The sequence below is a fragment of the Phoenix dactylifera genome, chromosome 1 (assembly GCF_009389715.1).
Source record: "Phoenix dactylifera cultivar Barhee BC4 chromosome 1, palm_55x_up_171113_PBpolish2nd_filt_p, whole genome shotgun sequence".
NCBI classification, from domain to species: Eukaryota; Viridiplantae; Streptophyta; class Magnoliopsida; order Arecales; family Arecaceae; genus Phoenix; species Phoenix dactylifera.
In genome coordinates this window covers 31,751,378-31,895,556 of record NC_052392.1, presented here as the reverse complement: position 1 = coordinate 31,895,556, position 144,179 = coordinate 31,751,378, and the positions used below count along the sequence as shown (strand labels likewise).

At 39.4% G+C, this 144,179-nt stretch overlaps 5 protein-coding genes and 1 long non-coding RNA gene across 14 annotated transcripts; 3 read left to right on the top strand and 3 right to left on the bottom strand.

Annotated features, from left to right (window-relative positions):
* Window positions 1–44,518: 44,518 nt before the first annotated feature.
* LOC103717709 (pentatricopeptide repeat-containing protein At1g76280) lies at window positions 44,519–76,142 on the top strand. Of its 5 annotated transcripts, XR_005514157.1 has the most exons (18): window positions 44,519–44,763; window positions 51,713–51,836; window positions 51,926–51,986; window positions 52,091–52,148; window positions 53,192–53,385; window positions 54,922–55,029; window positions 57,135–57,317; window positions 59,772–60,282; window positions 60,352–60,515; window positions 60,981–61,076; window positions 61,341–61,520; window positions 62,826–63,053; window positions 67,396–67,539; window positions 67,760–67,948; window positions 72,300–72,419; window positions 72,509–73,404; window positions 73,979–74,141; window positions 75,287–76,142. XR_005514157.1 is itself a non-coding variant. In XM_039132069.1 (17 exons), exons 2-17 carry the CDS (start codon window positions 51,823–51,825, stop codon window positions 72,908–72,910), a joined length of 2,541 nt encoding a protein of 846 aa, XP_038987997.1. In that variant the 5' UTR covers window positions 44,519–44,763; window positions 51,713–51,822; the 3' UTR covers window positions 72,911–73,630. The 5 variants fall into 5 exon arrangements, 3 of the variants coding, with proteins under 3 accessions (XP_038987997.1, XP_008804414.2, XP_038987998.1); XR_005514156.1 differs by lacking the exon at window positions 75,287–76,142 and having other exon boundaries at window positions 73,979–74,965; XM_039132069.1 differs by lacking the exons at window positions 73,979–74,141; window positions 75,287–76,142 and having other exon boundaries at window positions 59,772–59,830; window positions 59,942–60,282; window positions 72,509–73,630.
* A 1,980-nt stretch (window positions 76,143–78,122) lies between these two features.
* Window positions 78,123–86,860, top strand: LOC120112506 (ruBisCO large subunit-binding protein subunit beta, chloroplastic-like). Of its 2 annotated transcripts, none has more exons than XM_039132060.1 (14): window positions 78,123–78,298; window positions 78,414–78,539; window positions 79,267–79,404; window positions 79,617–79,712; window positions 80,039–80,198; window positions 80,454–80,591; window positions 80,753–80,922; window positions 81,965–82,042; window positions 82,157–82,228; window positions 82,299–82,403; window positions 84,774–84,866; window positions 84,993–85,085; window positions 85,933–86,164; window positions 86,348–86,860. In XM_039132060.1, exons 1-14 carry the CDS (start codon window positions 78,170–78,172, stop codon window positions 86,359–86,361), a joined length of 1,644 nt encoding a protein of 547 aa, XP_038987988.1. In that variant the 5' UTR covers window positions 78,123–78,169; the 3' UTR covers window positions 86,362–86,860. The 2 variants fall into 2 exon arrangements, with proteins under 2 accessions (XP_038987988.1, XP_038987984.1); XM_039132056.1 differs by having other exon boundaries at window positions 78,124–78,298; window positions 80,039–80,281; window positions 80,357–80,591.
* Window positions 86,861–88,333: 1,473 nt separating this feature from the next.
* On the top strand, window positions 88,334–91,222 carry LOC120112502. Its single transcript, XR_005514155.1, has 2 exons — window positions 88,334–88,760; window positions 90,882–91,222. It is a non-coding gene; the product is annotated as an uncharacterized LOC120112502 (long non-coding RNA).
* A 1,699-nt stretch (window positions 91,223–92,921) lies between these two features.
* Window positions 92,922–124,629, bottom strand: LOC103717713 (serine protease SPPA, chloroplastic). Its single transcript, XM_008806197.4, has 13 exons — window positions 124,025–124,629; window positions 123,262–123,445; window positions 120,059–120,196; window positions 117,406–117,576; window positions 117,215–117,318; window positions 115,382–115,449; window positions 110,716–110,879; window positions 107,545–107,614; window positions 106,077–106,231; window positions 100,137–100,242; window positions 95,021–95,108; window positions 94,804–94,947; window positions 92,922–93,487 (listed from the first exon to the last, which is right to left on the bottom strand). The coding sequence occupies exons 1-13, from the start codon at window positions 124,541–124,543 to the stop codon at window positions 93,257–93,259; spliced, it is 2,142 nt and encodes a 713-aa protein (XP_008804419.2). The 5' UTR covers window positions 124,544–124,629; the 3' UTR covers window positions 92,922–93,256.
* Window positions 124,630–126,621: 1,992 nt separating this feature from the next.
* On the bottom strand, window positions 126,622–134,028 carry LOC120112496 (eukaryotic translation initiation factor 5-like). 4 transcript variants are annotated; one of them, XM_039132048.1, is made up of 3 exons: window positions 133,872–133,920; window positions 132,348–132,446; window positions 126,622–128,576 (listed from the first exon to the last, which is right to left on the bottom strand). In XM_039132048.1, exon 3 carries the CDS (start codon window positions 128,180–128,182, stop codon window positions 126,842–126,844), a length of 1,341 nt encoding a protein of 446 aa, XP_038987976.1. In that variant the 5' UTR covers window positions 128,183–128,576; window positions 132,348–132,446; window positions 133,872–133,920; the 3' UTR covers window positions 126,622–126,841. The 4 variants fall into 4 exon arrangements, with proteins under 4 accessions (XP_038987976.1, XP_038987972.1, XP_038987967.1 ...); XM_039132044.1 differs by having other exon boundaries at window positions 132,348–132,488; window positions 133,872–133,919; XM_039132039.1 differs by lacking the exon at window positions 132,348–132,446 and having other exon boundaries at window positions 133,872–134,028.
* A 5,255-nt stretch (window positions 134,029–139,283) lies between these two features.
* Window positions 139,284–140,471, bottom strand: LOC120112495 (pheromone-processing carboxypeptidase KEX1-like). The gene is made up of 2 exons (XM_039132034.1): window positions 139,695–140,471; window positions 139,284–139,609 (listed from the first exon to the last, which is right to left on the bottom strand). The coding sequence occupies exons 1-2, from the start codon at window positions 139,984–139,986 to the stop codon at window positions 139,497–139,499; spliced, it is 405 nt and encodes a 134-aa protein (XP_038987962.1). The 5' UTR covers window positions 139,987–140,471; the 3' UTR covers window positions 139,284–139,496.
* Window positions 140,472–144,179: the final 3,708 nt, after the last annotated feature.

The following is a 144,179-nucleotide window of genomic DNA, read 5'->3' as shown; positions in this document are numbered from 1 at the left end:
GCTACGCAGGTGAGTCACTGTTCAGTGATGATGTACTCCTACATCTCACCTGTATGCCATACAGTGTCTCCACACTTCTTGGTTTAAGAGGACAACCAACTAAATGACACACAACGACCTATACTTGACATAGCTATTGTCTAATTGACAGCTCATCATTTGGTCGCGAACTGGTTTAAGGACTAAATGATAAAACCTCTTTTATCCACTAAATTAGTCCTAAGGACTTCATCACAATACACAGGAGTTCAATTTGAAGATGTAACACTTGTGATGAATAGAAAATTGCCAGAATAAATTTTTATTCATTTTAATAAAATATATACATAATCCAATTTCTTACAATTAAAAATTAGCTTTGGGACACAATTCCCAACAACTCCCACTTGGACTAAAGCCAATTTGTACAGTATCTTATACCCATCTTCGATTTGTGATAATCGAACTCCTTTACAGAAAGGGCTTTAGTGAATGGGTCAGCTAGGTTCTCCTTTCCATCGATCTTCTGAAGATTGACGTCACCTCGTTCCACAATCTCTCGTACAAGGTGGTAGCGACGCAGAATGTGCTTGGTTCTATGGTGAGACTTTGGCTCCTTTGCTTGTGCAATGGCTCCAGTATTGTCACAATACAAAAGAACTGAACCATTGATTGAGGGAGCAACACCAAGTTGATTTACAAACTTCTTGATCCAAACAGCTTCCTTTGCCGCATCTGATGCAGCAACATACTCTGCTTCGCATACGGAATCGGCTACTGAATGCTGTTTGGAACTTTTCCAGCAGACTGCTCCTCCATTCAGGGTAAACACAAATCCTGACATACTCTTACTGTCATCATGGTCTGACTGAAAACTAGAGTCTGTAAACCCCACAAGTTTTAAGTCAGATTCTCCATAGATTAACCATTGGTCCTTAGTATTTCTTAAATACTTAAGGATGGTTTTCACCACCTTCCAATGGTTCTCACCCGGATCAGACTGATACCTACTCGCTACTGCTAGTGAGTAAGCAACATCCGGTCTTGTACATGTCATGGCGTACATGATAGAACCTATTGCAGAAGCATATGGGATTCTACTCATACGCTCTCTCTCTTCGGAAGTTGTCGGACAATCTTTCTTAGAGAGAGAAATTCCTTGGCCTATCGGAAGATAGCCCTTCTTGGAATTCTCCATGTTGAACCGCTTCAACATAGTGTCGATGTACGTGGATTGGGACAATCCAAGCAACTTCTTAGATCTATCTCTATAGATCTTCATCCCTAAGATGTAGGATGCTTCTCCCAAATCCTTCATGGAGAATTGTGATGACAGCCAAAGTTTCACATTTTGTAATGCAGGAATGTCATTCCCAATTAAGAGAATGTCATCCACATACAACACAAGAAATGTGATCACTAAACCGTTAACCCACTTGTAGACACAAGGTTCTTCTTCGTTCTTAACGAAACCATATGTTTTGATAGTTTTATCGAAACGTATGTTCCAACTTCGAGAAGCTTGCTTAAGTCCATAAATGGACTTTTGTAGCTTGCATACTTTGGACTCGTCTATGGATGTGAAACCCTCAGGTTGTATCATATACACCTCTTCTTCCAGCTCTCCATTTAGAAAAGCTGTTTTCACATCCATTTGCCAGATTTCATAATCCATATATGCTGCTATAGCTAGCATGATCCGAATAGATTTTAGCATTGCCACAGGGGAAAAAGTCTCGTCATAATCGATACCATAACGTTGACGATACCCCTTGGCAACCAGACGGGCTTTATAGGTCTCCACCTTTCCGTCTGCGCCTCTCTTTCTTTTGAAGATCCATTTGCACCCTATGGGTTTTATCCCTTCGGGTGGATCAACTAGTGTCCATACACTATTGATTTCCATGGATTCCATTTCGGATCTCATGGCGTTAAGCCATAACTCAGAGTCGGACCTTTGCATAGCATCCATATAGGTAATCGGATCCTCATTGTTCTCATCAAGCTCAATGGGATCTGCGTCTTGGACCAAGAAACCGTAGTGTCTGTCCACTTGACGCGGTACTCTACCTGATCGCCTTAATGGTGCTTCTACATTGGGCTTCGGGTTTGATCTAATCGAATCCGGTTCTGTGGGTTCAGTAGTTTGTGTTAAATCTTCCATCTGCTGAGCTTCATTAAGTTCAACCTTAGAGGCAACAATTCCTTCACTAAGGAATTCTTTTTCCAAAAAGGTTGCCTTAAGTCCTACGAACACCTTTTGTTCATTAGGAAGGTAGAAGTAATAACCCCTAGTTTCCTTGGGGTACCCTACAAAATAACACTTATCGGACCTAGGACCAAGTTTGTCAGTTTGAGAACGTTTAACATAAGCCGGACATCCCCAAACCCTAAGGTATGAAAGTGTCGGCTTACGCCCAGTCCATATCTCATATGGAGTCTTCTCAACAGACTTACTTGGAACCTTATTTAGTATTATACACGCAGACTCTAAAGCATAACCCCAAAAAGATACAGGCAGACTAGTAAACCCCATCATGGATCGAACCATGTCTAACAGAGTTCGATTCCTCCTTTCGGATACACCATTGTGCTGAGGTGTTCCTGGAGGGGTCCATTGTGAGAGAATCCCATTCTCCTCTAGATAAGTCAAGAAATCACCAGAAAGGTATTCTCCTCCTCGGTCTGACCGAAGGATCTTAATACTCTTTCCAGTCTGTTTTTCTACTTCATTACGAAATTGTTTGAACATTTCAAATGATTCCGCCTTGTGCTTCATCAGATAGACATACCCATACCTGGATAGGTCATCTGTGAAGGTTATGAAGTAGGCATAACCACCTTTGGCACTTACGTTCATAGGTCCACATACATCAGTATGTATGAGGCCAAGAACATCGCTGGCTCGTTCACCCTTTCCAGAAAAAGGTGACTTGGTCATCTTACCCAGAAGACAGGATTCACAAGTTGGCAATGATTCACAATCATTGATTTCTAAAATGCCCTGTTGGGCTAACCTGTTTATCCTGTTTTTATTTATGTGACCTAACCGGCAATGCCACAAATAGGCTTCATTGACATTATCTAACTTAGGGCGTTTATTAGAGGTGTACATTACATTCACAGGCAGTGATAGAGTATAAATGCCATATTTCAATTGTCCACGAAAAATTTTAATACCATTCAAAATGATATCACAAAAATTTTCTTTTATTGATAAACAATAACCATTTTTGGCCAAAAGGCCTACAGAGATGACATTCATTAAAAATGTTGGACAATAATGACAATCATCTAATATGACTACTCCAGATTCAAAAACAAGCTGAATGACTCCTAAAGCTAGGACTGGAACTGATCTTCCATCTCCAACGTTCAGGAATCTCTCGTCATTCTTGAATCTTCTACTAACTTGAAGTCCCTGCAACGAATTGCAAATATTAATTGGATTTCCGGTATCCAATACCCAAGTGGTAGAATCATAAATTGAAAAATTACAAGGTGTTATCATATAATTACCTTGTGCAGCAACTGTTTGCTGCTTTTTCTTCTTAGGCCTGTTTGGATCAAGGGACGCTATGTAAGCCGGACAGTTCCGCTTCCAATGACCCATCTTCTTACAGAAGAAGCACTCTGCCTTGCTCTTATCGGCTTTACGCTTCTTAGTCTGGCTGGGCTTAGAGACCCCAGCACGAGCTTTTTGCACCTTCTTCTTCTTTTCTTTCTTAAAGGAAGAAAGTCCTGCAGAAGTCCCACCTACCACATTCACCGACTCCTTTTTGAGTTGGTGATCATTCTCATAGGTCTGCAGTAAACCTAGCAAACCATGATAGGATACTTCAGGTTTAGTCATTCTATAATGACTAAGGAAGGTCAGGTAGGACTTGGGAAGTGAATTCAAAATGGCATCCTTGCCCAATTGCTCGTGCAAAGGAAAGCCAAGTTTACTTAGGCGATCGATTTGTTCGACCATGTACAATACATGATCGGTGACCGATGCCCCTTCCCTCATGCGGGCATTGAATATAGCGCAGGAGGTCTTATGTCGTTCAACATCATCAGGTGTGCCGAAAGACTCCTTCAACATTTGAAGGATTTCCACTGACTGCGCTTCCTCGAATTTACGACTAAACTCGTCATTCATCGAGGCCCTCATGATGCAACGCACTGTAGTGCGATCGTTGAGCCACTTCTGATAAGCGTCTCTGATTGCACGTGGTGCATTGGCTGCAGGTTCCTCAGGTGCAGGATCCGATATCACATACAGGATCCGCTCATGCTCTAATACTATTTTCATCTTTCGATACCAGCTATCGAAGTTAGGTCCATTAAGCTTATCATTGTCTAATAGTGTTCGGAGGGATAATGAGTTAGCCATATCTGAAAAATAAAGGAAAAAACCCAACTAATCAATATATGATTTATTTAATCCTAAAGACTTGGACTTTAGTCTAAAGTTTTCTCCCACTATTTTAATCGAATTAATAGCCTCTACCTTTAATTCGAGGAATTACTTTAATTTTCTAGTGGGTACTAGAATCCGCATAGACTGCATACGGGCCCGAGGAAGGCTCGGCCAACCCATGTGCATCTAAGGGTAGGTACATTACCAATTATTTCTCTAAACAATTTCTAGCAATCAATTTTGCCCCAAGTGGTAATCAGTAGGCGGAGGCCTCCACTGAAAATCCTGGTTAGGTCCAACCATTAATGAACTAACTCGATGATACTACCTAATGTATGATCAGGCCCGAGGAAGGCTCGGCCAACCTAATCACAATTAGATAGCTCAAAAAGCTATCATATAATGAAGGATAATTCCAGTATTTAGAGGAACACCAGACGGAAGCGTCCTGCATGTTCAACTGTAATATTGGACCTATTATCATTCACCTTAATGGGAGGCTATGATCTAGTTATCTATATAACTTTATCATTTTAAGGACCTAATAATTTAGAGGATTTTAAATGATATGTAACACTGACCGATAATTCTAAATCCTCCCACTGACTTCACCAAATCATATAGAGGACTAGCTCTTATTGGTCTATTAGACACCTAAATCAGTCACACTGATTTTTCTTAATGGCATGGGTGAGTGCCAAGTATCAATGTACCTTAATCAAAACTTGATCGACCAAATTGGCCAGGTAAGAGAGATCATGGGAGGGTTACGCCATTAACCTCTTTCCTAGACACCAACTATGTTGGCCAGGTAAGAGGTAGCCCCAATTAAAAACCATGATCAAATGCCGACTTACCTTAGACACCAATTGGTTTATCAAGTTGATTTAGGTTATCCTTGGAAACTCGGGCTCGACCACTAAGCCACAATCAGATCCAATTGAAATGTTTGGATATGATAAACTACAACTATTGAGTTTGATCATTTTATAAACCTTGATTTAGTCTAGTTCAACTATTGATTAGATTAAATCATGTTTCTTAAGTTAGTCCATTTCAATTTGATTTCATGATTAGGTCTAACCTAGTCAACTAATCTGATTGTGCTAACCCATCCCCAAATCCCATGTTCAAATTTAAATTTTAATTCGAATTTCAAATTTTGAATTTTAAATCTTTATTTGAAATTCAAATTTTAAATTTTAAATTCAACATTTAATTCTTTATTAAATGCATTATGATCATGGATTCAAGGTGTCAATTTATTCCAAATATAAACAATTTATATTTAAATTTTGTGGTCATAATAAATTTAAAACTGAAATTTCATAAACATCAATTATGCATAATTTCACAAAAATAAACTATTTATTTTATGATACAAATTAATCTCAATTTTGTGCTAGGACAACCTTTTCACTATAAGGGGTTAACCTTATAGCAGGACAACCTTATAATTCAGCACAAGATTGATATTTTATCAATAAATCTAGATCTAATCTAAATTTAAAAATTAAATCATGCATAATTCTAGATATTATAGGCCAATTCCATCGGCCAACCTGGCTCTGATACCAGTTGAAGGGAAAATTTCTCGAGTTGTCCGATAAAATCGAACGCCAGGCATGAAAAATCAGTTTTAATTTTTTTTATTTTATTTATAACAATTATAAATATTAAATTTAACTTTTATGTAAAATTACCTCAAGCCCGTAGCGGAAGTTGGTCGAGGTAATTTGAATCTGGATCTGGATCTAGATCCCTGAAGGTAGCTCTGTAAGGCCTGGATCTGCAAGCCCTCTACTTCGCACGCACGTCGAGCTTCGTAGGAAGGTTGGACGATATCTGTATTTTGCAAAACCACTTTTTGCAAAAAGGACCCTAGAAGAAACACTTTTCTTTTCTTCTCTTCTTCTTCTTCCTTCTCTCCCGTTTCCAACCCGAGAGCTTCAATTTTGGACTGATCGTAGAGGAGAAGAGAGGAGACTAGAAAGCCGGATCTGAATGCTTGCCACTGGGAGAAGATTGAGAGAGAAGGACCACTTCTTCTCTCTTCCTCTTCTCCTTTAGAAAAATCCCACCGAAGCCGCCTCTGTCTGTGAAGTTTCTTCCCAAAATTTCACGGACAGATTCACACCTTTTTCTCTCTGATTCGTTCTGTATTCAAGAGGAAAACGTTGGTCTATCTATAGGCCAACGCAGAGAGGATTTAAGAGGAGTAATGACTGTCTTTACGAATCCATACGTTATAAATTCATAACGTTTGTTTCAAAAACAAACGTGGGGAAAAAACAGTAAATCCATCCGATAACAGCCGGATTTCAAAAATCAAATTTAACCGGAATGTAGCCGGTTCAAAATTGGACATTCCGGTCCAGACGGCAGAGCGGCCGGAGGTGGCACGGTGTGGAGACGAAGCCGGGAGGAAGAAGGCTCTGTTTTCTCCTCCCAGGCTTTTCTCCATCGCGGTTCACAAAAAAATCCTTAAGGGTCCATGAGGGGGAGTGGTCCACGGGTCCATGGGAGTTTAAAAACAAGTCAGCCGTAACCATTTAAATGGGATTAGTCAAATAGGAAATGGGTTAGCCCATTTTGAAATAAAGCAAGCCTATTTGGTTCTAAACCAAATTGACAGCCCATTTGAATGATTTTTGACCCGAAAAAATTCCACATGAGTCCGACTCATGAGAGATACAATTAGGTCCAGTTTCGGCTCGATCCAAGTCCGACTTAGATCAGAACAAATATGAAATTAAATCCCAATTAAATCATGATCGAGCCCAATTACACTAATTTAGACCCAATCAAATCCAATCTCAACAATTGAGTCCTGATCAAGTTCCATTACATTAATTGAAACTTGATTGACCCGAAATACAGACTTAATTAGTTGTTCATCCATGAAATTTAGCATGTACCTCATGTTCAGTGCTAGCTGAACATAGACAGAACCAAATTCCAAATACCCACAATTTAATTCTTAATTAAATTGGGTCAAGACCTTCTTACTTAGTTTGACTAATGTGCGTGACTCTGATAGGTTCGAACACTAAGCCGGTAGTACATGGACTACTCCATGCACTAATCGAGGTGACCATCTAGCAATGATACCCGACGTCCGGATAGGTCGAATATGCAAAGCAACATTCAAGAACCTAAACGTATGGTTGTTGCATAATTCATCCCTATGACCATCGATGCTCAAGATGACCTCAGAGTGGACTGTCGAATTCTGGGTCCGGTCATCCATAGTGTATTTCAATTAATCAAATCAAGTGACCATCACTTGGTTTACCCTGGCCAAGATTTTACTGAATTGAAATACAGCGAGACATCAACTCCTATAATCTGGAGCGGTCAATCCCATCTTGACTCGTACACAGACTTCGCGAGTACTTGACTGCACCCAGCATCCTTCCGATCCCTGAATTAGAAATTCAGGTCATCCAGTGCCTAAGTACAGTGAGTTGCTTGCAAGTCACCGTGACAGTCTCAGGTCTAAGGGGTACTTATGCCCATACGCTTTGCGAGCTAACTCCCGACAGTAGAGTGCTACGCAGGTGAGTCACTGTTCAGTGATGATGTACTCCTACATCTCACCTGTATGCCATACAGTGTCTCCACACTTCTTGGTTTAAGAGGACAACCAACTAAATGACACACAACGACCTATACTTGACATAGCTATTGTCCAATTGACAGCTCATCATTTGGTCGCGAACTGGTTTAAGGACTAAATGATAAAACTTCTTTTATCCACTAAATTAGTCCTAAGGACTTCATCACAATACACAGGAGTTCAATTTGAAGATGTAACACTTGTGATGAATAGAAAATTGCCAGAATAAATTTTTATTCATTTTAATAAAATATATACATAATCCAATTTCTTACAATTAAAAATTGGCTTTGGGACACAATTCCCAACACCAAATGGTGGCAAGGCGATGCTACCTAGCGACCCACGAGGCAAGACGACCAGCCGAGGTGCCTGCCCCAACGACTGACCAGCCCTCAACTGAAGTTATGGAGGCACGGGTCAACCCCCAGAAAGAGCGGGTAGAGCCTGGTGAGTTATTAATTCAAGTTCCCTTACGAGAGAACTTTTCCGAGCTAACCGTGCAGGTCGGCTCTGGCCTTGGCGAACACGAGAGGAGTCGCCTCGTCAACTTCCTACGGGACAATATGGATGTCTTCGCATGGTCGCCTGCAGACATGCCGGGGATAGATCCGGAGGTCATGGTCCACCGGCTTCAGGTGAAGCCGACCTGCAAGCCCGTGCAACAAAAGAAACGAGGCGCCGCCCCTGAACGACAACGAGCAGCAGCCGAGGAGGTCGGCAAGCTCCTTGAAGCCGGCTTCATCCGGGAGATATCCTACCCAGAATGGCTCGCCAATGTGGTCCTCGTCAAGAAAGCTAGCGGGAAGTGGCGTATGTGCGTGGACTACACCGACCTGAATAAAGCCTGCCCGAAGGACAGCTTTCCACTTCCCAGCATCGACCAACTCGTGGACTCCACCTCGGGTCACGAGCTGCTGGCATTCATGGACGCCTTTTTCGGATACAACCAGATCCGCATGGCGCCAGAAGATGAGGAAAAGACAGCCTTCATCACCGACGGGGGAACCTACTGCTACAAAGTGATGCCGTTCGGTCTAAAAAATGCCGGGGCAACTTATCAAAAGCTGGTCAGCCGGATCTTCAAAGACCAAATAGGCCGAAACATGGAGGTCTACGTGGATGACATGCTGGTGAAAAGCAAGGCGGCGTAAGACCACATAGCCGACCTCAATGAAGCATTCTCCACACTCTGAAAGTACCAGATGAAGCTCAACCCAGCTAAGTGTGCATTCGGGGTCACCTCCGGCAAATTTCTCGGCTTCATCATTACACAACGAGGAATTGAGGCCAATCCAGAGAAGATCCGAGCCCTCCAAGGGATGACGCCTCCCAGGACGGTCAAGGAGGTACAGCGGCTCACGGGCCGAGTGGCAGCCCTCGGGAGATTTATCTCCCGCTCGGCCGAGCGCTGCCTTCCATTCTTTGCAGCCCTCAAGAAGCCGAAGAACTTTTTGTGGTCGGATGAGTGCCAGCAATCTTTCGAAGAGCTTAAGCACCTGCTGGCTTCCCCTCCCCTGCTCACGAAGCCTCAACAGGGTGAGCTCCTCTACTTGTATCTAGCTGTCTCCCCTGTAGCAGTAAGCTCGGTCCTGGTCCGAGAGGAGGGAAAACTTCAGAAACCAGTGTATTGCACCAGCCGGGTCTTAAGGGACGCTGAGACCCGATACTCCAAGCTTGAGAAGACCGCCTATGCTTTGGTCATCTCGGCTCGGAGGCTCCGACCCTACTTCCAAGCTCATACAGTGGCTGTGCTGACTGACCAGCCGGTCAAGCAGATCCTGCAGAGATCAGATCGTGCGGGTCGGATCACTAAATGGGCCATTGAGCTCGGGGAATTCGACATCGAGTACCGGCCCAGACCGTCGATCAAAGCACAAGCACTCGCAGACTTTATAGTCAAGTGCACCATACCGATGAGGTCGAGCCTGAACCTGAGCCACCGCTGGAGCAGACCCCGAGTTTGACATGGACTCTACATGTCGATGGCTCTTCAAACTTGGGGGGTAGCGGAGCAGGATTTATTCTCACCAGCCCGGAGGGGGTGGTCGCCGAGCAGGCCCTGCGCCTCGAGTTCCCTGCTTCCAATAACATGGCGGAGTATGAAGCGCTCGTCGTCGGGCTTAAGCTAGCCAAAGAGCTAGGAGTGAAGGACTTGAAGGCCTTCAGTGATTCTCAGCTCGTCGTCAACCAAATTGTGGGCGACTTTGAAGCCAAAGACCCGACCATGCAAAAGTATCTCCAGAAGGTACGGGATCTCGCCTCGACCTTGGACTCTTTCCACATTCAACATATTGCCAGGTCGGAGAATCTCAGGACCGACCAGCTATCAAAGCTAGCGTCCTCTCGCATGAGCGAGCTTCCCAAAGAGGCAGTACTGGAATATCTCCAAAAGCCCAGCACAGACGAGCCCGAGCAGACCCTCTGCACCGAGCTCGAGCCAAGCTGGATGGATGAACTCATCAGCTATCTGCAAGACGAAACCCTCCCCGCTGATGAACGAGAGGCTCGCCAAATCAAGCGCCTCGCCACCCGGTACATACTACACGAGGGAAAGCTCTATCGGAGATCCTTCACCTCTCCCCTCCTCAGATGCCTTCGCCCAACGGAAGCTAATTATGCCCTGCGCGAAGTCCACGAAGGGATTTGTGGAAACCATCTGGGAGGGCGAGCATTGGCCCATAAAATCCTGCGCCAAGGATATTATTGGCCGACACTCCAGAAGGATGCTATGGATTTCGTCCAAAGATGTGACCGGTGCCAAAGGAACGCCAATGTTCAGCGCCGGCCCTCGGCTCCTTTGACTTCTATCAGCTCCCCTTGGCCTTTTGCCCAGTGGGGAATTGACATCCTCGGGCCATTTCCACTGGCCACCAGGCAAAGGAAGTTCCTGGTCGTCTCCATCGACTATTTCACAAAGTGGGTGGAAGCTGAGCCCCTCGCCCGGATCACCGAGCAGAAGATGCGGGATTTCGTCTGGAAGTTCATTATCTGCAGATTCGGGCTTTCCCGCATCCTTATCTCTGACAACGGTCGCCAGTTTGACAACATCCACTTCAGGGAGTTCTGCTCCGAGCTTGGCATTGATCATCGCTTCACCTCGGTCGCGCACCCTCAGACGAACGGAGAAACCAAGGTAACAAATCGTACTATCTTGCAGGGTCTCCAAGCCAGGCTCGACAAATCCAAAGGACAATGGGTCGAAGACCTATACAATGTCCTGTGGGCTTACCGGACTACGTTCCGCATCCCCACCGGCGAGACTCCCTTCAACCTAACATATGGGACGGATGCCGTCATTCCACTAGATATTGGGCTCCCCTCTCCAAGAGTCGAGCACCACGATGCCAGCTCCAACTCTTCGCAGCTCAGAGGCAACCTCGACCTGATCGAGGAAACAAGGGAGGTCGCCCGAGTGCGTATGGCGAGGTACCAGCAAAAGACAGCTCAGTACTACAACGCCAGGGTCAAGGTTAAATCTTTCAGACCAGGGGACCTTGTCCTCAGAAGAGCTGAAGCCTCCCGACCAACTGAGCAAGGGAAGCTGGCCCCGAATTGGGAAGGACCATACCGAGTCACGCGCATTCGCAGACCCGGAACTTATCAATTGGAGTCTCTAGATGGGACTCCCATTCCGCGGAGCTGGAGCTCTGAAAATCTCCGTGTGCACCACCAGTAGAACCCTAAGGGGTTCCCCATTATTCAACCATTGAATTTCATTCTATGAATTTCATTTCACAATAAACTGATGGTTTGCGAACTTATTCCGAGCTCACCAATTTTCCTGATTATCTCATGGCATCAGGTTTATTCTTCTTCTCTGACCACGGTTGGGATGCCCCAATGCCTCGGGATGATGGAGTACCTGCGTGGACTCCCTGAAGATGCCCGTGAGTTCGTGATGCGCTCTCCATCGACCAACGAGCTCAGCTCGTTCTCCTACCCTGACCACGGTCAGGATGCCCCGCCACAACGGGATGCCCCCATCCGTCGGGATGGCCCGAGACGTCGGGGTGCGGTCTTAAGTGACCAGACGAGCTCGGCTCGTTCTCCATCGACTTCCACCGACAAGCTCGGCTCGTGCTCCATCGACTATGAGTTGCGGTCCTCTCTGACTAGACGAGCTCGGCTCGTTCTCCTACCCTGACCACGGTCAGGATGCCCCGAGACGTCAGGATGCCCCGAACTTCGGGATGCCCTGAGACGTCAGGATGCCCCAATATATTGGGATGTGTTGCCCAGATAGACAACCCAAGAGGGGGGAGGTGAATTGGGTTTTAAAATAATTTGGGTATTTAAAACGATGTGGATAAGTAATTAAAACTAGTGTAAGTTATTTAATTAATTACTATGTGCTGTAAGTGATATGAAAGGAAGAAGAATAGAGATACGCAATCGCAAACACCAAGTTTTATAGTGGTTCGGAGCTAACCCTTGCTCCTACGTCCACTCCCCAAGTCTCACTTGGGAATTCACTATAACCCCCTTGGATTACAGCCGGTTGTTTTCCAAGCTCACAACCAAACTTGTTGTTTTACGAGCTCACAATGAACTCGGTCGGTTTTCCCAGGCTCACCGACTAGAACCACCCCGATTGTTTTCTCGGGATCACAATCGAACCCTTACACACGTTGGTTTTACACTCGGCTCACCAACCAACCTCAATCCCCTTAATTCAATCCCCCAATTGAACCAAGCAAATACAATGTGTAAATAAAAAGAAGAAACAGAAAAATACAGCTTCTCAAAAGCAGATAAAAGACAATATGAACAATAAATGAAGTTAAGAAGCCTCAAACGCTTTTAGGTTGGAGAAGAGGAATGGCTTCTTAAACTTCTGGTCTCCTCTTGAGTGAGTAGTCGACTTGAATGCAGGAGGAGAAGGCTTTAATTGCTGGGAAGATGTAGGTGGATGCAGTAAATGCAGATCTTCCTCTTTTTTGTTGAAGAACACGTTGCAGAGCTTGAATGCTTGATTAGTTGGAGTGGAATGGTTCTTCTCTGCCTTGCTACAGTCTTCTGTGGCTATTTAAACCAACCCCCACGGAAACTAGCCGTTAGAGAGCTTTTTCTGCCCGTTCTGCACACTCTGCGCAGCCTGACAATGTGTCCGTTGGTGGGTTAGAGTCGACTCGCGCGATCAGGAGTCGACTCGACTGTAGCGGGAGTCGACTTAAGCTTTTTCGGAGTCGACTCGGCAACTGTTCCAGATTTGAATTAAAGTTGCCTTCACGACTGGGAGTCGACTCGTCTTGACCTGGAGTCGACTCGCCAACTTCTGGAGCTGACTTAGCAATTTCGGAGTCGGCTCATCCACTGAAGTCCGTGGATCCAATTTTGAATTTGATCCACTCGAGTCGACTCGACTGTCCTGGGAGTCGACTCGAATCTCAAAGCCCGAACTCCCGATTCTCTGTCTTTTGGCTCGTCCAGTCTTGGAGTCGACTCGAACTTCCTCGGAGTCGACTCGGCTCTCAGTTTCTGAAACTTGGTCTTCTGCTCTTTTTGATGTGAAGCTGTCTTGGAGTCGACTCGAGCTGTCTGGGAGTCGACTCGAATCTCAGAGGCAGTACCTTGGTCTTCTGTCTGTTGATGGTCGCAGAGTCTTGGAGTCGACTCGCATATTGCGGGAGTCGACTCGAATCTCAGAGTCCGAAAATTGCTCTCTGACTTTTTCTTGTGTTCCTCTGAGAGTCGACTCTCACCTTCTTTGGAGTCGACTTGCCATCCATCGGAGTCGACTCGCATTTCACTGGAGTCGACTCGAATCTCAGACCCGAAAACTGCTCTCTGACTTTTTCTTTGTGTTCCTCTTGGAGTCGACTCTTACTATCCTGGAGTCGACTCGGTGAACATCGGAGTCGACTCGCGCACTTTGGGAGTCGACTCGTTGACAGGTTCTGAGTTGAAGCTTTCTGTTCTTCTGTCTGTTCTCAGTCGGAGTCGACTCGTACAGATCTGGAGTCGACTCGAGCCCGTGCCATTGAACTTGATACGCTTGGAGTCGACTCGTGATACTCTGGAGTCGACTCGAGTCTCAGACTTTGGTTCAAGCTGTCTTCTTAACTTATCCAAAAATTATGAACCAAGTCTTGAGACACTTAGACAAGATTTTCACTGAAACACTTAATTGAATTCATTAGTAAACAAGAAATATACTCAATTGCTTTGATCTCATCAAAATCAAATAGGGTTTTAATCAATCACTCCACAATCTCCCCCTTTTTGATGATGACAAAACACTGAGTATATGTAAAGTGAATTGCACAATAAACAATGAAATAAAATTCATAAATGAATTCAAATGTCTGGTAATTCAATTTATCCAAGCTTGAAAGGAGTGAAACAATAAATTTCGGAGTTAAAGCTCTCCCTTTCATTTGGAATTATATAAGCCTTCATATTATACAATCAATTGTTTGGCTTATATGTCATTAATAATTTTGCTTGATTAAAATTCAGATTCTCCCCCTCAAGATATGCATTCTACTTTGTTTTGATTCTTTGAATTTCCTTTTTAATGCTTTGAAGTTTTTGAACTGAAATTTTGGTTCTTAGAGAGAAAATCTGTCAATTTGTTCTTGAGTAGGATTCAGCTAATCTCTGAATATCCCTTGAATAGATTCTGGAGATTACTCCATTAGGAGCCCCAAAAGAGAGATAATGAGCCTCGGGGTACCGAATCCACTTAGAACAAATTTGTGTGTTTTAAGAGTTTATCTTTTTATTGATTTCTATTGATTCCTTTTACATATTTTATGCATATTTTTCTTCCTTTTACATATTTCTCCCCCTTTTTGTCATCATATCAAAAAGAAGGTAAACAGAACACACAATCAAACATAGATCAAAAGGCACATTATTGAAGAAAAATGCGGCTACTCATTGTATTAATTTGTATGTAAGTACATTTCAGAATACAATAAGTAACGTAAAGTAATACATGTCAAAGCAAAATACAAAAAGTAGCTACGGTCTCCTCGAGGATGTAGGTCCTCCTCTCGAGGATGTATCTCCTCCTCTCGAGGATGTGACTCCTCCTCTCGAGGATGTGGCTCCTCCTCTCGAGGATGTATCTCCTCGAGGCATGCGCTCCACGAGCGATTGGACCGCATTGGTCACGTTCTCTAGCTGGCGAATGATGGCCTGGATGGCCCTGCTCTGTGTCGTATCCAGCTCGAGTACTGACTTCTGCAGTCCGTCCAGCTTGTCGATGAGCACATTCGACAAGCGCTCGGCCCCTGCGGTGGTGGTGGACATGTCACGGCCGATGTCATCCCGCATCTGTCGAGTGGTGCTCGTGACCTCACTCATGCTGTGGAACTGGGCCTGTATCAAGGTCCTCATGTTGTATATCTCTTGCCGCACCTCAGCCGTCATGTCTGTCACGGCTGTCAGGGAAGGGACCAATGCGGAAGATGTGGGCGCAGGAGAGGGAGTAGGCACCGCACCCCGGAGCTCCTGGAGCAGATCTCGGACTATCTCCTGCCGCAGCTTCCGGAGCTGCTCAGACGAGATCCGGACCTCCATAGGCTGAGTGGGTGGAGCTGAGGAGGAGGGTCCGGCGGAGGTGGTAGGAGCAGGAGTGGATGGAAGATCTGGATGGTCTGGAAGGTCTGGGTAGTCTGAATCGGGCTCAGGACTGGGGGAAGGTCTGGTGGTCTGTGAGGTGAGGGACGACTTCCTAACCCAGATCCCCTCTCTCTTCCGAAACCCCATCCTGTGTAGGGTCCCTGCACGCATGCGATCAGTCCATCGCAATGCGCGAAAGGGCTCCCCCTCAGGAATGGGAATCTCGTACTCCCTAAACAGAAGGGTGAATATCATGCCGTATGGGAGGGTGAGCCTAGGTCTATCTAGGGGCTCACACATATACCTATAGATGAGTTTGGGGAAGTTGATCGGGGTGTCCTGAAGAATATAAAACATAAGAGCTAGGTCTCTCTCATTTACAAAATCAAATCTCCCTGTCTTAGGGAAGATGGACCTAGACAGTATACTCAAAAGGATTCTCACCTCAATCGGAAGTGAGCTAGCAGAAACCTCATCTAGAGGTGACTGGGGTGGATGCCCTAGAACGGCCGTAAGGGCCTCAACCCTGTCCTCAGGGTGTGTGGGAGCCACCCTACTAATGGAAGGTGGAGGATGTGGGCAATAAGATCCTCCGTAACAAACAGAGGGACACCGGCTACTGTGCCCTCGATACCCCCATCTCCCCGATGGACGGTACCATAGAACTCTCTAACAAGGCCAGGGTAAGTGGGGAGATCTAAAGTGAGGAAGTACTCTAATCCCTGTGCCCTAAGCCTATCACCTATGGTGAACCCTTCCCGGGAGAGATAGTCGAAATCGACATATCTCCCGGTGGTGACGGCCTTCCCGGCCAATGGCCTCGCGGGAACCGCCCTAGGCGGGGAACGAGCCGGAGGTGGTTGCCTCGCGGGATCGTGCCGCGCCTTGGAGCGCCGCTCGGGACCGGCCTCGGGTCGGGACCTCTTCCGGACAACGGTCTTACGCGGCATTATGACCTAGACGGAATGAAAAACCTAAAGGACGGAGAAAGGTCGACGGAGGAGGCTTGGGACCGACCGGGGGTCGACCTAGGAAGGGATGAAAAACCTAAGAACCGGTGAAAGATCGACGGAAAAGGGGTTGGAGACGATCGGGGACGACCTAGGAATCGGCTCTAGGGCTTTTGAACAGTGGCGGCTTGAGAGAAAAGTGTTTTCGAAACGATAAATCTAGGGTTAAAAAGTCGGATCCCGACTGCGAGTCGACTCCACTGAGTCGCGAGTCGACTCGACCTCGAGTCGACTCCAGAATATGCGCGAGTCGACTCTCCTTATGCGCCTGTAGACTTCGAGTCGACTCCCGACTATATGCGAGTCGACTCCCCCTCTGCTGCCATCTTTGCGAGTCGACTCCCGCAAATGCGCGAGTCGACTCCCCCTTAGGAGCCGACTCTGAAACTTACTTGAGTCGTCTCTAACCTTGGCACGCACCTAAAAATCATGCTATAATCGTGCCAAATGAGGGAAAAACACTAAAGTATGATCTGATTTGATGATTATTGAAAAGAAACTCTATTTTAACCACAATCTAGTCATCAAAATCAATGAATCTAGTGGAAACCACCACTAGGATGGATCAATCACTCCTAATCCCCTCCTAAGCACACTAAACCTCTCTTCACTTAGGGGTTTTGTAAAAATGTTTGCTAATTGATTATCAGTACAAACAAATTGGAGTGTCACATCACCATTCAATACATGATCTCTTATGAAGTGATGTCTTATCTCAATGTGTTTAGTTCTTGAATGTTGAATTGGATTTTTAGTTAGATTAATGGCACTTGTATTATCACAATTAATGGGAATTTTATCTTGTTTAATGCCATAATCTTCTAATTATTGTTTAATCCACAAGATTTGAGCACAACAACTTCCGGCTGCAACATATTCAGCTTCAGCAGTAGATAATGCAACCGAGTTTTGTTTCTTGCTAAACCATGAGATAAAATTTTCTCCTAGAAATTGACACGACCCACTGGTACTTTTTCTATCAAGCTTACATCCAGCGAAGTCTGAATCTGTGTATCCTATTAAGTTTAGGCTAGATTCTTTAGAGTACCATAGCCCTATGTTCTTAGTTCCTATTAAGTATTTAAAAATTCTCTTAACTGCAGCTAGATGTGATTCTTTAGGATTAGCCTGATATCTAGCACACATGCAAATACTAAACATAATATCAGGTCTACTTGCAGTAAGATACAATAAGGATCCTATCATACCTCTATAAAGTTTTTGATCAACAGATTTACCTGATTCATCTTGATCTAATTTGCATGATGAGCTCATGGGGGTGCTGATTGACTTGTTTTCCTCCATATCAAACTTCTTGAGCATCTCCTTGATATACTTGGCTTGATTGATGAAGATGCCTCCTTCAGACTGTTTGATTTGAAGCCCGAGGAAGTAGTTCAGTTCTCCCATCATGCTCATCTCAAACTCACTCTGCATCAAATCAACAAATTCTTCGCAGAGGCGATTGTTAGTAGCACCGAAAATGATATCATCAACATAAATCTGTACTAATAACATATCTTTGTTTTGCTTTTTCAGAAATAGGGTTGTATCTACATTTCCCTAGAGAATTCATGTTCTAATAGGAATTTGCTAAGTCTCTCATACCATGCTCTAGGTGCTTGTTTTAAACCATAAAGTGCTTTGTTCAGTTTATATACATGATTAGGGTATTGATGATTTTCAAAACCAGGAGGTTGTTCTACATATACCTCCTCATTAATATACCCATTTAAAAATGCACTTTTTACATCCATTTGAAAAAGTTTGAAGTCCTTAGAGCATGCATATGCTAATAATAGTCTAATAGCCTCAAGTCTAGCTACAGGAGCAAAGGTTTCATCAAAATCTATACCTTCTTCTTGATTATAACCCTTTGCTACTAGTCTAGCCTTATTCCTTATAACAATTCCATTTTCATCAAGTTTATTTTTATAAATCCATTTCGTGCCTATAATAGGATATTCAGAAGGTCTCTCTATTAGATTCCATATCTTGTTTCTAGTAAATTGGTTTAATTCTTCTTGCATTGCATTTATCCAATTTACATCATTTTCGGCCTCTTCTATGTGTTTGGGCTCAAAGTGTGAGACAAAAGCTAGATGGTTATTTAAATTTCTAAGGGATACTCTAGTCCTAACCGGTTGAAATGGATCATCTAGAATTAGTTCCTTAGGATGCCCGTGAGCATACCTCCAAGCTCTAGTTAGCCCATGATCCACAATAGCCTCTTGGCTTGATGATGCTCCTTCACTCAACTTTTGATTATCATCTTGTAATGCCATCTCATCTATCTTTTCTTCAAGAATTTCAACATCATCATCAAAATTAACTTTCTTACTAGAGGAGATGTCACTAGAGTCATCAAATACAACATGTATAGATTCTTCTATAACTAAGGTTCTTTTATTAAAGACTCTATAGGCTTTACTAGTTGTAGAGTAACCTAAGAATATTCCTTCATCCGACTTAGAGTCAAATTTACCTAGATTATCTTTCCCATTATTATGAACAAAACACCTATATCCAAAAATATGAAAGTAATTAACTTTTGGTTTTCTGTTTTTCCAAAGTTCATAAGGTGTTTTCTTTATGATGGGTCTTAATAAAACTCTATTTAATATATGGCAAGAAGTATTAATGGCTTCTCCCCAAAAGTACTTAGGGAGGTTACTTTCACATAACATAGTTCTAGCCATTTCCTCTAGAGTCGTATTTTTCCTTTCCACAACTCCATTTTGTTGTGGTGTCCTAGGTGCAGAAAAATTATGTGTTATCCCCTTTTTACTACAAAATTCCTCAAATGACTGATTTTCGAATTCAGTTCCATGGTCACTTCTAATGGCTATGACTGAAGACTCTCTAGCATTTGTTACTTCCTTATGGAACTTCTTAAAAACAAAAAATGCTTGATCCTTATGTGCTAGGAACATGACCCATGTGTACCTAGAGTAATCATCTATAATAACTAGACCATATTTATTTCCACCTAGGCTTGTTGTTCTAGTTGGTCCGAATAGGTCCATGTGTAATAATTCTAGAGGCCTAGAGGTAGAGACACATTTTATGGATTTAAATGAGTTCCTAGATTGTTTGCCAAATTGACATGCTTCACATATTTTGTTCTTTTCAAATTTTAATTTTGGCAAACCTATCACGGAATCTCTTTTAACTAGTTTAGTTATTGTGTCCATGCTTGCATGACCTAACTTACGGTGCCATAACCAACTGGCATCATTATCTTTAGTTTCATCAACAACTAAACATTGGTTATGTTTTGCAAGATCTTCTAGGTCAACAACATATACATTTCCACGTCTAATCCCTTTAAAAACTAAACTATTGTCATTAGGGTTTGTTATAATGCATAGTGATGGTTTAAACATAACATCATATCCTTTATCACATAATTGACTAATGCTTAACAAGTTATGCTTAAGACCATCAACATATCTAACATTATCTATAAAAGTTGAAGGGGTGATTTGAACTTTACCAATACCAATGATGTGACCTTGGTTGTTGTCTCCAAAAGTCACAGCACCTCCCTTCTTAGCTTCAAGGGTGAAAAATTGATCCTTATCACCCGTCATGTGCCTTGAGCAGCCACTATCCAAATACCAGCAGTTTTTGTTAACCTTGGCTGCAAGACACTCCTACACAAGCAAATCATGTCAACTTAGGTACCCAAGTTTTCTTGGGTCCTTTATGGTTAGTCAAGTTGGTTCCTTTTGGAACCCATACCCTTTTAATTTTTTTTCTTGATTTATCTTTCCTAAAATTACACACATTTGCTTTATGACCTATAGTTCCACAACAAAAGCAGGTTATTTTTTTAGTTTTAGTTTCCCCAGCTTTAACAAAGAAGTTACTAAGAAGTTTTTGTTTATTTCTTGGTTTATATCCTAAACCCGCTTTATTAAATACTGCTCGTTGACTATTGAGTATCATATTTAACTTTTCAGAACTATATGTAAATTTTTCAACTAAGGGTTTATATTTGTTAAGTTCTTTAGTTAGTGTTTGATTTTCTGTTTTTAGATCATTTAGTTTGTTTGTTAGATCCTTGTTTAAGATTTGTTTATGGTTTTTAAATTCTGAAAATTTCTTAGTTAGTTTTTCATTATCTTTAGTTAAGGTATTAGTCTTTTGAGTTAAAAGCTGGTTGCTTGTCTTAAGTTCTATATTTTCTTTGGTGATTAAATCCTTATCCTTAACTAATTTATCGTATTTATGTAGGTATGATTGATTAGTTATTTTTAGTTCTTTATTCTTAAGATTTATTGCCTTATATTCTATCATTAATTCATTAAAAGCATCATAAAGTTCATCAAATGTAAAATCAAGCTGTGTTTCGGAAGTTACCTCATTTTCATTGGCCATGAAGCAGAAATTGGCCTTCTCTTCTTGTTCTTCATCCGATGATGAAGATGATGTGTCGGAGTCCGATAGGGTGGTGACAAGGGCTTTCTTCTTCTTGTACTTGCTGCCCTTCTTTAGTAAGGGACACTCAGCTCTGATGTGTCCCGGCTTTTTGCACTCATAGCACCCAATCCTCTCATTTTCCCTTTCCTTACCTTTGTCCTTGCGGTAGGAATTTGAGGGGCCTCTCCTTTCATGATAAGCCTTCTTGTGGTTGATGAATTTTTTGAACTTGCGCACAAGAAGTGCCTCACCATCATCTTCCTCATGTTCTTCTCCTTCACTGCTGCTACTGCAAGATAATTCCTTGTTAGATGAAGTAGATTTCAGAGCTATTACCTTTTTCTTGTGGGAGGACTCTTCCTCGTTGTGTTGCTTCATGGTTAGCTCGTGCGTCATTAAGGATCCAAGAAGCTCCTCGAGTGGTAATTTGTTCAAGTCCTTGGCTTCTTGGATTGCCGTCACTTTAGCTTTCCACGACCTTGGTAGACACCGAAGGATTTTTCTGACAAGCTCACTGTTAGTATAGTTCTTGCCAAGGCTTTTTAGGCCATTGACAATGTCAGTAAACCTAGTGAACATGCTAATGATTGTCTCATTAGAATCCATTTTAAATAGTTCATACTTATGAACCAATATATTAATTTTGGATTCTTTAACTTGATTTGTGCCCTCATGGGTCACTTCAAGTCTATCCCAGATCTCTTTTGCAGAGTTGCAAGTAGAGACCCTATTGAATTCATTTCTGTCTAAGGCACAGTAAAACACATTCATAGCTTTAGAATTTAGTTGTGCCTTTCTCATGTCATGTTCATCCCAATCCTTTTCTAATTTGGGTACCGTGATACCCTCTACATATGTGGATGGGATGTATGGGCCATTTACTACAATGGTCCACATCTCATAGTCTTGGGCTTGGATGAATATTCTCATTCTAGCCTTCCAGTATGAGTAGTCGGATCCATTAAAGAAAGGAGGTCTTTGGGTGGACTGACCCTCAATGTGGAAAGATCCAAATGGGGTTGTCATTTTGATCTTTTAACTCTTGGGTGGAAGAGTTTAGGCTCTGATACCACTTGTTGCCCAGATAGACAACCCAAGAGGGGGGGGGGGGTGAATTGGGTTTTAAAATAATTTGGGTATTTAAAACGATGTGGATAAGTAATTAAAACTAGTGTAAGTTATTTAATTAATTACTATGTGCTGTGAGTGATATGAAAGGAAGAAGAATAGAGACACGCAATCGCAAACACCAAGTTTTATAGTGGTTCGGAGCTAACCCTTGCTCCTACGTCCACTCCCCAAGTCTCACTTGGGAATTCACTATAACCCCCTTGGATTACAGCCGGTTGTTTTCCAAGCTCACAACCAAACTTGTTGTTTTACGAGCTCACAACGAACTCGGTCGGTTTTCCCAGGCTCACCGACTAGAACCACCCCGATTGTTTTCTCGGGATCACAATCGAACCCTTACATACGTTGGTTTTACACTCGGCTCACCAACCAACCTCAATCCCCTTGATTCAATCCCCCGATTGAACCAAGCAAATACAATGTGTAAATAAAAAGAAGAAACAGAAAAATACAGCTTCTCAAAAGCAGATAAAAGACAATATGAACAATAAATGAAGTTAAGAAGCCTCAAACGCTTTTAGGTTGGAGAAGAGGAATGGCTTCTTAAACTTCTGGTCTCCTCTTGAGTGAGTAGTCGACTTGAATGCAGGAGGAGAAGGCTTTAATTGCTGGGAAGATGTAGGTGGATGCAGTAAATGCAGATCTTCCTCTTTTTCGTTGAAGAACACGTTGCAGAGCTTGAATGCTTGATTAGTTGGAGTGGAATGGTTCTTCTCTGCCTTGCTACAGTCTTCTGTGGCTATTTAAACCAACTCCCACGGAAACTAGCCGTTAGAGAGCTTTTTCTGCCCGTTCTGCACACTCTGCGCAGCCTGACAATGTGTCCGTTGGTGGGTTAGAGTCGACTCGCGCGATCAGGAGTCGACTCGGCTGTAGCGGGAGTCGACTCAAGCTTTTCCGGAGTCGACTCGGCAACTGTTCCAGATTTGAATTAAAGTTGCCTTCACGACTGGGAGTCGACTCGTCTTGACCTGGAGTCGACTCGCCAACTTCTGGAGCTGACTTAGCAATTTCGGAGTCGGCTCATCCACTGAAGTCCGTGGATCCAATTTTGAATTTGATCCACTCGAGTTGACTCGACTGTCCTGGGAGTCGACTCGAATCTCAGAGCCCGAACTCCCGATTCTCTGTCTTTTGGCTCGTCCAGTCTTGGAGTCGACTCGAACTTCCTCGGAGTCGACTCGGCTCTCAGTTTCCGAAACTTGGTCTTCTGCCCTTTTTGATGTGAAGCTGTCTTGGAGTCGACTCGAGCTGTCTGGGAGTCGACTCGAATCTCAGAGGCAGTAACTTGGTCTTCTGTCTGTTGATGGTCGCGGAGTCTTGGAGTCGACTCGCATATTGCGGGAGTCGACTCGAATCTCAGAGTCCGAAAATTGCTCTCTGACTTTTTCTTGTGTTCCTCTGAGAGTCGACTCTCACCTTCTTTGGAGTCGACTTGCCATCCATCGGAGTCGACTCGCGTTTCACTGGAGTCGACTCGAATCTCAGACCCGAAAACTGCTCTCTGACTTTTTCTTTGTGTTCCTCTTGGAGTCGACTCTTACTATCCTGGAGTCGACTCGGTGAACATCGGAGTCGACTCGTGCACTTTGGGAGTCGACTCGTTGACAGGTTCTGAGTTGAAGCTTTCTGTTCTTCTGTCTGTTCTCAGTCGGAGTCGACTCGTACAGATCTGGAGTCGACTCGAGCCCGTGCCATTGAACTTGATACGCTTGGAGTCGACTCGTGATACTCTGGAGTCGACTCGAGTCTCAGACTTTGGTTCAAGCTGTCTTCTTAACTTATCCAAAAATTATGAACCAAGTCTTGAGACACTTAGACAAGATTTTCACTGAAACACTTAATTGAATTCATTAGTAAACAAGAAATATACTCAATTGCTTTGATCTCATCAAAATCAAATAGGGTTTTAATCAATCACTCCACAGGATGCCCTGCCACGACGGGATGCCCCGATCCATCGGGATGGCCCGAGACGTCGGGGTGCGGTCTTAAGTGACCAGACGAGCTCGGCTCGTTCTCCATCGACTTCCACCGACGAGCTCGGCTCGTACTCCATCGACTATGAGTAGTGGCCCTCTCTGACCGGACGAGCTCGGCTCGTGCTCCATCGACTATGAGTAGCGGTCCTCTCTGACTGGACGAGCTCGGCTCGTGCTCCTACCCCGACCTCGGCCGGGATGCCTCGAGAAGTCGAGATGCCCCGGTTTATTGGGATGCCCCGAGACATCGGGATGCCCCGGTTACCGGGAAGCTCGAGACGTCGAGATATGAGTAGCGGTCCTCTCTGACCGGACGAGCTTGGCTCGTGCTCCATCGGCTATGAGTAGCGGTCCTCTCTGACCGGACGAGCTCGGCTCGTGCTCCATCGGCTATGAGTAGCGGTCCTCTCTGACCGGACGAGCTCGGCTCGTGCTCCATCGACTATGAGTAGCGGTCCTCTCTGACCGGACGAGCTCGGCTCGTGCTCCTACGCCGACCTCGGCCGGGATGCCTCGAGACGTCGAGATGCCCCGGTTTATCGGGATGCCCCGAGACGTCGGGATGCCCCGGTTACCGGGAAGCTCGAGACGTCGAGATATGAGTAGCGGTCCTCTCTGACCGGACGAGCTCGGCTCGTGCTCCATCGGCTATGAGTAGCGGTCCTCTCTAACCGGACGAGCTCGGCTCGTGCTCCTACCCCGACCTCGGCCGGGATGCCCCGAGACGTCGGGATGCCCCGGTTACCGGAAAGCTCGAGACGTCGAGATATGAGTAGCGGTCCTCTCTGACCGGACGAGCTCGGCTCGTGCTCCATCGGCTATGAGTAGCGGTCCTCTCTGACCGGACGAGCTCGGCTCGTGCTCCTACCCCGACCTCGGCCGGGATGCCCCGAGACGTCGGGATGCCCCGGTTACCGGGAAGTTCGAGACGTCGAGATATGAGTAGCGGTCCTCTCTGACCGGACGAGCTCGGCTCGTGCTCCATCGGCTATGAGTAGCGGTCCTCTCTGACCGGACGAGCTCGGCTCGTGCTCCATCGACTATGAGTAGCGGTCCTCTTTGACCGGACGAGCTCGGCTCGTGCTCCTACCCCGACCTCGGCCGGGATGCCTCGAGACGTCGAGATGCTCCGGTTTATCGGGATGCCCCGATGCGTTGGGATGCGGTCTTCATTGACCAAGACGAGCTCGGCTCGCTGTCCGCCGGCTTCAGCCGACGAGCTCGGCTCGTTCTCCATCACCGGATTTCTCTGCCGACGTCCCCAAAGAACGGAGTCCGAGCAGAGAAGCGTCTTCAGTCGCCTCGGCGCAAGGACGCACACGGTACAAGGTACCCATTCATTTAATGTTTTTACATTATGTTTTGGATTTCTCTGCCGACGTCCCCAAAGAACGGAGTCCGAGCAGAGAAGCGTCTTCAGTCGCCTCGGCGCAAGGACGCACACGGTACAAGGTACCCATTTATTTAATATTTTTACATTATCTATTCTGCTTTTGGATTTCTCTGCCGACGTCCCCAAAGAATGGAGTCCGAGCAGAGAAGCGTCTTCAGTCGCCTCGGCGCAAGGACGCACACGGTACAAGGTACCCGTTTACTTAATGTTTCTACATTAGTGTCTCTATTGTCTATTCTGCTTTTGGATTTCTCTGCCGACGTCCCCAAAGAACGGAGTCCGAGCAGAGAAGCGTCTTCAGTCGCCTCGGCGCAAGGACGCACACGGTACAAGGTACCCATTTATTTAATGTTTTTACATTATCTATTCTGCTTTTGGATTTCTCTGCCGACGTCCCCAAAGAACGGAGTCCGAGCAGAGAAGCGTCTTCAGTCGCCTCTGCGCAAGGACGCACACGGTACAAGATACCCGTTTACTTAATGTTTCTACATTAGTGTCTCTATTGTCTATTCTATTCTTGGATCTCTGCCGACGTCCCCAAAGAACGGAGTCCGAGCAGAGAAGCGTCTTCAGTCGCCTCGGCGCAAGGACGCACACGGTACAAGGTACCCATTCATTTAATGTTTCTACATTATGTTTTGGATTTCTCTGCCGACGTCCTCAAAGAGTGGACTCTGAGCAGAATGTTTTAGTCGCCTCGGCGTGAAAACACACGACACCAGCACATTATCATACTAAGCCCGGTGAATCCCCGTCACGAGCTGACGAGTATTCAACCCGTTCATCAGAAAAGAATCCGACCCGCCCCGGCAATGTGGGACTCGGACCCAAAGTTTAAGTCCCAGTGACCGCTTTAGAGCTTGGTCGAAATCTGGGCTAGGCTCGGAAGGACTCTCCGAGCCCAAATCCTTTGAGCACAAGCGTTGCTTTACCGCTGGTCGAAGGGCCGAGTAATGGAGCTCGGCAAGCCGAACCTAAACCCAAACCCTGTGGCGGGCGAAATTAGAGGCCATAGAGCCCATCTCCTTGGAGCCTAAAATGGATCCGAGCAGGAAAACTTGGGACTATAACAGAATAGTTTCCAAAAATATGCATTCATTTCAAAAAGGCCCGTAGGCTAAGTACAAAATTCGGGTTCGGCCCTTACAAGTACGGGAGGCCATCCCGACTTTACAAAACAAAACAAAATTACACTCTTAAGGCCCGAGCCCGACCACTTCGGCTTCGGCAGTGTCGGGAGCGGCGGGCTCAGCAGTCCGGACCTCCTCGGCCTCGGCAGCGATGGGAGTAGCCTCGGGGGCGGCTTCGGTCGCCTCGGCCTCCGGAGCATCCGCCTCCGCATCCGGCCTTTCGACCCCTGCTCCCGGTTGGAGCAAGTTCACGTCAAAATTCGGGAGGAGCCGCCGCAATTGGTTGCGGAAATCCCGGAAGCCCTGGATCAGCCCATTCACACCCTCCTCTTCCAGGAGGTCGCGGAACTCCTCCGACTCGCGAAAGAGCGCCACCGCGCTCTGAGCTTGCTCCCGAGCCTCGAGCTCCCGAGCCTCGTGGTAGGTGGCCTTCTTCTCGAGGGTTTTTATTTCCCGCTCGAGCTCCGAATGTCGGAGGCGGGCATTCCCCACCTCCTGCTCGCGGGAGGCCAGCGCCTGCTCGGCTTCGGCCAATCGAGCCTCAGCAGCGCGCAGCTCGGACCTCGCCAACTCATGCGCGCCCTTTTCCTCATCAAGCTCGGCGGTAAGGGCTCGAATCCTTCCCTCGGATGCTCCGACCTTTTCTTGGAGCACCTGTCGTTCGGCCTCAGAGGCCTGGTACTTCGCTTCGGCGGCCTGGTACTTCACCTCGGCAGCCGTGTACCTCGTCTGGGCCTCGTCATACCCGCGCTGGCACCTCCGGGCCTTCTCTCGGTATTCTTGTACTAGGTGCATCAGCATCTCCGTCTCGTGCAAATGCTGTAAAAGAGACGAAAAGAAAAACATAAGGCGCCACTAGTAGAAAATCTATACAGATTACACAGGTGGAGAATTTTACTTACCCGGACGGCGTTGCAGCGGGTAAAGTCCATGAAAGCATTATAGCTCATGGACTGTATCATGGCCCGGTCGGCTGGGAGCAGCGCGACCCGGAATATCTCAAGCGCTACTCGAGGGTTTTCGAGGGCTGAATCACCCTCGAACACCGACCAGGTGGGTGCAAGGGGCACCCGTTCCACCAAGCCCGATGGGCCCGGGAGGCCAGCATCGGCTGGCCTAGGCGGAGCCGACCCCGAGGCTCCCTGACTGCTCCCCGGCTCGGAGCTAGGGGGCTGGGGTCGCACAAGCGGCCGATCTGACCGCCGCACAACTATGGCGGGGCGTGCAAGCACGGGACCCGCAGAACTCCTCCCCTGATCGGCAACTGAAGCGTCCTGCCGACCAGGAATCTGCGTCAAGGGCGCCGGGCATGGGGGCGCCATCGAGGCTCTGGAGCCCGAGCCCCCGGAATCCGCGCCCTCCCTCCGACCAGCTTCGGGGCGCGCGGGCTGAGAAGGACCCGCCTCGGAGTGAGCGGGGCGAGAAGGACCCGCCTCGACCACTGCTGCCGGAGGCGCCGGGGTCGCCGGGGTAGCCGAGACCTTCTGCTTCTTCCTCGGCTCGGTGGGCTCGCCCGAGAGCTCGGCTGCCCTCTTTTGGAAGCGAGCGTAGAGGACTTCGCTTTTCGTCACCATCTTTGCGATATCTGCAAAGGCAAAAAGGATTAGAACATTAGAACAGTAAGTAAATAAATACACCTTGAAATTACTCTTACCATGGGGACGCGCCGAGCTCAAGCCCACGTTTACCAAAGCGTCCTCACATATGATGCCGTCCCCGAAGCTGCGGATGGCGTCGAGGATCCCCTGCTCACGTGGAGAAAGTTTGGGGGGTTTGTTGATGGACTTGAGCTGAGCCGGTCCCCACCGTAGGTCAAACCCCCAGGACTGTGCAGAACCAAGGAAGAAGAATTTCTCCTTCCGGCCATGAATAGACGAGGGGGCACCATGAAAGAGTGGCCGACCCGCCCGAAGGGCGATGTAAAGCCACTCTCCGTCTCCCGGATTCGACTTAAAAATAAAAAATCGCCGGAAGACGTTGACAGAAGTCGGAATCCCCTGCAGTAAACACAGGGATAGAAAACCGACCACCGTCCTCCAGGCGTTCGGAGTGAGTTGCGCCGGAACCAACTGGCACACCGTTAGCAACTCATTCACGAAGCCGTGAAGAGGAAATCGGAGGCTGGCCCAGAGCGATTCCAGATGCACTCCGATCCGGCCTACCGGAGGATCGGTTATCCGGTCCCTCCGCCTGGCGGGCTCCAAACGGAACCCGTGAAGAGAGAAGAACCACTCTTCGGTCATCTCGACCTCCAGGACGCTCATGGTGGACTCAACTTCGCTAGGGAGAGAACCCATTGCAAGCGAGAAAAAGAAATCAAAAAGAAGAGGGACCTGAGGGAAACGCCGGAGAGAAGGAACTTCGGACTGAGAGAGGCTAAGAGGAAGAAAGCTAGAAGCAGAAAGCAATAGAAAGAGGACAGAGGGCCAGGGGAGAGTTTAAATAGACCTCCCCAACGGCCCGGATCAGTGAGAAAAACGCTGTATCCTGTTTAGATGGCGACGCGTGTCGGTCCAAAAGACAGAACGACGCATTTAATTAGGGCTAGCGCTTCGGACGCCGAAGCGCCCCATCGGATCGTGCGGCCCCATCATGAGCCCACGACGCGAGGACGCTTCGCGAAAAGTGTCCCAATAATGAGACTCTTCGGGAAAAGAGAGACGCCGCCTATTAAAGGCACCTCAAAGCGCTCGATAATTCAAAACGCGCAACAAATTAAAATTTTCGGAATCCGTAATGCCCCAACTAAAGCTACTTCCCACGCTCCAGCTGGTAGCCAGCTGGAACTCGGAAGTCGGGGGGTAGTGTTGGGGGAAAAACCCCAAGTCATACCGCCACGGAGGCGCTCGGCTAGAGAGCGCCGACCGAAAAGGCGCTCGGCCAAAGAGCGCCGACCAGGAGGACGCTCGACTAAAGGGCGCCGACGAGAGAGAGAGCGCCAAGAGGCGCCCAATCAAAATAACCAAGTAGAGATGCTCGGATAGGAAGAGCCGACCAGCGAACGCTGACCAGAGAAGCGCTCAATTAGAAAGCGCTGACTAGAGACAGCGCCAAATAGAGGCGCTCGGTTAGAAGGTGTTCGCCCAAAGGGCGCCGACCAGGAGTACTCGAAGCAACCCCGCCACAGGGCGCCCCTCTGGGCGACCAGCTCGGCTCGGCACCCTTGCCGAGCCGATGCTTTAACTAATACTCCTCCCCGCCAAGCTTTCTCGAAAGGTCCGGCGGCTATACACGCGACTCTACTACCGCCTGCCACTATCTCCAAGCCATCAAGGCATAAGATCTCTGCAGGCATTCAGCACGACCTGCCATTAATGCATGAGACTCCCTCAAGTCTCCGATGCACCCAGTCATTTAATGAGCACGGCCCAAGACGATCTCCGGATCACTGAACCATCAGAGCGTATGGCTCTTCCTGACCGCCGATTCATTCGGTAATAAATGCACTTACCATCCACGGACCCCAGGCCCACCACAGCCGGCGGTTCAACCACTCCAACAGGTCCGATCGACCGTGACAACTCCCTGATTCCGGTCCGATTCGGTCCCGTTCTCCACTACGCCATTAATGGGCCAAATCGTGCCCAATTATTACAAAAGAGGACAAACCTCCTGTCACCTCCCAGGTAACAAAAATCCTTTTATAAAAGGAAACCTGGGGGGAAAAGGAGGAGGGGGCCCCCGGACAGAACCCTCCTGGACCGGGTGAAAAGAAGCAAACAGCACAGACACAATAGAGGATATCACCCTCTTCATCTTCTTCATCTTATCAAAATATTCCTGCTGTCTTCTCCATATACTCTCTTCCTTGCTCTCTCCACATATCTGCCCCCCTCTGACTTAAGCATCGGAGGGCCGGCGCCGGGGAGCCCGGCCACCGGCTTTTTGCAGGACTTACGCCCCTCCAGGAGGACGTCACCAGTCGGCGCGCCGCCGACCACCGTCTCCGCAGCGGAGCTCCTCCTTCTCCGGCTTCGCGGTAGCCCCCGGGTCCAATTTCCAGCAACAGTTCCTATGTGGCACATCATGCGGAAGAGTTTATTTGGGTGGATTAGACTTGCTCCTTTTTGCTTTAATTTTGTTGGATACACTCATACATATATAGTGTGAGCAACCGTTGTAGTAAAAAAAAAAAAGAAAAAAATTTTCATCCTTTCAAAATTCAGCAAAATATCTTTAAAAAAATTATAGAAAAATTTTTTGTGCCACATCAGCCAAGAGTCGTATCATTCTTAAATTTACAATTATGAAATAAATAGAAAACCAATAATCCAACCTCTCAAATCTAAATTAGAATGATTGCGAAATAATTTGAATTTGATATTGAAAATCAAAAGCAATTTAAGATGGATTTTGCGTTTGAATTTGAACTTTTCATAGTAATCCAGAGGGGAAAAGAAAAAAAAAAACTATTTGATTGGAAACTTATCTCATTTAACATAAATAATATTTGTTAATATTCTTTTTGTGAAAACCCAGCCCGTGAAAACTAAACCAAAATTTTAGCCCTTAAGTTCTCATCTCTCAAATCTCCTCCAATCTCTTCACTCCCATCCCTTACAAGCATGGCATTGGCAACCAGACTCCTCTTCCCAACAAGCTCTACCATGATGACTGGACTATTCTTCTTTGCCAACACCACTGTTCCCGTCATCTCTCTCTCTCTCTCTCTCTCTCTCTCTCTCTCTCTCTCTCTCTTCTAGGGAGGGCCACGGATATCTTTTGTGGTATCCGAGTTTTTATTTTTATCCTTTATTTTTTAAATTTTAATATTTTAATTTATATCATCTTCTATACATCACCAAAAATAATCCCAATACATCATTCTGATGCCATGTAAACTAACTTTGTAGGCCACATCATCTACAACTTTACAATTTTAGTTAATTAAGCTTCCTACCACTTACCAAAAGTTTTTTTTATGTGATTTTTCTATAACCATGGTTCTTAGAGAACTTGATTGAATTTTTATAAGTTAGATACCAAAAAAAGTCAAAAACCAAAGTGGACTTTGATTGGTACTTCATCAAATAACAAGATTGAAGATTGATAACCAAAATTGGACTCGTGAAACATAATTTGGTACCAAATCGGGCTTTGGATGGTATTTTTAAAAATTCGATTAGGTTCTATTAGTAATACCTAAAATAGGGGGAAAAGTCTTTCATGATTTTAAATCATTTTGATGGATCCAATCAAGCTTTCTTGAAAACTTAATAGCTTAATTAAGAATAGAATGAGAGACAAGGTCATTTGACCATATCCATCTTAATTAAATTGATAATCAAGTTTTTTTATTAATATTGTTATAGCATATCGACAAGGAATTTGAAAATGAGAGAAAGAAGAGTCGCAACGTTATTAGATTAGCTTTTATTATTAAAAACTTAAGAGAGGAGTTCTCTTTTGCATCTTTCTCTCATCTTTACTTCAATTGATATTTCTTATTAATTGATATATTTATATAATTTTCTCATTTTATAAATCTTTCATTTATCAATATATTCGTATGGTTTTTATTTTAATATATGTATATATTTAGTTGTTTCGTGTATCTCTTGATTCTCTTATTTATCCATACATTTTAATGCTTTCTTATTTATATTGTTATATGAATTATGAAATAATTTTATAATTATTTCATCATTCGGTTCATACCAAGTAATAATTGTAGAAAAAATATATTAGCTCTGAGACCTTTATTTTTTTTAAATCTCCCTCACATCATGAAGGTATTTTACTAATTTATATCTACAGATAGTTGAGAGAAACTAGAAGCCTCTCCCCTCTCTAGAAATTCAACAAAAAAAAATCAGAGAAAATAGTGTCCCTACCATATCATTAAGAGACCATGTCATCTAGGTCAAACAAATAATAGGTTAGCAAGAGTCCAGATCGATTTTAAAAATGTTTAGGGAATGTGACTTACTTCCTTTGAAGGTTGTTATTTTAAACCATGACGTAATAATGTGATAAATGTTCCCCAAATCTTACCTATTTTGTGAGGGCATAGATCATAATGGATTTGGGGTTTTCAGTGTTGATAGTTTTCAAAGTGATAGAATTTTGAAAGAGATAGGACACTTAAGTTAGATGTATGATATCCGATCCATGTACCAAAAGAAATCTCCCATCTCTTACTATTTCACTTGGCACTCACCGGAGTTGCCCAACGAGATCAATATTCTTTCGTTCCATATGGTGCGCACAGCTAAAAAGACAAGAATTTTTTTTTTTTTTTTATAACGGCGGGTCACACGTAATGGATGTGAATGCGGCCAACAAAATCAAAAAAAATGTTATGCAATGGCTTAGGCACAGATCCGTGGTTGGCTCAAAGCAAGTCTCCAGAGTAATAAGCTGCAAAGGAAGCAACTCAATCTACGATACCATTTGCCTTCTTTTAAATATGTGTGGCCTAATAAGAGCCACCCACTTCTAGTAGTCTGGAATGTCATAGAACAGCGACATTTTTCCAGTAGTACAGCCCCAACCTCGAATCCACTCGATCACCGTAGCCGAGTCTCTCTCGAGGAAGATGCGATCAACATCCAGTACGCGCCTCGCATAGAATCAAAAATTCTTTAACCATCTCCTTTCATATAGGATTAATGATATGGATCCCTTTTTATTTTTATCGGATGATCATGATACTTTTCAAAGACCGAAATTCTTGATCAACGAAGAAACAATATTACCATTTGATTTTTTAAGGCAATGATCTTAGGACTCCTTCTCTCGGCAAATTTTTGTTACAACTCTGGATCAGCCCATGCCTCGAGGCTTCCAAAGAAAGGAGAAGAGAGCCTTTTCATAATAGACATGGATGGACATTCTTCAAGATTTGTATAGGAAAAGAGAGAGAAAATAGAAACCAAAGTCATCTGATTGTATAAGGTCTGTTCCTACTCTCAAGCCCTTTCTACAAAGACTATTGTATTATTTTATTTTATTGGGACATTTAGATTTTTTTTAATTATTGTTTAGATTTTATAATTGGCCATGGTTATCATGTTTCCAAGTTTGCTAGGCGGGGACGGGCAACCTTCCTTTTCATTGTAGTTTTGATTTCTAGAGTTCTTTATATTAAGTAAATATGCTTTTTAATTTTGACCATTGGATTGAGTTGTTCGGATCAATGGATCACATGTTGGTTTTTATAATCATTACTATTTTTTTCGGCTGAAATGGATGATTCATACATTTCTAATACGGATATATCCAATAAGATCAGAAAATAACAAGTCCCGTAGCGTTTTAGGTCACTTCCTTTTTCCAACCAACAGGGTGCCTCCGGAGTGACTGAACACATTCGAAGCCGCCAGTCCGCAGTCCCGTTTGCTTTTCTGAAAATATGCTTCGCCTTAAAAACCATACAATCACTCATCATAACCCAAATATCTATGCACTTTTGATTGGACGCATGAGGTAGCACCTGCTGCTTGCATATAGGAAGAGAGGCTGATATGAAGAAAGAAATGGGGGAAGAACATGGGATTGTTAATCATAAATAATAACATGCTAAGATTTAGAATCACAATAATAGTGTATTTAAGTTTGAGAGATATACTTGTGGAAGATATATTGAATACGATTCTTTAATCACCTGGAACAATAGCGACTGGATCTTTCGTTCCTTGCTCCTCACAAAAGATAGTCGTCAATGGGGCAAGCTATGAACCATATGGAGAGGTGAGAGGGACCTAGCCTTTATATAGGAAACATAAGGGAGCCTTCTCATTAAGAGCTCTAAAATCCTAATTGGGTTTCCTTAGCCTATATACCAAAATTACCACAATAAATATGACTCAATCCTATATATCCAAGGTGCACCAAGGGCATCTCCTTTGACCGATGGACATTGGGTGCGAATCGGCTCATTTTTGAGGGCGACTTGGCCACGATGATCGATTGGATCCAAGATCGGGGTCGTGTTGGTGAGGGTAGGTCGTTGCTTCTTGATATTCGCAGACTACGGTAGGAGTGTAGCACCCTTCAGGCCACACACACCTATCAGAAAGTGAATGGTGCAACGGATTGGGTTGCCACCTATATGGCTCACCACTCCAGAGGCTTCGTTTGGCTGGAGCGTGGCAGAGTGCTGGGTTATTTATTTGCTTTGTTATTTTCTGATTTTGTTGGCCACATTCACATTCGTAGGATGTGAACTACCATTGTACCCAAAAAAAAATGCACCAAAGCCCATAAAACAAAATAATCACACATCATATTGGGCTTAACCATAGTACCATTATGAGCCATACATCTAACCCATTTTATAAAATAAAAATACGCAATTAGTGGAAGCTCATATTTTAAAATTATTCTAACATTCCTTCACTTGGGCGAACATGGATTGCCATATTAATTTTAAAAGCTTTGTTTTGAAAATGACTCTCGGGTTAGACTACATAAATGACCATATATATAGCTCAAATGATAATCACTTTGGATACATGATCCAGTCCAACAAGAACATCAACATCAAATATGAAAGTCGTTACACCGTTTAATCGATGTAAGACCACTACACAGCTACAAATGTTAATATACTTATCGACATAGATCCCCATCCTCTAACCAATGTGGTAGTATGTAGTATGAACTTAGCACCAAAATGTGATCAAAAGGTATGCTAAATCACATAGATCCTCAAAAATGCTTCAAAAAAAAAGCCACGTCTCAAAAGAGACTCACATCATGTCTTTATGCATCATATCTCGAGATCAAAATAATATCATAATAAAAAATATATGTGAAATGCATGCTCAAATATAATTATAATTTCTGTGCACAAAATAAAGAATTATAAATAAGAAGATAAATGTTATTATTATTGGAAGAGACTGTACTCAAAACATATGGGTTGCCTATGCATCCTGTAAAAAGAGATCAAGCCACAATGTAGTTTTATTACATAAATAACTTCCACTAACCAAAAACATCAAAAGTTTCCACAATGCCCATATTAGCAATGTGTATCTTAAAGACTTTTAGTGAGAGTCCCTTAGTCAATAGGTCTACAATTATTGTCTCTGTATTTATATGCTCTATTTTTGTCTGCCCTTCTTTACCTCTATTTCTGATATCCAAATATTTGATGTCCATATGCTTAGAGCCACCAGAACTCTTGTTATTCTTTGAAAAGAACGCCGCTGCACTATTGTCACAGTATATAGTAATTGATCTCGAGATGGAATCAATAACTTTCCGTCCCAAAATAAAATTTCTCAACCAAATGGCTCGAACCGTAGCTCCATAATATGCCATAAATTCAGCCTGCATAGTAGAATAAGCCATTAGAGTTTGCTTAATACTTTTTCAAGAAATAGCACCACTAGCCATAATAAAAACATAACCTGAAGTTGACTTCAGATCATCTTGACATCCTGCAAAATCAGAATCTGAGTAGCCTACCACCTCAAGATGATCTGTACGCTGAAAGGTAAGCATATAACCTTCAGTCTTTTTCAAATATCTCATAACTTTCTTAGCTACATTCCAACGCTCTTATTCTGGATTCGACTGAAATCTACTAAAGACACTGACTGCATAGGCTATATCTGGTCTAGTGCAAACTTAAGCATACATCAGGCTTCCTACAATACTTGCATATGGTATGTTCTTCAAAGATTTCCTTTTCAGTTCATTCCTTAGACACTGAGCTTTGCTAAATTTATCCCCTTTTACAATAGGTACATCACCAGGTGCATAGTTTTACATATTGAACCTCTCTAGGATACGTCGTATATATGTTTTTTAAGAAAGTCCCAACAAGCCACAACCCCTATCACGTGGTATCTCAATACCAAGTACAAAAGGAGCTTGCTCAAGATCTTTCATTTCAAAATTAGCAGATAATATTTTCTTTGTCTTATGAAGTAACCCCAAGTCACTGCTGGCAAGTAAAATATCATCAACATACAAAACAAGAAAAATAAATTTTCTCCCATTGATCTTGAGATAAATGCACTGATCCACTGTATTTTCAACAAAACCAAGAGAAGTAAGTCACAACTTCATCACATTTTAAATACTATTGTCGAGATGCTTGCTTGAGCCCATATATGGATTTGTTCAACTTACACACCAAATTTTTTTTTTCCCTCTACGACAAAACCTTCAGGTTGCCTCATGTAAACTTTTTCACCGAGATCTCCATTTAAAAATGTGTCTTAACATCCATTTGATGAAGCTCCAAATCATAGTATGCTACAAGTGTCATGATAATTCTAAAAGAATCATTGGATGAAATCGGTGAAAAAGTCTCATTATAGTCGATGCCCTCTTGCTTAGTGAAACCTTTAGCAACTAGTCTAGCCTTTTGCAACCTATGATCTTAACATGTGGTGGAAGTTCAACAAGTTCTCAAACTCTATTTCTCTTCATTGAAAGCATTTCATCTTCCATGGCATTCAACCATTTATCTGAGTCACGTCTTGTTAATGCTTTGTTAAAAGAGATAGGATCAATATTATGCCCAATATTAAAATCACTCTTCAGTAAGTAGACAATATAGTCACTAGGCAACGCAGATCTTCTTTTCCTTTGTGATCTCTAAACATGTGGTTCAGAAATTGACTCAAATACTGTTGGAGGAGGAACATAAGATTCTTCTTGATGCCCACGTTCTTCATTAACTATTGCAATCGGCTGAGAAATAACTCTTTCTTATACAACGGAAATTGGAACCAAAACTTGATCCGGTTCAGCAAAAAAAAATTTTAACACAGAACTCCCACTATTACTAACATCATTCTCCAGAAACATCCTCGTAATGGACTCAACAATTATGGTGCCACGATCAGGACAATAGAACTCATAGCCCTTTGATCTATCTCGATACCCAATGAAAAAACCAGGTGTGGATTTGGGGTCTAATTTCTTTTCAGAAAGATTATAAATCCTAACCTCAACTGGGCAGTCCCAAACTCTAAAATAGGCAAAACTGGGTTTACGACCTATCCATAATTCAAAATAAGTTTTCTCAACAGCTTTACTAGGAACCCTGTTCAAAATGTACATGGCAGATTTTAATGCTTCACCCCACAAAAATTTTAGCAAATTTGTTCTACTCATCATACTCCTAACCATATCCTTCAGAGTCCGATTACGCCTTCCAGGAACATTATTTTGCTCAAGTGTTTCTGCCATTGTGTATTGAGAAACTATCCCACATTCTTGTAAAAATCTTGCAAAATCATCCATGTTTTGACTGGACTCGTCGTACTTACCATAGCATTCATCACCACGGTCAAATCTCACAACTTTAATACTCTTCCCACATTGCTTTTCTCTTTTAATTTTAAATATCTTAAATTTCTCAAGAGCGAGAGATTTATCATTAATCAAGTAAACATAACTATAACGCGAGAAATCATCAATGAAGGTTATGAAGTATTTGTTCGCATATATAGTAGAAGGTAACGGTCCATAAATATCGGTGTGAATTAGATCCAAAAGACCATCGCTCCTAGTGGATCCCTTTCTTGTAGTTTTAGTCAGCTTTTTCCTTATGCAATCTACGCAAGTGTCAAAATCTGAAAAATTCAAAGAGGATAGAATCTCAGTTTTCATCAATCTATCTATTCGCTCCCTTAAAATGTGCCCTAAACGCTTATGCCACAATATAGAGGATGATTCCTGAATTAAAGCCCTTTTCTTTCGAACTTTTGTAACACAAGAAACTTCATCAACTAGAGCCAAATTCAATCTGTACAAACCATCACATAAAACGCCATTTCCAACCATACGAGAATCATAAAATAATTCAATTATTTTATTATTAAATTTTTTAAAAAATCCAAACTGATCAAGTTTCGACATAGAAATTAAATTCCGTCTCATCGTCGGTATAAAAAATGTATTTTCCAAATCAAGAGAAAAATCAGACTCCAAGGATAACTTCACTGCTCTTATAAACTCAACTTTAACTTGAACTTCATTTCCAATGCACAGGTTCATTTCATTCTTACTTGGCCTCCGTCTCCTTACGAAATTTTGTAAGAAATTAGTGATATGAATACTTGCACTAGAGACTATCCATCAAGAATTCAAAGGTACATCTACCAAATAAGACTCAAAACAAACCAAGGCTAAGGAGATACCTGCCAAAGTCTTCTTCTTCTTTAACCAAGCCTTAAACTTAAGGCAATCCTTCTGCCAATGACTCTTCTTTTTGCAGAACTTATATTTGTCATTCTTCTTCATAATTCCTTTAGGACCATCGGAAGTCAATCCACGAGACCCTTTGTTCTGCTGATTGTAGTGAGGCTTGTTGCCCTTATGGAACTTAGCCTTATGATTATGAGAAGACCTCTTATTTTGAGAAGGTTGATAGATCAATTGCACATTTTTAACAGTCTTACAGTGCATTCTATATTCCTGTTGGGCACATACAATAATCAAATCATTCAAATTCTATTTATCATACTGAGCATTATAAGCAACCTTAAGCTGATTGAACTGGCTGGAAAGGCTATTAAGAGAATAATTGACAAGAAAAACCTCTGCAATGGAAACTTTTAGGGCTTCCAATTTAGAACTTATGTGCAACATGTTCATAATGTACTCCCTAACTCCACAAGTACCATCATATTTTATACTCATAATTTTATCCATTAGATCTCGAGTTTCAGCCTTATCGGACTTAACAAATCTCTATTCTATCGCATCCAAAAAATTCTTAGCAATGTCCTAGTCTAGTATAGCACCCATAATAGAATCAGTTATATAACGCTTGATAATCTTCAAACATAGCCTGTTAGCTCTTTCCCACTTAACATACTCAGCCTTGTATTCGATAGTGCTGTTATCTGTTGGTTTTGAAGGCTACTCCTCCAAAGCAAAATTTAAACCTAAGAGACCCAATGCTATTTCTATGTCTCGTTTCTATTTCACATAATTATTTTCAGTTAAAGTTTCAATAGCAGACAATTGCTTGAAAGGAAAGTGGCATTCAAAACTACGGAAACAACATATCTTATTTAATATCATCCAAAAGTGATGCATGCAATCAATGGATGACAATATATCTATCTAATCAACTTGGACTATTAATTAGATAGTCTGTAATCAAACTTGAAAAATATATAAGTCTGATTACGATAAGAGCCTTGGTGCATCATTGTAGAGTCACTTTTGGGCTGACAATACAACACGCTATAAGATACTTTTAAAACATATCATGAAACCGATTAACAAAATCACATCAACTTTCGAAACACCATCACCTTTGGGCAGAAGGATGATTCTAGGCTAATGCAATCCTATTAATCACTTCATGGCATTTTTCCAAATCATCATACATAATAACACCTTTGGATAAGATATTGCATGCAATGATCTGAAAAATGCAATGCTACCTTTTTTTTTGAGAAAATCAAATAAATATCTATAAGTGTACCATTTTGGCGGCTACCACCCGCTTCAATTTCAGAATATTCTCCTAATAGAAAAATAAGGATAGTCTTTATGCCCAATTTCAATCATAAAATAATGGTTTATGTGACAAAAACATAACCATCAAACATGCTACAATCACAATCAAAATCACATGTGATTTAAACAAAGATGTTAATCACAAAATTCAAGGCATATATGGCAGCAAGATATGTCCAAAATTTAACACTTTAATAATTATTATGCATGAGGGCCCAAATTTAAATTATTCAGTATTTAAATAATAATTAAATAGGTTACTAACTCTTAGCCCTAGCCCAAAGCCCATTTTGCTCCATTAAGATAAAATGCAAATAAAATAAACATGGCCTGACTAAATAAAGGGCCCAACCCGCAACCATGGACTATTTTTTTTTTTTTGGATTGGGCTTATTGTTAATTATAAATAATAACATGCTATGATTTAAAATCACAATAATAGTATATTCAAGTTTGAGAGATATACCTGCGGAAAATATATTAAATACGATTCTTTCAATCACCTAAAATAATAACAGCTGGATCTTCCCTTCCTTGTTCCTCACAAAAGATAGCTGTCAATGGGGCAAGCTATGAACTATATGGAGACGAGGGGGGAACCAGCCTTTATATAGAAAACATAAGGGAGCCTTCTCATTAAGGGCTCCAAAATCTTAATTGGATTTTCTGGCCTACATACCAAAATTACCACAATAAATTGGACTCAATCCTATACATCCAAGGTGCACTAAAGTCCATAAAATAAAATGATCACATATCATATTGGTCTTAACCATAGTACCATTAGGAGCCTTACATTTAACCCGTTTTATAAAACAAAAATATGCAATTAGTGGAAGCCCGTATTTTGAAATTATTCTAACAGGGATTTGAGTCAAAAAAATCCATGATTAGGAGGATTCTTCTTTTTCACAATTAGTAATTGGAGAGATTTTAGGATTGCATGCTTTATTTAAATTCTTATAAGTCTGTATTTTGTTCTGTTGGTTCTCCATGAAGTCTGTATTGTATTTGAACCGATCGACATTTTTTTCTCACAAAGACTGAAACTTATACAGGAATTCACATATTTGATAAGATGTACTATCTTTTATATAAAATTTAAATCGCATTTTATTTTTAATATTTTAATGTCTATTTATTTTTATCTCTACCATGTTTTGAGAGTATTTTGATTGTAATGATTGATATATTTATTTTTGAGGATAGAGCTGAATGGGGGCTAGGACCAGACTCGAGGCCCGTCAAGCTGGGCAGATTCGGGATAGGACCATAGGCTAGGCCCAAACAAATTCGGTTGGGCTTGGGCTTAAGAAGACGATCCCAAAAATAAATATCAAAGAACCAGGCTCGGGTGTTCTTCAGCCCACGGAATAAGGCCCGTTTGGCATTGCTTTTTGAGGTATTTGGTAAAAATTTTAAAATAAATTTTGTTCATCCAAAAGCTGAACAAAAGTCTACAAAGGAAAAAGTCCAATTTAGAGCTTCTTGGCATAATCTCTACTTGAGATGCATCTGGATGCTGTTTTAATGAAACAAGAGACTCAAGTGCAAGTCCAGGCAATGAATTTTAAAGATATAACAGTTACTAATAGCAATTTTTGATAATACAATATAATAGCAATATAATATAATAATTATAAATAATCTTATAATAATATTATATCATCATCATCATCATCATTATTATATTATAATAATCATATTATAACAATATAATATTATATATAATACTTATATAAGATACTTGAATGATAATATCATGTATTATATATTATACTTATATAAGATTCTAGAATGATAATATCGTGTTATTATCTTATAATGATAATATTATATGGTAATAATATTAAAATATTATTATATTTTATAATATTTTTAAAATTTTGCTATTATATTATCTAGGCTAGATATAAAAAAAAAATTATAAATTAAGAATACTTCGTAATAATAGTTTTGGTAGTAAAATAGTTGGATGATTGAAAACATCATATAATATCCTTTATTATTATTTCTTGATACTAAAAACACTTTCTCAGTCCAATTTCTGAACATATATTAAAGTTCTGCAAAACTTCAGAAAGAGGTTTAGCGAGCATAACTACCCACGACATGTAACTGCTAAAGAGTGAGGGAGAGAGGTATGGTTGTATACAGGGGCGGCCCAATACATTTGGGGGCCTAAGGCAAATCTAATGAATGAGGCCTCTTTTTTTTAATAATATTTTTTTAATAAATATAAAATATTTAAAAAAATGATATAGAAATAGATAGCTATAAAGTATACTATTTCAATAAAGATATATAAATTTAATAAAAATAGGTAAAAAAAATTTTTAATTTAATATAATTTTTAAATGAAAGTAAATAAAAGTAATTGCTCGAAAAGAAGGGCCATGAAACTGATTAATTAACTAAGATAATGCTTGACAATAGTGTTTACCATGTCAAGCAAAAGCCGAATAGGAAATGGTTATCTCATGCCACTTCATTGTCAAGGTAATAAAAAAATTGCACCTCTCTATAAGAGAAAATAGGGGCATTATGGGAAATTCACTCCATCCAATAAATAAAAGTCCCATCCCACCGTCTCCCCTTCAAGTGAGTACCCAAGCAGCAACTGCAACATCACAGCACAGCAACCATTCAACTCCCTCTAGCTCCTTTTCTCTCTCTACCACCCAAGAGGGGAGAAGAAACCGAGAGGAGAAAATTAAAAGAATCTCCACCCTCCAGGAAAGTCCATCTCCGATCCCCCTATCTTTCTTCCCGATGGCCCAGCTGGATCAGGAGTAATGTGAGGGAAGGAAAACCAAGACCAAAACCAAAAAGAGAAGGGATGAAAGATAAGAGTGGAAGACGAAAGGGGGAAGACGAGAATGGAAGGAATGAGTATTTGTATAGCTGCAGCATCTTCCGGTGGGGGCCTTCCCTGGGCCGGGGGCCTTAGGCGACCGCCTCAGTCGCCTAAGGCTCGAGCCGGCACTGGTTGTATAAAAGAAAGCTTGTAAATAGGAGAGAGGGCTCTTTTCACAACAATAAGATATACTCTTTTCTTTATATTTTTTTCTTCTATTTTAAGTTTTATCGTAGTCGAGGCAGGATGCCATCATTCTCCAAAGTTCTTAAAGATTCAAGGAACACGAACCTAATTTCCTTTTCTTCAAATTTATGTTGTGGGCTGGTGGCACGCCGCACAAATCTCTCGATCGATCATGAGCCCACTCTCCCATTTTCGGATTCAAAACCAGAAAAATACCCACTTGGTCGAACAGATTTATAATGCAGAATTGAGCAAAATCCAATACCGCCCTATTAGGCTTTTGCCCTCAGTTATCATTTCTGGGTACAAGAGGTTAAGAAGGTCCAGGCAGTTTTCTTATTTTACTTTTTCCTCGCCTCTTTCCTTCTCATTTGATCTCTCCTCCCTCATCTCCTCCCACGATCCATGCTCCAACAAGCACCATATGACTCACAGGTCACAAAATAGTTGGAGGACTAGTATAGGCTACCTACTTGAGCTTCTTCCATAGTCATCATCTACCTTGACTCCTCCATCATTTGCTTCGGCCTAGGAGTGCAAATGGGTCGGGTCGAGACGGGTCACTCATGGCCGACCCAACTGGTTTATTGTTCGGATTCTAATTTTGGACCCAAACTCAACCTAATAAAAAATTGGATCGGATCGGATCCACCGCTATAATTTTTGACCCAACGGATTATTCGGATCGAATCGGGTCTATGTATAACCCGGACCCAACCTAAAAAAATTGGGTCTAATTTAGGTCCATGTCGGGTCAAGTCTGGATTATACAAGAGATTTCCCGTGCTCTAACTGGGCTAGGACTTTGCAACAAGCTTAAGATTCGACAATAAATGATATGCGGTCTACTAAAGCCTACACAGGAGCCCAACCCAAAGCCCCTTTATTAGTTCTCCTCCTCACTACCAAAAGAAATCTAATCTTAAACAAAGAGAGTGGGGGCAGTCTGGCATCTATAAATCCTTCCGTTGCCGCCCAGACCCGTCCTCTCTTCTGTAGGGGTGCAAATGGATTGGGTTGACTTATCATCCGACCCGACCCAACCCGACCCAACCCGACCCGCTTAGACTTGACCTATCCCGTTTTGGAGGACCCATGGGGCTAGGTCAAGTTCTAAAATTGGATCCGCTCTATTCTCTGGGTTGGGTCTGAATTTATTAAATTCAAATCCGATCCGATCTGACTCGATCTATTTGAAATTTGGATAATTTTAGATTTTCAATCTTACGACCCACTTTGAAATCCGACGCGAATCCGCAAAACTATTTGGCCAATGGGCTGCATGGATGCAAGCCATGTCTTAAGGCCCGGCCCAGTCTGTGACTCACTGAGTCTTAATGGTAACTCTGAACTTAAAGGCCTGGCCCAGTCTGTGACTCACCCTCGACCATTTCGATTTTCCACAGCTTCGAGCCTTCGCCCTTCGTCTGATCGTCTCTTCAGTCTTCCCCTCTTCCGTCCGGCCATCCCGAGTCCCGACCCGTCCGGCTGTCCCAGATCGGCATATCCCGTCGGCCATCGGGCACCTCTCTCTCTCCCAGACGGCAGACCCCTAGATCTTCTTGCCCATCGCGAATCGCTCTCGATCTCTTCGGCGTCCGGCGACTTTGGCATACTTCGTTCCGACTCTCAAGGTACCCCCCTCCTCTGAAACCCTAGAACTGCATATTTACTATTTAGGGAGAGCTGGGGGAGAGGGAGAGAGAGACAAGCGATCAGCTCTATTTCCCTATCATATCTCGAGGTGACTTCGGGAAATCTCTGCTCTTTCTCGGTTTGTTCTTTGCTTTCTCGATTTCTATTATTGATTTGATTTTGGGGGTTTTGATAGGGGGAAGATTCGGGTTGGGAGTGGGTTTTGAGGAGAAAGTTGGGATTTTTATTTTTATTTTTAACCCACATTTCTGGCAGCTCTCTGTCTTTGTTTGGATGTTTCCCATATTTTTTTTTAATTTTAAGAAAGTAGGTTTGATTTGTTCTTCAGTACTGTTCCTTTGAACAAAAAGTGTTTTTTTTTAACAATTTTAGAATTTTATTATGCTTTTTGATTAGTTGCAGCATTGCTGAAGGAATGATACTTATAAGCATTTTTCTGTGGTAACATGAGAATTGATACAATCTTGTGTTTCTGCTGAAGCTTTTGATGGTTTTGAGTTTGTTATTTTGTGTTTCAACTCTTCTCTTCTTTGCGTCTTTACCGATCATAGCTCTCTTTCTTTTCCTTTTTTTTTCCTTAGTGCATGGTGCTGAAACAGTTTGTCGTTTCTTCAGTGCTTTGATGTTCCTTTTTCTGTTTTTGCTGTTTGTCTGTGATGATCTGAGTGTGGTTTGAACTCTATCTTATGTTCTCATGGTCCACCATTATCTTATTTCAGAAACAGAGAGCAAATTTATTCTTCAAATCTGGCAAACTCTGAAACTTTTCATGTTCTCGTATTATTAGAAATATCTAGAAATATTTTCACAAAAATATTATACGAGGACAAACAGACCCGATTTGGACCGAACCGCACCCGAATGACTTGTTGGTTAAAAAAATGTAGCCATGGACCTGATCCGACCCAACCCGATCTTCTGTTGGGTTGGGTCTGGGTCAAAAATTAGGACCCGAACAAGAAATCGGATTTGGTCGGGGTCACTCATGACCCGGTCCGACCCGACCCATTTGCACCCCTACTCATCTGCTATCGAAACCCTAGCTAGCTTCATCTCAGATATCGGGTAACTTGTCATTCTCTTTCCTATCTCTTTTGTTCTTGCATTTCTTCATATCTCTCGGGATTGTCAATGAATCCCTTCAATTGGATGTCTTCTTTGCTCGCAGATCGCCACCCTGTCCACCGGAGAGCTCGCCTGTAGCTACGCCACTGTCCTCCTCCACGATGATGGCATCCCCATCACGGTCATCCCTCCCTCCCACTCTCTACTCGGCTTTTGATGTCCTCCAACTTTTTAAAGCTATTGTTTAGGATCGATTCCTTCTTTTTTTCCCTTTTTCTGATGGTCAAGCGGAGATGATCAGTACCCTGGTGAAGGCCGCGAACTCAAAGATCGACTCCTATTGGGCGCCCCTCTTTGCAAAGCTTCTCGAGAAGAGGAGTGTCAATGACCTCATCTTGAGCGTCGAATTCGATTTGAACTCCATTCTCATTGTAGGATATCAGATTGTTTGGGGGTGCACTGGAACTCGACCATATGATACATGAATTGATGTGAGGTAATCGCAGGAGGCGAGTCCATGGTCCTGAACTGGGTCGTCTGGGCAAAACAGAGAGAGGGGGTGCTAGGCCTTACGCACCCAGTTTCAGGCTTCCAACTGACATGTTTGGTTTGTACTCTGTGGCCTGTGGGCCCAAATAATTTTACAGATTTAGGTCAGGTCGTAGAACTGAAAAATCAAAATTATTCAAATTTTAAATGGGTTGAGTCGTGTCAAGTCTGAATCCAATAAATTCAGACCTGATCTGAAAAATAGAACGGGTCCAATTTTAGGACCTGACCCGGCCCTATGGGTTCTTCAAAATAGATCGAGTCGAGTCTAAGTGGGCCGGGCCGAGTCGGGTCATAGGTCAACCCGACCCATTTGCAGCCTTACTTCAACCTAATCTCTCTCCTCTTTGGTGATAATTCCTTCTCGAGGAGCAGCACCTCATGGCATCCACTGCTCTGGCCAATCCATCTCCTTGCTTCTATATGGCCCCTTCCAATTTCCATAAGATAAGGACTACATGCTTAGCCAATTTTCCAGTTACTACTTGAGGTGCAAATTTGCTTATTTTCCTTAAATAAGGAACAACAGTGTTGTCCAAGAAAAAAAAACCATGGGTAGGAGGAGGGTGAGATGGAGGTGATTTTTTCCAATTTCTACAAGATAAGCACTTTGTACTTATCCAATCTTCCAATAACTAGTTAAGAGGCAATTTTATCCGGACCAAGGATTATCAAATTGGTACTAGTCGGCGTACCGGTCTGGTCCGGTTCGGATTGGTATCGAACTAGCCAAAAAGATACGTGCCGTGGCATTAAATGCCACAGATCGAACCGGACTCAGTGCCGGTTCGCACCGAATCCTGGCTGAATCGGACGGAATCGGTCCGGTTCCGTTCGATTTGGTCTTGTACCAGTCGGGGCCAGAACCATTTTTTGTGGCCTAACCGACCTGGTCAGAGACCGAACTGGTTCGGTATAGGCTGAACCGGCCGATACGAGCCGATTCAGCATTCCTTGGTCTGGACCATACAAAATCTCGCTTACCCCTTCACTTTTTTTGCACCATCCAATATCATGACAGAATATCCCCTCACTTATTCCAATCAAATGCCACAATTCTCTTATCCCACGGAATAAATCCTATACCATCTAGAATAACTAGGCAACTTTTCTTATTTCCTTCAAATTTAATCTGCAAGCAAAATTTGCCTTGATGAATATTCATTGAGCCAATCCAAGTTGCTCAAATTGTTTACAACTTCAGCTCCATAGAAGGTTATGTTTTACCTGGCTTATCTCCCGTTCATGCGAGATCTAGAGATGTGAGGCCCAACCTCATTGGGCTGGCTTGTTGGCCTGGCTCAGCATTCAATCGCGGCCCGAAGGCCTGTTTCAGTGAAAAATAGGGCCTCCATGGGCACCCTCCGCTTACTGTTGGCATGTTACGGCTTAGCCAACCAGTCAATGGAGGTCAGAGCCTGGGGCTTGGAGAGTTTGCTTGCAGTGTTTGGGTGGTTCTCAGCTTCTGCCCATTCCTGAGGGGACTTGTTGGGAGGGGAAGTTATGGGATCCCTTGGCCTGTCTTTTGGAAAGCTGCTGGCGTCGTGTTTCTCTGCGTGCACATGTAGATGGAATTAGCTTAGCTACGTGCTCAGTATCCAAAGGGAATGGCCTGGGTCTCAATAGGCAGCTGAGGGTAGAACAAAACAGATTGTATTAGATATCAATTTCATTTACCCAGAATGTTACTAAATTACCTCAACTCATACGTTCTGCATCTGATGTTCAGACTTGGCTATTTACAAGCTGAGCTTTAAAATTCGTTTGAACTTTGAACTCTGTTTCCTAGCTAGCTGAACCAAGCCCAAATGGCTCTTAAGCCAGTGCCAAATGAACTCAGAAAAAAAAAACAAAAACCTATGCTTTGGCCTGGAGCATTTTGATTAAAATATTTTATCTTGCAAGGGTCCTATAGTCCAACAAATTGGGGATTTAATAGTGCTTTCAAGAGCATATAGAAATATATACCTTTTCTTTGGTACAAAAAGGAGGAAGACCCCTTGTTTACAGTCTCCCAAAACAGCACCATGTAGCATCAGCTGGTGCTGGTAAAATAACAGATTCAGGAAAAATTTGGAGTCCATATGTGATTGGCTAAATTTCGTATTGCAATGTCAACTGTATGATCAGATACTTGATCACCCTCCCTAAAAATATGGATGTACCTCAATTCATGCTGAGATGCAGCCAAGCCCCATTACTAATACAAGGGTGAATTTATGTGCCTGTCAGCCACCGAGATACACATTTACAGTATGGTTGATTTGGACTTATTCGAATCAGGCCAAGTCAGGTCGGCCCCATTTTTTGGTCCAAATGTGTAATTTGGGTCAGCCCAATTGGGTTTCCGGTTGGCTCGGGCTCGGGCTTGGGCTTGGTTTTTTTTTAAAATTTTCAAGCCTAAGACCGGTTTGAAGCCTAAGAAAAAAATTCGAGCTAAGCTTGGGTAGGGGCATGACCCGGCCTAGCTCATCTTTAACCCTAGCAACATACCTTCCCTCCCCTGTTTATTAGTTTAATTTGTTAAATGTCAAGTTATGAATTGTACACTTCTAAATGTCAGGCTGCTGTAGATTTATTTTATTACACCATGAATTAGCCCCCAAATCGATAGTTCATATATGCTTAATCATTTATAGCATATTAGAAGAAAATGTAGTTTTAGTACAGTGAACATGATTTTTTTTTTTCTTGTAGTAATTTTGCTCATATTCTCCATTATGGTTATATTTATTTTGAATATAGTTATCATTATTTGGGAACTTGAATGAAATATGGTCATATGATGCTAATAGTTGTTATTTTAGAGAGAGTACCAAAAGTTGTTAAGAGAATGCTATTTTTTTATTTTTTTATTTTTTTAATTATCTACATGTGTGTATATATATATTATTATAATCTATTTTTCTACATACGAATAATGAATAATTAATAATTAACACACTTATTATGTTAAGATAACGTCCTGGATTGACCGGACGGTTGACCCAGTGACTCATGACCTAGTCCCTTCTCATGTTTGATGAGTAGTCTGGTTTTTTAGGACATTATAGATACTACATCCCCCATCGCTGCCTTTGTTTCCTCCACCACACGGCCTTGCCTCTGTTACACCACCTCTATAATGATCGTTGCCTTAGCTACATTGTTGTGCCCTTGCAACCACCGCCATCGTTGCCACTTCCATAGCTATTGTTGGCTTGCCTACACCATTGCCACACCACTATCATCATTATTGCTGCCTCTGGCAAATTGTTGCTGCCCCTACTGTGGCTGTGGTCGACCAGACCGGACAGGTCACCCTTGTTATTGACACACAATTGTAGGCACGACCATCGCCGCTGCTTTCGCTGCCAATGCTAGTGATTGCTGACTCCGCCGCTACCATCATCTTTGCTACTATCACAAGGTTTATGTTTTAAATATGATCGATTATAGAAAGCATGTTTAAATTTTTTAAAGTTCAAAAAATCAAAAAAATATAATTTTCATTTTTTATTTCTGAAAATAGAAAAAAATGAATGCGTTGTCAAATGATGCTTAAATCTACATGCACTAACAAGTAACCTAGTGGCTAGCACATGCCTAGACTAGGTTTTTGCTAGATACTCGGGGGTAAAATAGGTATTAAAAAACCGGCCCCCCATGTACGACCCACATAATTGGTTGAGCCCTTGGCAATACGGAGAAAAAGAAAGAAATGCTCTGTCTCCTCAAAATTCTCTTTGATAGTGTTTTAAACTGTGGTGCATACAGCTGCATATGTGCTTGTATATATGTATGCGGTTTCGTGATTGAACCACATTTCATATATGCAGTACTATATGCAGTTATACTGCATATGGAGCAAAAAGATAATCCGATTAGCATAGGCTGCTATTTACTTAGTTTGCTTAGTATTGTACGACTGCATACACGAGCTCGGTGAGCATTTTGGAACTACATATATAGCGCAATCCTATATGGGTTCATGTAGGTGAAGCGGGTTTAGGCTGATTGTTAGGTTTGATATGATTTGAAGTAGGCTCAATACTCGTATTAATAATGCTAAAATATTGATTATTTTATAATTATTGCTATTGAGTATTAGGTGCTAAGTAATATAAGCACTAATTGTTACTTATTATTGTTATTAAAATTATTATTGCCCATCTATAAAAAATTACTATCATCGTTGTTTTTTATTGTACTTAATATTATATATTATTTTTAAATAATTGGAAAAAGGTAACAACATGCACGTCCTGCAGGCCGCGTATGCACCGGCATGCAGGACGTCCTGCATGCCGCATCTGCACTATGTGGTCTCTTGATCACTCTCATACTTGCTTTATGAGACTTGTTTAACTAATGGTTTTTCTGAACCATTAGGGGCAAAGTTGGTATTTTGGTATCTAATAAACCACCAATTTGCTCTACTTGGCATTAAAGAGTTGGGTTTAAATCCATTGCAGAGAGATTATTAGGTAAAAGTTGCAGTGTCCAAAAAGAGATATGAGCACTTGTCTCCATGTTAGCATTCTTTTCTAGTCAGGGGCCGGTTCACCTTGACTGGTTCCAAAGAAACCCTCCCTATCAAGGCTTTCCCCCTCTTCTCAGAGCTTGACAAGCCACATGCTAGACAATGTGCAAGGCGATCCAATCGGTCAAGCATGCAGATGACTCTTTTCCTTTGGTGCTTAGTTGGTTTGGAGGGATGCCTGCAAGTGTTCTTCCACTCCTTCCCTTCCTTCCCTTTCCTATCTCCCCTTCTCGCCAAAAGGCCTCGGAGTTCTTGGACGGCTATAAGGTTATCACTCCATATAGTTTAATAGGTTATTGGCAATGGCACTTCAAGAACTACTAATCATGGTATGGATCATTGAGCCTCTCGGGGTTATTAAGGACATCAAAATCTGCTCATTAAGTTATATAATTTTGAAATTACAGAGAGAATTGCTTTTGGTATTGTTTTGACACTCATTCTGAGTGCAAATTGCTTGTTTTCGGTGATATTTAATGGTGTTGTGGAAATTTCTTGCTTCCATTTGTCTGTTCATGCTGCTCTACTATTTTTTTGCTGGTTAATGCAAATTGTTTATGTCTAATGAGATTGAATTAGTTCTTTATCAGCTTGGTTGCAATTGCTTTTTAGCTACTAGTAGAGACTAGAGAGTGATTGTTGGCTTGTGATGTTTGTTTCTTGCTACTTTTGGTATGTGTGCTGGCTAGTTTGGTTTATATTTTAAATTTCTTTTTCTTCATTATGGGTTTTACAAATTATTGGATTTCTTTTTATTTACCCACTATATCCTTCCTCTCTGCCTCTTTAAGAGGGTGCAGTCTCATCAGTTCTATCAGAAAATGCCAGCTGAAATCCTAATTGGAGTCCTTTTATTTTTGTCTCCCTCTCTTTAGAATCATGGTCAACAAAATCTGAAGTCATGAATAGATATCTGTAAGTGGATTCAATCACAGTCATTTGCACTCGTAAACAGATCATTTAATTGCAGTATAATTATTTTCTTTTGCTGTGTCGGATTTCAGATCAAGAAATTGTCGTCGATTGCTAATAAATTTCCATAATTTGCCAAAAGCATGTGATAGAGTAAGAGGATGTGCTTCATTTATTATTTCATGACCGAAGAGATTTTTTTTTAGTTGTAGATTTTTTTAATGAAGAAATTGATATCGTAAAGCGGGTTCTTTCAGGGACAAAAGAATGGCGCAGATAGAGTACATTCATCTCAGGCATCCAAGAGTTCCCATGGTATATTATTAGCAACCCCTTTTTTTATCTTATTAGAATATGGAAGAGTGCTTGTTGATGTATTTTATTGCAAAAGTAATATCGCTGATGTTATTCTTTCTTAAGCTGTAACAAGAGTGAACCTGTAGATTTCATAATCTTGGCTTTAATTGACAAAATTGAATTATATACATTGATTTAAAGCTATATCTTGCAGGATCCTTCTAGCTGATTGAGGCAGATATTTCCTTACACTCCAATGCATGCCTATGCTTGTTGTATTCTTCTGCTCTTTTCTCATTAGGATATCCAGAAACCTGTGGAAAATAAAAAAAGGAGAAGGAAAAGGTTTCTGAAGAAGGGAAAAAGTCAAGTCTCAAAACCTGCTTCTATATTATTTAATTTTCCTTACCATCCAAACAGCTTGTAAACTCAATTTTCAAAAAATTTAGTTTTCAAAAGCCTTTTCCAACCAACAAAATGTACCCAATCCAACTTCTATGGTAAAGTTTCTGAAACACAGCAAGTCAAGTTTCAGAGAGTCTCATACCCGTTGGTTTTCTAGAAAGATTATATAAAAGTAATGTGCTCAAGGGGCAACAGGATCAAAGTCTGCAGAAGAGGCTGGCCTTGACAATAAGTCTATAAGGATATAATTCTTAATGGATTTATCATTCATATTAATATGTCATCCATGTTTTTTTTATGGGTTAATTATGCCACCTCTTCTACCATCTATATAAATGGTTTCTAGATGTAAATGTTATTTGGCTCTTGATAATTGTTATTTCTCTTCTAGAAGCATCAGCATGCATAGACATTGTATCTGTATGTGTATGGATGTGTTCTTGTGATTTCCAATGTGCTTTGTTGTAGTTGAGAGCATCTGACATCTAGCATTAATATTTGATATCAGCACTTTTTTTTATTATCCAAGCAACATAGCTTTAAAGTCGTGATCCATGCCCTACAAGCATAATCTGAATTAATGGGCATGTCAGAAATCATTCTCGCTAGCACACATATTCATATAATATATGATGGAAGGATGCCATAATTTGCAGATTTCAATAATTTTGGATGGAGATACTGTCCAAGGACTAGTTTTGGGCAGCAACAAGTTGTTAATGCACTGCGCATTGGGGATAGAGAGAAAGCCTCTAAGCTGCTTTTGAATATTGGACATGCCAATGGCTCTTTAAGTGCTGATGATTTTGCTTATATTCTGGAATACTGTGCACAAACTCCTGATCCACTGGTAAGAATATTGAACTGATATTTAAGTTTTATGTTGGACTATGCTATGTAGAAAATTCAAATGATTCAACTTTTTAATCCTGATACTGGTTAGTGATTTTTTTATGCACATTGTTTAATGAAAATTTTTGAATATGAGTTTTACTAAGCGAAAGAAATTCTGAACTTTAACCTTCATGGTAAAATCATGTTCATGTATGATTTTTGTTGCTTCATCGGATTACTCACTTAGTTGTTGAAAATGTATTGAAGGTCAAAAGCTTATCTTTCATGTTTACTGTTCAACTTAATTGTCATATAAAGATCCAGCTTACCATATCGCTTGTAGGATTACATACCTCTTTAGGCGTCATACATAAATAGTAGCAAATGCATTTGCAATTATCAACTACAAGTGAGCAGATATAAAATAACTTTTGCAATTGCAAAGAGAATTGCTGCATTTTTATTTGCAAATGCAAATCCTTTCGCATGAAAATGGATTCATAGGCGACCTATTCACAAGCAACTAAACAGCCCCTAAGTGTGAAGGTAGCCAGGTAAGGTTGCATTCTAATCATTGAAGTTTTCTACTTTGTTGGCCTTCACAAACTCTGTTTAGAGAGCACTTAAGGTGAAATAGTTGTAATGAAGATCCTAAGAGGATAGGATTCTGTTTTTTGGAGTCCTTTATAATTACAAATATAGTCTCGATAAAATTGTGTAGGTGATACCTGATATCTCCGCCTCTTCTTTCTCCTTTTCTTAATATTTGAGTACCTAGTCCTTTTCCTTGTTCATACTATTATATATTCTACCATATCAGCGATGGCTAACATTATACTGTTTTAAATCTGGTATCATATGTCCAGCAGCAAAAGGTTATAAACACTGCTGGAACGGGATCATATAAATGGCAATGTACATTCCATCATGTTTCCAGCTTTGGTACACTGTCATTATGGGATATAGTCTTATACTGTGGTGTCAGTTCCTGTACCATACTGTTCCGGCATATATGTAATCCCTTTACCCTACCTCATTGCCTGTATGCACATACTATATATGCTTATACTGCATATGGACCAAAAAGGCAGTCTGCTTAGCATTGTACAGCTGTATATACAGTTTGTTTAGTATTATGAGGCTGCATTTATGAGCTTGCTTAGCATTTTGGAGCCAAATATATAGCCCACTCTTTTGTGGGCTTGTTCAGGTGAAGAGGGTCCAAGCTGGTGGTTAGGTCTAATATTATCCATCCAGAAAAAGTATTAGTATAATTGTTGTTATTGTATTTAATATATTAGAGTTACTTTTAAATAGTTAGAAAAATTACATACTGCATATTGCATATGGCATATTGCGGTCTGCATATTGCATATGCACTATGCTGTCTCTGGACCTCTCACATACAGCAGCTGCATACTGCATAACACTACTTTTTTGAATTATTTTATCATCTCTTGGACATAAATGCCATGAAAAGTCTATTTGGAATTATTGTCAGATATAAATTGGTTTTGGTATGCATTGATGGATATTTATCTTTTTTGTGTAGTTTGTTATGGAGACATGGGAAGTTATGAAGGATAAAACAGTAGGCATGAACAAGAGAAGCTGCAGGTTTATCGTTCAAGCCTTAAGTAAAGGAGGATACCTTAAGGAGGTACTTGAACATTCCATTGTGATATAATTACTTCAGTTCTCTCAATCTTTTCCCTAGTCATTTAGAAATGGTGAAGCTGTTTCTTGTAAACTTTGCTAGATATATTATTATTTATTAATGTTTTTATTTTTTATAAAATTGTTTTTTTAAGTGAAGTAAAATATCTTAATATATCTGAATACTCTTTCACCATAACAGCCTAAATGAGTCTTAGAAACTCATGACTGTCTACCGTCTCCATTCCTTCTGCTTCTTTTCGATCTTTCTTCAGTACAATCGAGCTAAACTTTTGCACTTATTGAAACCATTTTTAGTAAGCCTCACGGCTTTCTGCATAGCTGTTTTAAAAGGAAAGCTTTGACCAGTTCAACCATAAGGGGTTCCTTGGCTAGTGGGTTTTATTAGCGTTGTTTAAATAAGTTGCTGCAAGAAAATGTCCTATTAAGTTACTGTTAAATGGAATGTATAAGAGCTAGGAAAGAATTTTATGTTTGTTTAAGCCCACTTTTGTGAAGCAAGGAAAAGGAGGGGTAAGCTGAAACTATTCGGCGAGTGGTGGTGTTAGTTGTGGCTGTAACTGTAGAGGGAATTCATTGTTTTTTTCCCTTTTTCTTGTTTCCCTAGTTGGAAATCGCGGTGAGGCCAGGGAGAAGGTAGTACCCGCCCACCCTTTTCTTTAAAGAGAGGAAGGCAAGGATTTATTAGGTAAATAGTCAAGGATCCAAATATCGTGGGACCAAAATGTCTCGGTTTTTCCATGGGATAGTATGCACCACAACACCCGGGATGGTGTATGTCCCATCTCGACACTCTTGATGGTGGGATGTCTAGCCATCCCACTATGTCTTAATTCTTTGTGAGGGCTTGTTTGGATATTCCTACAGGATTGGGCTGAAAGTCTTGTAGGATTCTTGGATTGGGCCGCCCATTTAAGCATGGCTCCATCAACCAAACACCTTCCAAACTAGATCTTGTAAGAAGGAAAATAAAGGACTTCCATGGGTCCTTTTTTTCATCTTGCAGACCAAAAATTGGGATTTGTGCTGGGATTTGACGAGCCCTTAGAAGATACAAAGCTGGAGAGGCCAATAGGCCAGATTCCTGCAGGATTTTCAACCCAATCCTGTAGGATTTTCAACTCAATCCCATAGGAATATCCAAACAGGCCTTGAATAGTGCTCGTGCTGAAAGAAGAACCCATGATGAGAGAGGTGGGGCTGTGGGTGAGAAATGGAAAGAGGACAACATGAGTCCGTTTATCAGCATTGGACATTACATGGCATCAATTTTTGGGGACCTTGTTTTAGAAAAGAACATGGGCCTCTAGTTTCTTGAGAACTGGAATTTAGGGTTTACAAGATTCTCAGCTACCCAAACATGTTTTTGTAAAATTCACAAAATGTAATTTTTGGGATTATTTGTATTTGTAAAACTGGAAAACCAAACAGTTCCTAAGGGTACCAAATAGTGCAACTTTAATAGTTATAACTTTTTCCTCAATAAATGCTGCATCTGCCAATCTGAGTTCAAGTTGGAAAATGGTGGAGGATTGATGCTAGGTTGACATTCAGTCATGAAGAGCATGTTGCATTGTGAAATGGATCTAAACTTAACATCATGAACGCTAGGGCGGAGGCTGTCAAGTCAGAAACCTTGGTGAATAAGGAGTGTCAAAGCCAAATCCAAATAATTGGGACAGGGTCCTTTTTCATTGTGACCTCGCACTTCTATAACAATATACTAGTTATTTCTTTTCCACTTCTTTGCTATTCATAACCATCTCTCTTTTTTATGGACAGATCCTGAAATGGTTAGAGTTTGTCTGCTGAGTTTTCACAATTTCCTTTTATTTTCCATTAAATTTCTGTCATTGGTTTCCCCAAAAATTTATGCTTGAGTATAAAATCCCACCATTCTGTGGACTTCTCAAACTTTGCATTGTCGAACACGTAGGATAGAATATCACCATGTTCATGGTTCACCCTTCATCGACAAATATTATAAAGGTTTTTCTTCTCATGAAAACATGAATTCTTGGTACATTCTTCTGATTATATGCATCCCTTAATACTTTTTGTACTTTTATCTTTTTATTTTGTCTTCAGGCATTAAACTTGCTTACTTCTCTTCGGGAAAATGACCATGTCAATGCTGTGCTTCCAATGTTTAATATTTTGTTAACTGGATGTGGAAACAAAAAGAGCTTGGAAGATGCTGACTATTGTATGGAGCTGATGGAAAGCCAACTTGTAGGGAAGTCTGAGATAACCTACTGTGAACTTCTTAAGGTTTGCGACAATCTTGAACTATTTTCATGATAATGATCACTTAATGCTATTTAATAAAGTGCAGCAACTTTTCTGCAGCTTGTATAAACCATGCAACTTCTGTATTTTGTTCTTTTAAATTGTAAGTGGATTTTGCTTCTGACAAGTTTTACTCATCAACCATCAGACTATCTCGCTGGTCTACTATATATATTTTTTTCAACTGACTTCTTTTTTTTAGCATCCATTCATTCTTCCTTCAATCTTCATTAATTGCATGGTGGATCTGAGTTATGGCTTTGTACAATAATGAAATGATACTTCTTGTTCATAGTTGCACTCCAATGACGCGTAACCAACTGATGTTCTTATTTCACAATAATCTTATTTGATGACATGACCTAAAAGAAAAAACTCATACAATGTAAAACAAAAATAAAAAAATGGAAGGAAGATGATATTTGTGGAGTCAAATGGTTGCTGCACTCTCTTACTCGTTTCTTAAATCACAACCATCTATTTAGTGACTTACCTTCCATGTTAGATGACAACAATCCATATGATGTCCATTTCATTTTATGCTAGATCACAACAACCAATGTATACCTTTGGTTATTCATGCTATGCTTTGTATTTTTTGTTATTATATTTTTACTGCCATGGTTGTCGCCCACTATTATTGCATGCATATATATTAGACTGGCCCTTGCTGGTGCATTGGTTGATAGTATGCTTCTTCCTAACATTGATGACTTGTCTCTAGGGATAAGCTTCTGCCCTTGGCTTCCCCATGTCCCACTTTGCTAAATTTATTACTAGAGGTAAGCTATAGAGTCTAGAGCTATGCTAGATATGCTTGGAAATGTTGAAATAGGATATTTCACAGCATAAGTCAATGCAATATTTAATTAAATTACTTTCACAAATGTATGCCTTAACATTACCTTAAAACTAGAAATTACTTTTCCTTTACCAAGAATTGAACTAAGATTTAAAAAAGTTGAGATAGTTTCTTTGATGGTTTTTGGACTTTTTGTATCATTGTATCATTTTTCTTCTCATTATTCCTTCTTTGTTAAAATTTAAAAAGATCATGGATCAATGGATTCTTCACAAAAATATGGGCTCATTGGCTTAATGTCAACATGGGATCTCTATGAAATGAAGAACCATTCGGTGCCATGGAATATCATGTTGGAAGAATTATTAATAGTTTCTTGATTATCACATTGCTTTAGTCATCCTCAGACCAATTTGCTGCATAAAGTTCCTTGTCAATTTATCTCAGAAGTAGCTAGAGCAAGGTACTACGCCATATTGGTATCGGGTTCCATACCGGTGCCACGCTATCACTGTATTAATACGGTACGGTATAGGGCTAGTTCGGCGTACCGAGTGTCGGTACGTCCTCTTTACTATATATTGGTACCGAATTGGTATGATACAGTACGCTCTGTACCATCGGATTTGGTACCATGAACTAGAGCAATTGTCTTACCTAATCTCTGTACTAAACTTGGTAATGACTACTCTATCTTGCTGTTCTTAGTATTTGGGCTTTCTAGTTTCTAATGAACATATAGTTATATGATGTAGATTTTCTATTGTACATAGACTAAGCTCAATTTGCTTTATAACATAATCAAATTCAAGACATCCATGTCGTGTACGAAGACTGTCTGTGCCTGGTGATGATTGAGATATTTGAGCAATCTTTCAATGAATTTGGTATGCGATCAATATTTAGGTGATATTTTTTATCTTTCACCAGTGCTTCATCATTTGATTCTGGGTGCTAATTAAAATTGATAGGATAATTTCCTAATATCCTTCAGCAAATCAAGTGTTTTGTTTTGCACATATTTGAAGCTGAACTTTTCTAATCATGCAGCCTCAGTATTTCTTGGAAGTGTTATATGGTTGCAGATCTGTGATATCAGAATATAGGAGTTATTTCTTCAGTTTCATAGTCTTCTTTTGGCTTTCTATAGTAACCACAATGTTGTCCATATAAACAACCTTTGTCTTATCTATCTTAACAAAGAAACTGTGAATTTGAATATCTATAGCTAATTCAATTGTTGGAATTATAACCTTTCACACCAAGCTCATGAAGATTATCGAAGGCCGCATATTAGTTCCTTTGACTGGAAACTTCATGTTTTATTTTGGTTTTACCATATTGCGGTTAGGTCTTAGCAGAATTATCGAGGAAAAGATTTTATGAACGCAAAACCGAATTTTTGGGCAATGCTTGTTAAATATTTTGGCCTTTACCTGTCGGGACTTGCACCTCCCACCCTCTTCTCTATATTTTTTTGATGTCGTTCATGTTGTATCAGCATTTACTGTGATTTCTATTTCCCACTATTGCAATTATTTCGTCAGTAATTCTAATTTTCCTTTTCAGTTATTACTTATATTCATCTTTAGGTACTTTATTTATTTGCTTGTTGATTCTTAAATGTTTTCCAGCTAGCAGTTATGCAGGAAAATCTATCTGCAGTTCATGAGATCTGGAAGGATTGCAGTAGGTACTATAGCCCAAGCATTATTACTTTACGAAAATTTGTTCGCTCCTTCACTAAATTAGGTGACCTTGAATCTGCATACAATGTTTTGCAACTCATGATGGCTCTTGTTAGGCAAGAAAATGCCTCTGTTACAATATCTGCCACAGGGCGATACCGGTCATCAAGATTAGATATTCCTATACCCTTGACTAATCATTCATCAGGAGTGAGATATTGGTTGGACACTGAAAGCGCATTGAATACATTATATGAGGGAAGCTCCACTAAAGCTGATAAGGGTTTAAAAGAAGTTTGTATGGATATATCCAGTGGTGGATACCGGTTACCATACAACATCACTGGGAATCTCAAATCAGAGAGGACTGCTGAAAATCAGCCTGATCTGTCTGATGCATCAAATTTTTTGTTCACTGAAACCCTTGGAAGCGGGTTCATCAACAGTCTAGAGCGAGGTAGGTGCAATTCACAGATGTTTCCTGCCATTGCTGATGGTATTGGAACTGACATTTGGAATTTTGCAGTTAAGCCAGATGAGAGGACCAAATTCAGTAATGAAAAGATGAAACGAGTGTCTGAAATGGCATCTCCTCCCGCTATGAATTTTTTGAGATGGTCTTTCAATGATATGCTCCATGCCTGTGTATGGTCTAATAAGTTCCAGCTGGCTGAGCAGTTGTTCCTGCAGGTACCATTGTAATAAGCACATTTTTCTAAGACGTGTGCGTTGTATTTTTCTGACACATACATGAACCATATTGGAATTCCTTTTGCAGTATTTTGCACTTTCTCGTCTCTCTTTGTATTTGTTTCTTGTATAATTTCAAGAGTCCTAGATGATCGTTGGTATTTTTTATTCTTTTTATTTGTCCAATCTCGCTGTAGCTATTTAGTGCTGAAAAGAAGAAACTCTATCACAAAAATGTTTTGTAGGTTTCCAGCTGAGCCAGATTGTACATCATCTTTAATTTCCATTAAATTTTTCCTATCCTGGAGGTTGTAATTGAACTATTAAAATGTCGAATTTTATAGACTGTTCTTGGATTATACGAGCATTATCTGTATATAAATAAATTTAATTGAAGAATCATAAGCTCTTTTTTAAAAAAAACCCATACATCTAACTATGTTCATGTTTTTCCCTTCTGCCCAGATGCACAACCTCGGAGTGGAACCATCAAAGCATACCTATGATGGATTTGTTAAAGCTGTTATCAATGGAAAAGGAGTTGCTTATGGCATGAAAGTGGTACTGCTCTTCAAATATGGTTGCGAAATTTTTATATAAGAATAAAAATGAGATCATCAAAAACAAGTTTTGATATTTTTGATTTCACTAGATTATAGATTACGATATCTTGTAAAACTGGGAGGGTGGAACTAGGATGGTACCCCAACATTTTGGATGCAGCACAAAAATGATCAGCATGCTTGTTTAATAATTCATTATATGTATTTTCTCTATATACATAATATGCAGCACTTTCATACTATTTATTCGTAAATTTTGCAGATTAAATCAATGGAGAAAAAGAATATTGAGCCTTACGATGATACTCTTGCGGCTCTTTCTGTTGGTCATAGCAAAAATTTGGAGCTGGATATGGCTGAGGCTTTGTTGGAAAGAATTTCTGGAGATCTACCAAAGTACATACGTCCTTTTAATGCCCTACTAGCTGCCTGTGATGTCATGGTAACTCATATTCTTCCTACAAATGACTCCATGAATTGGTTTCATCAACTTTTCTACCTTTGCTTTTAATTTTCTTCCTCTCTTCTGTTAGCTACTTGGTCATTGTATTTCCTCCTTAAAATAACCTAGGTCTAGCTTTGAATCCAATATTTTTGGGCTTTGATTTTGATATACTCTCCAACTTTATAAAAATAAAAACAAATATTTTGCTACTTATATGTACAGCTGTTATTATGGCGGCAAATTCCAATTTTTAGCATAACTGAAAGTCATTAAGAAATTCTCAATTCCTTTACTTTCACAAATTATCGCATGGTGCATCAGTCAGCTTTAGATCTGTGCCTTCAAAATGCGCACAGTGCAGTTTGCCCCCTCATATATATTGGTGCAGCTTCTGTTTCATTTTATCTAATTTCTTGCCAACTTCTGATTCATAACCTTCAAATGTAGCTATAGAGTGAATAAGTATTCTAAACATTGATCACCTGGTTTATGCTTGGAGATATTATATGAGAATGATTAATGTCACAACTCACAACCATGAATTCTGACACATCCTGGACCATGTCTTGCTAATCACATGCACATGATGCATGAGAAGCTTGACAAATTCCCTTCTAGAAACATGAGCAATGTAACCAAGAAAGAAAGATAACTCTGAAACGATAGTATATATTATTTTTTTGCTAAACCGTGATTGTTAGACTAAGCAAGAGTAAGTACATCCAATAGAGACAATTACAATGAGATCTTGAGACTCCAACAGAAGGTTAGAGAACCAGAAAGGGAAAACTCCTTGATCTGCAGCATAGTTGGCAACCCCACTCATGTGGACTATTTCCCTCGTGATAGGGAGGTGAGGCTTGGAATCTTGATTAGATATATATTATTATGACAGACACAAAAAAGATGTACCTAGGATCCAGTTTATGTGTCCTTCACAAATAGTTAATGTACCCATGGTAAATTTTGTGGGATGGGGATGTCTTGGTTTTTTTATGAAACAGGATGTGCCAACATCCTTCCTTGTCCCGACATGTAGGATGGGGGATGTCCTATGATGCTATGTTCAGGGTGCTAGGACAAGGGCAGGACTCTCTCATCCTGACTCTTGGGATGAGACCCCATTCCAGCATCCTCGAGGATGTCCCACCGAGATTTGGTAACCATGCCTGTACCATCAGATCTTTTAGTATCTCTTGATAAGTTTTCTCCAACTTTTGCCTTATATTATCCTTGCTCAGATTTTATAGATATGTAAGATAGTTAATAGATTGTTGGAAATGATTTTAAATTTTCATGCAGGATGAACCTGAACGAGCTGTTCGTGTTTTGGCTAAAATGAAGCGTCTAAATATAAACTCAAATATCCGGACCTATGAACTTATGTTTTCCTTGTTTGGCACTGTCAATGTTCCGTATGAGAAGGGAAATATGCTTTCACATGCTGATGTTGTCAAAAGGATAAAGACTATAGAGATGGATATGATGATGAATGGTATGCGACACAGCTATCGATCTATGCAGAATCTGGTAATTCTTGCATTTTCTTCTTCTTTTGACAATTTTTTTCTTGTTTTATTAAAAATCTAGAGAAACATTAAGATCTGTTATGTGGACATATATCTTCATATAACTGTCTTTGTGAAGTTGCCATTTTTCAGAATAGTCCAGCACTGGGCAATTTTGTGGATCCTGCCACTTATCATGCATGTAATGCTGAGGGAAAACTTTAGACTAGTGGTGTCAGTTTATCACCATATTGGTGCTTTCTTTGTTCCTATATTTTTGGCTTGATTTCATCTGATGTAGACAATCTAATATATGCCATCTAATGCCTTCCATGAAAGAGGAAGTGGAATGTCTCAAATAATACTCATTTTCCCCCTTTTTTGTTACCTATTCCTCTCAAATGAGTTTTGTTTGCTAACCTTAACTTGCTTTGCTTCTCACCTTTCGTCTTAGTGGGGCACACATGCAACGCACATGCAACTTACTAATAATAACCAAAATGGGTTTGTGATTGACCTAACATGAAGAACATATTGTATGTGTACTTGTGTAGCCTTTGTAGATATTGTCCATTCATAAGCAAACACACCCTTCTTGGATCTCTATCCATAATAGAGATAGAAACACGAGAAGCTTATTAAACATATCCAGGAGTTTTTCATAACAAATTTTTATCTGAAGAATATGATGTTACATTGCCTAATTACGGAGCTGTCATCAGTTGATGTTACCACAACCATCCACCAATTACTGGCCTTCTTTTTTTGGCGACATGCATGATACGCACCATAAAATAATAACGATTTTAGTGGTCTTTGGAAGTGACCGGCAAGCCTGGAAACTATTTGTGATAATTACACGTGTTAAAGTTGAATGTATTTTATCCACATTATAAGGTTTTGTATGGAACACACTCGTTCCCAGCCTGCCAAAACAGTACGTATTCCACCTACAAATGCACATGAGAGAATCCTCTAGAGATGATTTGAACTAATGCAAATTGCATGATGGACCATGTAAATTGAGGATCTACATCGTTGATTATGATTACCAAATTTAAATGCCGATATACCAAAACTCTAATGTTTAGAGGCTTTTCACTGATGGATTTAGTGTCAGGAGGTTAATGGTACTGTTTGAGTAGGATGGCAATGGGTCAAGCTGGTCAGGTTGGGTCTAGTTTGGTCAAAAAAACCCTTAAGCCATTTCTGTCTGACCCATCAATAATAGGGTTAAGAGTAGTAAATCCATGCCCGACACTGTTATTTTATATGGACACATCCAACCCGCCAACCTGGTTAAAACTTCACTTGTCGTATACTCTTAAAAAACAATTAGAAAATAGGACTAAGAAGAGGTGATCCAGGGTTGGGCATCAGAATTAAGTGATCTAGGAGAAGAAACTAAAGTGAATGAGAAGAAGTGATAAATTCTAAGCATATTGTCTTGATTGTATTTTTATTCTTCTGAACAATTAGCTGCACTACAGTTCTAATTACTTAAGTCAAAGAGTAACTAGGCCATCACCTAATGCAATATTACCACTATCTTAGGGGCATAGCCCTAGTTTTAGAGGTTTTTTGAATCATTAGCGATTGTGGAGGCTAGACACAAGCTCGATAGGGGTGGCAATTTACTTCGCCTATCAGGTACTTGACCTAACTTGACCCTAGTGGGGCGAGTTTTATCTGACCTACAGCGGATCTCGGGCGAGTGCAGATAATGGTAAATTACAAGGAAGGCAGTACCAGTACCAGCATCTACACCGATTGGCTAGCAGGATGGTACAGTACGCCCCCATGCCATGCCGTCTTGGTGCGAACCAAGAGGTAGAACTGAAAGAGAGGGGGAGAGGGGGGAGAGAGGGAGGGAGGGAGAGGGTGGTGGTTGGAATAAGGCTGAGGGAGGGGGGAGAGGGCTTCTCATCCGTGCGCTAGAGCAACGACTTTTGCCTCTTTTTATATATATTTTTGAATTTTTTAAGGGAACTTGAAAGCCACCATCGACTTCACTTATTATTTATTTTTTTTTTGAAATTTTTAAGTGAAGTTTGTAGTGGTTACTGACTTCACTTAAAAAATTCAAAAAGATATAGGAGGCCCTGTTTCATTTCGAAATAGGGGCTCTGTCCCTGTTCTGATGCACGGCGGAGCGAGGGTTTGGAAAGCCCTCTCCCCCTCCCTCCCCCTGTTCCGGCCTCCACCGGCCACTCTCTCTGTCGCTCCCTTCCTCTATCTCTCGTCCACTCTCTCTTTTTTCCTCTCGTCTGCCCATTTCTCGATCCGGAGGCTGGAACCGTCCTAATCCGCCGCCGATACGGTTTGATAAATCTCGAACCATCCGACTTGGGACGGTTCTAACGGTTCTAAACTTGACCTGGATATATACAACTCTTCACAAATCTCCTTCTCGAGGCAAAAAAATGATTTGGATGCCAAAAAAAATGATTTTTGCGGCTTTATGCGACTGATCTATCCAACCTGCCCTGTCTATTTCTACCTGCCTTGCTCCATCCTAAGACTCTACCTGCCTTGCCCTGTTCCGAGGCAAGTACTAGGCGGGTATGAGTAATGGCCTACTCGATCCATACCTGATTTGTTGCCATCCCTAAAGCTCGACCAATTTATAATATGGTTTGCCTTGAGCAAAGTTCATCGAATCGGTGTCAGAAGTCATACTAGTCAACAATCACTTCAATACAGTATCAATATGTATTGTATTGACCCAAGACATACCGAAATCAAGGGAGAAGGGAGGGAGGGATCGGCATATCTTTGACTATGGCTGTCATCGTCTGCAATGGCTGTGTTCATCATCGTCATCGCCATTGTCGCCACCGTGGTTTGTGGTCGTCATCATCATTGTCATCGGAGGTGGGGGGCTGCGACGACAGTGATGGAACCCTAACCCTAGTGATGGCAATCACGAGAGGAGAGGATAGCAAGACACGAGGAAGATTAGGAGAGGGGAGAGGTGGGTTATAAAGGCCCGGACATGGTTTGGTTTTGGAATAGCCTGAAATTGCTTGAAATCGGTAGGAACATGCGGTTTAGCTTGATTCATGTTGGTGTTGACCTAGGATCGAATTGGTGACCTAGCAGTCTCGGTTCCTGGTTGGTCTGATTCAGTATGCCTCAGACCACCTAGTTTTGGATAGTTTTGCAGACCCTGGTCTTGAGTAACCCAAAGCTGATATGTTTATAAGAATCCTTGCCCATACCCATTTATTTTGGGTAGGTTGGTGAGCCGGGTTAGAAATTGCTGCCCCAATAATCAACCAAGTTTATAAATGAAGGATTGGCCATACAAATTGAGAATTGACAAAATGGTCAATATCCATCCATCTTGAAATATAATAGTTCAATATTGAGTGGATTTCTCTATCTCAACAATTATTCAGTTCAAACAATTGTATCACCTTGTCAGAACTGTCCACCTAACAACCACTCAATACATAAATAAGGAATATTGGAAACCTCTGATTGGTGAACAGGGCACCCGATTATTCATAACAATCCTCTAAAAGTAAGGAGGATTTAAATTATTTATCAAGTGCAGCCAACATCCAAAAATCAGCACACAATTTGTGGAGTATATCATGCTTCTGCGAATGAGCAAATAATTTCTCCTGGTTCTACTTTCCCATGGTCATCTGCAAAGTGTGCTTTGATCATTCAATGGAGTCGTAGCGAATATTAATCTTTGTATTATGCTCTTATGTTACAGTTAAGTGTGAATTTCATGTTATCCTCAGTTTTTGTATAAATAAAAATAAACATGGTTTGCTTCTCATGTTTTGTCTGGTTGATTGCATCAAGTGCACGTAATTTCATTTAGTGTTCCATCAAACCCTTATCTAGGCAACAACGGAACTGGTTATTGTTGTTACTTGCAACTAAATAAACAAATTTTGTGATCAAGCATCAATTGCATCTATTTAACCCACAGAGATAAACATCATTATGGTTTGGTCTTTTCACTATCGAGATTTTTGATTGTTTTCTTTTTTGAATCATTATGTGCATTTGCAAAAAAGTATTTAGTGGTTTTATTTAATTCTTAGTTTATGATATCTTGAAGTAAATTTAAAACTGATAGAAGTTCTTTAGAGTTGCCCAGCACTTGGTAGAACTAAGAAGCATATCTAATGCAACTTGTCTCAGCAATGTTAAATGTTAACACGGCTATTTATCTGTACTTATTTTCCTTGACTTGTTACTCCATACTCTATATGATTCCCACTTTTGGGGATCTCTGATTTTGAGCATAAGCTCAATTTCTATAGTTAAGGTTTCTTTTTTATAGAAAAATGTGTTTTTTTTTTATGCTTAGCCCAATCCTTCTTTATCTCCCTCTATTTCAGATAAGAGCTCTTGGAGCCGAGGGCATGATACAAGAGATGCTCGGTTACTTAAATGTGGCTGAAAACATGTTTTGGCAGACGGATCCTTATCAGAAATCTGATATGTACAATATTGTGCTGGACGCACTTGTTAAGGCCAAGGAAGTATGTGGTGATTATTTGTTTCTCTCTTATTTTCTTCTTTCTTTTTTTTTTTTTCTGTTGTTGGGTCTGTTGTTGGGCAGGGGAGGTGAGCTGGGGTGGAGTGGAGATCAGCATGGTGCTGATTTAATGTGATATATTTAGAAATATCCTTGTCCTTGTTTATATAGTGCATATTGGATCACATGCTGAACCTGATGAAGAGCTTTTCATTGGAATGCAGAGTCACAAGGCAATTGAAGTCTTTAAAAACATGAGATCATGTGGTCTCCCGGCCAATGTTGCTACATACAATATTATGATAGAATGTTGCAGCATTCTGACATGTTTCAAGTCTGCATGTGCATTGGTATCCTTGATGTTGCGCGATGGTTTCTGTCCACAGTTATTGACATACACTGCGCTCATAAAGGTATTATATTACAATTCTTTGATTTAAACACATCTCTCAAAATTAATGCATTAACAATAACCTGTAGGATATATTAGAAGCTGGGTTTTTATTGATCAAATGAAAACATTATGTTGAATTATGATCGTGTCACGCCCCGAACCCAGAGTGTAACGAACGCCGTATACCTGCTTGGCAGACCATATAAGCATGCAAGGCTACATATCAGAACAAAGCAATAATGATTCTTAAAAATTAATTTAATCAAGATCTTATACAAATAATTCCTACAATCAATTGTTCCAAAGTGACATAAGCCAACATATGCTAACCATTTATTCAAATCAAATAAAATGTTCTAACTAGTCTCAATAGTCTAATTAGAACTCTAATCACTGAGAATATCTTCAGAAGATTTAGAGCACTTCCCCAAGTCCTGAGCAATCATGAATCTGGATATGAAAAATAGAGAAAGAAGAAATAATGAGCTACACTAGCCCAGTAAGCAACATAATACTCCAAAGTGGAGTTTAAGCATGACAAATAAATAATTAGTTAAAAAGCAAGATATTGATCCGAAATAAATTAATTTTGAATAATATATATCTCTTTTGAAGTTTACTATTATTTTTATAAACTGATACTAGAAAACCAACATCAGGTTATGGCCACGTATCCTAGTGGCATGGGTCAGAATGCACAAAGTGCCTAATACCACTATTCTAATCATCGGTGGTTCGGTATGCAAATACTATTCTAATTATCGATGGTTCGGGGTCGAAACTAGTTTCTCAGATTATAAGTCGACAGGGCCAGTGAATAATCTCCATTGGCGGGGCCAGATCATAGCCGTGCGGAGAATACATATTAATGAAACAAATTTCATAATTTATCCAGATATATTTTCTAAATTTCATAACATAACATAACATATTTAAAACAAAAAGATTTATTATAATAACATGCCTGACCCATTTGACAAAGTATAAAATAGATATAACAATCATATTTAATAAACTAATTATCATTTTACCAAAATTTGGAAAAACATACTTTGAAGCATTAGGTTACTCACCTTTTCTTGCTTCAAATCCTACTTCAGGTAGGGGGGTCAGGTTCATCTGTTTTATCATTAAAATACAATTAATTTCATTATCATTTTAGAAGCTAAGCGAAGTCAAAAATTAAAATACTATTGAAGATACGATCTCATGCCCAAATCAGATCGGTCAGGTGGCAGTACCCGACTGTCCGGGTCAATCTAAACTGGTCAAGATGAGTTATGATTTAAGTGGCTCAAAAAGTCAAGGATAACCGAATTCTAGGGGATACTTGATAAGGCTAAGGGTACGGTCCAGTATGCTGCCAGGGTATCGAGGCGGTGCATGGCCTCCACTCAGGTCAACTTGGATCTGAGCAAAAAGGTAGTCAGAGCTTTGAACTATGATCCCTGAGTCTGGTTTAGGAGAAAGAGGCTTAGAGAGAGAAAAAGGAAGAAGAGGGAGTCTCAATCTGGGTTCATTCAGGGGTCTAGGTTTGGTCTGTCGATGGCACGCGCCATTCCCGCATCTAATCTACGGGCCAAGGAGGAAATAGCAGTGAGGCAAGTAATCCCTTTTCTTTTGAATTAATACCTAAGAATAAAATGGGAAGGAAATAATAAATGAGAAGAAGAAAATGGGAAGGGAGAGAGGAAGGAGGAGAGGGAAGAGGGAGGAAGGTTCGGTGGCGGCGAGGCCTTGGTGGCAGGGAGTCGACGGCAGCTGCGGTGGCCTGCGAGAAGGGAGAAGCTGAGGTTGTTGTCGGTTGCCGAAACAGAGGGATAGCTCAAAGAAGAATAGAGAAGGAAGGGAAAACTCACCAGTGTGCGGCAGAGATAGGGGATCTCGGCCGAGGGCAGCTCGATCTGGCGGTCAAGCAGCGACGATGCTTGGGACAGAGAGAAGAAAAAACAGAGCCGACGTGGGAACTAAAGAAAAATGGAGAGGATTTTAGAGTGGTAAAGCTCGGATTCGGCGACACGATGGTTGTTGAAGGTAAGGAAGAAAGGAAGAGAAGCTCATCGGTGGATCACTCGAAGAAGATGAGGGGAATTTATAGAGATTTTGGGATGGGGATAGGCTCGAGGCCGTTCCATCTGCCGCGATCCCAATGGCTGATGAGCACGTCCCAACGGCTGGCACATGCGGAAATCACAGTAGCCATTGTCATCGTGTCTTATTTGCTCAACCGAAGAGAGAAGAGAGAAGAAGAAGCAGAGGATCACGATCACGATCCTCTATTTCGAACGTGCTGTGGGTCAAAGGCTGAAGTCGGCTGGGCCTGCCAACTTCAGTCCATTATGGCCCATCTAGGTCGGATCTCACAGGTAGTAACTTCTGTATATGCCTTATTCTTAACCAAGTGTATGGACCTAACTTTTTGATTTGTAAAATGAGGAGAAAATGGAGGTCTAGTTGAGGAACTCGCAGGTAAAAGGACATGGCTGTGCTTATTAGATGGCCAGGTACTATGAAGCATAAGCATCAAATGTGATTTGGGTTTTATAACAAAGTCCACATAGTCTAGGGCCTATAAACTGAAGAAAGTACAGAACAGTGGCTGCCTTGCTGAATTTGGACCATGTAACAATGCATATGCTACAATCTAGTACATGTTAGGCTTATAATCTTATATCAGCCCTCATATTACTTAATGGCAGAGGGTAGATTTTCTGCTTAATTAAAATAATATAATTGTGGTATCTGTACAAATATCTCTGGCCTTCACCCTAATTACTATAAGCCATCAAAATATGATTTCATGTTTTACTTTTCTTCATCTTAATTCATTTGGTTGCTTGATGTTAAAGACAGTTCATAAATCCATAACAAAGTTTCATTGCAGTTTAATATTTAAAAGTGATTTCACATTGAACCCAAGCCTAAACCTAGTCAAAAGTTTGTTGGGGGCGTAAGTCTGGAGTTCATGTGTTTTTTGGGTTTTATTTTATTTCTTTTATCAAGTTTGGAATTGGATTTCATAGATCTCATTCCATGTCTCATGTTTATTCCTCTAAGTACATCGTTCAATATCAATACTAGTTTATAGATTTGGCAGGTTAAGATGGCAAATATTAGCATACTTTGAGTCATTGTTAGTTATCTTCTCAAATTTTGGCTGCTTAAGAGGTTTTTACTTCTTTTTTAAATTTAAAAACTGTAATTTCCAATCCCTATTTGGTAGATGCGCTCTGCTTCAAAGAAAAAGGCATCAAATGAGCTTGTATGGAAAGAAAGATGACAAAATTCGTGTACTTCCCATTTCATGTAGTAATTGCATATTTTTAGGAATTCCATATCCCAGCCAATTATTTCTGTGAAGTTATGTATTATTTTCTGAAGTCCAGTATGGTCTCTGAGTTTTCACGGAACTTCTGTACTTCCATAAGCATCTCGATCATTTTTTAAGATAAATTGGAAAACTGCTTTCCATGAAATTAGCTTGGAACTTTGACTTTAAAACTTGACCGAAAATGTTATTCATGGTTTTACACACAAGGTGATCCACAATAACAGTACTATCTGTTGCAAAACTAGTTGAATCAACCCGGTTTGTTTGCTTTTATATTGTAAAAAAAAAAATCTAGGATGATAGGAGAGGAGCTCATGCAACTTTGGCTATGGCGAAACAGAGTAATCTTCTTATTGAGTTGTTTTGCATCAGTACTGACATTTTTATGTGGAAAATGATGACTTCTGGCTGTCCAGATGCATTGCAAGCCTACAACATAAACTGATACTGAAAAATACAATTTTTAAAAATTTTCAGAATCTTTGTTTGTAAAGGGAAGGTAATGTCCAAAGCCCATTATGTTTGTATGGCTGGATGTAGGACTTGTATGATTTCACAAACTTTTGTTGCCCTAAAATTGACTTTGTTAAAAACAGATATCAATTTGACAAATAATGTCTTCATTTGAAGATATAACTTGATTAGTTTTATCTTTAATGCATATATTAACAAGATTCTATTTGTGCCCTAGTTTTCTTCAATTCATTAACATTTCCTCTCTCTTTTTGGCCTTTAATTTTGTTGCTTGTCTTTTAGGCTTGCATTATTTACCAAGATGGTTTTCAACATATTGGATCTCCATCTTGGTGTCTAGGAGATGACTGCATGGTCTGAAGTTTTCTTGCTAAATAGGTTTTTCTGGACTAGCGTAGTTTGTTTTTTCTTCCCATTTCCTCAAACAGTCTTATATGACTACTTGAGGAGCAACCAGCTTGCGCTCATGGATGACCAATGATTGCTGACATGGCTCAGACATCAGTTTATAGAAGTACGGAGCCATCTACTCCCTTTTCTAAAGTTTCTTCCTGGCAACTCTCAGGTACTTCTCGCAAATGAAAATTTTGAGGGTGCGTTACATCTTTTGGATCAATGTCGCTCTGAAGGAATTCATCCAGACATCCAACTATTCAATATAATTCTTCGAGAAGCATTTTTCAAGGTAGTATTCTTGCTTGTTGTAAGGAATATTCAATGTTAATGATTCTTGAGAATTAACTGATTAATTTATTTATGACACGATTCTGTCAGGGACGGATTGATATAGTTGAGCCTGTAATTGAGGGTATACTCAGAGAGAAAATCCAGCCTGATCCTTCAACCCTTTGGTACACATTCTCTGCATATGTAGAGTGTGGATTTCATAACACTGCAATGGAGGCATTGCAGGTTCTAAGCATGCGAATGATCTCAGAAGAGAACATTCTTCATGAAAAGAGGATTGCCTATGAAGATCTTGTCCACAATGAAGACCCAAATGCTGAGTTAGAGATTATTGAAATTTTCAAAGAATCTCAAGAGTTTATTGCAACAGCTCTATTAAACTTGAGATGGTGTGCAATCACTGGCTGCTCAATATCATGGTCTCCTGAGGAAAGCCTGTGGGCCAAAAGGCTTTCTTCTTCTTATGGTGCCAGTAAAGGGCCTACTTGAATCTCTAAAGATTGCAATAGTAGTTCTTTCAAATGGATTGGCCTTTAACTTCAATTGAAGATGGCAATTTCATGAAACTGAGAAAAATATCAATCCCTCCAACTTTCTTGTCCTTCATGGATGTCTTCTCTTGAGCAGATAGCTGTGGTGGTTTCAATCTTCCATATAACCAAACTGGCACCGCTAACATTTGAATAATCAGGTGTCAATTGCTGATTGTTCTGACATGGAAGTGATGAGATGCTTCCTTAGCGAATCAATTGATTTTGGTCTGTTTTGTAACGTGATGGTTGATGAGATCTGGGCGGCTATGGAGATGAAGGCTTCTTTCTACATGGAATTTTTATGACATGGTTTGACAAGCACCCTCACGAGGACTGGTTATCCATAATTCAGCTAAACCACATTTAACCTACAAATGCTCAGTGGCAGTGGGGTTGCTGATATACATGTGCAGTAACACAAGAATAATACGGCAGCTGCCAGTTTGTCAGGTATCAGTTTTCCAGCCTCTTATGCATCATAGAAGTTGGAACAGTGAGCAAGCGAGTTTGTGTTCTTGGTGTAACTTTGTTTGCTGCATTGAGCATAGCATATTCAATTAATATGCTATTTATGGTTCCAAACTACAAAAGAAATTTTGTTACACATGAATGTGTGTGGATCGGGTACTCTTGTCAATGATTTTTTTTTTATAATATTCCTCTTGCCTCTTTTCTTTTTTTGTGTTTGGTACTGTTTAATTTCCAAGGCTGTTCTTAGTTTGAGAGTATTTTGGAGCCGGCTAGGTCTATGTTTCAGGAGTTGCAGCATTTGTGCCATCTTAAGTCTTTGTTGCAAGATTTTATTTTTTTATTTTTTTATAAGAATTGGGAAAGCAGGAAAGCCGGCTAAGGGTTGGGTAGTTGGCACCTTCAAGTCTTTAGTTTTGTTAATATTATTCTTTAGTACAAATTTTAATATATTTTATCTGAACGAAAAGGAAGATCTCTAGTACAAGTTTTTATTCCCATTTTTTGTGCTGATAAATTTTCCTTGTTTGTCTACTTGCTTTGCTACATGATCAAGATGGTTACTGAGAAATCTTGTCCGAAAACATCCATCGGAGCTTAAACTCCAGAAACTAGCCATTATAGAGAAGCTACTGGAACGAATCTATGACAATGACAAAGTGGTTTGCGAAACATTTCATCTCCTTCTAAAGGCCGCGGTCTTTCCATCTTCAGAAGAGGTATGTGGGAAGGTGCACCCTTCTTTTTGCAGTTTGGTATATTTAAGAAATTGTTAGCCAAGTTATATTTCTCGACGTCCATTCCAACAATTCTGCTTTCTTCCTCACTAGCACTCGAGTGAGGCTATAAGCATTTAGCTTGAGCATAAGCCTTTTAATTTTATTTTGACATTGTTTAATGGAGCTGCATGCTCTCTCTTTATAACTTGCAAATAATTTTATTTTCTCTCTTTTTACTTGAGCTTGAGGCCTTGTATAATACCCCCCAACTCACCTAGCTTCAGCTCGGCCCTAACTCAATTGAGTCAGCCAAGTCGGTCTGGCAACAAAATGACAGCCAACCAAGATCTATTAAAAATAATGTCTAAAAAATGCTATATCTTTATTCTGTAAAAGTATTATAACGGATTAATTTATTAGAATAAAATCAGAAGATTGAAAAGAATTTGTGATATACATGCTCTACGAATGTGATTTGCTTCTTACATGTTGGTCTGCAGCAATCTCGTCCCTAAGATATAACAATTCGACTCAGCCTGATCCTCTTCTAGTGAGCATGATTGTTGTGGAGCCTTGATCCGACAACTCCTTCAAATGCTTAAAAAATAAAAAAAGATGAAAGTTAAAAAGTAAAGAAAACTCTCTTTCCGAAAGAGTACCAGTGAAAAAGAGAGAGATCAGATTGTTTTTGAATTAATTCAAGAGAAGTCTATTTATAGACTCTATCTAGAATACTATACTGAAGAAACATGATGGTTCCAGGATACGTAATATTTTGGAAACACCATATCTTTTCGGAAACTAATGTTCTCTTTTGAAGAAAGCATCTTACAAAAAAAATATTTTAAAATATTTAAAACAACTCAAATTTGGAAAAAAAATTTAAATTATTTTTATAATTAAAACTCCAACAAGAGCTCTATTCGGCCAGTTGGGGAGGTCTGAAACCCTCGCTTGAACTTGTAACGCCCAGCGTGACCTCCGGAAGGATCCCGGGTCAGCCACCACGTATGTGAAACGATCGGCAAGGACGGGCGGTAATACAATTCTTCAAGAATCATCTTTAAAAGTAGTTCTCAAATATTTTAATGCTATTGATTCTCAAGGCTTAACTGGTTAATTTATTTATGACATGATTTTGTCAGGCCCGGATAACCATAATTGAGCATGTACACAGGAGATCAAAATCCAGCCGAATTGTCCGACCCTTTGGTACCCATTCAGTGCATGAATATGGATTTCACAACACTGCAATGGAAGCATTGCAGGTTTCCAGCATGCGAGCGATCTCTAAAGAAGATAGAAGAATTCTTGAAGAAAAGAGGGTTGCCTATGAGGATCTTGTCCACAGTGAAGACCCCAATGCCGAGTTACAGATTGTTGGGAGTTTTAAAAAAAACCTCAAAGAGTTCAATGCAACAGCTGAAAGTTCTGAGAGCCAAAAGGCTTTCTTCTTCTTATAGAAATATAAAGGTGTGCTTCATGTGCATATGGGACCTCACTCAAGCACCACGATTAGCTCATGGTTAGTCTCAATAAGCCCTTGTTGCAGTGTCTTTTAGTCTAGATGGGTCAAGGGCTGGATCCGCTCTAATACTATTTGTAACAATTTAGGACCTCATCCGAAATAGCTCATCGGAAGGTATTATTTGGACTCCTTAGTCTTATTTAACTATCTAAGATTTATCCAGTGAATAACTGATGTAGGATCCTCAAACAATCAAACTCGAATCGGTCCCAAATTATTAGCAGACACTGTCCGAACATTGGCGGCGGCATCACCAATTTCAAACAACCAACCTGCTGCTCCAGCCAAACAGTATAAGAGTCGCCACCGCTGAAGAACAACTCCATCGCACCGTCGTGTTCCCTCCGTGGACGAAGAGGCTAATGCTGAAGAAATAACCATAGCGCTGACTCGATCCTTTTCACCTTCGCTCTCTTTTTGTTCTTCGGGACAGGTAAGCTTCGAAGGTTATTCAGGCGCCAGTTTTCCAAACCCCGTCAACTTGAAAAATCTGGCCATACAAACTGCTGCCGAGTCTTGGAGCTTGAGGGCGTCCGGATCGAGTTCTTGCCGGAGCAACTGCGATATCTTGCTGTGTTGAGATACTTGGGATTGAGGCAGACGGGTGTGCAGAGGCTTCCACAAAGCATGCATGCGCGCCTCCACTATAATTCTCATTTGATATGTTGCATGGCATCCATGTCTAGTGCACGTAACACAACAATGTGGCCTTGGGATGTGCATGTCCATCACTTCCCTTCATATAAATACACTCTTCTTCTTAGCATGTACACCACAACAATGCCACTTTAATAATGATTAATAAACATAATGTTCCTATCCCTCCTCGATGCCAACCAGGGCCGGCCCAACTCTTAGACGCTGACGCGGTCGTCTAAGGCCCCGGCCCGAAGAAGGCTTATCACAGGAAAGACCTCAAAGATAGAATAGAAAGAAAAAAAATACTCCTTTTAGTGAATTTGCCTTAGGCCGGCCCACTACAGAGAAGACCTCAAAGATAAAATAGAAAGAAAAAAAGACCCCTCTTAGTAAATTCGCCTTAGGCCCTAAATGCTTCTGATGGCAACTTTTTTTTAGATCTTCAACTTGTTCTCAATTTTCTGTTCAGGCCATGCCCTCTCGATGGGGAGAAGGTGATCTCTATTTTGATCCTTTGTTTTAGTTGTTTAGGAGTTAATACAAACTTAATTTGACGTAATTTTCACAAATAAGAATAGGAGTATGCACACAATAAATATTTTTATATCAACCTCTTTAACATGGAAAAAGATGACTCCAATCGTTAAAATGCAAGTTCTGTAAGCCACTTTACTGTATTCAATTACCAACATTGCTTTGAATATAGTCCCCCCACTCTAATGTTAAATATCATCCAATTTCCCTACAAATTGAATTTTTAATTAAATTTGATATTTTAACTTCCATGTGTAATAGGGATAATTTATTTGTAATTTTCTGATTAGGAAGAAGTAATACTGTGTGTCCCTCAATTATATTTCAACTTTTTGTCTTGAGTTTCCAGTACCCTCGCTGGAGGGGATTAAAGTTGAAATCAAGATTTTAATTCAAAAAAAAAAAAATCTAAATCCTCAGATAAAAAGACCCTGCAAGAAACCATAAAAATAATGTAAGGAACTACCCAATCCAACGTTGGACTAGTTTTATTTAGAATAAAGCGGTGGTTGGAATTTGGATGCCCCGTTCCCATGAAGAGAACTAGATCAGGATACCTAAAAAATAATTCACAGCTATGGGTGAAGCTGGGTGTCGCACTTGTATAACTACCATTAATCAAACCGACAACAAAGATAGCATCAAGCTATAAAGTTCGTAACAAAATAAACAAAAATATATATATATATATAGTAAACTTTTTTCTTGGAAAAAGGGTTATTGATATGCTGTTAAATAACGATTACTATGATTCCAGAAATGACATGCATAGAAGTAATCCGAGCACAAAAATCTAACTTTAAGAGAATTATGCCCTTCAAATGAGACAAGGAATTTCTAGATATTTTCAAGTTAATAGTTTGGAGCCTGCAGGGACACTATATACAATGAGAAAAATATAATTATTGTTATAATATGTTATTTAGCGCTATAACATTCCATTACAACATAAATAACAAATAAAATTATTATTATTATTAGATTATATCAAACTTCTCTGTAAAAGATATTATACGGTTTACCAAATATATAATATTTTTATCCACGAACAGGATCGAAAAATAATGTCATTACCTTCCCGATTGTAGCCTGTTATTTTAAATAATAAAACGATAATAACAGTGATTATTTTAATACAAAAGTTTGCGGCATTACTTTTGGTGCAAGTTATGGGGCCCCGTTATTTTAACATTGGTACGAGATAACGAGGAAAAGATCTTCGGGAAGATATTTTTCCCTCCAAGCCTCGGGGCTTGGGCTTCTTTATTCGTTACAAAACACCTTATCCTACGGCCTCAACCGCCATCGAGCGCGCAGCCAACTGACCATGGCATCATCTTCTCCATCTCCCGTCACCTTTCCCCAGCTACCCTTTTCACCTAAGAGACCTCCTCCAGTACCCATCTTCAAAGAGCTCCACTTCAACCATGACCTCTCGGCCACCAAGAAACTCCAGGTCAGTCTCAATCGATACTATGGCTGAAGTGAGAACTTCTGCTCTTTTCATTGTTAGTTTGCTACTACTTTGATTTGAACACTCTGTTGGGTCTTGGATGGATGAATTGGTGCAGGCTGGGGTGGACCTGGTGGCAAAGTTGATTGGGGTGACCCTGGGCCCGAAGGGCAGGAATGTGGTGTTGGAGAACAAGTATGGACCCCCTAAGATTGTTAATGATGGGGAGACTGTCCTTAAGGAGGTATCATAAAGGAGAGGCTTTGTTGATCTGTTTTGATTTTAGATCACTGCTAAACTGTAGCCTTTCTAATTCTTTTTGTTCTGCTTCCATTGGGCCTCTTTATTATTTCCTTTTGGTGGGAAAATGGTGCTGCATAATTCAGGATATAGTCTTATTTTGGATTTTGATTTGTGCTTCTTGAATTGGAGCAACCCTTGAAGATTTATGGTTTTTATACGGGTTAGAAATTGGGAAACCACGTTGTTTAACAGCTTTTAGGTTGTCATTGTATCAACATATATATGTTGTCTATTTCTATTCCGGTATTGTTTTTCTCTGCCTTAAGCTTGTGGTGGATGCATGCACTGATGAAGTTCTTATAGGATAACTAGATTTTTTTTTTTATAATCAAAATGAGATTTGCTTGTTGCTTTTATACAAAAAATGGACAGCATGTGTCTTCTGGTTAAAAATTCTCTTCCTTTTCAATAGAAAAATGATTTTCATTTGGTTTCTGTTGTGGGAGAATAAAGTAGTTAATTGATAAGTGAAGCTTCTTTTCACAATGTTTCTATTTTCTTAGGTCAACTTTAGATACACAAATCCCTTCAACAAAAAAAAAAAAAAAAAAAACTTTAGATACACAGATTGAAACACAGAATTCCACCATTTTAGGAGAAGTTTGTGTTTCTCCTTGGTCATTTTGAAAACTTTCTGCTCCTCATTACTTCTTTTTGGGTTGCCAAAGGTTGAATTGGAGGACCCATTGGAAAATGTTGGTGTTAAATTGGTGAGACAAGCGGGTGCAAAGACAAATGATCTTGCTGGTGATGGTTGCACCACTTCTATTGTTCTTGCTCGAGGTTTGATTGCTGAAGGTGTGAAGGTAAATACTTAGTTGCATGCTTAAATAGTATCCTGTCCATCCTCCAATTCAGCTTGCGAGAGTAGAGTTTTTGATTATACCCTTTCTATTTCCCCCTCCTTCCACAATGATGCACAGTTGGTGCTTCTTCATCTCTCACATTGCAATGAATTGAATGATCTATATATATATTATTGTTTTGGTAAAAGAGTTCTCTGTATGTTAATAATTAGGTACTTGCTGCGGGAATGAATCCTGTTCAAATTGCACGGGGAATTGAAAAGACGGCCCGGGCTCTTGTTTCTGAACTCAAATTGATGTCAAGGGAGGTAAGGTTGACATAGCCTGTAATTAATATATTCTTTACTTTTATTGAATGAATGTTATCAAAGGGTAGCTCAATTTATGGAATTATCATAGTTTCTAGATATTCTTAATTTTTTACAAGCTGATTGAAGCTAGCTGCTTTTTCATCTCCACCTCTTTCCTGTGGCATTTCACAAGTCGCTTCCCAACATTAGAAAAAAAAAGTTTCTTTATCTAAATTGAGTGTTCTAACCTTTTTTTTCTCAATTCACCATAATTTCTTTATCACATAATTCTTGATACACTTTTATGATGGCATGTCAACAGTAGAAACATACTCCTGTTGCAGATTGAAGACCATGAAATTGCTGATGTTGCAGCAGTTAGTGCTGGAAATGACTATAGTGTGGGAAATATGATTGCAGAAGCTCTTAAAAGAGTCGGAAGAAAAGGTGTAGTTAGAATTGAGAATGGAAAATGCACTGAGAACAGTCTGCAAATTGTAGAGGGTATGCAGTTTGATCGTGGTTATTTGTCACCTTACTTTGTTACTGATCGTGCAAATATGTCTGTGGAGTTCGAAAATAGCAAGGTAGTTAGTGTGTTATTCTAATTAACATTGTGTTACTCTGCAAAGAAAGTTGCGAGTGTGACTTTTTCTATGCAGATACTTTTGGTTGACAAAAAAATCACAAATGCAAAGGAGATGTTTAAACTATTGGATAGTGCAGTCAAAGATAAGTACCCACTCTTGATAATTGCAGAGGGAATTGAGGAGGAAGCTCTTGCTCCAATAATTAGGAATAAACTCAAAGGTGTGCTGAAGGGGGTTGCTATTAAAGCTCCTGCCTTTGGAGAGCGCAAAAGTCACTGCATGGATGACATTGCTGTCTTGACTGGAGGTAGTTTGGTGGTTTTTGAAGTATATGCATAAACCTAGATTAGTAATAGTACTAATGAGTTTTTCTCAACCATATGATCTTAGAACATTCATTTATTTATAGCCTTCTGGTTTTGTTTTTTTACTTTTCCATCTCTATTCATATTTCTATTTGTTTTACAGGCACAGTAGTCAGAGATGAGATGGGACTGACTCTTGAAAAGGCTGGAAAAGAGGTTTTAGGTTCTGCGGTGAACATAGTAATTACTAAGGATTCAACGCTAATTGTTACTGATGGGAGCACCCAGCATGCAGTGGAAAAGCGGGTTGCTCAATTACGAAATCTTGTAGAGGTACATGAACTTGTTTGAAGTTGCATCCTAGCATGCATGTGAGATTCTAATCTTTTGATCACATTACAAGTAAAGTCATCATCTGCATGACTAATGAATATCTGGCTGCATTTGCTTCCTGCTCAACTTTTGCATTTTAAGGTATATCCAGTATCATGTTTATCCTTTATGTTTGATTAATTTTTGCTTGTATCTGGTTTTCCTCATCTCGCTACTTTTATTTATTATTCATGCTATCCTTTTTTTTTTTTGTTTCAATCTTGAGCTTCATTGCATGGCTAAGACTTGCCTTCTTGTTCTAGTGCATTTCTTTTTTAAATTCGAAGTTGGTGAGCAACAGAAAAATCAGTGAATGCCTTTTTTCCTTAAATGGAACTACTTCCATCGGAAAAGGGAAGAGGTAAATGATTGCTGCTTCTCTTTATTGTGCAAGAAAATAGAAAATGGGAAAAGTTTTTTCTTTATAATTTGGAAAACGTTGTCTTGGAATGTTAAACTGACTTTTTAAGGCATACACGCATGGATAGTCTTGTATGAGTAAGTTGATATTTATTAAATGTTACAAGATGTGAAGACTGAAAAGGTCAAAATAACATATCAACAGAACTATGACTTTTTAATTTCTAGGCAACTGACTTCACTGTACAAATGAACAAAACTTTCAACCTGCAGCGGCAGGATGCTCAAGTTAATGTAATGCTCTTATCAAGCCGCCATTAAGAACCTATAAATAGTAATTTGTGTTTGGGCTATAACAAAAATCATACCGGTACTTTTGCATAATGTGGCTAAACATTATCTTTTTTACATTTTCTAATGCATTTTCACTAGTACAGTCTCTTTAATTAAACTTTTCATCTTCTTGGTATTCTCTGAACTAATTTGATATCCTCACATGCAAAGCACAGTTAGGCTCAGTTTCACATTTACTATTATTTCATAACCTGTTGGAGTTCTCTTTTCTAGACATACATTAATGACATTACCATCATATTCATGGCCAAACTATGTAGTTGATCTATCTAGATCTGGTTTGTTACAGAACTCTGAAGAAAAGTTCAAAAAGAAATTATTGAATGAGCGGATAGCAAGGCTATGTGGTGGAATTGCAATTATTAAGGTAATTTATGCTCGTTTGGATCCAATCTTTTCTAAAATCAACATACGGATATGGATAATTTCTGTGTTACACTACACCAGGTTCAACAAATTTAATGTTGGAAATAAATGACAGGTAGGTGCACAAACAGTAGTGGAGTTGAAAGATAAAAAGCTGAGAATTGAAGATGCTCTTAATGCCACTAAGGTAGGTTCAGCTTATCTTGATGCTTTCTATTGGCTAATTTTGATGTAATGAAAAATTTTGCCCTTTGCAGTCTGCTATTGAGGAAGGTGTTGTAGTTGGTGGTGGATGTAGCCTATTGCGGCTATCTATGAAGGTGGATAGCATCAAGGAATCTCTGGATAATGAAGAGCAGATGGTATTATCTTATCCTTCTTTCTTTTCCATTATAACTTGATACCAAAAGGTGATAATAGAATTTGAATGTTAGGAGAACTTTAAATCAGATAAATACATATCACAAAAATGACATGATAAATCTTAACATTAGCAAAGGTAGACTTTATGGGCCAAGGTATGAATTATCAAAATTTGAGGATGTTTGATGATTGGCCATCAAGCTAAAGTCAAATTTCAGATTTGGTTGTTTTTCAGACCTAGGTATATTTAACATAGAAGGCCTGCCATATGCCTAAAAGGTTAGGTAGTAGATAGAGAGATGGGACTATTTTTGTTAGTCAGTTTAAACTTGGATATCAGAAATTTTTCCGAGGTTTGATGATGGAGTTGGGTAGGGTCTTGTTTGGGTCGGGTTGAATTCAACCATAACCAAATCACCTAGCGTCGGATTGGGATTTTTGAGCCCAAGTCAACCCAACCTTGCCCAATGAATGGGTGGGACGGGTGGATTCGGATTAAGCTTAACCCAAGTTGCACCCCTAATATCAAGACTAGTTTAACTAGTATTTTACACGTGCTATGTACTTGCTCCTTTTTATAGAGAGAGAGAGAGAGGGAGGGAGAATGTTCACATGAGATTTTATATAAACCGAGACTTAGTTCAGCCCATTTAACTTAACCTTAACCTTTTAGCCCAACCCATGAAACATCAACTTGATAAACCGAATCGAACCAAATCAAATATCTCGTGTTGGTTTCAAATAGTTTTTGTAGATGGTCAGTTCAATTTTGGTTTCGATTTTAGAAAACCGATTTTAAATCAGTTCAGTTTCATATATCTCCAAACCGGCTTGACTTGACCAATGCATGCCCCTACTTGTCCTTGTATTCATTCTAGCAATCCAGACAATGGAAATAGTTTAACTTAAACATGTCGAACTTGTTTGTAATACTAACTCTCTACAGGAGCTATTATATAATAATTTGTCACTATAGTTCCAAGTAGTTGCACGATAACTCTACCACATTAAATTATTTCTTTTATGTTCCTGCGACATCTTACTATTATATGAAAGTCCCTAATTTCAGTTGGATTCGCTGCCTCCATGTGACATAATCCCTATTCTTTGAGTGTTCACAAGCCTGGGAGCCCGCCCAACTTGCTCAAGCCCAAAGCCTTTTGGGTTGGCTTGGGTTTGGGGATTAAAACTTGGCCTAGTCCAAAAATTTTTATTTTCTAGTCTTATTTATGTTTGATATATTGTTTACTTAATTGATAATTGCTATTAATATATGAATTTAATTGAATAATAGATATATTGCAGATTGTTAAAAATGTTTAATTATTCATATTTAATATTTCTAAATTTTTAAGTATTTATTTAATATTTTTAACAATTGAAAATAATCTTGAAGTTCGAGATCCGACCTAAAGCTTGAGTAAGGGCTTCCTAGCATGGGCCGAGAAAGTAGGCTGAAAGGCTAGGCTAGTCTAAGCAGGGCTCGGGCCTAAGTAAATAGTGTTGGGCAAAGCCTAGCCCAATCCCGGCCTAGCCTGGCCCATGAACTGGTCTATTGTTCTTAACAAGCCCTAACCAATGGCAGCATGACAACCTCCGCATCTTGCTCCTCCTCTGCTGCAGAACTGGCGACGGACTGGGATGATTCCGCCATTGATACCGAGATAGCTCGCCAGAGGGAAAGAAGGAGAAGAGGAAAAAAGAGAGAGCGTGAAGAAGGGAGAGGGGGAGGAAGCAAGAGAGGCCGGCCGTCGGAGACCCGGGAGCCTCCGCCTCTTCCACGTCCCTCCTCTCCCTCTCCCTCCCTTACCGCTCTCTCTCTCTCTCTCTCTCTCTCCCCCCTGCCATAGAAGATGTGTTGGTATGGGCCCGGCACGGCACAGTGCGGGCATGTACTGACTCATCCCACCGGACAACCGGTACGGTGCCTGGTACTAGTTCCGCCGTCCTCGTCGGTGGTATTCACAAAGGAATTAGAAAATTTGAAGAAGGCTAAGCCTGATATAAGAATGCATTCATCTCTGATGCACAAATTACTTCAAAAGAAAAACATGATTCCTAAATTGATGTAGCCATTTCCTTGATTAGGTAGTGATATGAAACTCCTATTCTTGATTTCCACCCTTCATGTACGGATGTTACAGGATGCAAATGCTATTTAGCAGGCATTACCCACATTTTTCGCATGATATCATGGCTATTCAGTATGTTGTGACACCAGTTTAGTTATAGTATTCTTCCATTAGAAATTTTATTCTTCACACACATAGGTTATCTCTCTGTGATTTAATAATTGTCGTTCTTTTCTGAATGCAATATCTGCTTCTCTGCTCTTTATCATGTTCTCTTGCCTTCCACTATTTCTGCAGATTGGTGCCGACATCTTTAAACGGGCTTTAAGTTATCCTTCAAAATTGATAGCCAAAAATGCTGGAATTAATGGAGATGTTGTTGTGGAGAAGGTTTGTGAATGATTCTATTCATATTCAAGCTTTTACATTTTCTTTATATTTCTTTTAAGGTTGCCCGCTAAGTCCCTGTGGAGTACAAAATCCAAGCTAATGCATTTTTCTGATATTTTATTTCAGGTGTTGTCCTCTAATGACGTAAGATATGGCTACAATGCAGCTAAAAATTGTTACGAGGACTTGATGGCGGCTGGGATTTTAGACCCAACGAAGGTATCTATTTCAAAAACTTGAATAGTTAATGGTAGCTACTTTCTTTTTATCTTCAATAATTTCATAGAAGTAATTTTTTGCCGGTCGTGTTCCTTTGCATGCTCATTAGTCATCTATCTATAGTATGTGTGAGGAAACTTTCAAGAATTATCTTACATAATATCAGAGGAAAAACAGGATCTTATGGCTAAACTCAGTCATTTAGTTGTAAAGTACCTTTTTCCGGCTTTTTCTCAGAGTTAGCAAAATGAGTTGCTGCTATTTATGAGCTACCTGTAGTTTGCTAGTGCTTCTCATGCACTTTAATCATCTGATTCTGACAGAATTTGGGGTCAAGCGCAGGAATATACCATGAAAATTTATTGATATGAATCTCATCCCAGCACGACAACACTAGAAATCTTATTTGTAAAATAGGGGATTTTTTAATTATAAATAATAACATCATCTCTTGCTGAAGATACTTAGTGGTCACTAGATTTGGAACTTAAAGATCCCAATTCTCAAGGGAGACAAGGGAGGAAAGTGTCAGGCTGTCAGCGTAGCGATCTCCAATTTCATCAGCTGTAACATTCCATTACCTAAGGAAGGGGAGGGGGTTCGGGGGAGGGCAAACCATCCCCTGGCCATATTTCTTATTTTTTCCAGTCACCTGATATTACTGAAGTCCCATTTGCTACTGATGAATCATCCTCGGGAAAATTGCTCACTGAACTGAAATTTTCTGAATATGGAATGATACTGGACATGTAATTATAATTTGCTTTTTCACATGTCTAACAAACACAAATGAATTCTTGAGTTTTATCCTGCTTCATGCATTCATGAACTCGACACACATGTGCAGGTTGTTAGATGTTGTGTGGAGCATGCTGCTGCTGTTGCAAAGACTTTTCTCACATCTGATGTGGTCGTTGTTGATACAAAGGAAGCAGAGCCCATTAGTAGGCGAAGGCTGATGCCAACTTCTAATCTCATGCGAACATCTAATCTGATGCCAACTTCTAATCTCATGCGAACATCTAATCTGACGCCAACTTCTAATCTCATGCGAACATCTAATCTGACGCCAAAATCAGGTGCTTATCTTCTTCACAAATATGCTACATAGATCACAGGCATATATATGATAACCTGCCATGAGCATATCTATTGAATTTCAAAGTTTGCATTATTTTTTTTTTGCCTTTATCTTGCTGAAGATCTAGAACAAGGGTATGGCGATGTACTGATTAGTTCTTTCTCATGACTTATGTTTGCAGGTATTGCACTTTAGTTTGTGCTAACCAGTCATTCATCTACTTGCTGTTCCATTCTCTCTTCCCTTCATGACTCATACTTGCAAGTGGTTGAGATGTCAATCGAAAGGAAGAGGCAATCTAATCTGCGTATTTTGGTTCAGTGAAATATGGCCAATGAGACTTGCTGTCATTCATCAATGTGCGTTGACTCACAATACTTTCACAGAATCTTTCCAACAAACCACCTGAGAAATAACATTCAATACAGATGAGGTTTCAATCTCAAAATTTAGAAGCTTTTGTGATTATTCTTAAAATGCAGTCACCATGGTACACTTCTTCATGAAGGAAAGCCATGGTGAGGCCAAATGTCTGTGTGTGTATAAGCTGAACAATTTTAGGGACTCATGATCTGTGCCGACGAAGGGTTAAAATAGGACCATTTGAGCTTGGGATGTATCATTGTCTTATTCATCCATTATATTATGTTGGGTAATGCCTTCATGATTTCTACACTCCTCTTATAAGCTTATATTGACCGTGTTTCGTATGAATTTATTGTTTAGGGTATGGAGATTGCTGCATGTTTGTTGCTTGCTTACTTTTGGGTAGATATTATGGCGATATTTAGTATTGAAATCTATGGAAATTAAGGAAGCTATAGGCAGGACGCACTGCTATTTTGATGCAAGAAACATAATACTTTAATGGGTTATCAGTCTTTGCCCTTTTTCTTTTGTATCTCATTTCCTAGATTTATCATACGCAAGGGTTAGAGAGTGGAACTATTTATGGATTTTTCTCATATTGTTCTCTCTTTTCCGCCTAAGGGTTAGAAGAGTTTAGGAGTGAAGAGATCACACGCTAATCTTTTCGGCGACTTTTCATAGTGACCTGAATATAACTAATATGAAGTAAAAATTAATAATACATCAAATTTTCATAGTGACCTGTATATATTTTTTAATGAAATTTTATAAAAGATATATTTTATATAGTCAGGTTTGGGTAGCTTTAATTGATTTTAAAGGGTTACATAGGTGAGATATCCATTCCTATTAGGACTTGAGATATATCGCATATCTGAAAAAACTTGCGCAGCGGCTATCTTTAAACATACTAGTGCGCTTCCTATGCACAATAAAATATTGTGGCTATTAATAAGTAAATCCGTTAGGTGCATTAATACTCTATATGTACAAAATTCTTAACACATGTTCAAGTCTCCGCACCCCTCTATTATATATATTTTTTATAAAATTTTAATATATATATATATATATATATATATATATATATATATATATATATTATAGTTTGGTTTGAACAACAGACATCCGAGGGATAAATCTCAAATTTTAACGAATTTTAAAAGGTTAAATTTCAAACTTGTTCTAAATTTTAACGGATTTTAATTTTTATATGATTTTGCTAAACAATTTCTATTAGGATTTGCGACAAATCAGATATCCGATCTTATTAGAATGTGGGGCATATTGGATGTTCGAAAAATTTGGCCATCTACAATTTTTAAATATACTAGAGCTCTTTCTACGTATGATAAAATATTATAGTCATGAATTAGTAAGTCTATTAGGTGCATTAATACTTTATATGTGCAAGATTCTCAGCACATATTCAAATCCTCTCATCCCTCTATCGTATATATATGTTTATAAAATTTTATAAAAAATATATATATTATATAGTTAGAATCTCAAACTTTAACGAATTTTAAGAGGCCAAATTCCAAACATGACCCAAATTTTAATGAATTTTATTTTTTTTCATAATTTTGCTAAACAAATTCTATTTGGATTTGGGATATAGATGATTTGAGACGTACGGGGGATCCCAAAAAACCTACCAAGATGCCATCTTTAATTAGTAAGTCTATTAGGTGCAGTAATGCCTTATAAGTGCGAGACTCTTAGCACATGTAGTACAACGTAAACTGCTTTAGAAAGAAAAAAGACAAATAAAGGAGAAAAAAAAAGTAAAAAAAGGGGCCGCTGTGACCGACGAAGTACGAGGTGCAAAAAAATCCGGCATCGATCCTTTTCTAGATGCGGCCCGCGGCTGGCCTCGCGGGATCCGCTGCTGCAGTCCTCCGTAGGTGGCCATGTGTTTTGTCTCTGGCCTCTTCCCTCTTCGATCCCTCCTCATCACCAGACCTATATATATTTATGGAATAACGTGCTCCAGTTCCTCCTCCTTGCTTGCCTCACTTGCATCGAGTGAAGAAGAGAAAAAGAAGAAGATGATGATGATCATGATGGGGCTTGCGCTTCTCCAGGTGGCGATGGATGTGATGGTGGCGGGGATTTCATTCATGCTGGTGTTGGGGATCTTCGCCTTCGTCGCCACCATTCTCTGCTCCGCCGCTTTTCTTCAAGCCATCTCTTAAAAGAGATCACCCGCCCAGAAGGCGAAAGTAAGTCATGGTTCTAGCTGACTCGATTGATTGGACCTTAGGCTCGATGATGACGAGTTTCTTAAATCTTTTCATGGTTTCGGTTGTGGGCTGACGGAATTGAGGATTTGGAAATTTGGAATTCTTTGATGCGGCTGTTTTTCTGCTTTTTTTTGGGCTTTCATTTTTCAATCCAACTCGTTAGACGGGAGCGAATGCAAGAAACAACATTTAGACACAATTCGCTACTGTGTCGTATAATCCATTGACTGTTCTTTGGAAAGAGGAGTGTGTTTTCTTCATAAATTTTAGTTTTTCCATTGGACAATTTATATCAATTCTTTAGTGGAGAGCATCCAAGTTTTGATGGCGTTTGAGGGAATTCTTTGATGTTACTTTGTTGTTCATTGGTGTGTGTGGCTTCTCTAGTTTCTTGAATGGGGGACTGTGATCGCATAGAAGTTGGTAATGATTTGTCATGATTCAGAGAAGCAGCAGCAGCTGAAGGAGTTGGACTTATCCTTGCCACTGGATAAATAAGATTCTTCAAGTGAACGGTTGATTTTATGCAAATATAACTTGATAAAGGCTGACAGTTACGATTGTAGTAATTCTGTACTTGGTGTCCTCTTTAATTTAAGGATTTATAAGATTCTTGAAGAAACAGGTTAGCTGTAAGTTTTGAGGACTTAGCTATTGGTTAGCGCATGCTAGGATATCAGAATCGATGGTTCATAACTGATTCATTTGGTATTGGAGTAAGTTCAAATTTTGTCTTCACCCTTGCAGTGGTTCATTCTGATTTCAATCGATATTTACTTCCTTTAGTTGCTTCAACAGCGCTAGGACTATCATTTCATATGCATGTCCATTATGGATTTCATGTCTTGTGTGGTGAAAGTAGAGAGTGTAAATCCAAGTATGCATGTAATAAAATAGTCTTTAATTTCATGGTTAAGTGAATTGGACAAGAAGAACTATCCAATCAGTGAAAAATAGTTGGCTAAACTAAAGAAGATCAGACCAGAATGGTGCTGTGCTGAATGAAAATGGACCTAACATGATATTGTCAATTATAGGAAGAGTTTGGTTATTTATGCAAGGGAGACTGGATAGTGGTGGACCGAACTAAGTTATACATTGTCACTAGATGAATCATAAGAAGTGTGTATGAAGATTTTTGAGAGGTAAGTTTTAAAGTCAAGAATTGGGGAATGTTAGTTTTGGCTATGGTTGGCAACTTGATCAGAAAATGAAATTTTCTGTAAATTTCTAGGGAAGAAATTGTTCGATAGCACATCTCTGGTGGTTTAGATTCTACAGATCTCTGATGAGCTAGTGCATCTCTGTGAAGTTGTAAGAAATAATGTTCTTTGCCTTGAGCAGTAACATTGCTGACAACATCTATTGCTTGCTTTTCAAGAGACTGTTTACATAAGGTGAATTATTAGAGGGTTTGAGGCGCAAACCGCGATAGATGCGTTCCTCCCATCAGTTTTTTATTTTCGCTCCACCTAGTTTTATTTCCTTGTCCATTGTATTCAGTCTTGTTTGTTTCATATGTACATGTGTGGAAGGGGGTGATGAGTTGTACATAATTTAGTCCATCTCAGTTTGGTGTTATATGTATTTTGTGGCAATTTTTGGAAGAGAACCATGAAATCGTGTTTGTGCTGTCTAGAAGGCTCTGCCTACCATGTCTATCAGGTGATTTATGATCGCTCATATTTGATGATCTGCTAAAGCAGAAAGCTTCATTAAAGAAAGGGTGCAGATGATCGTTTTTTAGCATTTACAAGATGCATGTGGCCGTACCATGCCTCTGATGGATGCTAGTTTCATGCAATTTTAGATGAAATAAACTTATAATGCTTAGTGGGCAAAATCCATCATTAATAGTTTTGTTGCCCTATACTACCCTTAAAACTTGCCTACACATCAAACCATTCATATTCACTTAATCTCTAATAGATGCAAGTCTTCCATGATGTTCATTTTTAAATGCATAATTTTACAGGGTTAAATCCTCTATTCCTCTCAATCCTCGGTCCTTCAGTTTTTTTTCTGTTTTATTGGCGATATATTTACTGTTTCAATCATACCTCAGCCTCTCTAAGTTGGAATTTGAAATTCTTGTTGCAGGAGAAGCCTACGTCTGATTAGTCTTGTCCTTCTGGGCCTTGCAGAACAGATTGCATTTTTTGATGTGCTTAATCTTCAGTTTGAAGATCTGTTCTTTAATCAACTATGCAACTCTGGGGTTATGCTACTATGCTACATACAAAAATTGCTTCAAATTGTGTAATGCTATGTTCGAGCATTGAATCATGATGATTTTCAGCAGCATGGCTGTACAAGGTTGTATATCATGTTCAGGATGATTATATGCCTTGCATGATTGTGCAATAAAGAGTGCTCTAGTAAGTGTAATTTTGTATGCAACTCCTTGCAGATGCTTTATAAAAGTCTGCATTTTTGATAGAGGTATCGACAGACCATGTTGTGGCACTGGAACCAAATCTGTGATTATCTTGGTTTCCTGGTGATTTATTTAAGCAGCTAGATCTGCTGATATCTTAACCACATGTCACCATGATACCTAATCCTCCACCATGATACAACTTGACCATTGTCAGGCTGTAATACGGGTAGCGTGCGGGGGGTACGAATTAACTCAATAGTCGGCACTTCAGTCGCCGATATTAGTTCAGACCAACCAAAAATAAACATATTTTTTGTGGAACCACTTGTGGTACGTTAATGTTAGTTGGCTGGTGCTTTCACAAGAGGCGATCATATTTACTTCGAAGTAAAGCTGGCTCATCATTTACCAACATTAGCTCAAAGCCTCAAAGTATCTTCTGCTGGCGTGAACCGTCTTTGCCCTCCAAAATGGTTCAGATTGTCTGAGGCGGGATTCCAGGTCCCTTAAGTCAAGTAGTTTGAGCTAATTCCAGATTGTCAGCGCCTACAGCAGGGGCGGGTACCCCATCTTCGGGGAGACCATCGACATCGCCGTCGGCAACTCTCTGCCTCTGCCACTTTCCAACGATCACAGCTCTGGGCACTACGTCGAACAAATTTGCTGCTATCCTTTCCCCTCCTCTCTTTTCCGGGAAAAAAAAAAGTCTCATTCATCTCCATTCCTTCACCGTCTTTAATCCAATTCGCCTCTCTCACAATCGTTATCCATAACAAGACCAGGGCAGATAATAGGTAATAAAAAGAGCAAGCCAACTGCACCATTCTTGTCATCGCGTGTAACAGTCCTCTGCGAAGCACGGACTCGGATATGAGACACAAATATAACTCGCTAACGATGCGCCAGTATACTAGATATGGAAAAGATAGGCAAACCGTATGGCTGGGATATCATGTGATAATAAATGAACTAATTGTCTTGGCAATACCTGCAACAATTCGAGTCTTGATTTTTCAAATTATGAGATGGCATACTTCTCTGATGTCATTATCGGAAGAATTAAGGGTATATTTGATTGGAAGAGTTGAACTCTGAAATAAAAATAAAAATAAATAATTTCTACTCCAGCCGTTTGATTGAGAAAAATTCTATTACCATTTCTAAAATAGAAAATGTCCCAATCCCCCAAAACTAATCCCTACTCTTTTCCAATATTCAAATTTTATTTCAATTTTGATTTCCAATATTCAAATTTTATTCCAATTTTGATTTTAATTCGATCATAAATCAAACACGTCGGAAGGTGTAGCCATCCTGATTTCGATTCCAATCGCCAACCAAAAACGCCCTAAGAGTAATGCTTTTCCTAGATAAAAAAATGCTTATACAAAGGTATACCTTATCGCATCATGCAACCACGTCGCCAGTGTTTGTGAATGGTGAGGACAAGGCATTTTGGTTTCAAGGTCATGTGTGGCCCTACGCATGGAGCAACTCTGCCCGCGAAGGCCTGAAATGAAGCGCAGGCTCTGCACTCATGCTCGACAAGTCAGGGCCAGCCATAGGAGGATTTGTTTAAGAATGTTCAATCTGAATTAACTATTCTTTTCTGCTCTTCTCATAATCAGTCAAGCCAGCTTGGATATTTCGCAATTTTCTTTGGACAAATGGGATAATTCTATATTCAATTTTTTTATTAAAAAAAGCAGCAGGAAGCATCTGGAAGAGAAGATGGACAACAGCAGAAAAAAAATCACAAGATCTTTAAAGCCAGAGTATTTTCATTGCATTTCTTTCATATTGTATTACCTCTCTAATACAACAAAGTATTTTATCTGTATACAAATTCCAAATGCAGCATTAAAAATTAAAAATTATTAAAAGATAAAATTTGAAGTATCATTGTCAAGAAAACAATGAGTACAACAAATCTCATGTATGTGAATTGCATGCTTTTTCCCTTTTCCTTTTTCCTGACTGAGTATAACTTCTGATTTGTTTACTCAAAAGTTGTGCATAATCCTAAACGTTTCAGTATACCGCTCAATAACCATCACTTTTAGTAAAGAATAAGAAAAAAACTGGTCGGTCCAAATCAGAATGAGCTTTGGTATTCCTTTATCAGTCTGAAGATCGCATTATCGTCTAATGCATTTTCCAAACTTTCAAACAGGATGCCATCCATTCTTGCTTGAACACCATTAGCGGATGTCAGGTCTTGCAACACTCCCTTCACCGTCTGGTCCAGTCCAAATAAGGAATTTCCGATGCCACTTAATATTTCTGGTAAAGATGGCGAAGGTCTTGACACCTCAACTAACTTAACCTGGGTTCAAATTCAGAATAAAAGACATTTATTAAATCAGATTAGAAAGACATAATGTATCTAAGATTCCAATTTCTATGTAGACATGTCAAAAACATATAGTCACGACTACTGAGATGAAAATCAATGCATTAATCCTTCGTAAATTCAAAACATGAAAATGGGAATTAATGGAGCGTCCCAAATTCAGCATTAGGATTAATTTAGACGGGGCAAAGATTCGGAGTTCAGAAAATATGTGGGGTACAAGACAAAGGCTTGGAAATATTTGGATAATAATTACAAAAATAAACAAAAAAGACGAATTAAGGTATTATATTTATATTTATACATAGGATGCAGTTATAATAAATGGAGTCAAGAGACAACTTACATCCACTGTAAAGCTCAATGTTCTGGTGGCTGAAAAAATATAAATCTAAACTATGGGACGTAATCCACGAGGGCCTAAAATGTGCAAAAAAAAACAACTTGCTTAAGAAGGCCCTTGCCTATTTGTCAAGGGTGCCTCACAATCAACACACATTATTGTGTCACTAAAACATTATGCAAGGGAGGTCTCGATACATAAGCAAGAGGCCTCCAAAACATGTTAATTTTATATGTAGATATGTTTGGTCTTGTAGAATGCATTCAGTGGTTTAAATTTGAATTTTTCAGCCACCAACATTAAGTCTTTCAGTGATGTAAAGTCATCGCTTTACATACATACATACATGCACACAGTAACAGTAGCATAGGAAAGAGTGCACAGAACCAGTAGAAGTAATAAATAGGATTAATAATATGCTTTCTTGAATATCACAAACAATTTGGGGACAAATCATCAAAATTGATGAATCATTCAACAGTACTCAGTTTATTCAATTGTGAAACAATAACTTGAATTCCAAGCAAAAAATCAAGAATAAAATGAGAAATTTTAGTTATTTGGAGATTACCGTCATTATGATAAGAAGTGCCAATAATAAAGATGTTAACACAACAAGCCAGTAAATATTATCAAGTAGCTCTGTAGTATCAACAACCGGACATCATATAGTTTATGAATTATCTTACGTCCTTGATTTTCAGCACTGCCCAAGGGAGGCTGCTTGTTGCAGAATTTTTAGCTCGTGTTCTGAAAGCTGTTAATCACTCATATGGAGAAACTACCTAGTATATCATTCAGTTCATTTGCTTTTTTCTATCAACTAAATTTTGCTACTGTTAGTCTGACACTCAAATCAGAAGTAAGCGATTTCCAGAACCAGTTGACCTCGATCAAATTTTATTATGCAGAAAAAGTAATGAAAATCTAGAAAGAAATTACAGACCTGACTATCCTGTAGTATATTTGCCCTGTGTTTTGCAATAGCAACTGCTCGGGAGAACCCACCAATGGCATCGACCAAACCTCTGGAAGCTGCATCTTTGCCACTCCACACCCTTCCTTGAGCAACCTCTTCCATCTGATCTACCTGGTCACAGAAGAATCATTTAGATGAGGATATGACTGAGAGATACACATATTAAAAAATATGTTATACTTACACTCATTGATCGTGAAAAGGCTGCTTTGTCTCGAAATTGTCTGTAAATATTCTGTGCGGATTTTGCAAAGAGTTCTGCTTCATCTGGTCTGTAAGAACCAAAAATATTTTAATTCTAATTTAATCTGCATAAGAAAGAAAACACAAACATAATAGGTAACTCCAGCTGTGAAATGTGAGGTGAGTCTTACAAAGATTCCTGCCCTGACTGAATAAGGTCACCGTATCTTATTTTAAATGTTAGATGAGAACTAGTAAAGTTGTCAAAGATAGGCACTGCTCTTAAGGTTCCGCAAACAATGCAGCTCTTCCTTCATCTTGGTTATTCCTAGGGCTGAGCGGATCTGAACAAATATAACACTTCATACAGTTTACTTGGTAATCTAAATTTCCAGTCTCATTTTTCTGCAATCTAAAACCCTGCCATAGATAATTCTAGCAGAAAAAAAGGAAAACCTAGCAGGCATCATTGGAAGTGCTGAAAATATTAATACTTTGTCCAACTGATTGGTGATTAATGCTTAGAGTAATTGTTACTCAAACACACTTCTGCCAAAAGAAGCAAATTTCAGCAAGCGATACTGCTGTTAGACAACTGGAATCATTACCTGCTCCAGGCTTCCTGAGTAATGCAGCACTGGCTATCCTTGTCCATCCCTAACCACCCCTTCAACCCCAACCTACACAAAAAATGGGTCTATTTTTTGGAAAGAGAAACCAACCCAGAGCTCAGACTCCTTTTTAAAAAATTGAAGTAGGATGGGTTATTTTATCCCATGACTAAGCCTACGTACGACAACATTGTGATCTGTACGTGCAATAGCAGGCTAGCTAAGCTAGTTAGGACTTACGAGTGTAGTCCAAGCCTCATTTTAACTTTCACTGGGATGACAATGTATTATAGACAATGTGGAGTGTTGGTCCCTCCAAGCTTTTGCAATGGTTCATGTTGAAGTTCTCTTTGCATGCTTGATTTTACATTGCAGTACTTTTGTATGGATTAAAATGATCTTTCATTGTAGAATAAGGCTTTGTTTGGCATTGTTGTTGCTAGTAGAATTTTGGAGAAGTATAGTTGTCACTAATAGAGCTTTGCCAAAACGCTATTTGTTGTTTGGTAACTATATTTCTAAAGTGCTATGAAACTTTAACATCTGTTTTATAACGAAACTGAAAAAAAGTTTTTAGTATAATAAAATGACAATAAAGAACGTTGCATAGAATAATATAGAATAGTATAATATAATGTAATATTACATATTATTATATCTTAAATTATTATTACATAGAATAATATTATTAAAAAAGAATATAATGTGATATAATATCATAATGTAATATAATATTATTATAAGATAGTGTAATATAATATTGTACAATATAGCATTAATAAGATGGTATAACATAAAATGGTATAATATATTATGATATGATACAATACATTATATAATATAATATAATAAAGTAACGTAACGTAATGTAATGTATCATTACAATGTAATTTAATATAATAAATTATTATAATATATGTAATAATAATATAACAAAATATGATGTATTTTTATAATGCAATATAATATTATATGTATAATATAATAATACAATATAATATGATAAGACATAATATACTATAATATAATATAGTAATGTATTATTATATTAGTATAACAATAATGAAACAATAATTTAATAATGTATTATAGATAATATAGCATAAAATAATATATCTATTATTAGTTTTTAATTATAATACATTATTATAATATAATGTAATATAATATTATATTGTATAGTATAATAAAATAATATAACATGATGATAATATACTATAATATAGTAATGTAGTATTATATTATTATAATAATATAATGCAATAACAATTTAACAATATATTATAAGATAATATAACATAATATAATATATCTATTATTAGTTTTTGATTATAATACAATATTGTGATATAACTATTATTCTTACATAGTATAATATTACTATAATATATGAATGCAATAATATTAGTTTAGTATATCATTATAATAATATTATGGACATTTTGGTCATGGACATTTTAGTCACTATGAAATTTCTATTAAAGCAAAAAAAGCTTCTAGACATTTGCCGAAAGCACTTTTGGAGAGAATCTCCTAAATAAAGCTTTTCCCAAATAGACTTTTTTCAGCTTTTTGAGGAACCTTCCATTTTTTTACCAAACACCACTATACGATCTAAAAGTACTTTTGAAGGGCCAGAACACTTTCTGGCTCTCCAAAGGACATTTGATCAAGTTTCGCTAAAATCCGGATACATTTGCCTCAGAGACCCAAAAACTAAGGATCAAATATTTGTGCTCAAATCGAGCAAGCGATAATCCTGAACAATCACTTTTTGGGGGTTTAGTAATATTTGCATCTTTCAACAGTCTGACATGGCAGCATAACGCACAATCTATGGCTCCTTAAAAATAGAGTTCTCTACTTGCATCACGTGTCCAACCTTGACAATCAATTGGAGAATCTGATCAAAGAACAATTTAATGCAAGTTAACGGCATCTAAACTAAGAGTTGAGCTATATGCAGGTCAGACAATGTGGCATGAGATGCAAGCTTTCTGATAAGCAAGATTGTCGACTAGTAAAGTCACATCCATGTCAGGTGCCTAGGCAACATTATACTTGGGGGATTATAGTACAAGGGAACGGTAAGCAAGATTGTCAACTAGTAAAGTCACATCCATGTCAGGTGCCTAGGCAACATTATACTTTGGGGATTATAGTACAAGGGAACAGTAAGCAAACGAGTCATAGAATGGCTTGACCTAAGTCTTGGTAAGTCGCTAATGCTTCAGCCACTGAAAAATGTAAAGGTGCACAAGCAGAATCTCCAAAACTGCATAGTTATGCATCTATTGATCTTCAATAGATCCCTACTCACTAGAAGTGCCTTTTCTGCAGCAGAATCTCATGCAATGTTATACTCATTACAGCTTAGAGCCAAAAAGTGAAGAAGTTTGATTAGAGCTTAGGTGTAAATAGACTCCAAAGATTTTATGCAGATAAGAAACATAGGATCAGCTGCTAGCAGAACTTGCAGAAGTTCCATTTTTGTATAAACTAGCATATTGATTGGTTTGCAGATACAGTCATGCCAAATTCGAGTTCAATATATGAAATTCGTAGGTGCTTCCTCGTAAAATCCTAGATATGGATGCAAGTTAGTTTTTCAATTGAACGGAACTACCCAAAGGCCTAAAACAATGAAAAAGAAAGATTAAAAAAAACATTAACTAAATGAAGAGCTTGTTTGGTATTTGCTTAAAGAAGAGCAATTCTTGATTTTTTTTTTAAAATTGTTGTTTTTTTTAAGAACTTGTTCAAAAAGAAGTGTTTGGTAACATTCAATAACAAGTGCTTCTCACATAAGCTAAATAGTTTCCTTTCACATGAGCTAGAAAAACTAGTTTTTGGCTCCATGAAAAACCATAAATTATTTCCCCAAGAACAATCAGTTTGCCTTGCTTAAGGTGCACATAAATTAGGTAAAACTGAATCAACTAATTTAGATTTAAGCCTTCCAGATTATAAACAATCATCCTGAAAACCAAATATATTTAGGAAATGCTTTCATGTCGTGTTAGCAAACATCAAACAAGTGAAAAAGTTCTTATCTTCGAAGTATCTCCAGTGAAAGCTTCACAAAAAGCCCTTCCAAGCAAAAGCAATAACAGACACGCCTCTAGTCCACAGGCAAATGCCTTCATTTTGCTAAATTCAACACATGCCCCAAATTTTTTAAATTCTCAGATTCTACCAACAATTTGGTTCCCCATAGCAACTATCTTGTATGAACGATGGAACAATTATTTTTCATTGCTCTGTACTCATCCTGCAATTAATCATTTTCTCTAGGCCTACCAAGAGAACTGCACCCAAAGGTTCACAGTCTTGAGCAATCTCACAACTGCCATCTCTTCCCCTCCTTTCCAGAAAGGTTTTCCTTTAGTCTCAATTGAACCTAAGAATTACAAAATTTGCTATAATGAAATGAGAAAGCTTCATAATATTTGTCTACTATCCCATGGCTTCAGTCAAAATTATGGCACTGACTCTGATGTTTTCTTCTAAGTGACCTCTCAGGAAGTTTACAAGAAGCCTCCTAGCCTTCCTTATCCTCCCACAATATCTCTATCATACATTATACTATTAACAGCCTATGGCAAACACCTAGTGCAAGATTTGAGTTGCTTCATCATGCTGTCCTCAAAATTGAGGCATTTCGAGATGTCATGATAATGCTATTATCTACTTGGTGTCCGTCCCATTGTATAACTTTTGTCACTCTACGAAGACTACAATTATTGCCACATTGGTGTTTTAAATCATTATTTAAAGTGCATCTTTAACATGAGTGCAGGATGACCAGGGGTACCTTCTTTGGCAGTAACTTCAGCCATTCATATTGAAAACATAATTAATAACGATATTATGCCTTTGTGATTGCTAAGCGAAAGCAACATTTTCAGATTGAAACATCTTAGATGCTTAAAGTAAATTAAATCTGCTTTTCATCTTATGTTATTGGTTATGAAGAAGTAATGTATATTCAACTTTATTAGCTCAATATGTCTATCTTTTGATACACGGACTATTCAGACAATAGTGGATATTCTTTTGACCAATTTTTTGCTCATAAATCCTACTCAATAGCCTCTGTTGGTGGATGGCCTTGCCTGCCTTAATTTCAGACAATGCACACACAGTTCATATCATGAACCAGTTAGTTAGAGCTTGTTGCACTGTTCACCCTATGGCTCTTGAGCTTTCTCACTACTGTCTATGGATCATCACCTGTCGTCTTGTTGGCCAAAGCACCTACCTAACCCAAAACTGAAAAATTTACCGGACGAATTAGTTGATATTTAGACCAATAAACATTTACTTGGCCCATTGTTCTTCTGGGGTTAAAGCTGTCATACTGCAATGGCACCATATAAGATATAGTTCACTGCAGATACATGGGAAGCATGATGGATTTGGTTTTTGTTTTTAACTTTGTTTCCTCTCATCAGGTATGATTTATGAATGGTAACAATAGTTGGTAACTATAAAAGCAACAGATACCTAAGTGGACGTTGATCAGCAGCATTAAGCTCAGCAAATCTTCCTCTCGATATTATTTCCTTATTGAAGCCAATCCTTTCATAAAGCTTGTTTAAACTGAACTTCCCTGTTAAGTTCTAGAGTGTCAGAATCCACAGCTTGCAAAACAAGTACTCAAGCATAAAGATAAAAGATAGAAATCTCTAAGCAGACTTAGATTATCACATACAATCTGCTTTTAGCAAGGAAAGGTATTACCATGTCATTCAACAGATTTCAACAATGTGGGTTGTTTAAATGTATACCAACAATGAGTTTATCAAAATCAGCTCAGTTACAAAGAAAGAAAAAAGGTAAGTATAGATGAACTTTGTGTGCACCTTAGTTACTGATGCAGGACAACTGCAGGAAGAAGAGGGAAGGGGGAAGAAGAGGAGGGGGGAGAAAAGGAGGGGGGGAGAAAAGGAGGAAGAAGAAGATAGGGAGGCTAATTTTCTTTCATCATTCATCAAAAACCTAAACATGAGGGTGAACCCATATAAATGGGGTCACAAAATAACAAATAGATCCCTACAAATAAAACAATCCCGAAAAGGCCCTAAAATGATAATATGCAAATAAATCCAATCAACATAAAATAAATCTAACTAAAATAAATCAATCTCAAATAAAATCAGGCTGGCTGAATCGGCTGGGACCCGCTGAGCTGGCTGGATCCTTAGCGACCGGCTGACCTGGCATTGGTGTCCGCACCAACTCTCCTCGGGTGGAAAGAAGTCGACCTCGACGCAAGTGGCTCGGTAAAGCCCCGGTAGTACTCCAACAAGTCGGGGTCAATCAGTGGTCTCTCCTCGTGCTGGATCCAAGTATAACCGGACTTTGGTCGTCCACGCCAACGAACCAGAGAACGCTGGATGCCTCCATCACTGTCAAAAACTATTTGCTCGGCTAAAATAGAATCAATATACTCTTTTTGTGCTCGATGGAGGATAAAAGGAAACGAAGATGGCATGGAATCAATAATAGGATAAACATCGGGCGCAGGAGAGTGTGCAGCAAAAGAGTCATCAGGGATTGCAACCAAATCTTTAATATTAAGAGTAAGGCTATGACCAAAATCAAATGGAAAGTCAATGGCATAGGCGTCAGTGCCATCCTTGTGCAACACCCTGAATGGTCCAATACTAAGAGACTGCAATTCCTTAAAACAGATCATTACGTAATCCCAAGTTTGAAATTCTTTAGCATGAAAATCAGCTTGCATCTTATATTGAGCAGTACATGCATGAATGCCCTTATAGATTTCCTGATACAACTTATGAATGTGTTGTGTAAGTGCATATGCAAGCTCAGAAATCCTAACATCAGTTTCGATGGGTTGTGCGAGGGCATATCCAACTACACTCATGGTAGACTGGTCAGACTCGCTATCTGACTGTGCAAGCGAGCTAGGTGTAGTGTGGGTGCATCCTAGGGTTTCAGGTTTGTCATCACACTCTTCCTCAATGTCCTGAATGTCATCGAGGTTTGGTTCATAAATTTGCTCCTCTAAGTCATCTATGTCACCTCCCTGCTCTTGCTGAGCAATAACGAAAAATTTGTTAGCACATTGGGAGGTAACGTGACCAAAATCTTGACATTTGTAACACTGAATTTTGGAATGGGGTTTGCGAGGCTCACCAAGGATTCCCTTGCTATTAGTGTTTCGGCCTGGGACACGGGCAGTAGGAGGGGGCCTATGAGTAGTGGACCCGACAGAAGGTTTGGACCCTAAGGAATTAAGACCCGTGGGAGTGCTCCGTGTGTCAGGGCACTTTACAAATGTGGACTTAGTGTTCCATCGGTTAAGGAGATCGTCTTGGTAGTTCAGAGGCAGGTATTTTTCTTTAAGTCTCTCTTTCATCTCTACCCAATCAGTTATTTCATGTTGATGTCTCTTAGCTAATAGTTGTTCAGTGTTTTGCCAAAACAGCTTAGCTCGACCAAGAAGTTTCATTCTAGCGAATCGAACTTTTTTGTTCTCAGACAGATTGTACCACTCAAAGAAGTGGTCCATTTCGTGTAACCAATCGAAGAAGACTTTCGGGTCAAGACGACCGTCAAAAGTGGGGGCTTCCACCCTAATGCCTCTCATTACGTCTTCATCAGGGTCACGAAGATCTCTGGGTTCTACGTTATGTCGGTAACCTCTATCAATATTAGGAAAGGGACCTGGTTCTCTAGGGCGAGGGTAGGCATAATGGTGACCCGGAACAGACCTATTATCAAAATTGTCCTGCCGAACAGAGTCTTGTTGTTCTAGGAGTTGTTCTAGGGTGTCATCCCCTTCAAGACCTGGTAAATGGGAGGTACTAGTTTTCTTAAATTCAATAACCCTCTGAAGTGAAACCTCGATTGAATCAAGTCGGGTATTAACCTGGGTGGACATTGTGGTTAGGTCATGAATTTGGGCATTGTTGTTTTGGATTTGAACGTTAGTGTCTTGGATAGCTTTTAATAGAGCTTCGATTTTGGAATCCATGCCTAATTGGGACTCAGGATGAGATGCGACACGACCACTATGTAGATGCATAAAATGAATGACAAAATGTATGATCCGACCAACTATAAAGGTTCCTAAGTAGACCTAATGCATGAAATGAATTTAAAATTGCAAAGTAGATGCTCAATATAATCGGAAGCTAACTCAAGCAATTGAAATTGGCTTTGAATTACGTAACAAATTCAGATAAGTAGTTGCAGTCAAATAGTACTAGTTTTCAGTGTGTTGCAGGGTTGCACAGAGCCTCAAAGAACTTCCAAAGATTAGGTAGCCCTACAATTAATAACAAAGACAGGCCACTACTAGGGTTTTGGTGTTGTTTGGAGTGGATGTGTTGAATTTTTAGGAAGCAATATCAATAGAGCACATAAGAGTTAATTAATTCTAAATTTAGACAAACAAATAAAATTTGCAGTAAAGGAAGAAGCCTGACTTGGGCTGGGGCGACGATCGATGCGCGGTTGCAGCTGATGGACTCTCCAGTTGTCGAAGTGAGGATTGGATCCAGTAAACTTAGCGGGCTTGAGTGCAGCTTCAATAACTTGGTGGACGATGGGCCGGCTGATTGGGCTTGGGCCCGTTGAGGGATCAGGCCTAAGACAAGATTGGGCCCGTGGCAGAAAATGGAAGGGGCGGGGAAGAGAAGGTGATGGTGTGAAGTGGGAGAGGGGTTTTGGGAGAGACGGCCGGCAGTGAGAGAGATGAAGGGTGGGGTATGCGGCGGCTGGCAGGCGGCGACGGAAGGAGGCGAGCGGCGGTACTTAGGCGGGGCGAGGACGGCGGGCGTGCCTCGGGTGAGATGCGGCCGGAGGAAGGTCGTGGGCGTCGGCGGTACGACGCGGCGGCGAGGCGGAGGCGGCGGTAGCGGCGTTGCGGAGACGGCGGTGCGTTGAGGTGGGGCGGCGTTGTGCGCGAGCGAAGGCGAAAACAGCAAGGCGGCGAGGGCGGTGCTGCACGGGAGGTGAAGTGGCGACGGATCTCAACGGTGGCAGGGGCGGCGAGGCCGGAGGGGCGACGGCTGCAGCGGCTAGGGTGGAGCGGCGCTTCACGGGCGGCGGCGACGGCGAGCGAACAGAGGGAGAAGATGAACAGAGCCAGAGGTAAGTTTTTTTTTTTTTTTGGCACGTGCGGTCACGTGCGTACCTTTTTTTTTACTTTTCTTTTTTTTTCTTTTTTTTTTCTCTTTTTTTTAACTCGGATCCGTTAGGATCCGGGTTATCGGGTTTGACCCGACCCTATACCCGTTACGGGTTTGTCACGTGAAATCACGTGCGCTTTTTTTTTTTTTTTTTGGCATCCGGGCTACCGGATTCGGGTTAACGGGTTTTGTGACTTACCCGTTAATCTTTTCTTCAACATCCCGATGGGTTCGGGAGGGCAGGCCGATCTCCGCGGCGGTGGCTGCGGGCAGGGGCGGAGGGTCGCGGCGACTGTACTGGCGACGGGAGACTCCGGCAGACGGCGGCGTCCGGTGGCGAGCCGACGGCGAGGCGGTCACGGCTCCGGCAGCGGCTTCCGGCAGCGGCCCCTCTGCGGATCCGACGCAGGTGGCTGATGGCGGTGGTGGGCGCAGCGACGGAGGACCTCAGGCGACGAGCTGCGGCGATGGGAAGGAACGGCGGCGTTGCCCCTTTGGGTCCGGCCATGGGCGGTGGCCACAGAGGCGCGGCCGATGGCTCTCGTGGGGTCGCGGCGTCTTCTGTTGGTGGACCAGCGGCGGGACGGCGCTGCGAGGTGGAGGCGACGGTGCCGTGCGGTGTAGCCGGCGGCGAGGGGGGGGGACGTGGTGGCCGCGAGCTTGGCGGCCGGTGGGACGGGCCCGACGAAAGGGGTTTTCCCCCTTTTGCCTCTGATGAGAACGGACCGAGGTTTTAGCAGCAGGGGCAAAGCCAGCCTGCTCTGATACCAAAGCTGATGCAGGACAACTGCAGGAAGAAGAGCGAAGGGGGAAGAAGAGGAGGGGGGAGAAAAGGAGGAGGGGAAAGAAGGAGGAAGAAGAAGATAGGGAGGCTAATTTTCTTTCATCATTCATCAAAAACCTAAACATGAGGGTGAACCCATATAAATGGGGTCACAAAATAACAAATAGATCCCTACAAATAAAACAATCCCGAAAAGGCCCTAAAATGATAATATGCAAATAAATCCAATCAACATAAAATAAATCTAACTAAAATAAATCAATCTGAAATAAAATCAGGCTGGCTGAATCGGCTGGGACCCGCTGAGCTGGCTGGATCCTTAGCGACCGGCTGACCTGGCACTGGTGTCCGCACCAGTTACAGAAACCTTGCAGATTCTTTTATTAGCCCAATCTCAAAGATTGATCACTTCAGCCTCATATACAAGTTAAAGGCAGCAAACAATCTAATCAACCTGAATCCTCATTAAATCCTTTTCCTTAATGCACCTATGCCCTTGCAGGCTATCCCTAATTGATCCTGCATCAGCTGGTCTTCCTCGTTCTCACTTATTAGTAATCCACTCAAATATTAGGCCCACAAGAATTTTTTCCACTTGTTCTTCAAGAAGTTACCACTTCTAAAATAATACTTGAAGAAGGTATTGGTCTTCAATCAACAGAAAAGTCTGCGTCATATTTCACTTGGAATATTCTAGTCAAATAAAAAACCTGTGTAGCATGATGCCCTTTGTTTTTGCTTTAATACAGTGGTGGGATTTGGATCCGTCTGGTAAGGGGACCGAAAAAAGAAAAGATTGGGAAGGGGGTGCAGAGAGAGAGCTGGGTAGGACATGATGCGATTCAAAACAAAACCAGCAATATATAACTCCCTTTATTGTAGTTCATATTTCAAAAATCTGATTTCCATAGAAAAGGACTAAAGTGAGACTCGAGTCACAATATATATATATATATATATATATATATATATATATATATATATATATATATATATATATATATATATATATATATATATATATATATATATATATAAGTTAAATTGGGCATTGCTGCAGGGACATCCTCCTTCACCTCAGAAGCAGAAGTCTCACGCTCGAGTCTTGGGTGGTGTATCCCCAAGAACTCTGACCTAGGTAATTTTAAATACAAGGTGACCCTCTCTCCTTTTATCTCAAAATAAAAAAGAAAGGAAAAGTCAACTATAAAACAAGTACATAATCGCATAAGAAATAGGTAAAAATAGTACCCAAATAGCAAATACGGTGTATGATTACAAAAAAAACATTAAAGAGGTCCTACTATGGTTAGACTGAAACATAATCTCACAGATTAGATAATGATTTTATCCCCAGTAATTTTTCGACCAAAAATATTTAGATGCACAAAAATTACCCACAAAAAGAAAGGCCAGTCAAGTACAGAAATTCCAATATCCTAGGGTAGCAGCATCTCAGTAAATTAACCACAAGAAATATCAAGACATCAAATTCACCTGTGACTACTCCAATTGAACCAGTTAAAGTCAGATTCTCAGCAACAATTGTCTCTGCTGCCATAGCCATGTAATATCCACCACTTGCAGCAACATCAGACATTGATACAATCACAGGTTTAGAGGCAGCAAGAAGCTTGATCTCCCTCCACATCCTGAATTAAACAAAAACACAACCATTTAACTCTCGGAGTATAAAAATTTCAATAAAATTTGTTAACATTAAGCATAAACCAACATCAGACATTAAGAGAACAAATAAGTATGCATAGACGTCTGAAGATTTACATGTATCGAGTAAATAATACAAGGAGTAGACTGCATTATGTGCATATGAACCCATTTATACATCTCTTGCACATGTTTTAAATTCACTAAGGAATGAGAAATGTCAACATCCGTGCTAGAGTTATTATTTCATCTATAATAAAAAACACATCAACATCTATAATAAAAACACATCAAAATAAGGCTTTAAGTTTCTTTTTTTCATTATTCTTTCTTTTCAATTTTTCCCATTATCAGAAGTTATGATCTTTACTATTCTTTTTCTTCCACCATAGGTTCGCAATGTACCAAAAGATATCAGTACAGCACAATGAATCTAATATGGAAACCTGTTGCAGATTTAAACCTTGGTCACCACCTTCTTAGTCCAATTCTATTGCACAAGCTTTCCATGACCATTTATAGCTCAAGGCATCCTTGCCACTACAAGCACCCTAAAATGTTGAAACACTTCTAATAAAGGCAAAATCTGCCTCTACTTTTGTCATCGAATATCAGCTCCCATAAGTTGACTCATCTATGCTTACTTGCAAGCATCCTTGACTTGAGATTGATATTCTCTCACATTGTGCACTTTGTTCGTCCCTTCTGTAATTTGATATCTAGCCTTAGAATTTGTGAACCAACTTTATCAAGTATCTATCTAAAAAATCAAGCTGAAACGTAGATCACAAGAGAAATGTAGCATGCATAATAACAAAATGAAAATGCATCTAGAACCACGCATGTAACCAAAATGTAGGTCAAGGATATTAAGCAAAGCATTGTTTTAAGGAACAATTATGAAAAGTTAAATCATTACCTCTTTTTGCAGTAAGTGGAAATCCAAGAAATGATCAATTACACTTTGTATAGTAGGGAAAAGTGTCTTAGGTGGTAGTTTTTACTTCTTTTTTTCCAGCGTGCACAAGAGGGGGCAGGGGTTGATACAAGAAAAAATCACAAAATTTGAAAAATGAAAGGTGTAGAAATAACAACAAAATCAAGTCCAATGACCATAACAAGATGAAAAAGAGCCATAATTCTCCTACTAACCAAAACTAGACCAAGTCCGGTGAAAAGACACAGCATATGACACAACTGTTAAAGATGAATTGTGGAATCAAGAAGTATTGCTTCTAGTTTATGCAAGTCCTATGTCAATCATGAAAAGATATACAAGTTATTAATTACCACTTACAAATCAGAAGCAAGAGCATCACCTCCAGGGCTGTCAATTCGCAAGATAACAGCTTTATACCTTTTTGTGTCTGAAAGAAGAAACTGCTTAATTCAAAGCCTAGAAAACAAAGGACTAGAACATGAAGAACAATTCTGAAGGATGAAAATCAGAACACTTCTTAAGATAAAACAGTATTGGCTAGTATTTAATTTCCACAAAGATTGTAGAATAATTTACTAGATAAACTCAGCATAATGCTTCTGGTGTTAACGTTGAACTGATCATAGAATGGACTATGAAATTGTTCAATGACATGTACAAGCAACCAGCAAACCCTGGTGGTAAATAAGTAAATTTTTTGGAGTAGAGTATGTTAACTATCTTTTAGGAATTGTTTATGCATTTTGGTTTCTGTCAAGAAGATTGCCTATTAGTAGACTTATAAAAAGATAACAGAATCTACTACAACCCCATAGGCCAGCTTCATGCTAAAGGTATTCTGCAGCAAAGTTAAAAAATTATTATGTGGAGAACTCAGGAAGCTCCCTTGAGATACTAAAGCTGTGTCAGGAAAATCCTGTACCACCAGAATAGAACACCAAGAGTCAAGATGATCTCGGACTACCCGAATAGGCTAATGAATTTCATTTTTGGTGGAGATAAGGATACAGGTCAAGCATAGTTGTATGAAGCAGGTGGAAAAACCAGATGAAATAACATTGCAGGGTGCAAAGTTCTAGATAATGAGGAAACTGGAGTACCTAAGAAACACTTTAAGTAAAATCTTCACATTTGCTCAATAATATTAGTAGACAGGATGGTGTTTAACATCACTAATGAAGAAAAAAGAAGAAATGTGAGAGACATGGACATGGGAAAACAGGAAACAAAATAAAGGAAACAAACAATTCTTGCTATCAAGATGTCTCTATGACTAAAAATAATATATCAGTAGTCAATCGCTTGAAGGAAAATAAAATATTACAACTTCCCCCAAGTGGTAAGAGAACAGTTCACTTATTTTGTTGTTGGCTATTTTATCTCAACCTAAGTACAAAATTTATACCTGCATATACAGAAGTTTAATACATGGACCAAAACAAACAGCACTTTTCATTAGATTAGATGCATGGATGAACTCTTCCAAACATTTCTTTCAAGATGTGCTAATAGAATCTTGATGCGGCCAAGATGGTTGGATCACTGATGACTGTAGATGCCAATAGCAGGCCTCTTTAAAAGCACAATTAAACCCAAACATTAAATATTTTAAGTTGCAGAGTGTCAATATGATACCATGAAACTCTGTGGGATTTTATTCTAATCCCATGAAACTAGAAGTATGTATTCACTATTCAATTATTTGATAGTGACATCAAATCCTTTGCAAAATAATTTTTCCTCAGAGCACTGCAGTGGGCGAAAATTTGATTCCTATTTTCTGTTGGAGAAAAGCATCAACCTAGCGGATTGCACCTCTTTTCTGTATATCTTTCATCTACACATAAAAAACAATACTCAATGACCTGCATCTTCATGCTCTCCCTAGGTAAAGGCTGGATGACTGGAGTAGTTTAGATGACTCATGGTAAGTGATAGTAGGCATTTTTGTTATTCTATCCTTTTATATGTTGTATTTTTCTTCCTTCCAATTGGTAGTTGGAAAATGAGATGATGATTTATGTAGGTTTAACTTTTAAGTGTCACGTTTTTAGAGGCTGAAGGACTGTTTGGGCGGTCCTTTTGCTATATACATCAGGTTGATATTCTAGCAAAGGCAACAATTTTACTTCCAAAATAATATATTTGATTCATTCACATTCATGGCAATTCTCACATGGATGCTCTTCTAGCAGAAGTCAGCCACAAATTTAAGTCAAGAAAACTAGATGGTAAAAAATAAACAGCCATGTTAGTCACCAATCTTGTTGGAACGTAAATATTAACATCAGACACCATATCAACAAAGTAAAAAAGACATTTTCTTGAAATTAAGATGACAAACTAAATCTGCAATAATTGAACTGTCTGCACCACAAATTCGAGCAGATCGATACATTAAGTCTGAATATTCATACAGACAGTAGAAAAGAGAGAAGAACAGTGTAGTCAAATGTGACTTTTTGGTTGCATTTCCTATATGATGTGACTAATTTATGCACTACTTCACTCGTGAAAATCTATTTCTCCAAAAAGTACCAATACTTATGAATTCTAATAGCTACTTGATAAATTGTTCTTATACCAACTTCCTACTACCTTGGCATTCTGATTGTTCACACACAATTGGCTCTGGTAGTGTTAGTTCTCAGACAGTTCTATGCACTCATCCACTGACTAAAAACATCTTTCCGATAAAAAATTACCCAAGATGTAACCTATTTTTAACATTATATATTTGTTAGTAAATTGGCAAGGATAATGGTAACTGACATGCGAAGGATGTCAGTACCTTTTCTAGTGAAGTGCACAAAAACATAATTGTCCTCAGGAAAAAAGGTAAAGCTTGTACACATTTATGGTGATATGTCATAAGCTCATTGCAGTTCAATTACTAGGTTGTAACTGTATAAAGCAAAATAAAGTTTGTCAACCAAAAACAACTTAGTAACTATATGCCTCTAGTAGTGAAAATAGAGTAGATCAATGATAATCCTTTTAATTGTATTTGAAATCTGTACAAAGAGTTTCAATTGCAATAACATCATGCCCATCGTAAGGCCCCTCCTGCGATATTTTGGAATCATGAGGCACAACAGGAATCTTAATGATTTATGATATAAATATATATATATGTATGAATGTATGTATACATGTGTTTTGGAAACACAAGGTACAACAGGAATCTTGAAGATTTATAATATATATGTATGCATGTATATACGTATGCATGTATGTACATACGTACGTACAAAAGATGTCAGTACCTTTCTAGTGAAGTGCACAAACAGGAATCTTGATGATTTATGATATATATACATACATATATATATATATATATGTATGTATGTATGTATGTATGTATGTATATTTATATTTACATGTATATATATATGTGTTTGTGTGTTGAAATAATTAAACACAACAGGAATCTTGAAGATTTATGTATGTATGTAAAAGCTGTTAACAGAGCAATTAACAGATTAATTGTCAATGTAGTATATAAAGCTGGACAGCAAGTATACCAACCTCTAACAGTACGGATCTTCTCAATTAGTTGTTCACCAACAATGCCAGAGCTTGGGATGCTTAATGGACTACGAGTACGACTAATGCTTCCAGAAGCTCTAATTATAGCGAATTGTTCTTTACCTTCCAACCCAAGTGTCCATTTTCTTACCCTAGAGTATTTACTGCAGTTAAAAAACAAAGAAAGAAAATTTAGTAATCCCTTGTTCAATTACCAACAGTGAAATGTTCAGACGAAGGCTTCATTTCTCATATCTAATGTTGTATGGAATACAGTTAAAAGAACCATATTCAAATTTTTTACCATGAGTAGTTGCTGGTCACAGTTACAGCCTACAGGTGAAAGTTTGGTTTAACCAGCAAAGCAACTACAAAATCCTACAGCAATATTAAGAAATTGTTCATACATTCCAAGGACTTTTTTATCAATTACCTATAATCACATAACAAATATTTTAGTACCCATAAGCTGTATTATGCTGTATGTTAAATGTATGCCATGGCTTTTTTCTTGCTATGAAACTACTAGATAAATTCGAGACAAATAAGGTCTCAGAGCACTGACACAAGATACAGTCCATAACCAGTAGGTCCAGAAAATAATATATATTTTAATAGATCGATCTGATCAAATGAGATATCAATGAAATGAATATCCAAGCTAACATAATACAATTTCTAAAAAGGAAATGACTCCAAATAGACATGATATTTCATCAGTAGATTATTCAAAATTGCATAAATCAAGATTATGAAGAGACATGAGATTCAATCCACATGCTACTTCGTGTTTTTCTTAGTAATTCAGCATGTAGCAAATATCAGGGGAATCATTTTAAATCATTCACATGATGATGTTGCTTTCTGTCTTGTGAACTAGGTAGCATTTGTTTGCTACCTTTCATTTGTTTTGATACTAAAAGCCCTCTAAGAATGTCCCACTCATGGACATTAGCATATAATCTTTTACTGTTAAGGGCTCGCAGCCCCACACGGAGAGCCCACACGGGGAACCGCACGCAAACACGGGGAATCGCGCGCGCGCGATTCTCTGCGCGTGGAACGCGCGATTCGCACCGCGTGGAACGCGCACAGGCGTAAGTGGGGGGACGCGTTTCCCCATTCGCGCCCGTGCCCCTGCGTGCGGGCGCGCTGCCCCGTGCACGGGCCTCTCTCCTTTTTTTTTTCTCCTCCTGTTCTTCTTGCCAACCCTTCTCCTCCTCTCCTTCCCGAACTGTCTCCTCTCCTTTCTTCCCCTCTCTCCTCTTCTCTTCTCCTCTCTTTCCCCCCTTCTCCCGCGAGCAAAGAAGGGGCCGGAACCGCACCGGAGAACGGGAGGAGGTAGGCTTCTTCTCCTTCTCCTCTCTCTCCTTTTTCCTCTTCTTTCTTCCTCTTTCTTCCTCTTCTTTCCTCTTCTTCCCCGATGCCGGTACTGGACTTGTACCAGTGCGAACCGCACCGGTTTGCACCAGTACTGGCAGGGAGTCGGAACCGAATTCTGTGGCTATACCGTACCGGTGCTGGCCGGTACCGGTACGGTACAGGCTGAACCAGTCGGTTCCGACCGGTTCAGCAGACCATGCATAAAACAATGTGCCTGAGATCATTCTCTTCACAACTATGCACGTCCAGAAAATGGAGTTCAAGATGCAAGATTGGAAGAAAATAGATTTTAATCTCAGAAATAATTTACTGAAAATATAATGATGCAACAGAACACGCATAAAGTAATACGCAGTTATCAAAGTTTGATCCTCCAATGGAGCATGTGACATTTCAATATCATAAAGATGAAATGTTTGTAAAAAACTCTTATGACTTGTTTGGATGCCTGATCAGAATAAATTAACCTTCAAGTCTGCCGCTATGATTACATTAAACTAGTGGTCGTGTAAACAAGAGAGCGATTGCACTAAAAGGTTTCTTTTTCTAAGAAAAAGGAGATAAAATGAGATTAGTTTAATGCAAAACATTGACAAAATGAACCTCTGTGATTCACTTTGATTTGTGAATCGGTCTTGGGATACAAGGTGTGGGCTCAAATGTCAGGAGATGAGACTCTGAAGAATAATGGCGCAAGAACATACCCATAGAACTCATGCTCACATAAATATTATGCTGAGAAAGGTAGAGAAGGTCCGGTTGATGAAACCCACACATCATCTAGATCTGAAATTCAACTCAGATCTGTCAGTTAAAAGACTTGTGTATTACATTTTGTGCACAGGAACAAATCTATATCCCAGGTTGAAGATGCTAATTATGGAGGAAAATCCTCAAGCTTCAATGTAGAAGAAAAGAGTCAGGAAGAAGAAGGAAATAGGAACAGACCCAACATTAGAAAGAACACCATTCATCCATCATCAATATCTTGGAGATGGCCTCATCCCTACATATTTTTGTCATAATTAAATCGAAAGGGAAGATCAAAATTTTACTCATACTCCAGCAACGGCAAAAGGTGACCAAAGCCAAAATGATACCTCAAGCATGTGAATGGTCATATATGTCAAGTATGTAATATAGCTCGACTGTTTTTTTATTAAAAGATAATTGAAAATGGTAATATATGTCAAACATGTGATAAAGCTTTACTTGGGATGAAGTTGGATTAATAATTTTGAAACATAAGAGAACACAGAATTCATGTCTTTACAATGCTGAAGAAGCCATAGATAGCGCATTAAAATTTGCTTTTCAAAGTATTTCCAATATTTTTTTGACTCGGATTTCATGACATCACTAATACAAGGAAAAGTAAGTGACATGAATTTTCAACATGCAGGGAAAACATAATAGTGGTTGCCAATGAATAAGCCAACTAAACCCTGACAATTATGGCTATTGATTCAAAAGAAAAAGAAAAAAGCAGCTGTAGAAATAATCACAGTGGCCTCTTGTTGCCTAAGGTGACAAGCCAAGAGGGGGCGGGGGTGAATTGGTTTTTGTTAATTTTCGATTCCTTAATTATGTTAATTGATGAGTAGGTGATTTAGAACAATGCACAATACAAATAACAAGAAGTATAGTGGTTCGGTGCTCTCCTATGCACCTACGTCCACTTCCCAAGCGACCTCTTGGGAATTCACTATAATCTCACGGATTACAGTTGGATTGTTTTCCGGGCTCACAGTCCAAAAACCTTTACACTTGGTTTTCCGGGATCACCAAAAACCTATGTTGGTTTTACGGGCTCACCAACAAACCTTCACCGTTGGTTTTACGGGTTCACCAACAAACCTACACCGTTGATTTTACGGGCTCACCAACAAACCTTACAAGATTTTAAGAAGAGGAAAAAGGTTGAAACTCCTAGATGAGCAGATATAACAAATATAAGCTACAAAGAAGAGTTAGAATATAGTTATCACTTTAATATGGTTCTTCTCTTCTTTGTCAAGGAATGCTTCACTCTTCAAGGGTTGGTGGAGCTCTTAATGCCTCTTTTTGATCTGCTCAACCACTTCCTTTTGACTCTTGAATGAAGCACCTCGATGAAGAAAATTAGGGCTTTTGTCTTTCTTGGGTAAGCTTTGATATTTTGCAAAAGGATGATTTGCTCCGATGAATAGTGTCATTAGATTACTCCCCATTGGTTAGATTTGAAAAACTATCCGTTACTAGCAGTTGGGAGATCAAAAAGTACTTCTGCAGAACTAGCCGTTATGCTTCTGCCCATGCTGGGGTCGACCCAAACTTTCCTGGGGTCGACTCAAACCACTGTTCATCAGACTTGGGGTCGACTCAACTTCCAATGGGGTCGACTCCTGTTACAGTGGGGTCGACCCTCTCAGGGATCACAGAACCTTGTATTTCAGCTGTTTTTCACTGGAGTCGACTCAACTCTTTTTGGGGTCGACTCAAGCTACAGTGGGGTTGACTCAAGTTCCATTGGGGTCGACCCTCTCAGGAATTCCAGAGACACAGTTTTGAACGACATAGCCTTGGGGTCGACTCATGTTCAGTTGGGGTCGACTCAAGCATTCCTGGGGTCGGCTCCATCTGGGGTCGGCTCAAGGAAAGTTGGGGTCGGCCCTCTCAGTAAATTTCAGAGACTTGTTTTCTTGAGGCTTGAAGCTGGGGTCGACTCAAGCATACTTGGGGTCGACTCCACTACTGTTCATCCGTGCCATTTTCGCAGAGGTGTGCCTGATGGTTCCATGATGTGCCAGGGTCGACTCCACCTTTGTTAGGGTCGACTCATTCCACACTTTGCTGCATCTTAAGGTTAAACTCATCCATACAATCAATGAAATATACTTCAAGCAATTTTGAATATATGCCATGGTAGTGCTACATACTCTTAACAATGAAAATTACTATTTTGCCCTTAAGAGTACGTTTCACTTGAAACTTTGCTGAATTAGAATTTAGAATTCACTATCCCTTTTCTATCACAAATTTTATCTCATTATTAATCATTGAAAGACATCTTGATCTCATTCTTCTAATGTATCGAGAGTGTCGAACTCAGTAATGATGTATCATGTTAACTTGTAGTATTTAATTAGATATTTCCTCAATGGTTGTGTTAATCATCAAAATAACACTATCATTCTCACCTCTTTTTTTTAACAAGCACCAGCACAATGATAACATTAAATTCACATCAAATGCAACTCCCTGCAACAATAACTTTCTATGATCTCCTGAAGACATTGATTACCTGTAATCAACGGAGAGAAGATTTTTCTTATCCTTTTGTCCCAGTCTCTCCTTCAACATTGACATAACCTGCATTATAAGATCAAGAAAAAAATATAAAAGCAGTTTCTTATTATGAAAATGTTGTCACAACTACAGGAAGGAATGAGAAGCATTTAACAGTTCATCCTCCTATAATTAGAGCTGTGTCTGTTTCTTCGGTCATCCAATTCAATTGCAATGCAGTGAAAACAATACAAATATTTGCAATGTCACAGTTGGGTAGAGAACATCATCAGCCAAACTAAAAGGAATCATATGGCGATTGGCGATGTTTCATGAAGAGTTGAAATCAAGGTGGCTGTTGTAAAAGACTCTGGATTTCTAATCATGTTTCATTAGCTTCATTCTTTCATGCACCATATGCAAAATGGGTTGTTCTGTATTGTTTGTGCCTTAACTATATAATCTTGACCCACAACGGTAGCATAATATGTATAACTAGACCAATCGTAGGCCACACGGAACATCTTAAAGTGATTAAGAATTCATCAGAAACATTTACATCATCGAAAACTAGAAAGAGGTAAAACTTCTAACGTTGTTATGAGTATAGTCTCCATCTAGTGACTCAATGTTCTTCATATAATCATGACTTCTCCCTATCTATGTATGCTAAGTAAAGGAGTCATTGTTTGTTATCTCATAAATCATTTTTTTGGGTTCTTGCTGGAGCACTCCCCATCACAATAACTCACAATGCCATTCTTAGGTGAATCAAATTTAACCAGTTGCATATGTGAAACAGGTGGTTCATGCATATTCAAGTGTCTGAAATTGATCCTGGTCACTCTTGTTCTACCCTATCTTTGCCTTCCTTAGCGTTCATATATAAAACTCTATGTGTCCCATAAGTCACTTGTATACTAGTAAATTGGCAATTGCATTAAAGTTTGGTTGTTATTTTCCAAACCATTGTTCTTACAAGATCTAAAGACTCGGATGATTTTCTGAGGTCACATGGTTGGAGGGCTGCACAATTAGAACTGGAGAACATGTCACATCAACTTAATAGTCACCATATTAATGGAACTGCCATCCAGGACATCATTTAATGGCATACACAAGACCTCATGTTAAGCCAATATTTTGTTATTGAAGTTGCATGGGGAGTTTTGGTTAGAAAGACACCTTACAACCTTTTCCAACAATGAAACTCTAAGAGGCAAAATATATATTTGTCCATCTAATATTCAGGTTTCAGAAGTTGCCTAATTTAGGAGGGTTCCAAGTTCCAACATTCAACTAATCAATTCTGGACATATTTGACAATACTTTATGAAGATTGATCCAGAATTGCCTAAGATCTTTAAATTCTTCATTGCCAAAATCAAGACTCAGCATATTGTTCAAGGATTTAAGTGCTGCTAGCACACCATCAAATGGTGAAGTCACTAAAAGCTTAATGCACAATATGAATCTCTACCTGATAAATCTTACAAACAATATGCTCAATAGTACCCTGAACAGTATATAAACCTACGAAATAATGTTCCTTATTTTTTTTTCATTGTTTTCTATTGGCGTTTGCTTCCATGTATTTTGCATTAGGAGTTTAGCACAATGGGGAGACAAGCTAGACGCTGACTAATTTAGCCAAGAAATGTCAAGGGTTAGGTATGTAAAAAGATTACATAATACAGCTACAGTACTCATTTGAAAAGAAAAATATATAAGAATAGAACATTAAGAATTATTGATATATAATAAGATTAAAGCATTGAAGTCTTCATTTATATTCGTGTGTTTCCATGTGCTTCACATTTCAGCTAATGTCTCAGGCAGAAATTTGCACCTCGTCATCATACATTGTATTTGTTATCCACCCTTCTTCTTTAAGCTTTTCAACTTGGTAAACTCCTGTGTTGATAAATTCCTCAATTTCTTCTCTTGTCTTTCCTGAAACAGAAGAAATTAAGCATCCTAGGAACCTGGCTTTCAAAACTGAACAAGATTTTAATAATTGGATAAGATAAATAAAATAACCTTGAGTTGAAGAAATTGTATCCAGCCAATTTCCATAAATACTATCAAGCAATGAAGTCAGCATTTCACAAACTTCTTTTGACATGCTTTTACGTGAAAGTTGGTCTCCAGCGCTTTTATATTTACCAATGCGCTGTATGTGTGGTTCAATTCCTACTTTCTCCAGAACCCCTGTAAAAATAAGTGTTCCTTCCAGTCAAATTAGAAAATTGAATTCCTGTTTAATCTGCAGGTAGAATCACTTCAACTACATGAAAATTTAAAATTAAGATTATTTCATTATTATATACACATCAGACTCATAACTTGGACAAAGTAGCCAATTCAGTTTTTAAATGTAGATAAACCATGGTCACTTGCAAATTAACGTAGACCCAACCATGATGACTTGATTGCTTTTTTTCATTTTATATTCACTCACTGAAAGTTTTCACATTTTTCTAACTATTTATTGATTTAATAATGTAACCTTTCTTTAGTGAGCACAAAACTAGGAGACAATATACCAAAAAATTTGGTCTCTTTTTCTATATTTTCTCCTTTTTCTTGACGTTAACCCATGTTTTCAAGAGAAGGCGACCACTGTTAATAGGTGCTGCCCGCAATCATTCGAGATAGTACGACCTAGAGATGGTGCCAAACAGCCATAATTCCAAGGCCCTAAACAGGAGCCGTGGGTATAAAATAAAGAAAAAGAAACCAATCACAATGAAACAGGAAGGAACAAAACTGAAAATCTGCTCTCCAAACAGGCAAACCAGTTGAATAAGTTTATTTTTAATAATAGCTGCAAGAGTTTCCTATGGCTTTAGTTCACAAACTCCTCCTGGACAAAACACCAAGCCATTTGTTTCTGAGAATGTCAGAATTTCCTTATCCACCCATGATCCTCGAGAAAAAAATAAAAAATGAGTTTCCATTATCTCCCTTGAATAGTCTGGAACAAGGTTCGCCGTACCGGTACCGAACTCCGTACCGGTGCCGCACTAGTATAGGCGTACCGAGTGTCGGTACGGTACCGTACGCTCGGTACCGACCGTACCGACATTGGTGTACCGATACCGGTACCCATCGGTGCGGGTACGGTACGCTCGGTACCGACTGGTACCGACCGGTACAGCGAACCTTGGTCTGGAATGTAACTCAAAGTAACATTTCATGGGCTTTAAGTGATGATAGGTGGGATTTGACAGAGAAAGGGACCTTATATGAATCATGTCAAGCCATGTCAGAGCACTGATACTGTGAGGAGATACCAACACGAAGTGAAGTTAAATTCCTTTAATTATCCTCATAGCACATTCCTAGCTAGAAATGTGTTGAAGAGCTCGAAAGAGTGCCTACAATAAGGATGTGAAGTGAGACAAGAAACTACTGGGTGAACATTAGGAATCTCTGATAAAGCGAAGAAAACTTATCCCACAAATTTCTATTTTTAACTCTTGCCATAAAAACAGAAACAAAGGATTATAATTTTAGCCACCTATTTTATTGAAAAATGCAAGTTTTATCTAGAGGACCCTGTAAAGGAAGAATTATGAGAAGCAAAAGATGAAAAAAAATCCAAAAGGAGGAAAGCTAGACCTACATGCACATGTAAGAAGACACTACCTGCCTCTGCCTGTAGGTCCAATAGGTAGGGTGTAAATAGCTACAAAAAGCTAACCACTTGGGAACTCTTCACAAATGGTAGTAGAAGCCCAGTTAAACTTATATGACATATTAACAAAATGTTTCCCATTTTTAACTTCCCCACCTATCTCAGACACCATGAGGCATAAAGAAAGAAGATATTACAGGAGAAAAATCTACTAAAATCAAAATATACAGTAAGAAATTAATTCCCTGCACTGGAATTGAAAGCCAATGAAGGCATGAAAAGTAGAGCAACGTAGAAGTAATATATCATAGTAGTGAGAGGATGTATGTCTGAGATCCCTTGGCAAAGTTGTGAGGTACAGGAAGAATATAAGGACTTTACTACCAAAGTAGAAAGGTTGCATTTGTTTGCCATTTTTCTTTGTCAAGTGGACTAGTTGCATTCTTCTTTGCATTACTTAGAGAAGGGACCCTTGAGATGCCTCAAAAAGATTGCTGAAACCGTCATATAAAGTGGAGAAGAGAGAACCAGCACTTAATTTTGAGCAGCAGTGACAAAAGTATATAAAATTCAAGCTACATCAGCTGATTTATACAGAGAAAGAGGTAATCATTTATTAGCTTGTAATATACCAATTCTCGTGTAAAGAGAGCCTTTACAGGTTCGAAAAGATCACCAACGGGTTATTTCCCTATCAAAAACACCACATGAAGTTTTTTTCACTAAAATTCTTTTTGGCTATAGGTTTTATGTGTATCCAACATGTTATTTGTTAATGGAATTGCATTTATTTTTTATTCAATATGACATTGTGCGCATTGTAAATACATATTTGCCAATGTCCTTTTATTGTTCAGAGAAGAAATTTATCTTTTGCAGTTACAAGCATAGAAAGGCACAAACATGACAAGAAAAAAAACATAAAGACATTCTAAATGCATTTACCCACAAAAGAAAAAAAGAAAAAGCAAATAAAAGATAAGAAATCTAAAAGCATAATTACTGTCCATTATCATTTAACATATTTTTGTAGGACAAGCTGAATAAACTTACCCCCAAGGAATGATGATTGAACTACCAAACCAAACAATGCAACATAAGCACCAGGTGGGACGTACAGCTCTCCGCAAGCACATGCAAGATAATACTCTTTCTCTCCACATATAGGAACATAGCTTACAATGAACTTTCCTACAAAGTTTATAAAACAGATTAGAATTAAAAAAAAAAAAAAACAATGGGCAAAGTAACAAGTTGAGAATCATTTATAAAATCACAGTCACATATTTTTATAAGAACAATTAGTTTCACCATCATACGCTATGACTCTGTATAGAACTACATGAAATTAAAAACAATCTGTGATTAAACTCAACTCAACTAAAGCCTTGATCACAAACTAGGTGGGGTAAGCTAGACGAATCCTCTTTCCTCCGTTTCACTCGGTTTAGGGGCGCACTTTCTAAAAAATGGTGAGATATCAAGTCCTTTCTTACTACTTCATCCCATTTGATTTACAATCTACCTCTACCCTCCTTGTTCTTTCTATATGTATCAAATCACTCCTTTATATTGGTGATAGATCCATCTTCATTGTCTTAAGATGCTCGGCTCTCACTCGAGAGACCCAAGCTCAAGTCCTAGGATCAGAATTTTCACTTTTAACCCTGCCTATGTTGTGCTAACTCCACCTCTATTGTGCTTAATGTATAATACTTTGTACATAGTCAATTCCAAGCATAGACAAAGGACAAGGGTTTCCGTAGGTTGACAGCCAGCGTAAAACTATAATCACGTCCTATGAACACAAGCTTAAAGAGAAATAACAGTTTGCCATGGGGAGGGAAAAAATAGAAAAGAAAAGAAACACAACTACGTAACGAGGCATGGCCAAAATATGTGTAATGCTTACATCCATAGCTCATGTCTTTAAGTCAATACTATTTTCCACATAAATCAATGCTTCCCTTAAGTAAGGTTTTCAGGTTGTTCTAACTAATAACCATGGCATTAACTAATAAAGCACCACATTCTTTCTCTTTCTCGCCAAAAGATACATGAAATAGAGCTTTAATTATGAACCAGTCTTTTAATTTTAAACAACTTGATTTGTCAAAAGCCAATCAAGAGTATCCTTGTGATTGCATTGATGATATAAATCATCCTAATTTGTTAATCTCATGGTGACTCTTTCAACCATTGATGTGCGCAGACCTTGAACAACTATGTCAGCAACAACTACAAGGTAGACTGACTTCACAAAATGCAAACTACAGGTTCTTTCTCTCTTTAACATTTGAAGAGGGCTTTCCAACAATGCCTTACCATTGTTCACTCCTCAATGGGGCAGGGACTAGTAGCCTTCGAGAAGCAACTAGCTAACACTTACCACCATGGTTCGCCGTACTATTTGAACCATCCGGTTTAGGGCATAGCAAACTGAACTGATGGAGAATCAGGATTGTTCATCTTATTGGCTCGGTAAATTGGCCGAACTGGCTCTAATCTTAGTTTGTCATTTGATTGAATCGGCTCTAATAGTCCTCCCAGCTCGGCTTGATTAAGAACCCCCCTAGCTCGGCTCAGTTCAATTAAAACCCTTGGTAAAAATCTCTAAAAAGCCCATCTTCAACTTGCGATCTTTCGAGACCCACCCCTGCTGCTCGCAATCAGAGCCCCCCTAGCACTTGTGACCACCCAAAGCACTTCCCTACTCCATGCTTGCCCTCCTCCTCTCTCTCTCTCTCTCTCTCTCTCTCTCTCTCTCTCTCTCTCTCTCTCTCTCTACTCCAACCCTACAGCCAAGAAGTTAAAATGTCCTCCTAACGATAACGAGAGCTTTCGAGCCTTCTCTCTCTCTCTCTCAACCTTTCCCTCCCTTTCTTTCTCTCCCTCCCTTCCTCTACCTCTCCCTCTCTCTGAGACTCTCTCTCTCTTTTCTATCTCCTTCTCTCTCTACCCCTCCCTCTCGACTCTCCCTATTTCTGTACACCCTCCAGCACCGGTTCACTGAACCTTGCTTACCACCATCACTAGATAGTTAAAATTTTGGGGTTAACATTATAGATTTTTCCGACCCATCTGCCTACCTTTAAAGGCCAGCTACATATGAATTGTTTCTGCTTGAGATTTTCTGAGATTGATAACCTTATTTTATTATGTGCTGTAATTTTGTATTGAAGTGATGTTGGTTCTAACCTATCTTTCATTTTACATTCTCTCATAAATTTTTCAAGTGTAGTTCCAAGCAGCAAATCTACTCTTTTAGTGATGCAAGACAATTTGAGGGATTGTATGGAATAGGTGTCGGGCCCCAAAATAGGGTTGAATTAGGACTGCAAGCACTTCTATCACTTGCTGTCCAGAACTTGAAAACAGGACAGGTAACAACAGAATTTGAAATCAGGGACAAGGGTTGCTCAAGGAGAATCTTCTTCAGAGTTTGTCACACATAGAAGGATTAGCTGGATCAAAACCTAAGGTTTCTTAAGTCTTAATTGAATAATCCAACATAAAACCTACAACCAGATTTGATCAAATAATGCACACATGGACAGCGATATGATCTATTCATAGCACAGAAGAAGATCAACGAGTGAGTAATAGTTGAGAAGAACAGGGGAGAGCGAAGGCCAAACCTGGCCGACAATGATCCACACAAAAATAACTCAATAATCACCATAAATTCATCACTTTATATAGGCCCAAACTTTCCAAAGAACAATTAAAATTTAAATCCTAACAATTTCCTAAGTTATCCAAATTAATATATAACTAAACTATGACTCTTACACACCAATATTAATCAAAACATTACTCTAAACTAACTCTAAAAATGCCTGAGAAAAATATCTGAAAATATAATAAAATATTTTTTCCTCCATCACTTGGCTCGTAAGCAATAGGACCTACACAAGTTTGAACCGACTCTATCTCTAACTTCGTCAGTTGTCACTCTCTACACAGATAAGCAAAGCATTGGAAATGATCTTGTAAATTATTTCTGGTCTAACAATAAATTGATCTAAAAAAAGTGAGGGGAAAAGAAAAACATGACAGCAAGATGTAGATTAGTTATTTCATCAATGTATGATAATGTAAGAATAAAAATTAATATACAGACACAAGTATGTACCTGTAAACTATCAGCAAGTGATTTTATCAATAAATTGAGTGATTACAACACATTCTGTAATCAATAAACGTGGAACACACCAAGTTAACAAACGTACAAAATACCATTGTTACACATTTACCTGACTTCTTGAAATCCAGTATATGCCTTCGTATTTCATCAAGTTTGCCCCATCCACAGCTAAGAGGTTCTATTTGAAGATATATACCGGATATACGAGGATCATATGCTGCCTTAATAAAATTTTCACAAATTTTAGGTAGGGATAGCCCAGAAGCAAAGCGGCTTTTTAGCTGATCAGATATCTGCAACAAAATGAACAAATTCAATATTACAACAACTTCAAACATTCCATGCTTTATTTTTTTTTATAATCACGGTTACTTTTTCCCTAATGGTTTTAATGGCCCAAATGCAGCTTATCTATAAATTATGGATGTTAGATACTAATGAGGATTATCAAACATCATAAAAGCAGACATATACCTCAAAAAAAGAAAGGAAAAAAGGAGGAAAAAAATTCAACAAGAAGAAAAATCTAGACAGAAGAAAGAAGAATACGAACCCGTGACAAATTACAAAGAACATTAATTTGCACCAGCAGAAAAATTCTAGATGAAGTTCTATACAGAATGACAGCAAACAATAACATCAAATCACGGAAGAGAAATGTCTAATCGGTTTTACGATATTTTCTTTCTTGCTGTCAGACTCATATCCGCTCTTGAATTCCTCCGTAACGTGTTCATGATTCCCATATACAACAAACCCTACTAATCGACCAACTGAGGTCTGAGCACATCTTAAGAAAATATAGTAGAAGGGTTAAATTAACAGAGATGTGGATTTGTAAACGAAGAACACCCAATCCAATACAATCCAACCTGGCCGCGGAGTTTCATGGTGAGCACGCTGCCCTTCTTGACGCGCTCCCAGGGGAAAGCGAACAGCATCCGGAGCTTCACGACAAAGCTCTTCCACCAACCGAACTCCTCCATCTCGAACTCTCCAGTGGGAAGAACTCCATCCAATCCGGCCTTCTCCACCAAAACCCCATCACCGGGCCCGGAAGCAGCGGCGGTCGAAGGGGAAGACGGCGGGGCTCCGTCGTCTTCTCCCCCAGCCTTGGACTCCTCCTTGTCCTCGTTGTTGGTTCTTGCGGTGGAGGAGGACTCGAGGGCTCGAACGGGGAAGATCCGGCGGGGGGAGGAGAGGGAGGAGCGGCGGAGGGGAGGAGGGCGAGAGGAGGAGGAGGGGAGGGAGGGGGAGAAATGGAGAAGAGGGGAGAGGGGGGGTTTGAAGGAGGAGGAGGCGAGGAAGGCGGAGAGATTCCTGCGACTGGCGCTGTGGTTAAGGGCATGGAGTTGGCCGTGGGGCGGTTTCAGAAGAAGGATCTTCGACATTTCTCAGATTACTGGAAGGAAACGCGCGCGCACTCAGTCCCTCCCTCCCTCCCGCTTTATCGGAGAGCGGGGGAGCTTGTAATAGGGATGGCAAAGGTCGCTTCGTCGCCACGTTATCGGGGATCCGGTCTTGGTTCTCTAGAATCGGGCATGGATTGGGTTTTTAGGGTGCAAACAGGTTGGTTCCGGAATACTGCTTGGGATTTTTGGCTACTCATATCTCCGGACCCAAATTATTATATGTGCCAACTCCGAATTCAAAATAATATGTGGATTTCGGATTGTTATCGCGAAATTCCATTGTCTTTTTGCGTGTGGTTTTGGCCGTGGTTTTGTAGCCGGCTCATTAGTGGATATGAGCAAAAGCATATTCTTGGTAGTTTCATGAACCTGATCGACCAAATTAATGCCATGGCATGCTTTAGAACATGCTAGCTTGTTGATTCAAGACCTCATCCAACAAGTCATAGTCTTTACATACTCTTTCTATTTAAGTCTCAGTGTTCTCGCTAGACTAAAAGTCCAATTCAATCATAGATATCTTGATTAGCCTCTTGGAGAGTCTTCTCAATTGGAGGATTGGAGCCATGCCATCCTAGCCGCCATCGGAGCTGGCGGAATCGTCGAATCCTATCCCTGCTCTTTCTCCTACACCACCACAGCTACGGCCACCACCCCATCATCAAGGTCATCGTGGTAGTCGCACTGACCGTGTTCATCTTCTTTTTATTTGTTTTGGTCCTATATCGCCGCCTTGCCTATGGTGGCACTAGCTCCACCATCCTCATTGATGTCAAGCCTCCTCCGGCAAGCATCCTTCGTCGATTCTCCTACCACCATTGCCTCCTTCTTCCCCTCCCACAAGCTTGGCTAGGGCAGGTTCGTCCCCGTCTTCTACAACAACTTTTTCTTCAACCAAAATTGAGGCGGTCTCCAAAGGCCTCGTTAGCTCCATTTACGCCACTTGAACTTCGATTGCGGTTGCCTCTCTGATGTCGTCCCCAAGTTCGTCCTCACCCTGACCCCCACCACACACCCATCTGCTATCGCTTGCCTCTCTCCGACACAGCCTCCTCCGCAGCCACTCATCCTGCAACTCCGGCCAAGTTCCTGGGCTTGTCTTCAATGTCATTTTGATATACCAAGGGAGGGGATGGGCTCAAGAAAGAGCATTCAGCATAAATAGTAGAGTCTGAAGTAAACAACAGCCTATTAATAAAAGTCTCTCAACATTCTACACCATGAATGTTGAGTATAATGAAGCTGAGAATAGAGAATATAGTTTCAGTTGTTTGACAGCATAAATCGATGGATATATGGCAGTTTTGAATTCTGACCAAACAATTTTTACCAAATCCATCATGCTGCTTATCGAGCCTTTGGTCCTCCTAAAGATGCCAATTCTCAATATTACCGCCTCGCATTCGTCAACGTCCTGCAAGAATGAGCTCATTTCCTTCAACTAGGTTTCGCTGTTTCCCTAGTCCAGGCATTCTACTCGCTTTTAATGCGAGGGCAGCTTTCTGTGACGCTCATGCAGAAGTGTCTACTTTCCAGCATCCACCCATGCCCGAATTATTTCCGGAAAAAAAAAAAGCAAAAGACCATATCGGCCAACAATTAAGCCAACAAGGAGCATGATACCTGCATCCATCACAAAATCATTTTAAAATTGCCACTTTATAACACTTTTTTTTTTTGGTCTTTGAGAAGTCAATCACTTTGACAAAATTTTAATAACCAGTAGCATATATGGCCATTCAAATCCATTAAAAAATGCTTGTGGTTTTGCAGCCATTAGAGGAACTTCCATAACCATATCCTCAATAGTTGCCCTGAGCCCAGAGCATTATAAAATATAAGCATCTTCAGAGGATGAAGAAAAGAAAAATGTACACCACCTGCCAAACAAAATTCATTCAGGGCATGCCTTCCATAAATCAAAGTCAGCATTACTGCAGTTGCCAGAACCAGGAGCAATAAAAATAATCAGCAATTGGAAGTTAACGCACACCACCTGCAAACCAAATTTAGGGCATACCTTCTACAAAACAGGTAGGGCAGACCAGTCAAGCCAGTTAATCAAAGTCAAAGATGTTTATTATTTAATTGCACAAAGACAAGTTTGCGCAGACGCGACTTAGATAACAGCTAGGATAGCAATACCAGAACATATAGACTCCACCACCAACACAGACAATAGAAACAAACAATACTAGAAAATATAGATTCGTCCAAAGTATCAAAAGTACCAGAAATCAAGAATACCTAAAAACCTAAATTGCTGGAGGCATGGAGTTACTCCTCTTCTGTTTCTGACTCAGCATTCTGAAGCCACTCGACGAAAGGCTTCATGTTCTTCAAAACAGGAGAGCTCTTTTTGACGCCAGCGAGACCTTCCTCATACCACTGCACAATGTATTCCTCCTCCACCACATCCCCATCATAGAGAAACTTTGCAGCTAAAGCCACCTCTTTCACTGCATCAGCACTACATTTCTCACAGAAGGCCTCAATAGCCCGGAGCAGAAGCAACTGGGATCCCTCATCCTGCACAGCAGCAGCAAGGTAGTTCTTCTTCTTGGCCACCTCCTTAGCAAACCCTTTCCCCACACCCTCGAAGAGGGCATCAAAGAGTGCATTCATCACCTCCTGAGGGGAGCCAACCACCGAACCCAGAAAGGATACAAGCCCACTTGGAGTTGAGCCCTTGCTCAGTTTGCCTTTGATCTCTTTAACCAGCCTGTCATGGGCGTTAGATTTCTTCAATGCTTCTTCAGCTCCGTTTTTTGCAGCTTCCTCTTTCTTCTCTTCTTTAGGTTTCTTCTCTCCCTTGTCTGTCTCAGTAGTGGTAAGCACAACCATTTCAGCAGTAGCGGCACTGAGCTGTTCCTGGATGCGTTGGCGAGCTGCTTCAAGAGATGTATCAGTCTGCCACTGGATATCATCATCTTCAGCGACCTCGTTATCACCAGACTGGCTGCCAGCTGGTGAAGAATGATCCTCGTCAGACCCTGCAGGCTTCTTCTTTCTAGCAGCAGCTTTTGAATTTGCCCCTTCTTTGGATGATACAGTACCCTTCTTCTTCATCTCTTTCTTCAATTTCTTCTGTTCTTCATCAGCAGCTTCACCTTCCTTGAGCCTGTCTTTCTCCACCCGCCTCATTGACTTCTTGTCTTTGGATCCTTTTTTCTGCTCTGGTGGGTTCTTCAGAATAAAAGTTGTGAGCTTGTCCCTCATGTCCACATCCGATACAAACCCACATGCAGCACATTTGAGGGTGATCATCTGGGACTTGGTGATTACTATTTCAGTTTCAGGATTCCTGCATCCATAGCACTGCACATACTTTTCGATGAAGTTCTCAAGAAGCCCAGCTAGCTTGGCAGTGTCATGAGCCCCATTAACAATCGAAGTACCAGTTTTTGTGTCAAACTTTGACTGTGCACCAAGCTCACACCCAAAATATTTTATGGTGTAGGGGGCAGGCCTTGCCAAAGCCTTTGCAATGTCCACCATGTTCACGATGTTGGTCTTGATTCCATTTCCACGACCTTCTATTTTGGTAATCATCTTTGGCATCTTGTACCTGTAGAAGGCATCATCACTGTTTGAGGCACCAATATTCTGCAAAGCCATCTGTACCTGAGAAACCAAAAGTAGGGACTGGTGGCAATGTCAGATGTAGCAAATGCTGGACGTAGGGATTGATGCAGCAGTAAGTGACAACAAGTGACTCGCTTCTTCACTATGGAACTGATCCGAGGCGAGAGGAAAAGGTTGCTCCCAGCTGCAACCTTGAATTAGTGCAGAATCCTGAAATGACTTGAGATGCATGCAATCAACTCTATCCAAAGAGTGTATGTATTTTTTTCTGGATGTAGGGCAGTATTCTCCAAGCAACCCAATGAATCCCAAGTACAAGGAGTCCCGTTCAGACATAAAAGATGTGCTGCACTTCACACTCTCCACTTTGACAGGTAAGAAAGGTATGATGTAAAACAGTCTTTACTTCTTTAAAAGTCAATATATCCTGCAAAATAAGATCACAAAAGCAATAATTAAAAAAGTTATCCATCAAATTGATTACGTAAAGCAAATACTGAAAACAATCGGGATCGCATGGCACTACACTAAAAAAGACAGAAGATGACAAAGAATATAGAATAAGAGGATGTAAAAAAACTACTTCATGCAGTCACAACATGATACTAAATCAAGCTACAGCATGCAGAAGATCCACATTTATCACCTCTAATTTAGCATCCTGTTAAAAAGGGTTCTAGAAAGACACAGTAGTCAAAATTGTGAAGTTAATCCAAAAGACTGATAATGAAATTACTAATGACCAAAATCATTAAGTCAAATATCGCTCAATAACCCAAAATTAGAGGTGACTACTGTGTATATCGAGTAGAAAGACTGATAATGAAATTACTAATAACCCAAAAGACTGATAATGAAATTACTAATGACCAAAATCATTAAGTCAAATATCGCTCAATAACCCAAAATTAGAACCATACTCAAAAGTAGGTAAGTAAAACAATAGCATTAATGCTACATCTAGAGATTTTAATCTACCATAACCATAACCATCTAGCCTTTTCCCAACTATCCAGCGTTGGCTTTATAAATCCTAATCTGCCAAGTATTCTTATTTAAAGCCACTTCTGATGTTATTTAAAGTTAGATTTTAATTTCAAATTCACAATTTTATGCTTATTCTAGATTTAATACTTTAATTTTATGAAGTTGAGATTTCTAGGAGGAGCTTGATCTTAAAGCAATTTCAAAGCTATGAAGCAATAAGCAATCTTACCCCCACACTTACGGAATCCAGATTCAAAGTCCTTACAAGATGGCAATCCATAAAGAAATCCAACCTGATGAAGCATTTATGTTAAATACACATAGCATATAGCTACTTAAATTCAGACATCAATGAGTTGGGTCTAGCCTTAATTTTTGATTCGACTGTAGAGTAATATCAAGTCTATTTGGTTTTGACAAGATTGGATCTAAATGCATCAGAGGCTAACTTGATTGAGGTTTAGGTCTACATTAAGGACTAGACAGGATTAAACTTTAGATTTGGGATGACTCAGCAATCACCTCAATTAAATTCAAGATTACCTAAGTCATTTGCACCACCAATGTGTTTGCTCTTGAGCAAGGCTAAATTGCCATCTTGTAGCAAGAAAGTAGGTCCTCCAAATTAGCACAATCCAGAGGTTAGTTATTCTACATTCTCCCAAAAGCAGATATTAAAAATTATGCTTATCTGAAATTAGACTTTTCGGGGTAAAGAATAATACCTTTTTTTATGGAATGTTACAAATACCTGCTACACATAATTGTTTTAATTTAATTTTAAAAACCATAAGGCTTTTTTTCTGAAGAGCATAAAATGCACTCAAATTAAGATCGACAAAGTTTTTCATTGAATCACGTAAGAATAATTCCTCGCAATGTGTTATGGATCAAGCATCAACATACATCACAGATAAGGTCTACAGGGAAGCATGTCACAATATTACAATATCATGAGTTCCATGAAACAGACCGACAAACTTATACAAGAAAACTCAATCTCAACTAAAACTATGATCAAATCATCTTGATCAAAAAAAAAAAAACTTTTCAACATGTAACAGTCAAGATGGCAGCCAGTTCAATTCCACCCCCCCCCCCCCCACCCCACCGCCCCACCCTACACACGCAAAGGCTGGAGCAAGTAAAATAAACACATGGCTAATTGAATGAGGACAGCACAAATACCAATCCCCCCTCACCTGGTTTGGTGGGGACAAGTCTAGGAAGCTCGAGGGAAGACCCCCCACCTGCTTTGGATTGTGAGGGGGGATTGGGGGAAAGGCAGAAGGGAATGGGATACATCTCATGATAGGAAATGAAACATTTTGGGTTATGGAAGTTGATGCCAATTATCCTCCCGTTTTGCAAAAGCTAAGAACAGTGAACCTGATTATCATGCCCAAGGACTCATTTGGTTCGCGGGAAGAGGAGGGAGAAAAGTGTAGTCAACGAAAAAATGAAAAAAATATCTTATGTTTAGTTGGAGTTTTCAAAAGAAGAGACGAAAAAGTAGCTTTTCCAAATGAATAAACTTTTCACATTTCATGAGAAAGAAAAACCCATGTGAGACATGCAAAAGCCACTTTCAGATGGGATAAAAATTATGGTAATTTTTTTCCAAAAATACTCTTAAGCCATCACGATCTTCTTAATAGATATGTTTAATAGTTAATCTTAAACTATTAAAAATTACCACAATATAAAGAAGTTATGGAAATTTTAATATATAAAAATATATTAATAACTATTTAAAATTATCATGGTATAAAGAAGCTGTTAGTTATTAACTAAAAAATCAATCCAATAAATATTTTTAATAGCTATTTTTAATTTTTCAAAATATTTTTAGATTTTAAAAAAATTAAACACAGCTATTAAAAATATATTATGAATTGTGGTAATTTTAATAGTTAAACAAGTATTCAAATATATTATGAATTATGGTAATTTTCATAGTTAAAAATATTTTTAAATAGCTACTAAAAATATATTTGGATCTTTTTGGTGTTAAACCTTCAAAACCTTTGGACCTTGCTATTTCAAGCATCTGATTCTAAAAATTATGCATGTGATGTTTTTTTTTCTTGTAATCCCTTTATTAAGAGTATAATAAATATTTTACACAACTTTTCTAGAAAAATATATGCTCAACCAAATATAAGTCACTTTGAAAAGTATATTTCCTATGCTACTTTTCCATGGTCAACAAAACATGCAAAAACCACTTTTTCAGGTATCGCAGACCCAGTCATCAGCTTCCCAAGAAAAAACATTCCAATGAAGTAAAATTCTTCCCACAAACCAAACGAGTCCTAAAAGTCCATCTCAATGAAAGTTGTGGTCTCTGCTTTGGTGTTGTGATATTTATACTTCATAAGTATGCTTCCTTAGGGCATAAGGAATTTGATATTGTGCTGAATATAGTTTCAAGTTTGATATAAAAAAGAGGACCCAATCTATATTGAGTTTATTGTGTTTTTGAAAAGAAGGAACAAGTTACATCGCTTAAGTTTCTCCTTTGGCATGTACAGTACATCAGGATTTTCCCAATGATGAATTCTTACCAAATTGGAGACAAATTAATATTTTTTAAACAAAAATTATTTGTTAACTTCAATTCCAATCAAAATAATGGAAGGATGCGGGTGGAGAGGGGAGAGATGGAGCTCAAGCCGTGGACAATGTTTTCTTGCCTAAGATTTTCTTTTTCCTTTTTTTTCTTTTTGGGGTTAACTTTGGCGCAGCCAAAACCTATGAGAGAAAGGGGACTCCCATGTAACATAAGCCAAACATATTCGAGTTCCGCTTGCGATTTTTCTTTCCTTTTGCCATTGCCATTTTTACAAAACACTTACAATTAAATGCAATGGTGCTTTGTCTATTATGTTGACAGAAGATCACTAGGAGAATATTCCAAAATGTGAACTACCACTTTTTAATAGAGTTCGGATATAGATAAGCTTGTTGAACAAATCAATATAAGCAACCACATTGCAGATCCACAAACACGGATTCAAAGTCTAAGCTGCAAGAACAAATCATGCTTAGATTGATAATGGGCTTGCCTAAGCATGTTTAGTTAATTAATAAGACAAACTCAAGCACAACTAAAAGCTCAATATTTGATCAAGCCATGCCTGAACTCTTTGTTTTGCAAAGAAAAATCAAAGCCCACTTTACCCAATCATAGCCTCAAATATGAACACACCTTTCCATATATCAAGCCAAGCCTAAGCAGCCAAAAGTTGAGGTCAGCTCAGCACATTCACACCCTACCAAAAGTACATGCATACACCATCATCCAAGCCTAAGCAGCCAAAAGTTGAGGTCAGCTCAGCACATTCACACCCTACCAAAAGTACATGCATACACCATCATCCATAAAATAGATGTAAGTTGGCACTTTCCTAAAATGGTGCCTGCATGAAATCAGTAACCTTCACGTTTTTTCACAAATTGATTTGTAATAAAGATAAAACAAATTGGAGAAGCTCAAGACTGCAATCATCAATTGCATGCATCTCAATAGGCAATAAAAAAGCTAATATACTCACATCTTGCGATGACTTTTCATAGACTAATCACCAAAATAGGGCGTCCCATACACAAGGCTCCCGCCACCATGGGGTCTAGGGAGGGTCTAATGTAAGCAACCTTACCCCCATGTGCAGAGAGACTATTTTCATATTTCAAACACGTGATACCTAAGTCACAATAAAAAAACCTTACTATTGCACTAGGTCCTGCCCTTGCTAATCACCAAGCCTTAAAATTTACAACTAAATACCTTCCTTAAAAGTGTTATCATTGTCTACTCTCCTAAATTACACCAAAGCAATTATATATCTACCTTACAGATAACCAAATAGTAGGGAGGATTAATCCTGGAACAAGGATTGCTAACATTATATATATATATATATATATATGAAGAAAGAAAATAAAAGTGACATATATTGCAGACTGCTAAATTAAATCAAACTTTAGTCGAGGCAATGTTATCAGAACCAAAATCACAACTGATATCCATCATAACTGTAATGGAACTATCTGTATGCCAAGAATCAGCTAATCTAAAAAGAAGTTCAAGGTTCAACTTATTTGCCCATAATCCATATAAATAATCAAAACTAGGCTGTTGGATCAAGAGTTCCAACTCAAATGCTAGCCGAGTTACACTAACAATATAAAAGAAAAAATGGGTAAAAATAAAGGACTTGGAAGTTGATATTAAAACTAATCTGATTATACGAAAACTCAATACTCATAAACGATCAATTAAGCTATACCATAAAAAAGAACGATCAAACTATAATTACCATGAAAAATCCCACATACACACACATATCAGATCAAATCAAAATCCAACACAGAGATAAGCATCAGTAACAGTCTGATTGAACCAAAAGAAAGGCAAACCAATCTCAGAATCAAACTAAAAACTCATAAATCAAACAAATCCTAATCAAGTCATGAATTTCCAGTAATCCACGGTCCACCATCTCAAAGAATACGATAATGAAATCAAATATCAGGAAATAAAACAAATTAAAATCAAAACAATCGCTCCAAAGACCAAATCAATCCAAAATCTCTACATAAAAGCCTACAATTACCACAACGATCAAGCCCCAGAGAACCCAGTAAACAAGCAAAATAACCAACACGAGCAATGGAAAAGCGAGATCGGATCGACAGGAGGCGATCGAGAGAGAGAAGAGGAGGCCCTTACCTTGACGAATCGCCTACGGAAAACCCTAGACCGCGTTTCTTTCTCTCTCTCCTCTCTCCGAGCTGGGGAAGAATAGAACAAGAGCGAAGAAAAACAGAGAAAAGGATTTATTTATATAGAGGCAAGGGAAGGTCCCTGGAAACCCTAAATGTTAGAGGACACTTCGCCGAGTTTTCCACCTTTTCACCGCCGTACCATACCCATATAAATCTTTTGTGCGGATGCTAAATCGGCCATTCATCACTTTCACGTGAAGCAAATCAAGCCGTTGGTATGTCGCGATGATAGAGAAGCCCAAGATAGATGCTTCAACCGCATAATAATTCTATGCGCGCGATCGGAGGGTTTTCAGCTCTTGCTGGTCTGATAAGGACTTGATGATTGTATGAGGAACTGGACCCGTCAGATCTTGTATTTCGGCGATCTCGAGGCATGGGATGGTAAGCTTTATCCCGTTGGTTTCTCGATTTGTTCAAGATTCGTGCGTTCGCTATATAGAGCGGTAGATTCCGAGATCGGTCGTCGGTTTGGTGTGCGTTCGCACAACGGGTCAATGCTGAGGAGGAGGAAGTCGATTTGAATTGAAAGACATTGAAAAATAAATCAAATCAAAAAAATACACGAACTTTGAGGCACCCAGAGATCACGTTGTTATGACAAGCCACAGCCAGGTTGTACAGCTGCAAGATTTTCCCAAACTTTTACATTTGCAATGGAAGGAAGTATGGCAAGAGGAGCTTGAAATGCGTGGAGAGACATGATCATGGTGTGGATGCTCATGGAGGTAGTATGAGTTGAATGTAATTATTTAATTTTTAAATGCATGAACATTGTAGACATTTCTATTTCAAATCAAAAGGATATGTGCAATGAATGGTAAAAATTAAATTAATGTTTATAGAATTAGAAATAAGAGAGATGAAATAAAGGAAGTGAATAAAAGAATATCGATTTTTTTTTTTGTTTGCCTTCTAAATTTTAAAACAAGTAGTTGGTAACAGATGTGGATGAGAAATGAGTAAAGATTCTTTTAAAAAAATAGTATCTAATTGGTTTAAGAAATTGTGTAGACGAGCAATATATAACTTGTTAACCATATTTTTCATATGTTTTTGTGAAAAGAAGAATTAAGGACATTTCAAATACAAAATTTCATAGATTTCAAATTTAACATAGTATATTTGTTTTTAATTAATAAAATAGTGTAAATAAGCAAGGTTAATGCAGGAATTTATTTGAGAAAAAATAAGTTATTCCCTGTCTATATATTATACAGAAAGTTAGACTCTATCAATTCTCAAATAGGTTGTAATTATTGATTATTTTTGTCCTTAAGAACAATAAGATTTAATCAAGAGGCATCATACTTTTCCACTTAGCCTCGGAATAATGATTTTTGTAAAAATGATATTCAACATCTGATTTCTAATGACCGATAGAAAGCAATCTTCATGGTCTAAATAATGACTCATTGTTTTAATCCCTTTCTATCAAATAATGATCACAACTTTAATATTTAATCGACAAATTCACCATTTAAGAGGGTTGTAATCATCATCTACTAGAAAGAGATCAAAAGAATTAGTTATTAGTTGGATGACAAGGGAGTGTTGTTACATTTATCAAAAATCAATTGATGCATATTTGACAATAAAATAGAGTCTTTTTTTGAAATTGGAATGAAAAAGGGGGGAACAATATATACGATGCTCTAAATTTGATGGGACAGTGATATTTGGTGGTTGACTTTGTGATATTTGCTTCTTCTTTTTTTACCTCTTCTTCCTTCTTTCCCTTATTTACTTTTTTTCTTTTCTTTTTTTCTTTTTTCTTTTCTTTCTATCTTTCCATCTTTTCTTTGTTCCTTTCTTCTTCTTCTTTCATTCCTTCTTTCTTTTCTTTCTTTTTTTTCTCCCTTCACTTTTTTCTTCTTTCTTTACTTCTCTTCTTTCCTTTTCTTCTTCTTTCCATTATTTTTCTTCTTTCTTCTTCTCTTCTATGTTGATGGGTTTTGGAGTCTGCCCGGACCCCAATCCCATTTTCTCACAACAATGGATGGGAGGTTGGGCGATCCCTTATCCCACCAAGATTAAAAATATTGATCTACATTAACTTAGACTCCTTAATAGATTCCTAAATATGTTGGACTCCATCTTCTCTCTAATTTCAACTCATTCAACTCTTAAACAAATTAAACTCTATCCTTTCTCTTCTCTCTTCTTTTAAATGTGTATTCTACATGCCCAATTACCAGTATGCTAAAACTTCTCAAAAGACCACATAGATAAATTTATTCTCTATAAGTATATTTATATAAAAATAATAAAGAAAATGTCATCTTACTCTCTATTGTCCGCTTCTCATAACATATTTACATCTCCATCCATCCCCCCTTCACACTCATCCAACAACCTCCTGTATGGTATATCCTTATCCATAAGGTTCTCTGTATTTTTTTTCTCTCTACAAATTTTTTGCCTCATTTTCTACTAATGATTTAATATGTTTTTTTAATCAATCTATCTATTTTTGCACACCCTATCTTGCAATTTTTGTGGGATGTATAGTTTACTTTCTTCCTTTCTTTTTTTCATTTTTTATAGAGGATAAAATATTATTTATGTATTTGTATTTCATCTCAGCTTGCATATTTATATAAAATTTGCCTTTTTTTTTTGAGCCAGTTAGTGGAGGTTGTGTGTTCTGTGATGGTTCAACTGAAACAATCACACCTTGTCTTGCAACATCCATTTTAAGGGTCTTTAAAGAATGGTTGAAATTGAAAAGTATCCTTCGTCACTCTCTTCATTATGGTCTCTATGGAGAAAGAAGAGGATAGAATGCATGGATGGAAGGTTTGGGAGCAACTGGTAATGGCTAAACATCGGCAAATTCAGAGAGATAGAAATGATAGGCTCTTCCTCCAGCCTAACTCCTGATCCATTATTATTGCGGTCTTGGCTGAGATTGTCAACCGTTTCTCCTCTAAAACCTTAAAGACACAAGGAGTTTGTGACCAATCTTTGTAATCTAAATCTTTGCAAGCTTACCCATCAGGCCTTCTACTTGTAATGACTTAATTCTTTGAATAAATGTGGGCAGGGATTAAGCTTTCCTACTAATTCCATCGGAAAAAAGAGTTTGTAACCAAACCACCAACTTATTAGTGGATTAATTAAGATAATAGAAGAAGATACTTTGCTTCATTCCTATAACATGTACTTCCCCCGTGGAAGCCAAACGTGAGGAAGAATAACTTGAGTTTTTGCCTTCTTCGAATCATGGTTGTCTTGCTCTCCCCAATAAACTTCAAGTTCCCCATGGCTTTCCAGCTATACTTCAGCTAAATAGTTATGATATTTTATTCTTTATTCTTTTTCTAATATGGATTGCATGTTCTGATTTAACAAACCTTAAGGTGCATAGCTTAATCCATCATTTATATTCCGTGTGTGTGTGTGTGTGTGTGTGTATAAGAGAGAGAGAGAGTGAGAGAGCAGAAAAAATAAAAGCCAGCCTGCCAATTTGATAAAATAAAACTTTGGATGGTGCTTTATAGCTAAATCTAGTCCAGAAACCCATGAGATTCGACAGCCAAAATGACAAGGTGCACACCATCAATTGGCTTGAATTTCCTTTGCATATAACCGAGAGAATCTAATTCCCCAACAGTTAAGAGAGACAGAGAATCTAAGATGCATCCACTAGATTTCAAAGCAAATCTTTTCCTCTCCTATCCTAGCAGTTTTACCTACCCATCTTACAAGTTTACTTACATTGCTCGCACCGATGACATTAAATACGCGTGGCTAATGCGGTGGCACATCGATGTGATTTGGGGGGAGAAAGATGGATGCTGTCGACGCTCGACGGTAATGCAATGTCCTTGATCGAGAGTTGAAAAAGGGGGGAGGCCATGCAACACGAGACACGTGGCAATCGGGGCTCTACGATAGATTTTGTCATGTCCTGCTACGAAAACGGAAAAAAGGGATGGACGGCCAAGTTGTGGTCCAAGTGTGAACATGGATGCGTATGTTTCATGGAGTGGTTGGATGGAATGATCAAGCCAGCACTGCATTTAACCTAATATGGCATTTTTTTTTTTTTTTTTTTTTTGGGCTACAGCTGGCTCATCCACCTCCTTATGGATGCATATAAAAAAATCCAAAAAAATATCACATCAATCCTTTTACTCCGACAAACTTTCTTCGATCACTCAATCCGCAGCTTCGTTGGCTTCGTTTAACCGACAAACTTCCTTTTCGTGATTCAGGATACTTTTAGAATGATCATGGAAGACCTCTCAATCCGCAGCTTCGTTGGCTTCTTTATAAACGTGCTATGATATTTCAGTAATTCAATGCTGAACAATAATTATTTGAGAGAATAAATGCTTGAAGCATAGCTTAAACAATATATTTAACTACTGCAGAAGTACATGAAGCTCTCGTCTAGTTCGATATTCTACTTGTTAACTTCTGGCAACATTGTTGCCACCTAAAAAATAGAAGGACGCATGCTTTCTCATTCATTGTCCAAACCAAACTTTGGAATATTCTCACACGTCTCTGTTCATATTTCTACCAAATTAGCTGCAGAAGTCTTCGTAACCAAGACTACTAAAAAGGCATAACTTTTGCCACAAAAAAAAGAGAGAGAAATACATACTGTTGTAACTCTTCGAATTGAAGTTTTGGGTGATTCAAATTTACGTGAAGACCTTCTTGGAAGCACCTAATATTTTAGTGACTTTGGTGAAGCTAGAGATAGAGGCATTTGGGCTGAGTTAGATGCTAAATTGTTTATTTATTCGATTTATATATGGTATATGTCATTGGCTCAAGAAACTTGCACATATTTTGTTAGATATAAGTGGCTTATTGGCGCAGTTCAAGGTTGCATGGCTGTCTTGCATTTTCAGACAAGCATGGGAAATGGTAAAGCTTCTTCTAATCCCAATTCTATCGTTCTCTATCTCAACTCCTTGGCAGATCATTGTTATGGTAAACACCAGCAGAGGTCTTTCCAAGCTTAGAACATGATTGGAAGAACTTTCACCACTCTCCAAAATTCATATCTGACCACTAAAATATCACATTATAATCTCTTCTTACAGTCACTCTTGAGGATTTTATACCTCATCACAAATCAGTAGGAGGTACCGCCAGCAAAGTAGACTAATTGCATACAAAAAGTTGCTTGAAGAATATCAAATAATTGGATCAGAAAAAGTGCTGGTCGTCACTAATATACTTCACTTGGAAAATATCATGAGGCTTTCGTTTCTTCAGATAGAGTATAATCTCTTTCAAAAATTTTCCTTCTGGTTGTGGCAGAAAATATAAACAACAGTCAGAGTGTTTGTGGTGCCGAATAATGGCGTGGAAGAAAATCTAGCTCAAAATAGGCTTACAAAGTAAGGTATTTAGACCAGGCTATGTTATTTTAAGTACAGTTAAAAGCTTCAAAAGCTTGTACCGGAGAAAAGGAGCTCCGGAAGCTAGCCATAGGCTCTTCCCTTCAAGTACTTTTCAGGAGGACCAAAGAGAAGTCTGCTCATATATAGAAAGGATACATAACAAAACAAGCAAGGAAGGATACATTGCTAAAATCATTTATTACTCAGGTTGGGCTTCCTCGCCTTGGGATTGCTCTGTGAAGAGGCAGAACCAGCTTCCCTTTGAAAAGGATTCCGAGTTTTTCCATCTCTGTTCTTCTCCTGCTTGGGAAATATCCTGCATAAATGTGAAGAATGCTTACTATAATTCCCATCATTTTCTTCATCATGTTTGGGATGCTCCAAGGCCTTGATACCATCACCTTTTTTGCAAGAATGCTTGTTGCGAGCTCGTCCTGTAGAAGCATCAGAAGCCATGGAGTCATCATCTTCATCACCTTCATCTTTACCACCATTGCTGTTTTTGTTACTTCTACCACCACCGTCGTCGTCGTCGTCATCATCATCATCATCATCATCATCATCATCCCCTTCAACATCATCATGGTCATCACTATCACCACCCTCATGCATGGGTGATGCCAGGTACTTGGTCCACCCAGACTCACTGCTGCTACACTCTTCTGCATCTCCAGCGAGTTGTGAAGCCTCCATAGCAGCAAATTGGGTTTGGAGGAGTGGGAGACAACAAGAAAGAAACCAAACTAGGCTGAGAGAATTGTTAGCCCCAAAGACGAGGCAAAGAACTCATTAAGAAGCACATAAATTCTCACTGCCAAAATGAACCTCCTTCAGCCTTTAAAGTCTCTGGCAACTTCCACATAACAAGACCCGATGAAGCCATCCTGAAGCATAAACCAAGATATGGAAAGCCAGCATCATTTAATAGGATGGCATAAATACCCACCACCTGGAAACTCAATTCATCCTTGAATTCTCTGACAAACCCCTCAACAGAAAGCTGCTCTTGTGCAAGGGACAGGGCCTCAGTAGAAGGCCATCTTACATGAGGAATGGAAGAGCACAATGTTGCATAGTTTGATATATCCCATCTTCTTTAATTCTCCTGCCTTGGAGACCCAGGGTACTTTAAAAAAATAGGAATGACACCCTATCCTTACAACTGTCCCTCACACCCTTCCCCGCCTTTTTAGCTCTCAGTCTTGTCATCAGGCCAGAAGGTAAATTTTTTAATGCATTGTGGGATCCCATCTGGATTCTGGGGCTTTAGTTTACGGATCAAAGGGGGGTAGATGAGGCTGTCAAGAAGGCTCCTAATACTGCTGTTCCATCTGTCCTGCGCTGTTTTGCTTCCTGTCTCTCCACCGAAGAAAACGATAGCAAATCAGTGTCTCATATTATTTTAGGGAAAAAAAAGGGAGGTCCTTAAGGTAAAGCTCGCGGAAAGACTTAAAAAACAAAATGGTAACAAAAGATATCTTTTATTTGGTTAAATTTTGTAAAATAAAAAATAGTATTTCTATAAGAATAAATTTTTTTATATTTTATTAGATTTTTAAAAAATATTTTTAAGCCATTAAAATTTATGAATAATTTTTTAATTAAGAATATAATAAATAGTTCATACAATTTTTTTTTAAAAAAGTAGATGCTCAATCAAGTATAAATCTAAAAAATGTCATTTTTTTTAGACCGATCAAATTAACAAAACTATTTTTCTAAATATTATATTTTTATAAATTATTTTTTTAAAAAAATATTTTAGTTAAACAAATTTATGAACTTAATTAGTTCTGAAAGTTTATGCCATTACCGTGGTTTAGGCAGGCTTACAAAGAGGGTTTTTTTTTTTTTTTTGTCACTTAGGTTGTTTCTGCTCCATTTAACCATGACTTTGGCCCCAGTTACAAGGCATTTATTTCACATGTGAGATCAATAAATTTTACGTAGTATTGTGGAGCGGGGTCTGGTGCACGACTTTAGTTGTTGGGTGTGACATGCTCCCTTATTTTAGGCTGTCATGTCAATGGGTGGTCACATTGAAGATGGTCCAATGGACCAATATAAATTCTAGATTGATGCGATGTTTATTCTTTATGGTCATCTCGCCAGACTTAAATTGCTTTGAGTGGGAAGGAAGTCCTTTTGCTTTGTTACCGTTACATGTGAGTAAGTGCTTTTCAGACCAGCTCAATCATATTAGGGATAACTCGGCTATAGTAATTAGCTAAATACAAGATGGCTCAAACGCCGAGGGAGAGGAACATCTTCTGCTTCAGAATATTTAGACGTTAAAAAGAAGATAAGGATAATTTTTCAAACTAAATATGTATTCAAAAAAGCTAGTAGGACTATAGACTAAGGAGCTTTTTGTACAACCGGCTACTCCAAAAGCATCTTTTGAGCTGAAGACTTGTATAGAACACTCTGAAACTTGTTATTTTCTGATTTTATTTGATGTATCCATACTTATAATGTATAAAACGTCCATTTTAGCACAAAAAATGTTTTTGAATGTTTTATGTTAGGACATGCTCTCTCTCAACAAAACTTTTGATCACAATGGTACCTCAGATGGGTGTGGCTTCTCTGCTCAATCCATCTAAACATGTGTTTCCCACATTTCTTGTTGGAAACTTGGTATAATTTAGAACAAGAATGACTAAGATTATTGTAAGAATTAAAGAACAAAAAAGGTATTCAAATATATTTTTTTAAGGTAACAAGGAGACAATATCGCACTTCCCTGTTAGATCAAGAATAATCGTACAAAGAGAAAAAAAAGAATTAAAAAACCAAATATAGAGGAAAACTTCTCAATACAAGTATTCAGGTATCAGTATTTCAGAAAAATATATACAATACTCACTCTCTCTCTACAGTTTGCTATTGATTGTCTTAAAGGAAAAATTATTGGACCACGTCTACCAGCTTAGTGGGACCAGTCCAACCACAAATAAATATGTACACAAAAAGGAAGCAAGACACACCGTGTTTGTCCATATTCTGTGCATGTCCATATGTGGCTGGACTGATCCATCTATAAGTTAGTGGACCTGATTCAACCAATACTTTAACGTCTTGAAAGCCATCCATTCCTGCATGAGTTTGCATGGCAATCATGAGTTGCTACATGATCAACATAAATGGTTGAATGTGTAAGCTGCGCTTGCAAATGGCATTTCTCCATTAGTAATGGGTAATCTTGGCACAGGGTGGCGAATACATCTACTTTAGCAAAGTTTTCACTAGAATAAAAATTGGACAAGCAAAAGTTATGTTTATTAAAATAGTTATGCCGTGAGTTATTTTAAATTGGGCTACAAGTTTCAGAATAAATTTTGGATGAGAGCATTTGGCCGGTTTAGAAATTAGATCCCAAATTAGGGATAAACCATGGTTATTCTTGATTAATATATTTGTTAAAATCACCACTTATCCTAAAAGCTTAAGCGTGAGCCGAACTTTTCTTTAATGAGTGAGCTCAACATGTGAAATTTTTATAAAATTCGAACTCAGGATCTCTGCTCTGATACCATATAAAAATTACCACTAATATTTTCTCACAATATTTAATTCTAGGATAAGGTAGGATAAATGGTTCTTTTTGTCTAATAAACAAGATTAGGTCATATGATAGTATAGCTGATGGCACAAGGAGCATATCCGGGTGAAAAAAGGTTGCCCACAACTTTTTAGCTACTTTTTTTGTCAACTAGGGATTCTTGACGTCATTCTATAAATGGGATAAAATTTGAGGACAACCCTAGTTCCAGTACATCTAAGGAACCACCGACCCCTTTTTGTCCCCGGTTTGACTAAATCGTCCGGGATCAACAGTTGAGAGGAAAAAACACTCAAAATGTTGTGGTTATTACTTATTCCAGGATAAAGTTGTGATAACTTTATTATCCCACCTCTTATCCACTTTCTCGATTAGGCCTTCCTATCTCTTAAAAAGTAAAAAATTAGTCATAAATGATAACTTTATACCAAGAATAGCCTATGACATCTCCCACTTGAAATAGTTTTTATAGAAAAATCTCCCATTTGAATAGTTATTCCTAGCTTATAAGTTATAACAAGCACAACTATTGCTTACTTGTCTGGCAAGCATAACACTTATCCCAGGCTTTATTGCACTCTGATGTATTATTGGTCTAGATAAAATTTGAAAAATTTCCATTCTGGCTTTTGGAATTTTCCCACGAAACCACGGGTGGAAAGAAATGCCACCTGCGTCGCACCTAGATATGGCATTTATTGAGATTAAACAGGGAATTTACCGAGCTGTATGGTTGTCAGTTTTTTTTAAGCACAAAAAAAAATCATGGAATGATTCCAATAACGATATCTTCTGTGCCAAAGAAGTTCGGAGTGCTTTGAGATCCATGCAGAATGCAATTCAACAATCGACATCACGAAAGAAGACTAATCATCCTTCCGCATGAAAGATAAAAGATACAACCTAAATCCTAATAACCCATGGATATAAATTGGGGTGCTCTTCAGCCGATAAACTTAAATTTAGAATTTAGAATAGTAAATGCCTGTAGGTAGAAGGAACAAGTTTGAGCATGTCATGTTTAGGTTGGATTTGTGTTCCTCGATGATACTCTAATCATAATAGGTTAGGGTTCTGTCCATATGTGAGACTTAATTAATGGATCATTAGGATTGGACAAATTTTTAAAACAGCTCCAAATCTCAAGGACAGCGATAATTTCATACCATTAATGGCTCAGAAGATTATACTGTTGATGCCTTAAAAGCACAAAATGTGTTGAAAAGAATGTTGAGCTTGTAATTTTTTGGTCCTACTTCATATTTATTCTTAAAGATGTATAACTAACTGATATGTGAAGCCTTGATCAGTTATTAGTTGG

What these genes read in the sequence shown, in the direction of transcription:
- LOC103717713 (XM_008806197.4), bottom strand. Translation starts at nt 124,543, where the DNA reads ATGTCGAAGATCCTTCTTCTGAAACCGCCCCACGGCCAACTCCATGCC. An exon ending in ACTGGATTTCAAGAAGTCAG is followed by an intron (nt 120,197 to 123,261) that starts GTAAATGTGTAA and finishes TAAACTTTGTAG; the next exon opens with GAAAGTTCATTGTAAGCTAT. An exon ending in CCTTTTCACGATCAATGAGT is followed by an intron (nt 94,948 to 95,020) that starts GTAAGTATAACA and finishes TTCTGTGACCAG; the next exon opens with GTAGATCAGATGGAAGAGGT.
- LOC120112495 (XM_039132034.1), bottom strand. Translation starts at nt 139,986, where the DNA reads ATGGAGGCTTCACAACTCGCTGGAGATGCAGAAGAGTGTAGCAGCAGT. An exon ending in CAAGCATTCTTGCAAAAAAG is followed by an intron (nt 139,610 to 139,694) that starts GTGATGGTATCA and finishes ACATTTATGCAG; the next exon opens with GATATTTCCCAAGCAGGAGA.
- LOC120112506 (XM_039132056.1), top strand. Translation starts at nt 78,170, where the DNA reads ATGGCATCATCTTCTCCATCTCCCGTCACCTTTCCCCAGCTACCCTTT. An exon ending in TGATTGCTGAAGGTGTGAAG is followed by an intron (nt 79,405 to 79,616) that starts GTAAATACTTAG and finishes GTTAATAATTAG; the next exon opens with GTACTTGCTGCGGGAATGAA. An exon ending in AATTACGAAATCTTGTAGAG is followed by an intron (nt 80,923 to 81,964) that starts GTACATGAACTT and finishes GGTTTGTTACAG; the next exon opens with AACTCTGAAGAAAAGTTCAA.
- LOC120112496 (XM_039132039.1), bottom strand. Translation starts at nt 128,182, where the DNA reads ATGGCTTTGCAGAATATTGGTGCCTCAAACAGTGATGATGCCTTCTAC.
- LOC103717709 (XM_008806192.4), top strand. An exon ending in CACAAACTCCTGATCCACTG is followed by an intron (nt 53,386 to 54,921) that starts GTAAGAATATTG and finishes TTTTTTGTGTAG; the next exon opens with TTTGTTATGGAGACATGGGA. An exon ending in TTCGAGAAGCATTTTTCAAG is followed by an intron (nt 72,420 to 72,508) that starts GTAGTATTCTTG and finishes CGATTCTGTCAG; the next exon opens with GGACGGATTGATATAGTTGA.